Source organism: Bos indicus x Bos taurus, chromosome 27 (genome assembly GCF_003369695.1).
Source record: "Bos indicus x Bos taurus breed Angus x Brahman F1 hybrid chromosome 27, Bos_hybrid_MaternalHap_v2.0, whole genome shotgun sequence".
Lineage (NCBI taxonomy): Eukaryota > Metazoa > Chordata > Mammalia > Artiodactyla > Bovidae > Bos > Bos indicus x Bos taurus.
Genome location: NC_040102.1, coordinates 19,090,712 through 19,212,607, shown reverse-complemented (window position 1 = coordinate 19,212,607; position 121,896 = coordinate 19,090,712). Strand labels below are relative to the sequence as shown.

The 121,896-nt window shown below is 41.3% G+C and overlaps 2 protein-coding genes, 1 long non-coding RNA gene, 2 other non-coding genes and 1 pseudogene across 8 annotated transcripts; 1 reads left to right on the top strand and 5 right to left on the bottom strand.

Moving 5' to 3' along the window:
- Window positions 1-383: 383 nt before the first annotated feature.
- ASAH1 (N-acylsphingosine amidohydrolase 1) lies at window positions 384-32,026 on the bottom strand. Of its 4 annotated transcripts, none has more exons than XM_027530249.1 (15): window positions 31,854-31,999; window positions 31,462-31,720; window positions 16,358-16,404; window positions 13,403-13,493; window positions 12,584-12,670; window positions 11,692-11,770; window positions 9,865-9,939; window positions 8,978-9,023; window positions 8,097-8,241; window positions 7,373-7,427; window positions 7,163-7,244; window positions 3,206-3,337; window positions 2,980-3,103; window positions 2,516-2,572; window positions 384-939 (listed from the first exon to the last, which is right to left on the bottom strand). In XM_027530249.1, exons 4-15 carry the CDS (start codon window positions 13,421-13,423, stop codon window positions 850-852), a joined length of 993 nt encoding a protein of 330 aa, XP_027386050.1. In that variant the 5' UTR covers window positions 13,424-13,493; window positions 16,358-16,404; window positions 31,462-31,720; window positions 31,854-31,999; the 3' UTR covers window positions 384-849. The 4 variants fall into 4 exon arrangements, with proteins under 4 accessions (XP_027386050.1, XP_027386051.1, XP_027386049.1 ...); XM_027530250.1 differs by having other exon boundaries at window positions 31,145-31,720; window positions 31,854-31,947; XM_027530248.1 differs by lacking the exon at window positions 31,462-31,720 and having other exon boundaries at window positions 31,854-32,026.
- Window positions 32,027-32,116: 90 nt separating this feature from the next.
- On the top strand, window positions 32,117-82,413 carry LOC113885088. The gene is made up of 3 exons (XR_003509132.1): window positions 32,117-32,172; window positions 75,892-75,976; window positions 82,224-82,413. It is a non-coding gene; the product is annotated as an uncharacterized LOC113885088 (long non-coding RNA).
- LOC113885087 lies at window positions 35,291-36,416 on the bottom strand (annotated as a pseudogene).
- Window positions 51,345-65,305, bottom strand: FRG1 (FSHD region gene 1). Its single transcript, XM_027530252.1, has 9 exons — window positions 65,009-65,305; window positions 60,675-60,745; window positions 59,229-59,354; window positions 57,970-58,027; window positions 57,534-57,648; window positions 55,831-55,935; window positions 53,492-53,583; window positions 52,681-52,791; window positions 51,345-51,459 (listed from the first exon to the last, which is right to left on the bottom strand). Exons 1-9 carry the CDS (start codon window positions 65,068-65,070, stop codon window positions 51,423-51,425), a joined length of 777 nt encoding a protein of 258 aa, XP_027386053.1. The 5' UTR covers window positions 65,071-65,305; the 3' UTR covers window positions 51,345-51,422.
- LOC113885117 lies at window positions 56,947-57,019 on the bottom strand. The gene has a single exon (XR_003509156.1). It is a non-coding gene; the product is annotated as a small nucleolar RNA U2-30 (small nucleolar RNA).
- LOC113885118 lies at window positions 57,127-57,203 on the bottom strand. The gene has a single exon (XR_003509157.1). It is a non-coding gene; the product is annotated as a small nucleolar RNA U2-19 (small nucleolar RNA).
- Window positions 82,414-121,896: the final 39,483 nt, after the last annotated feature.

Sequence of the window (121,896 nt, the reverse complement as noted above, 5' to 3'; positions counted from 1 at the left end):
AATTCTGAGTATAAAAGCTGCCTTGCTTGCATACTGGTTACTTCAAGAACCCCAAAAGGTACTACTTGTGCATGCTAAGTCTCTTCGGTTGTGTCTGACTCTTTGTGACCCTATGGACCATAACCTGCCAGGCTCCTCTGTCCATGGGATTCTCCAGGCAGGAATACTGGAATGGGTTGTCATGCCCTCCTTCAGGGGACCTTCCCAACCCAGTGATTGAACCCGCATCTCAATGTCTCCTGCATTGGCAGGTGGGTTCTTTACGATTAGTGCCACCTTCTATTCAGAATCAATGTGATGTTCATGAAGAGAAACATACAGCTGAATGCCTGTCTCATCCCCATCCCATTAAAATTAGTGAAATACACAGCTGTCACAGCAGAGACAATAGTGTATTGACTTTAATAGTAGTTAGAGCCAGGAGGAAAAGACAAAAACATACCACAAATACAAAGATAAAAGTGAAAAACTGAGTAATGGCTGTTTAACTTACTCACATAGAGGTACAGGATTCAGTGCTCATAGAGAATCTTGGCTTTATTCCCTGGAGGGTCCCACCACATTTTTAGTTGCCTATCCCCGCCTCCAAATGTCAGACCAAAATGAATCACAGTAAACTCTGGATGACTGCTGTACTTCACTGAAAGAAGTTATTTGTTAACACGGCAATCACCTACATTATGGCAAAAACAGCCTGTGACCTATAAACATACTCAGCAGGACAAGCTCACGCCTCAAAGAGAAACTGCCCTGAGTCTCTGGAAGGAGATCGGACGCCACTCCACTCAGCCCCACGTGAGCTCCGGTCCCGACGTCATAGAGGGCGCGTCCTGTAGGCCAGGTGTGTGCTCACCACCCTATGCAGGGGTCTGGGCAGTCCCGCAGGTACGTCTCAAATTGACCTTTGGTAACATCTATCAAGACTGTGTACACCGTCAGCTGAAAGAAAAGTCAACTTTTACTTTAAGGATGTTTTCAGTTCTAAGATGACCCTACTTGTATCAGCATTTTTTATGGAACTGCTTATGAAGTTTCTTAACATTAAATTTGTTGTTGTCCAATCGCTGAGTTGTGTCTGAAATCTTTGCAGCCCCATGGACTGCAGCACGCCAGGCTTCCCATCGTGGAGTGTGTGTGTGTGTGTGTGTGTGTGGTGTGTGTGTGCGCGCGCGTGTGCGTGCGCGCGCCCCATGGACTGCAGCACGCCAGGCTTCCCATCGTGGAGTGTGTGTGTGTGTGTGTGTGTAAAGACACAAAAGATCCACATAATAAGTCAATAATAATGAAAACAACTGACTTCAATAGAACCATTACCACGTTATAAACAGGTATGGGAGAGAATGTTCAGTTCTTTACAAGGTCTTGATTCTGTGCCATACACTGCTTCACAATGCTTTAAGGCTCACTTAATGCTCCTCAGTGCATACTTTGCAAAGACCAGTGGTGTACTGTGGAGAATAGAGTGTAGCTTTGGCTTTCCTTATCCTGGAACCATTTCTCAAGCAGTGAGGAAAACTATGCAGACACACAGGTTAGAAGGTACACACCCAACTCACCAAGAATCTGTAAGTAACCCAACTGTGAACTCAAGCAAAGACGGCGTGGGCAAAATGAGACATTAGGGTTGGTGGGCAGAGGGAAAGCTTCCCTCAGAAGCCAGGTTCTCATGGAGGCACACTGATCTTGCTGCTGCTACTGCTGCTAATTCGCTTCAGTCATGTCCGACTCTGTGCGACCCCATAGATGGCAGCCCACCAGGCTCCCCCGTCCCTGGGATTCTCCAGGCAAGAATACTGGAGTGGGTTGCCATTTCCTTCTCCAATGCAGGAAAGTGAAAGTGAAGTCGCTCAGTCATGTCTGACTCTTAGCGACCTCATGGACTGCAGCCTACCAGGCTCCTCTGTCCATGGGATTTTCCAGGCAAGAGTACTGGAGTGGGGTGCCATTGCCTTCTCTGACACTGATCTTAGGGTTTAGCAAAAGGCGGCAAGGAACAAATGGGAAAAATCAGAGGAATCAGAAACATGCAAGAGAGGGGCTATTAGCAAACTGGATGATCAGAAGACTTTTGCATATTTTAGCTAAAGAGTAGGGAAAAGGCTGTACTAACGTTTAAGAAAAAAACCTAATCCACTAAGAAAGCTGTCTAAAAATAGACTTCAGACTTCCTTTTGTCTAGTACTAGGTGTTAGTTGCAGCATACAGCGTTGAATTCCTCATGGATGGAGAAGTCACTAATAACATGCTAAATTCAATCCAAATGCCATGTAAGTAAAGCTGGAAATAATATTCTGACCAAACTGTATATCAAGCTGCAGTGACTAACTTCTTTGTCACACCCCAAGAGTTATGGTTTTGGTCACACAAAAACATTTTAAAAAGCAGCCTTAAGCCAAACATGACTTGGAATTCTAGCTCTGATTGATCCAAGACAAAGGGGAAAGATAAAACATGGGATCAAATTCTTTTCCTAAAATCAAAAATACATATATGTACATATATTGAAAAAAAATACCTTGTTGAGGATAGGTTTTGTTGACAAGACATCATATATGGTTGCAAATGAGATATTCTAAAACACAAAAATAGTTATATTTAGTACATTAAATGCAGATGTTGGCAGCTTTATCCACACAAATGGGTCATTAGACCAAGATATTCTTCAATCAACCTCCCCTAACCCCCATGAAAGAATTTCCCTTGGGTCACTGTTCAGGTGATGATTCTAATATAGCATGCTTGCTTTCTTTCTCTTCCTTCCTTCTTGGATTCCTGAGATTCAACTCCACAGAGTGGTGTCCACCATTAACAAGGGAAAAGCACGGCGAAATTTTGCTCTTTATGTTAAAAACTCAGTGGAAACTGTCCAGAGACAATGACTGTTAGGAGGTTTATAAATTCTTAAAGGCCAATGAAAAATGTTAGAATGGAGATAATCTTTAGTAGTCACCATTTCTCTATATGACACTGGGAATGTACCTCTTGGGTTGTCTGGTTCAGACACATCTTCGCAGGTGTTCTGCGATCATCAAGGAAGAAGGGATTTTTCCATCGGTCATAATTTGTTTGTACCACATACCATCTACCGTGCTTGGGGTCGAGTCTAGATACAAAGAGAGATTTCTCCTAGGCTTCACACCTTAAATCCACACATGTCTGTCTATGCTTTAGTTTCTGCTTGTTTTGCTTGAGCAAATGTACTTACTCATATATATCCAGAGACTGTTTTCTGTCTCGTGTAATCACACAACCCTCCCCAGACTGGTTGCCTCCCAGGATAAAGTATGCTGGGGCCAATATCTTGGTTTTGGTCAATATATTCTTGGTTTCTTCATAACTACAAAGAAACATTTAGAACAAAGGAAAAACTTTTAGTTGACCTGAAATGGAAATTTTTAGCTGTGGAAACTAAGGGAAAACATCTGAGGAACATGTTTTTCTAAAAAGAATAGTGAACAATGGCTCAGGGAGAAAACAGTCCTTCGCTCCTCACAGTGAAACAGTGACATCAAACGTGAACGACAAACGAAATGATCATCATCTACCCTTACAGTCTATATACCTTTCACTCAACAACAGAACTAGGGAAAATAATATAAATTATTTTATTACTTGAAAATCAGAGCTATCAAAAATGGAAATGGATTTTCAAAGAAGACTACTAAATCGTATGCCCTGGAAATCAAGACTAATGCCCATTTATTTTAGGTCATTTGCATGGTAGTACTGGCTAAAGGCAGTTTTGCTACTACCAGATTTATGTAACAGCACAGAATATAACTTCTAGGTTAACAGGTATTACAATTTAAATGAAGATTTTGTTACACAAAATTCTTTTTTGTATGGGTGGGGGATTGTTTGCATACCAAGAAAACTTCATAGATGCCCTTCACAGATACACTGCTGCTGCTGCTAAGGTGCTGCAGTCGTGTCCAACTCTGTGCGACCCCATAGACGGCAGCCCACCAGGCTCCTCCATCCCTGGGATTCTCCAGGCAAGAATACTGGAGTGGGTTGCCATTCCCTTCTCCAATGCATGCATGCATGCTAAGTCGCTTCAGTCGTGTCCGACTCTGTACGACCCTATGGACAGCAGTCCACCAGGCTCCTCTGTCCACAGGATTCTCTAGGCAAGAATACTGGAGTGGGTTGCCATTTTTTCTTGCTATAAACACACACACACACACACAAACATGCAGAATTCCATGTTAGTGTCAAAGGTTCACCTAAGAAATTCTGAAATAGTTTCTCAATGGAAGATAAAGCTCAGAAGTATTTTAATATTAGTACTTTAAGAGAAACTACTTTAAAAGGTTCATGTACCATGATGCAAAGATGGTTTCAACATCCACAAACTAATCAACTTTATATACCCATTAAGCAATGAAGGATAGATGAATGGATGAAGAAGTTGTGGTACATACATACAATGGAATATTATTCAGCCATAAAAAAGAATGAATTTGAGTCAGTTATAGTGAAGTGGATGAACCCAGAGCCTGTTACACAGAGTGAAGTAGGTCAGAGAAAAACAAATACTGTATATTAACACACATGTGGCATCTAGAGAGATGGCACTGATGAACCCATCTGCAGGGAGGGAGGGAGACAGACACAGAGCATGAACCTGTGGACACAGTGAGGGGAGGACAAAGTGCGACATGCAGAAAGTAGCATCGACATATACACATTGCCACCTGCAAAGTGGAAGCTGGGGAGAAGCTGCCGTGTAACAGCGAGCCCGGTGTGGTGCTCTCTGACGACTTAGGTTGGGGGAGGAGAGGGAGGTTCAAGAGGGAGATGATATATGTATAATGAAGGCTGAACTGCATTGTCATATGGCAGAAAAAAACTATAAAGCAATTCCAATTAAAGAATAAAAAAATAAAAGATAAAAATATGATCTTAACAGATGCATTTGACAAAATTCAACATCTCAAAACAGTGTGTGCAGAGGGAACATACCTTAACATAATTAAGGGCCATATAAGAGAAGCTCACCATTAACATTATACTCAATAGTGAAAAGTTAAAAGTTTTTCCTCTAAGATTAGGAACAAGACAAACTTGTCCACTCTCACCATTTTTATTCAATATAGTATTGGTAGTATTAGCCAGAATAATCAGGCAAGAAAAAGAAATAAAAGGTATCCAAATCAGAAAGGAAGAAGTGAAATTGTCACTATTTGCAGATGATATAATACTATAATACTCTCCACGAAAAAAACTTTTAGGAATAATAAATTCAGTAAAGTTTCAGGACATGAAATCAGTATACAACAATCAGTTGTGGTTCCATACACTAGTAACATGATCAGAAAGAGAAATTAAGAAAATCGTCCCATTTGCAATCACATCCAAAAGAATAAAATACATGGGAATAAATTTAACCAATGCGTGAAAAACCTGTACACTGAAAACTATAAGACACTGATGAAAGAAGTAGAAGATGCAAAAAACCAAAGATATTCCATGGTCATGGATTGGAAGAATTAATGTTAAAATGTCCATACTACCCCAAAGAAATCTACACAGATTCACTGCAACCTCTCTTAAATTCTAAAGGCATTTTTCACAGAAATAGAACAAACAATCATAAAATCTGTATGGAATAACAAAGGCCATGAATAGCCAAAGCAATCTTGAAAAAGAACATCTATATTTCAAACTGTATTACAAAGCCACAGTAATCAAAACCATGCTGCTGGCATAAAAAAACGATCAGTGAAAGAGAATAAACAGCCCATAATTTATGAAAAAGGAACCAGGAATACACACTGGGGAAGAACAAGCTCTTCAAAAGATGGTATATGGGAAACTGGACAGCTACATGCAAAAGGATGAAACCAAACCACTGTCTCACACCATACACAAAAATAAAAATGCATTAAAGATTTAAACGTTAAGACCTGAAATCGTAAAACTCTTAAAAGAAAAACAGGTAATAACGCTCCTTGACACGACGGCAATAAGTTCTAGATTTGACACACAGACAAAGGTAACAAAGACAAAAATAAACAAGTAGGACAATGTCAAACTAAAAAACTTCTACACAACAGATAAAACCTTCAACAAAATGAAAAGGCAACCTACTGAACTGGATAAAATATCTGTAACTCATACATCCGATAAGGATTTAATATCCAAAGTATATATAGAACTGACACAACTCAATAGCAAAAAACAGACAATCTGATTAAAAAACGGACAGAGGGTCTGAACAGACATTTTTCCAAAGATGAGATACAGGTGGCTAACAGGTGCATGAGAAGGTGGGAAATGCAAACCAAAGCAAGGATAAGGATCATCTCACACCTGTCAGACTGGCTATTATCAAAAAGACAAGAGATAAGTGTTGGCCAAGACGTGGAGAAAAGGGAACCCTGTGACATTTGGTGGAATGTAAATTGGTGCAGTCACTACGGAACCACCAGTATGGAGTTTCCTCAAAAAACTATAATTACCACACAACCCGGCAATCCCACTTCTAAGTAATGATCTGAGGACATGAAAACACTAACTCTAAAAGATATTCGCATCCCCATATTAACTGCAGCATTATTTACCATAAGCCAAGTTATGGAAACAACCTAAGGAAGGATGAATGGATAAAGAAAATGCGGTATATATATAATAGAATATTATTTAACCATAAAAAAGAATGAAATCTTGCCATTTGTGACAACATGGATGGGCCTTGAGAGCATTTTGCTAAATTAAATAAAGACAAATACCATGTGATCACACTTAGAAGTAGAATCTACAACAAAACATTTTAAAATTCACAGGTATAGAGAACAACCTGGTGGCTGACAGAGGTGGGGCAGGGTGGTGAGAGGTGGGTGAAGGGGATCAAAAGGTACAAAATTCCAGGATAAAATCAGTCCCGAGGGTGCCATGTACATCACAGTGACTACAGTTAATAATACTGTACCGCATATTTGAAAGTTTCATAGAGAATAAACCTAAAAATTTCTCATCACAAGGAAAAAAATCGTAACTGTGTGGTGACAGATGTTAACTAGACTTATTGTGATCATTATGCCATATATACAAATATCTAAACATTTTGTAGCATGCTTCTTATACTAATATGTCAATTATACCTCAAGGAAAAATATAAAAATAAAAAATCTGATAATAAAGCAACTAAACAGATTACCTTGTGCTATTTTCTAGAACTGATCTAATGATAAACCCTACCCACTGGGCATCTTTCTTTCCCAAAATCCATTCCATGACACCTGGAAGAGATAAAACACACACAGTGTCACAGGACCTAGAAGAGATTAAACTATTCAGCAGAAACCACAGCCTAGCCTTCTTAAAACAGCTATGAAATTCCCATTTCATTTAAGAGCTCTCTACTTACCCATAAAACCACCATCTATACTGAAGCGTTCATTGAGCGTAACACTAAACAGTCCCTGAAAAGAAAACAAAGCCGTGAGGTCAGAAACCTCCACCATCCTGTTTAAGCCCTCTCACTGTGCTCTTTTGTTTTTTTTTAAATTTATTTTCTTTTTTTTCTTTTTTTTTTTATTTTAGACCCCATGGACTGTAGCCTACCAGGCTCCTCCGTCCATGGGATTTACCAGGCAAGAATACTGGAGTGGGTTGCCATTTCCTTCTCCAGAGACTGTGCTCTTTTGTATACTGTTATATCAGGGCCTAGACTGGGGACTTCAGGGTGTGGGGGGAGAGAAAAAAAAATCAAGGCATGATACTACTTTTTAGAAGTTCAAAGCATGTTTCACATCTAGTGTGTGAGATAAGTAGATAGATGTTATTGGCCACACTTTTCCAACAAGGAAATTGAAATGCAAGGACTTAATGACTAACTTGCCTGAGGGCCAGAGCCATGGCCAGATTCCAAGGTTTACACTCAGCCCTAGTGACCCAACCATGGGCTTTATGTCCAAAAAAGGCTCAGAAATCTTCGCTTCCTCTTACTCTTCTCTACCTCATGAGCTAAAGGTAACAAGTAGTACAATGGGACAACCTGGGGCTTCATATTCTCTTCAGGTTCTCACTTTCTTAGACTCCATCATTCACACAGAGCTACCTGTAAAATCTGGTAACAACAGATTCCTTACTGGTTTGAATCCTGTTAACATGCCCACGTAGCCAGCAAAGGTTGTTGCCTTGAAGAGAGTTTTATTGTTCCTCTGGAAGTCCAAATTCACTGTTAAAGGTTTTAGTTCCTCAGTTATGACCCAAGTATCATTATTTATATTCCACCTACAAAAGACAAATTTCAGTGACATTTAATAACAGTGACAATAAGGATGAGTATGAAGACTATGGTCAAGTATTATGCTGTGCTGTGTGCTGTGCTTAGTTGCGCAGTCATATCTGACTCTTTGTGACCCCATGGACTGTAGCCCGCCAGGCTCCTCTGTCCAGGGGAATTCTCCAGGCAAGAATACTGGAGTGGGTTGCTATGCCTTCTTCCAGCAGATCTTCCCAATCCAGGGATCAAACCCAGGTCTCCCACACTGCAGGTTGATTCTTTACTATCTGAGCCACCTGGGAAGCCTGGTCAGATATTACAGCAGGTGCTTTATCGACCCAATCCCCAATGATCAATATTCATAAGGATTTTCCAATATAGGTAAGTTTTATCTTCCATTTTCCATGATAATACTGAGGATCAGAGAAGTTAAGTAACTCCCCTAACATGACACAGCCTATAAATAGCAAATCCCAGATAATATTTAGGTCTCCAATTACAAAGCACTGTCATATTTTTTTTTCAGGAAGGTAAAGAAGACACATGAAATAGAATGCTATTCTTGTACTCTCAACTGAATAGGAGCATGCTTAATCTGGTCTCAAAACTAAAAAATCTAGGGTCTTCCTTTCTGGTCATATTCTGGGAATGACTTGGTACTTAACTTTGTCATCAATGTAATACTACCTGCTCTTCTTAGGGACTGAGACATACCACATTGTTTTGTTTTGTTTTTTTACTTACCCAAGAAATACTCCAAAATCCAAGTTTCGCCCATGTAGTAGATGACCTAAATTGAAAGCAAGCAGAAGAGACGTGTAACAGCAATTATGACAGGACGATTGGTTCTAAACGAAAGCTGGACACTTAATTTTGGTTAAGTAATATTCCTGACTATTCAATTCAACAGTAAGAACTAAGTAGCACCTAACATCACAAGCCTTAACAAGATGAAAAGGCTGTCCCTGTCACACTGGCCAGATTCCCCCTCGGTACCTGAGAGCACAGGGCTCCAGGTAAGACTAGAAGATGGGGAAAGATCAGCGGCCATGGTTTCACCGTGACACTATCCTCCTCAGACAAAGCTATCTTGGCCTCACCTAATGTGACTTACCAACACACTTCCCTTCAGGGATTGTCACCTACAGCTGTACCCAGAGTATAGGTCAAAAAATAACAGTGAATCAGGGTACATCACCCTGGGCCTTGTAATCTAAGGACTTGTCAGGAAAAATATGGAAAAGTGAAGTTGGTCTACACAGGATCCATTGGCCCGAAAATGATGGGAGAAACTCTGTTCTGCCCCTGTGAGTACTTAGATCAAATCACAAATAGGGGTATAAGTAGCCTATGAGGGAAAGAAAGAATGTTTTCAGTCCTGAAACAATTTGTGCAACAGGTCTGCATGCCTAAATTAAACTTTAATAGCTGTTACAGTGATTTTAAAATAAGAACAGTTTTCAATTCACTTTCCAAAAAAAAAAAAATCAAGATCTATAAAACCCTATGCAACATGCACATATATGCATAGCAAGTCTGTATTTTAAAAGTTCTGATTTCATTTATTTCAAGATTTTTCTTCTATTTTGTGCTTTGCACCACCTACCCTCCCCCAGCACACATTCATTTACCTTCTTTGTCTTCTGTTATTATTGAAGTACAAATGGTAAAAAATTCATAGAAAATATTGAATAAAATAATCTCTCCTATGAGAAAAAAAAGGAAATTTTCTGGTCAATATGCAGAATCGTGACATTGTCAGGAAAATTCTTTTTTAAGAAAATGTGTAACTATCGTCATCATGTGAGTTTTTGCTTGGGCAAACGTTAAGTGTCTGCAGATAATCTGAGTGAGCCTGTATGGCTGGTGGGGCAGGGGTCTCTCCCTCTGTCAAAGGCACTGTGGGAATTCACTGAGGAAAGGATAGCCTTTTTAGTCAACAGTAATGTCAATTGGAAAGAACTTGAACTTTGATCCCTAACCCATACCATATGCATGTTAATTCGAGATACACCATGGGCCTATCTGTAAAAAGTAAACAAAAGTCATAGAGAAGAAAACACGTAAGAATTATGTTTTGGGGGTAGGCAAATATCACTTATGTTAGTCGCTTAGTCATGTCTGACTCTTTGTGACCCAATGGATTAGATCCCGCCAGACTCCTCTGTCTGTGGAATTCTCCAGGCAAGAATACTGGAATGGGTAGCTTATCCCTTCTCCAGGGGATCTTCCCAACCCAGGGATCAAACCCAGGTCTTGCGCATTGCAGGCAGATTCTTTACCAGCTGAGTCACAAGGGAAGCCCAAGAATACTGGAGTGGATAGCCCATCTCTTCTCCAGCAGATCTTCCCAACCCAGGAATTGAACCAACCGGGGTCTCCTGCATTGCAGGCAGATTCTTTACCTACTGAAACTATGGCTCAGCTGGTAAAGAATCTACCTGCAATGTAGGAGACCTGAGTTCGATCCCTGGGTTGGGAAGATCCCCTGGAAAAGGGAAAAGCTACCCACTCCAGTATTCCAGCCTAGAGAATTTCATGGACTGTATAGTCCATGGGGTCAAAAAGAGTCGGAAACACTGAGCGACTTTCACTTTCACTTTCTTTACCAACTGAGCTATCAGGAAAGCCCCAATTAAACCATAAGAGTGAATATAACACACTCAACAAAATGCCCAAATAAAAGAGAGTGACACTATCACATGGAGAATCAGCAAGTGGAAAAAAGGCTTGTATCAATACTATGCTAACTGTCAATGGTTAAAATCACTTTGAAAAACTGGTTGGCAGAGACTCCAAGACTAAATACTCAGCTAACCTATAACCCAGGTCATATCCCAGAGAAATACGTGTACATGCCCATCAAAAAACATGAACAAGAATGTTCGTAACTCAAATGTGGAAATGACAAATATCCTAGTCGTACAATAGCCTACTGCCTATAATGGTATGTGCAAGAAACCAGACAACAGCTCATATTGTTTGGCTCTATTTGTACGACGTTTAAGGGGCAAAACTAACCTAAGGTGAAGTCCAAATAGTGGTTACCAAGAAGTTCAGAATCGTGCAGAATGGAGCAGGCTGGATTGCTGTAATTTGTTTCTGTATCTTGTTCTGAGTTGTGATTAAACGCACGTATGCAAGGGGAGTGCCGGGTGGTGCAGTGGTAAAGAGTCTACCTGCCAATGCAGGAGATGTGGGTTTGATCTCTGGGTTAGGAAGCTCCCCTGGAGTAGGAAATGGCAACCCATTCCAGTATTCTTACCTGGAAAATGCCAGGGACAGAGGAGCCTGGCAGGCTACAGTTGGACATGACTGAGACACACACACTCCTGGATTTTAAAAATTCTATTGATCTGTATTCCTAAGATCTATGTACTTCACTGTATGCATTAACATACCCCAATAAAAAATTGGGGGTACTTTAATAAACTTTGTAAAACTGCAGTGAACTTTACCTAAAGGGATTTCAGTTACAGCTGCAATCCCCTTCATTTCCTCCTCGAAAGGGCCAGGGAAGTTGCCAAGCAGACCAGGCTGAAAAACAAATACATTAACAATCATTCAACCTGAACTGTAGCTTTGAGATTTGGTTCTTTTACATATACTCTGTACTAGCCATTGTTGCCACAACAGGTGATCAAAGCTTATTTTTTTTGCCTAAGGGGTTAAAACCTGTGTTTTTAAAAATTGATTAATTAATTTTTGGCTTTGCTGGGTCTTCCTTGCTGCGCTCGGGCTTTTCTCTAGCTGTGGCAAGCAGGGCTACTCTCTAGGTGCCGTGCGAGGGTTTCTCCTTGCAGTGGCTTCTCTTGTTGTGCAGCATGGACTCTAGGTGCGAGGGCTAGAGTAGTAGTTGGAGTAGTAGATGGAGTAGCAGTTGGAGCGGCAGCTGGAGCAGCAGGTGGAGCAGCAGATGGAGCAGCAGACGGAACAGGAGGTGGAGTAGTAGTTGGAGTAGCAGATGGAGTAGCAGTTGGAGCAGCAGCTGGAGCAGCAGACGGAGCAGCAGATGGAGCAGGAGATGGAGTAGTAGTTGCAGTAGTTGTGGCCTGCAGGCTTAGCTGCCCCATGTTCATCCACAAACCATGTCTTTTATAAATACATTAAAAAGCAACTAATTGCTGAAATTTACCACGCTATTTTATGTCTTGTAATATTACCAAGGGCCAGAATTTTAAGTCCCTCTGAGGTTTTAACAGTAGTCTGAAATAAAAGCAAATCTGTCCAAGTTCCTTAGACAAGGCTGTCAAATTACGCCTTTAAATAAGTATAGAGCCTTTGCCGAAACGTGTGTATATTTGGCTGTGTGTGTCTTTAACATTTATTGTAGGAAGTAATATTTCTTACCAACTTTTGATCCACTAAGTGTATAATTTTTCCACTTGGCACAAATGCATTTACTATATTCTTCATGGAATTCACTATAACTTTCAGCTGAAAAATAAATTTAAAAATTGATTAGAGACATAAGGAAGCGTTGACATTTAACATTAATCTTCATATAGAAAAGTATTTGAAGACCATTTTAGAAAAGGCTTGTAATTAATGTACATCCATGTTTACTAAATGATTAGCCCTGTTTTGTAAATCACAGTAATCATAATTGTCATCATGTCACACTGATCTGTATACCTAAGATCTGTGCACTTTACTGTATGTATACCATACCCCAATAAAAATTTTCTGAAAGCCTATAATCTGTATTTTAATCAAGAATCACACAATGAATTACAGAAGGTTTTATTTCAACTGTGTGCAATGAATATATATATTAATAAAAAAACTGAATGCTTTTTAAGTGTTAAAAAAGATTAATTTTGGTGTAACAAAAAAAGATATAGATTTTTGACTTATCTATATGTAGCTAAATAAGAGAGTACTATTTAAAAACATATGTAAACAAGACATATCTTTAACATGATACACGATTAACTTTAGATGAAAATATATGATGTGAGATAAAGAAACAAAGGCAGAGGCTAGTAAAAATCGAGAAGCTACAGAAAAATGACATCCTCTTTTCTCTACTATCATTTATTATAAATGGCAGAGAACCATGGAAAGCAGATTCTTAAAATACGTGGTACAAAGTATCATGATGTGTTCTTTTAAATACAATTATATTCAGTCAAGTCAGAAATAAAAGATTTAAGAATCACACCCTACCGCTGGTGCTTTGACCACCATCAATTCATGCCATCTTTTGTACGGTGGTAAATCGAGATTTATGGTGTACCATGGAACTGGACCCCTGTAACTGCAATGAGAGGTGTATCATCTTCAAATGTTTAAAAGCAGTTTCCTCATGATGGTTAGATAGTTACATCATTATAGGTATGTTAGAGACATATTCTTAATAACAACAGAGAAGTTGGTACTCAAACCAAAATTTGCAAAAAAGCTCATTTTCCACTCAGCACTTCTGTCCTGGGTCATTTATTCAATGCCATTTTAGAAACCCTAAAATGGAATTACAGCATTATAGAAAGGTTAACGCATAATGGTGATAGGTAAAATAATCAATTTTGGCTCAATAGCTGTATGTAACCTGAGTATCACTGCTAGAAAATATATACCTTTTTTTTCCATCCTAAATCTCTACGAAGATTTAGTCTAGGCTCTGGGGACTTCTCCATTTGGTTTCCCAGTCTCAGAATTCCCTCTTAGATAGTCTCAACACTATTGTCAAATCATTGACTCTAGAGCTGGCTTCAGTAAGGTCACTTTTAAGCCCCCAGAATGGCAACATAATATATGAGCTTCCCACCACTGACTTCAAGAACCTTCACTACTGACTCAGCCATGCTACTCTTCCTACTATGCTGCTGCTGCTAAGTTCCTTCAGTCATGTCCGACTCTGTGCAGCCCCATAGACGGCAGCCCACCAGGCTCCACATGCCCGGGATTCTCCAGGCAAGAACACTGGAGTGGGTTGCCATTTCCTTCTCCAATGCACGAAAGTGAAAAGTGAAAGTCAGCCCACCAGGCTCCTCCGTCCATGGGATTTTCCAGGCATCCTACTATACGTCCTCTCTTCTCCGTTTTTTTTTTTTTTTGCTATGCTGGAGGAACTAAAAAGCCTCTTGATGAAAATCAAAGTGGAGAGTGAAAAAGTTGGCTTAAAGCTCAACGTTCAGAAAACGAAGATCATGGCATCCGGTCCCATCACTTCATGGGAAATAAATGGGGAAACAGTGGAAACAGTGTCAGACTTTATTTTTGGGGGCTCCAAAATCACTGCAGATGGTGACTGCAGCCATGAAATTAAAAGACGCTTACTCCTTGGAAGCAAAGTTATGACCAACCTAGATAGCATATTGAAAAGCAGAGACATTACTTTGCCAACAAAGGTTCGTCTAGTCAAGACTATTGTTTTTCCGGTGGTCATGTATGGATGTGAGAGTTGGACCGTGAAGAAGGCTGAGCGCCGAAGAATTGATGCTTTTCAACTGTGGTGTTGGAGAAGACTCTTGAGAGTCCCTTGGACTGCAAGGAGATCCAACCAGTCCATTCTGAAGGAGATCAGCCCTGGGATTTCTTTGGAAGGAATGATGCTAAAGCTGAAACTCCAGTACTTTGGCCACCTCATGCGAAGAGTTGACTCACTGGAAAAGACTGTGATGCTGGGAAGGATTAGGGGCAGGAGGAGAAGGGGATGACAGAGGATGAGACGGCTGGATGGCATCACTGACTCGATGGACGTTGAGTCTGAGTGAACTCCGGGAGTTGGTGATGGACAGGGAGGCCTGGCGTGCTGCGATTCATGGGGTCGCAAAGAGTCGGACACGACTGAGCGACTAAACTGAACTGAACTGATGGCATATGGGATCTTAATTCCCCAACAAGGGATCAAACCCAGACCCCTTGCATGAAAGCACAGAGTCTTACCACTGGACCACCAGGGAAGCCCCCACATTCTCTCTCCTCATTCTTCTTATTAAGTCCAAGCCAAGTCACTGTTCGATCATATTCATTCCCCGAAGTCCTACTCTTCAATTTACACATAGCCATTTCTACTGTGAGGATAGTAGCAACATCCACTACTGATCAGTGGAGCCAGGGCTAAAATCCTGATGGATGAACTCTGCTACTATTCTCTGTTGCCACGGAAACATTATCTTCTGGCACCTGTTACTGAACTGAAAGAGCCTCTTAAGGGTGTGCCATTCAGTGACTGATAAGCTTAAATCTGCCTAAAAATAGCCAGCATTTGCTCCTTTACTGCCCTGCTCCAGAGAAGCAAATGGTGCACTCTGGTGGGTGCTACAATGTTACCAGGCTCTTAAATATACAGACATAAATCCAGACTGATTTCTATAGTGGGTGTGGGTTAAGAGGGGATGTGTTAGTTCCTACAAGTCACAGTATTGGGGTCCTATTTATACTTCTGTAGTCATGAAGAAGAATAATTCTTGGTTAAAGCTGTATGCATTCTGTCTTCCTTTCTCTGCAGCAGGCTACTTTTAGGGCAAGGGAAGAGCAGAGAGAAACAGTGACCGTTCCTGACACCTCTTCCTTCTTTTTCACATTCTGTACCCCCTGGGGTGGTGAGCCATTCTTAGATCTTTCCCTATTTAGCCACGTAGGATTTGAAAAGGCCAAAACCCTCAACTAAAAACATTAATATTCAACACACTAAACATGATATTGGCCCTTCCTGTTTTCCAATCCTGTTTTGGCCTCAATAGTTTTGATTATCATGGGCAGGGTTTTATTTTTTTGACTGTTTCACGTGAGATCCCACACTCTCTTGTTTCAGCATGATAGGGTGGTTTATACTCAGGCATCACAGAAAATCACCGGTGACCTCTGCATTTGTTAGCATGAGAAAAATACTTAGGGGGAGATAGAAGAATTTAGTGGAGAATGCTAATCCTTTTTTTCTTCCCCTGATTTTGATGGGCTCGAAATGGGACATTTCATCATGGGGTATTTTCACATTTGTTCAAAGTCTTAGCCAAATGCATACCACACAAACCTGAGGGAAACAAAATCATCTCAGGATAGAAGACATGACTTAAGGTTTTATTCAGTGTCGTTACTTCTATGAGATCATACTTAACATGGAGAGAAATCTCCAGGAAGGTCAGTGTGAATCCTGCTCGTCTGATGTTTACTCACGTGGGCCCTGAAGGAGGATAGGTTGATTTTCTGCAGTCTTCAGTCCACTAAAAAAGCAAAGACAAAAGTTTCAGAAAAACAGAGTAGGCAATCTGCAAAGACAGCTGGTGAAGACAAAATCAAGTATGATTTGTCATTTTAGACCATTTCAATGCCTCTTAAAAGTCTTTTTCTCCCATGAAAACTTCAAAATCTCAAACTTAAGTGAATTTTCGGTCTCTTTAATTTACTAATTTGGCTTTTCAACTGCAAATACATTGAGTTAAGAGGAAATACAAGAATATAGATTGAGGCTTCCTTGGTGGTACAGTATTTAAGACTCTGTGCTTCCAATGCCGGGGGTGCGGGTTCAGTCCTTTGTAGGGGAACTAAGATCCCACATAAATGGATGTAGAGCTGAGTCACTCCGCTACATCTGAAACTAACACAGCATTGTAAATCAACCATATTTCAATGTTTAAAAAATTAAAAAAAAATGTAGATGGAGGGAGTTCCTTGGAGGCCCAGTGGTTAGGATTTGGGGCTTTCAGTGCTGTGGCCCAGGTTCAATCCCTGGTGGGGAAACGGAGATCCCAAACGCCCCATGGTGCAGCCAAAGGAAGAAGAAACTGTAGAAAAAGGTTTATGACAACTAGGTTGATTTATCACTTGCCAGGATCTGATATACTTATGAGCTAACTCTACTGCAAGAAATCTGCATCCTAAACCAGACTTTCAGGGCACAAGGCCAGGCCCCTTCATACTCTGGCCCTTCATCACCCCAGCCTCCGTGTACAGCCACATGCAACAACATGCTGTGCTCTCTCACTGTTCATGCCTGTGCAAGCACCCGCTCTGCCTTCTGCCTACAAGGCCCACCCTCCACCTTGTAAACTTTTGGCTCCAACTTCTAAGATCCAGCTCAGATGTCTTTTTGGTGATGTCTTCATCTAATTGCCCCGGGAGAATAGCCACCCTCTCCTCTTTACTCCCACAGCACACGTACACATCTCCCTTGCTACCCTTCTGATCACATACACATCTCCCTTGCTACCCTTCTGATGTGCCCTGTACTCCTTTGTGCGTCTCTTCACAACCAGACTGTGTTCTTGAGGAGTGTGCAGAGCCCCTGCGCGGAGGCTACCGCTGAGGTAATGAAGGAACAAGACTGTTTTTAGGGAACACGGTTTAGTCTTGGCAGCAAAACCGAAATGGTTCTCAGTACAAAATGATTTAAAAAAAATCCACACTGATTTATCATTCTTTTATTACTAGTCTCAAAATGCCAGGATGCATTCATCTTCTTTTTGCTGGAGACCCAATATTGCAAGAGAAAAAAAAATTGTTTTAAAGAAGCATAAATTCACAGTAAAAGGAAGGTGACGTAGGAAAGGAAACTACTAGCACTGTAGTTTGACCTCAGAAAATATATCCACAGCAAATTTGTCTGGGAATGCAGATCTCACATCCTGTTTTAACTTTTGATCACCCGGGAAGTGTATAAGGTAGTCTGACGTTACCCGATATTCAAACATTAATTGTCAAAATACCACAATACGTTTCTCACGTAAGTACCGTTTTGTTTATCACTTTTGGTTGAACTCATTAAAAAACAGTATTACCGTTTTGTTTATCACTTTTGGTTGAACTCATTAAAAAACAGTATTAAGTGTAAACTTAAATTTTCAAAGGCTATCATTAGAACTTAAGCTCCATTTCACATGATTGGAATATAAAATATTAGATATTAAATAGTATCGATTTGACAGTTCAGAATCAAATTAGCACAAGCTAATTTTCAAAGCCAATCAGTGTTCAATAAGACTGACTGAGGGTGGTGGTTCTTATTCAGAAAAATTTCAGTCTCAGTCCTGAGTTCAGAAGTTGTAGTAAAACTGCACTGCTGCCAGCAGAGGCAGGGACAGTCAGGATACACAGCGTCTATTTCTTATAAAATTCACACAAGTGAAAAATCTGTGAGAGCAAAAGAAGTTCACAGTTGAATAACAACAACATGATAGATTTAAGTATGTTCCACAAAGTACCTGCCAATCAACAATAAAATTACTAACCACAAGCTTTAAACATCTGGCATTTTCAGAAATTTTGTACATTTGTCCAACTAAGCTTTTTTTCTGCTCCACCACTATTAATTGTTACATATCACAGCAGATTCCACTTCAGGTTTTAGGGAACTACTAAATTCTCAAGTTCTCTGAAAACACCCTTGGCCTGCTGTTGCTTTACGCAGACTATTCACAAAGACTAAATCTTTAGTCTCAAACTTGGCATTGGATGCTCTAATAAATACTGAGAAGCGATCAGTGTCAAGAGTCAAGAAGATAACTGGGAATCATTTGCCTTGTTGTCTAGTTGATCTCGACGCTGCTCTTGAAGCCCCAGGCAGCAGCAGTCTTTGGCTGAAGGCTAAAACAGTGTGAAACAAATTTTCTCAGGACACATTTCTTGTACTTCTGCCATCAAATGTGATTTAATCAATTCACCTTTAATAAACAGCTTTCCCTGCTTTGCTTATAAATAAGCTACCTGCAGATTTACTTTGGTTGTAGCCTCATTTTACTTTTTAAAATATGTCAATAAATTCTGCGGTGATGAGATACTCTACCTGTTGTTTTGTGATCACTTTTTTCCCTAGGAATTGGGAACATTGTGATGTCTGCATGGTCCTGCGATGTCAACATACGCTGTATTCTTTGGATACAACTCTAGAGTCTCTGTGTAATAAACACAAGGTTCTGCCAGCTAATTATCAAGAAAATCCCTACTCTGCTTGGCCTCAAGAGCACATCTGAAGTCCATTTTCCTTGTTATGATGTGATAGGCTTAGCCTCGTAATTTTCTTAAAGATTAAAATAACGTGATGTGTCAATTCATGTGACACTTAAATGCAGCCGAGTTGTAAGCTGCGTAGGCTCCATTCGAAACACAGGGAACAGCACTGAAAGCCTGGAGCCCACCACACTCAGGCTCTTCAGGAACAAGCCAACTGCTCCTGTGCTGAAGCGGCCACAGCCAAAATGCAAACAAGAGCACCTATGGGCCAATATAGCTTGGTGTATGGACCCTGATGTACGAACTTCATGTAATTTTGACACGTCATGAAATATTAATCTTCTTTTGATTCCCTCCCAACTTTTTTTCCATTTGTACCCTCTTAAATTTTATTTTGTTTTTAACTTGTTTTATATTGGAGTATAGCCGATGAACAACATTGTGATAGTTTCAGGTGGACCACAAAGGGACTCATCCATACACATACATGTATCCATTCTCCCCTAGAGCTTCCATGGTGGCTCAGATGGTGAAAAAACCTGCTGGCAATGTAGGAGACCTGGGTTCAATCCCTGGGTCAGGAAGATCCCCTGGAGAAGGGCATGGCAACCCACTCCAGTATTCTTGCCTGGATAATCCCACGGACAGAGGAGCCTGACGGACTACAGTCCATGGGATTGCAAAGAGTCAGACACAACTGAGCGACTAACACTTTCACTTTCACCCTCCCCCCAGCTTCTGAAGGACATACAAACTATCCCCAGTTCACAGACCTTACAAAAACAGGTGCCAGACCAGCACTCAGGGTACTGACACCTAAACAAGCTGCTCTTGCTAGATGATTTATTCAGTTTCTGTCAAGACAAACCCTCCGAGGTGGCGTGAAAATGAAAGTGTTAGTCGCTCAGTTACATCTCACTCTTTGCAATCCCATGGACTGTAGCTCTACAGGCTCCTCTGTCCATGGAATTCTCCAGGCAAGAATACTGGAGTGGGCTGCCAGCCCTTCTCCAGGGGATCTTCCAGACCCAAGGATCAAACCTGGGTCTCCCCCATTGCAGGCTGATGCTTCACAGTCTGAGCCACCAGGGAAGGTGGCATGTATGTATGAAAGAGAGACAGAAGAGGGAGAGACACTGTATGGGTTTAGTGTTTTGCTCAGCTGCAGTGCCATATGCAAGTCTGGATGCAGAGGCTGGGGTGGGGGTTGTCCTCTGTCTACTGGCCCCTCAACTGAACTCTCCTTTCGTCTTCATTATTCTTATTCTCTAGAATAAATGCTACTCTGAGCCAGGAATCTCTCTGGGATCGCCTTTCCTCAGAACACCTTTGTCCACTTTTTTCATCAGTCAAAACTCCTGCAAGGGTTTTCCTTGGTATATATATAGAATGGAATACTTACTCAGCCATGAGAATAAACTAGTGGTTACCAGTGGGGAGGGAAGGCGGGAGGGCAATATAGGGGTAGGAGATTAAGAGTTACAAACTATTAGGCATAAAATAAGCCACGATGATGTACTACACAATATGAGGCAAATAATATTTTATAATAACTATAAATGGAGTATAACCTTTAAAAATTGTAGGTCACGATATTATACACCTATAACTTAAATAATATTGACATCAACTATACTTCAATAAAATCATAACTGCAGAAATAAAAAGGATAGGAAAATAAAGGTGATAAACTTTTTCCCAGAATAGAGAGAAAAAAAAGGAGGGAAAAAAAAGAGAGAGAGATTTAGAGCATCAATGCATGGACTTCCAGAAAGACAGCAGAGATAATAAAGAGGGGAAAGTAATGAAAGAGATAATGTAAGAACAATGTCTACAGCTGAAAGGAGATGAGGCCCCAAAATGAAAAGGCCTACTGATTATTTGAAATAATGACTGAATACAAGCACCTTCAGTGAGACACATCACTGAGATATTTCAAAAGGTAAAGGATATTGGGATTTCCCTGGTGGTTCAATGGTTAAGAATCCACCTTGCAATGCTGGGGACATGGGTTCCATCCCTCGTTGGGGAACTAAGACCCCACAGGCCACGACTACTGAGCCTGCAAGCTACAACTAGAGAGTCTGTGCACAGCACAGAAGTGTTTGCTTCTGAGATGGAAAGTCTAATTCGAAAAGATACACGTGCCTTAAGGTTGACAGCAGCACACTTACAACAGGCAAGACGTGGAAGCAACCTAAGTGTCCATTAACAGGAGAATGGATAAAGGTAAGACATGGAATATTACTCAGCTATAAAAAGGAATGAACTTACTTCCATCTGCAGCAACACTGATGGACCCAGAAATAATCATACTAAATGCAGTCAATCAGAAAGACAAAGACAAACATCATGGTATCACTTATATGTAGAATAGAAAAAATTATACAAATGAATCTACTTACAAAACAGCAACAGACTCACAGACATAGAAAACAAATTACTGTTACAAAAGGGAAAAGGGAGGGGTGTAGGGAAGGATAAGTTAGGAGTACAGGATTAACAGACACAAGCTACTATATATAAAATAGATAAGCAACAAGCATTTATTATATAATATAGAGAATTATATTCAATATCTTATAATAACCTATAATGGAAAATAATCTGAAAAAAATACATGTGGTCAGGAAGCAACAGTTAGAACTGGACATGGAACAACAGACTGGTTCCAAATAGGAAAAGGAGTTCATCAAGGCTGTATACTGTCACCCTGCTTATTTAACTTATCTGCAGAGTACATCATGAGAAACTCTGGACTGGAAGAAACACAAGCTGGAATCAAGATTGCCGGGAGAAATATCAATAACCTCAGATATGCAGATGACACTACCCTTATGGCAGAAAGTGAAGAGGAACTCAAAAGCCTCTTGATGAAAGTGAAAGTGGAGAGTGAAAAAGTTGGCTTAAAGCTCAACATTCAGAAAACGAAGATCATGGCATCCGGTCCCATCATTTCATGGGGAATAGATGGGGAAACAGTGGAAACAGTGTCAGACTTTATTTTTGGGGGCTCCAAAATCACTACAGATGGTGACCGCAGCCATGAAATTAAAAAAGACGCTTACTCCTTGGAAGCAAAGTTATGACCAACCTAGATAGCATATTCAAAAGCAGAGACCTTACTTTGCCAACAAAGGTTCATCTAGTCAAGGCTATGGTTTTTCCTGTGGTCATGTATGGATGTGAGAGTTGGACCGTGAAGAAGGCTGAGCGCCGAAGAATTGATGCTTTTCAACTGTGGTGTTGGAGAAGACTCTTGAGAGTCCCTTGGACTGCAAGGAGATCCAACCAGTCCATTCTGAAGGAGATCAGCCCTGGGATTTCTTTGGAAGGAATGATGCTAAAGCTGAAACTCCAGTACTTTGGCCACCTCATGCGAAGAGTTGACTCATTGGAAAAGACTCTGATGCTGGGAGGGATTGGGGGCAAGAGGAGAAGGGGACGACAGAGGATGAGACGGCTGGATGGCATCACTGACTCGATGGACGTTGAGTCTGAGTGAACTCCGGGAGTTGGTGATGGACAGGGAGGCCTGGCGTGCTGCGATTCATGGGGTCGCAAAGAGTCGGACACGACTGAGCAACTGATCTGATCTGATAACTCAATCACTTTGCTGTACACCTAAAAACATAATACTGTAAATCAATTACACTTCAAAAAAAACAGAAAACACAACACAACAAAAAGAGTTTGCTTCCAGAGAAGAGGGATGGGGCAGAAGGAAAGAGCTAGAGATGGCGGCTTTTCATCATAAAGCTCTCTGTATTATTCGATTTCCTTTAACTATGTATACTCTGATACACATTTTAAAATATCAAATCAAAAACCTGCAAGATTTCATCTATATCATGTGGAGGACTTTCAGAGACTGATTCCCTGACATGATTTTAAGTATTTTTAACTGTCATTATTTAAAATTATTTAAAAACAGTGGTGACTGCAGTGGAGGCCAGGGTACTCTAAATCTTTGTTTAGTGAAATGTTAAGTGTCCTTGAAACTGGACACCGAAAAGCAGCACTCTACTTAAGAACTCAAACTACAAGTTTTCCAAACACATCACTTAAAAAGAAGGGCAGGTATTAACTTTAGAAATGCAACTCTTACCTCATCCTAACTTACTTAAATATCAGACCTTCAGGTGAGCAAAAAATGCAGAAATCAAATTTATGGCCCTTTTACTACATTTCAAGTTTTCAGCAACTTTAGGGTCATGCACTGGATGTAAAGCCCAGCTTGGTCAGGGACTAACGGGAGTCCCACTGGCAGTCCCAGCCCAGGCTTCCCTGCTTACTCTCCTAGCTTCCCACAGAGATAAGAATAAAGCCTCAATTTATTTCCTAATAGGGAACAATCTGTAATTCCTTCAGGGATTTTTCAACTCAGTGAGTAAATGAAATGTAAGGAGGCTCATCTTTCCTAGTAATTATATCTGTATGACCTGGGTTCCAAAGCCAATAAATGAGAAGGCAATGGTTCTCTGTCAAATATTATGAAAGAGTTCAACCTACCCCAGAGATAAGAGAGTAAGTAACCCAGTCATCACACATTCAGGAGGCTGATAAGCCAGTGAACCATGATAACCCTGGTAGCAATAAATAAACATTGAAATATACAGACATGAAATCTGCATGGAATTTGGCTATTAAGAGTAAAGGGTAAATGTGATTGTAATTTTTAAAGATAACACCCACCAGATCAGGGTTATTTCAGGTAGACATCAAGTGCTGTCACCAAAGTCATTTTTAAATTTTTAATTCTTTTTATTGAAGTGGAGTTGATTTTACATTATTATATCAGTTTCAGGTATACAGCATAATGATTCAAATTTTTATCGATCATATTCCATTTAAAGTTATTATAAAACATTCACTTTATTCCTTGAACTGGACACAATGTCCTTGTAGGTTATTTACTTTACATCTAGTACTCTGTATCTCTTAATCTCCTACCTCCAATTGGCCCACCTCTTTCTTTCTCTCCACTGGCAACCACTAGTTTGCTCTCTGTATCTGTGAGCCTGTTTCTGTTTTGCTATATTCATTTATTTTTTAGATTCTTCATATAAGCAATAATCTATGGTATTTCTCTCTCTGACTTATTTCACTAAGCATAATACCCACTAACAACAGTCATTTTAAACAAAAAAAATTAGATTTGGGGTAGAATGAAGACAGTTACATTCTCACTGTCAAGGGAAACTTCTACAAAGAAAGACGGCTTCAAAATCTACGTGTAGACTTGAAACAAAATTACAGTGAGCGCATTTGTTATTTACAGATTCTTACTATCTCCAAATTTAACTATACAAGATTTTAGTAACAGACAACTTTATTAAGGTAGGCAAAAACTTGAACAGATGATAGGTACAGAGTGTAACTAGATGACAAGGAGTGATATTAGGTAGTCTGCGTGGTATACTGTGTTACTTTGTCAAAGGGTTAAAAAACACAACCAATTTAAAACCTCAATCTCTCTCATCTGTGTGCTCTCTCATTTCTGCTTCCTAAAGCCAAAGAAAGTGGTGAAAATGTCTGTAAAATGTTTTGTAAATACTTCCTGGGTCAGCAAATTCCCTAATTATTCTGGTTATTTGATAAGAACTTGAGACTCTTTGAAATTCCTCAGTCGTGATATCCTCCCCACTCACTAAAAAAAAAAAAAAAAAAAAAAACACCCAAAAAACTAACCATAGAGCTACTTACATAACTATATTTAGGAAAATCACATATAAACTGAAAATTCTTCCATCAGTAACCCGGCTGCCCCATGCCTAAAAGAAATGACACCTTGTCCAGCTCCCTAAAATATGAGCCCTTCCAGATGAGAACCTCAATGAAATGCGTGCTTCTAAGACTGTACTAAAGAATCCACAAAGCCCTCAAGTGCTTGTCTTATTCACATAATCAGAAAAAGGCAATGAAAGAAAGTATATAGTGCACACCAGAGTTCTTACCTTAGGAAAAGAAGCTGAACAATTACAGCAAGGCAATTTCAATTCTTTAATTCACCAACAACTAGTTTCTAAATAAGAACTGTCTCTTAAGATGTTCTCTATGTATGACAGTCGGAGAAGGCAATGGCACCCCACTCCAGTACTCTTGCCTGGAAAATCCCATGGACGGAGAAGCCTGGTAGGCTATATAGTCCATGGGGTTGCTAAGAGTCGGGCATGACCGAGCGACTTCACTTTCACTTTTCACTTTCATGCACTGGAGAAGGAAACGGCAACCCACTCCAATGTTCTTGCCTGGAGAATCCCAGGGATGGCGGAGCCTGGTGGGCTGCCGTCTATGGGGTCGCACAGAGTTGGACACGACTGAAGCGACTTCGCAGCATGTATGACAGTGCAGACACATTCAAGACATTCTTGAACAAGAAAAGGACTGTTTCTTCAAACTCAAATGAGCATGCAAAATTTTTCACTTGTTTTCTGACCTTTGATGAGATGGTACCTTATTAATCTGTGGATATTTAGACAGAATATGAACAAACTCTTCATAAGGGCAGAGACCTCCAGCGTCCGGAACACAATCTGGCACAGAGTAGGTGTGTAGTATCTGTTGACTAAGCAAACCTGTGTATTTCTCCCTTTAAAGTACTGGGGTAAAGGCAAATGCAGTACAATAAAGCTGGCTGGACCAGAGGGGGTTTATGTGATGTGGGGAGACTCTGCAAATCAATGCTAAGAGCTGATACAGTGGCTAACATTCACAATATTTGTTACTCACTTCAGAAGCTGATGCATAAAAGCAAGCTCGATTCAGCAATTCACTACGGAGCCAGTGTGGTTACTTTTCACACAGTTTTAGGAATCTGCTTAGATTTATTACTGAGAACCCATCTCCCAACGCAGGAGACATGAGACAAGGGGTTCAATCCCTGGGTCGGGAAGATCCCCTGGAGGAGGGCATGGCAACCCACACTCCAGTATCCCTGCCTGGGGAATCCCATGGAGAGGAACCTGATGGGCTACAGTCCATGGGGCCGCAGATTGGACCAACTGAGGCGACTTAGCATACAGGCACAGTCTGATTCCTTCCTTTCTGATTACTCCATAGGCTACCGCAATCTATTTTCGGCTCCCAACACTGCTCCGGCCAAGGTGACCAACGACCTCTCAGCGCCAAGCGCAACAGACGCTAGACATCCTCCTGGCCTTCAACACAGGTGGTCTGTCCTGCTCTCTCCCGGATCTCCCCTAACACTTGCTCTTCAGTTCTGGCCACTGCTCTCGCTTAGCCTGTTCTTCTCTACCTGACATATACCTGTCCCTGGGCCTCTTCTTTTCTTCTCTCCTATCTGCTCAATGTTCACCTGCTTCAGTGGGTTTCAAACAATATGCCTACGACTCCCAATACCCTCTCCTGAGCTCCCAAGTGCCTGCTGGAAAGTTCAGTGTCATCTAAAATTAGATGTAACCAGAGTGAAAATGATCTTCATTCTTCCCTTCCCCTGTTCCCAGCTAGCGATGCCATCGTTCACCCAGCTGAGCACTGGAAAGGTGCCTGTCTCTCACCCCATCCGACCCTTCCTTCTGCTCATTCTACCTCCGAATCTTCTCTGGAACCATCCACTTCTTTCTTTTTCCACTGGCACAACCTTCCTGCAAGTCACTTAGTTTTCTCCTGTAGTGTCCTCGTAGCTACCCTACTTACTCCCTTCCAATCAAAACTGATCTTTCAAAAGTGAGAAATTTATCACATCTTGTTTAAAACCAGTCAACAGCTTCCTGTGCTTTTTAGGATAAATTCCAAAATCCTTAGTAAGATCTACAAAGCACTGATGATGTCATCTCCATCTCCCCTTCTAGACTTTTCTTGCACCATTTCTGTCACCAGTATCTCTTTTAAAATGTTATAAAATTTTTCATTAAGATAATATTGGTCCATAAAATTATGTAAGTTACCAGTGTATAACATTATATATCTACTTCTGAATCTTGCTGTTGTTGAGTCATTAAGTCGTGTCTGACTCTTTGTGACCTTGGGGACTGGAGCCCACCAGGCTCCTCTGTCGATGGAATTTCCCAGGCAAGAATCCTGGAGTGGGTTGCCATTTCCTTTTCCAGGAGATCTTCCCGACCCAGGGATCAAACTCAAGTCTCTGGCACTGGCAGGCAGATTCTTTACCACTGAGCCACCAGGGAAGCCCCAACTTCTGTATATATCACAAAACTTTGTTTCCATCCATCACCATTGGGTTGATCCCCTTTATCCAATTCTCCTTCCCTCTGCCCTTTTTCCCCTCTGGTAACCACTACTCTGTTCTCTGCATCTACGTGCTTGTCTTTGTTTGGTTTGTTCATTTATTTTGTTTTTATATTCCATATGTGAATTAATCATATGGTATCTGTCCTCTGTGTGATTTATTTCATTCAGCATAATACTTTCAAGATTTATACACATTATCACGCATGGCAAGATTTCATCTTTTTATGGCTAAGTAGTATTCCACTGCATGTGTGTGTGCACAAATGTGTGTGTGTGTGTGAGATATTTTTATCCATTCATCCATTAATGGGCACTTAGGTTGTTCCTGTATCTTGGCTATTGTAAATAATACTTCAACGAACATGGGAATGCAGATATCTTTTTGAATTAGTGTTTTCATTTTCTTTGGATAAATACCCACAGATGGGATAGCTTGTCACCATCATCTTTTTTTTAAAACTTTCTGTGACTGTATTCCCTTTTTTTCTTTATTTTTAATTGAAGGATAATTGCAATATTCTGGTTTCTGCCATATAGCAACATGGATCAGCCATAGGCATACATATGTCCCCTCCTTCTTGAGCTTCCCTCCCATCTCCCACCCCGTCCCACCCCTCTAGGTTGTCACAGAGCTCAGGTTTGAGTTCCCTGAGTCATACAGCAAATTCTCACTGGCTATTTTATGTATGTTAGTGTGTATGTTTCAATGCTACTCTCTCCATTCGTCCCACCCTCTCCTTTTTATTTACACCTGCCATGTCTGTAAGTCTGTTCTCTATGTCAGCATCTCCACCACTGCCCTGCAAATAGGCTCATAATACCGTCTTTCCAGAATCCTTATACATGTGTTAACATATGATATTTGTTTTTCTCTGACTTCCTTCACTCTGTATAACAGGTTCTAGGTTAACCCACCTCATTAGCACTAACTCAAGTGTGCTTCTTTTTATGGCTGAGTAATATTTCACTGTATATATGCACTGCAGCTTCTTTATCCATTCATCTGTCAATGGACATCTAGGTTGCTTCCACGTCCTAGCTATTGTAAACAGTGTTGCAATGAACACTGGGGTACATGTGTCTTTTTCTATTATGGTTTTCTCAGGCTATAAGCCTGGTACTGGGATTGTTGCATCATATGGTAGTTTTATTTCTAGTTTTTAAAGGAATCTCCATACTGTCTTCCATGGTGGCTGTATCAATTTCCATTCCCACCAACAGTGTAAGACAGTTCCCTTTTCTCCATACCCTCTCCAGCATTAATCATTTGCAGAATTTTTTATGATGGCCATTCTGACTGTTGTGAAGTGATATTTCACTGTAGTTTTGATTTGTATTTCTCTAATAATGAGTGAATTTTGATTTGCATTTCTCTAATGGTTTTTCTAGTAGTCATGTATGGATGTGACAGTTGGACCATAATTAATTAGTGATGCTGAGCATCTTTTCATGTGTTTATTAGCCATCTGTATGTCTTCTTTGGAGACATGTCTGTTTAGGTCTTTTGCCCACCTTTGGATTGTGTTGTTTGTTTTTCTGTTATTGAGATGCATAAGCTGCTTGTATATTATGGAAGTTAATCCTTTGTCAGTTGTTTCATTTGCTACTATTTTCTCCATTCTGAGGGTTGTCTTTTCACCTTGTTTATAGTTTCCTTTGCTGTGCAAAAGCTTTTAAGTTTAATTAGGTCCCACTTGTTTATTTTTGTTTTTATTTCCATTATTCTAGGAGGTGGGTCATAGACGATCTCGCTGTGATTTATGTCATACAGCGTTCTGCTTATGTTTTCCTCTACCATTATCTCTTAATAGAATCAAAGAATAACTCAAGAAGAGCTTAAAATACACCATATTCTGAAAAGCCTCAGAAAACAGAACAAAATCCACAGATGTTCCAAATCAAATGATTTCTGTTTTGGCTTGTAGTTTCCACTATCATATTTATCAAAAGCAGCTCTGAGATATGCTTTGTAATTATGTGGCAACAGTTTATCATAGAATGATTCAAAATGAAAACCTGCTTATTCCTGTCAAAAGATGAGTCACTGAAGTTCCCCAAATCTTCTCAGCCAGTGGCTCCCAGATTTTCCAGATCAGTTAAGAAACTGAGAGGGGCCCAGCACAGGGGAGTCCCAATTTTTTCTCCAAAGTGAAAATATTAAAACAAACAAAAAAAATTCACACACATAAAAGAAAGAACATTTTAACAAAAATTGAACACCTGCAATCAGAATAAAAGCTAACATTCTAATTTAATAAGTTTATGGCCTATTTTTTCTCATTTCATTAAAGATTTGTGAAAGCAGCTTCCCAAACTGACACCAGAGGCTGGACTAGACTTTGATAACCACTGTTTGAGATAAAAACTACTAAGTTCATGGAGCATGTGTGCATGCTCAAACATGTCCAACTCTTTGTGACACCCCACCGACTGTAGCCTGCCAGGCTCCTCTGTCCATGGGATTTTCCAGGCAAGAATACCGGCTGCTGCTGCTTCTAAGTCACACAGTCGACTCTGTGTGACCCCAAAGACGGCAGCCACCAGGCTCCCCCGTCCCTGGGATTCTCCAGGCAAGAACACTGGAGTGGGTTGCCATTTCCTTCTCCAATGCATGAAAGTGAAAGGTGAAAGTGAAGTTGCTCAGTCACACAGGCAAGAACACTGGAGTGGGTTGCCATTTCCTTCTCCAGGGGATCTTCCCAACCCAGAGATCAAATCCACATGTCCTGCATTGGCAGGTGAATTCTTTACTAGTGAGCCACCTGGGAAGCCCAGATTCACGGAGGGGTTATTTATTTTCTTGCTCTAAAAATACCTTTTTTTTAAAAGTAATTTTGCTTAAGTACTGAGAAAGGAAATAAAAAGCATTCGCTGACATTTGAGAGTGTTCTGAGGTCCACACCTAGACCTCTCAGTATTAGCATTTGCTGATTTGACACTCAACAGCCAGGCCATTTCTGTTCTCCTGTTAGACATAATCGACCTCACAATACCTACCTCAGCGAAGGTTAATCTGAGGCACGATAAAATCATACAAAGCAAGCCCACTTCGTGACTCTAAGTTCAAACAAAAAAAACAAGGGTACCTTGCAACTCACAAAACACGAAAGACCCTCTTCTACTGCTAAACAAATGACGTTCTTCACTCAATCATAGAGTCGCCTCACTTTCTAAAAGCATCTGATCTACAGCAAAGCCCTGATTTCTTAGACCTGACCCTGAAACACACTAAATCCAAATTATAAACCAGGTTTCTCCTAACGCCTTTTTTCTGAGAGGCCCCAGAGTTGCCCATGACGAGCATTCTCATTCACCGCAGAACAATAAAAACAAGGTTTTTCAACTATAGGCGTGTTTCCTGGGGTCTTTGGCTGAAAGCATTGACAGTATCAAAGTATAAGATTCTTTTAAAATTCTCATAATCCCCGCCATTTTACAGCAAATTAATTCCCTACCCACATTAAAGCAGACTAATTTTATTTTTCCTTATATCCTTCCAACCCATGCCCACTGTGTATTTTTCTCTTACAGAAATCACTGTGCATACCATTTTGTTTTCTGCTTTTACTTGCTTTATCTCGTGTCACTTTTGAATGGCTGACTACTACGTCACCACGATTTTATTCTTAAAGCACTTCTCCGTAGAGAAATAAAAGAATAAAGGAGGAGAATGCACACCTTGCTTGCAATATCAATATCCTACTTAAGCCGTCAAGAGCAGCCTTATCTAGTCAGTCTTAAGTCACATGCACCCAAGTTCCTATTTATCTGATCAGTCGACAAAGAAAAATGCAGTCTTACGGTTTTTTGAGAAGAGAATTATGCAACAGCACTAGACTCGGTGTCCAGAGGCTTGAGTTGTCATAAACCCAGAAACAACAGTGTGACCTCTGGTTAGTCACTGACTCACTCGGCGACTACTTCCTCCCTTGCAAAGAATGAAACTGGTCCCACATTTGCTCTTTCAGTTATCAAGTCTGTGTTCCTGCTACTTCCCTGAGGGGGAAAGAGCCACAGGTCTGGTGGTCACTTGACTCGGGTTGGCCTGGACTACTCCCATCGCCCTAACCCGGGATGCCTCGTCCTTTCCCAGGGCCCTTCATATCCTCAGTTACTACCTCTCCTTCAGCACCTCGTCACAAGGCAGAGAAAGCCAGTCCTCAAGCAGCTCGTAACTTAATTAGGTGCACAGATCAACTGGAACTCTTCCTCCAGTAGTTTTATAGGCGCGTGGAAAAAGTGCATTCAGTCAAATGTGAGGGTGTGCAAACACAACCGCCAGTCTGCAGAGATGATTTCCCCTCAAAGTTTCTTTGCTCCAGCTTGTACCGAGTCGACCAGGGGTGAGGCTCGCCAGCCAGTTCTGCACCCACGCCTCTGCTTAGAGAAACACGGATGCCTGTAAAGATGCTGCCAGGGGTCGATCAAGCCCCGCCTGCCCCGCACCTGCGCGCCCCCCCCCCCCGCTCCGGCGCGCCCCTCTCAGCCTCCTCGGCTCCAGCTCACCCACCGGTGGCACCTGCTGCGCCACCAAGCAGGTGACGATCCCGCTCAGCAAGATGAAGGTTAGACGACTCCAGCCTAACATCCTTCCAGCCACCAACAAGCTGCAAAGGACTCCTGAGGAGGCCGCACGAGGCACCACCTGAGCGCCGAGCAGGCCACGCCCACGCTGCCACGTGACCTGACAGACGGACCGCGCCACTCGAGATGTGGGCGCGGGGAGATAGGCACCGGGGTGAGGGCGGCAAGGAGAGGAACTGGCTTTTCAGTGACGCAGCAGGACGATAGAGCCTTCCGAGAGGAAGAACAAACCCCCAGGATGGAAGGTGAGCGCTCGAGTTAGGACCGTGGTGTTCGTCCCACCTCCCGCACCGCGGGCAGTGGTTGCGCCCAGCCGGAGCTCCAGCCCTAAGCCCCGCCCCGGCGGGTGCGGCTGTGGAACTTTCCTCACCTCGATCCCTCACAGAGGGCCGCGCCCTCCTCAGAGCCTGGGGGTGGGGACCACCTCCCCTCTTCCGGCCGGTGCCGCCGCGCACCGTTCCCGTAAGGCCCAGGGCGAAGTCTGCACTCGGGCTGCTCGGTACCAAATGTCCATGAGACGGGCACAAGTCACGAGAGTCTCAAAACGCGGCGTAGCCCGCGACAGCGACCGTTCTTTGCCCTCTGAGGAGAGCAGGGCCCGAAGTGAGTGAGGTTATTGGTCCTGACCGTGGGGTCACCCGACGGCTGTCAGGGGCCAGGAGCAGGGCATAGTTCTTTCTCACGGATGCTCCAGGCTGTGAATTTACCCTTTAGACTTTCGCCTCTGAAGTGACAAACCACAGAATTTAGGCTTCGGTTTACTCGCACTGAGACAACAGGTGGAATGCCCAGGAAGGACCGAGAACCTTCCTTCCATGGAGTGAAGCGTCTGTGTACCTTCTTCACGTGCTGCAGTGAGAGGACGCAGGTTGGCACAGCCCAGGTGGACCTGGGAGGAGGGTAGGCGGGCAGTCTGTTATAGCCTGCACCTAGAAAACAACTTTACAGGTGTATTTGCTTGGCATGTGTGCGGTGTTTGGACACTGTTGTCCTAGTCAGATAAAGTGTAAGTGTTAGTCGCTCAGTCGTGTCCGACTCTTTGCGACCCGGTGGACTATAGTCTGCGAGGCTCCTCTGTCCGTGGGATTTTCCAGGCAAGAATACTGGAGTGGGTTGCCATGCCCTCCAGGGGATCTTCCCGACCCAGGAATGGAACCCAGGTCTCCCCAATTGCAGGCAGATTCTTTACCATCTTAGCCATATAAATTCAATAGGAAATCCTGAGCTCTCGGTTCCACTTTATGATTGAACCTTTTTGATTTCCAACTGGCTTTTTTTTTTTTAATGCTTTAGCAAAATCAGAATACTGTCACTAAAATCTTCATATATATTTTTTTTTCTTATGTAAGTTTGAAATTGCAGTTTTACCCATTTGTAATTACTTTGTTAGAAAAAATCAATGATTTTGTTGGAGATTGGGAAATGAGAATTTGATATGTGGGAACATTTATTCCAGTTTTTTCTTTTCTTTTTTTTTGGTAGATGACAGGATTCCTCTCTTTGATGAGGGAAGTTTGCTTTTTAAAACATATCACATGATTAAAGTAGTTCCTGATTCAACAGTGAGCAAGAAGATCATCAGTTCAGTTCAGTCGCTCAGTCATGTCCAACTCTTTGCGACCGCATGAATTGCAGCAGGCCAGGCCTCCCAGTCCATCACCGACTCCCACAGTTCACTCAGACTTGTGTCCATCGAGTCGGTGATGCCATCCAGCCATTTCATCCTCTGTCATCCCCTTCTGCCCCCAATCCCTCCCAGCATCAGAGTCTCCTCCAATGAGTCACCTCTTCACATGAGGTGGCCAAAGTACTGGAGTTTCAGCTTTAGCATCATTCCTTCCAAAGAACACCCAGGACAGATCTTCTTTAGAATGGACTTGTTGAATCTCCTTGCAGTCCAAGGGACTCTCAAGAGTCTCCTCCAACACCACAGTTGAAAAGCATCGATTCTTCAGGGCTCAGCTTTCTTCACAGTTCAACTCTCACATCCATACATGACCACTGGAAAAACCATAGCCTTGACTAGACAGACCTTTGTTGGCAAAATAATGTCTCTGCTTTTCAATATGCTATCTAGGTTGGTCATAACTTTCCTTTCAAGGAGTAAGCGTCTTTTTAATTTCATGGCTGCAGTCACCATCTGCAGTGATTTTGGAGCCCCAAAAAAGAAAGTCTGACACTGTTTCCACTCTTTCCCCATCTATTTGCCATGAAGTGATGGGACCAGATGCCATGATCTTAGTTTTCTGAATGTTGAACTTTAAGCTAACTTTTTCACTCTCCTCTTTCACTTTCATCAAGAGGCTTTTTAGTTCCTCTTCACTTTCTGCCATAAGGGTGGTATCATCTGCATATCTGAAGTTATTGATATTTCTCCCAGCAATCTTGATTCCAGCTTGTGCTTCATCCAGCCCAGCGTTTCTCATGATGTACTCTGCATTGAAGTTAAATAAGCAGGGGGACAATATACAGCCTTGACGTACTCCTTTTCCTATTTGGAACCAGTCTGTTGTTCCATGTCCAGTTCTAACAGTGATAGAAGCAAGGTCCGATGCTGTAAAGAGCAATATTGCATAGGAACCTGGAATGTTAGGCCCCATGAATCAAGGCAAATGTGTAAATAGGTTGATTTATCTTGGACCTTAGAGTAAGTCTACAAAAAAAGAGGAAAAAAAGTAGAGGATTCCCATCTTTTATATAAATGGCTATTTGATTTGAAATCATCTTTTTTTTTGCATTTTATGCAAACATTCAGGTTTTATTTTTACTTATTCTTGGTGGGAGCTGATGTCAGGAACCGAAAGGCAAGCAGTAGTAACTTTTGTTTTCTACCTCCTAGCTGAATAATAATACACATAATGTAGCATTTTCATTAAGCAAGACTTTTTACATTTCACATTAGAATACATTACTCTTTTCTTGAATAAAATGAGCAGTTACTAAAGAAACCATCTTTGGAGGAAGTGTTTAATAATCGTATTTTATTTAAATCAGGGGCTTACCTCATAGCTCAGTCAGTAAAGAATCTGCCTGTATTGCAGGAGACCTGGGTTCGATTCCTGGGTCAGGAAGATCCTCTGGAGAAGGAAATGGCAACCCACACGTGTACTCTCACCTGGAGAATCCCATGGACAGAGGAGCCTGGCAGCCTACAGTCCATGGGGTCGCAAGAGTCAGACACAACTTAGTGACTAAATCACTATTTAAATAAATCCTCCAGTAGGAAATGGAGAATTTATTGCCTTTACTTAGAAGAAGGCTGTGTAAGTAGTTACATGTCATGTTCATTTGTGCCGGTCACCTCATTTCCTTATTAGAAACATTTTATTTCCACATCACAGTTCGCAAAAAGACTTTCAGGTTTCAGAATTCTGTATCTCTTTTGGCTTACTTCCCTCTTGATTCCACTCAGGCTTTATTAATGGTTCGCTTCATATCATCTCCATCTTTGTAAATTTTCTTTAGAATGTTCATTAATTCCTCACTAGGATCTGTTTCGGAGAAGGCAATGGCAACCCACTCCAGTACTCCTGCCTGGAAAATCCCATGGACGGAGGAGCCTGGGCTGCAGTCCATGGGGTCGATACGAGTCGGACATGACTGAGCGACTTTACTTCCACTTTTCACTTTCGTGCATTGGAGAAGGAAATGGCAACCCACTCCAGTGTTCTTGCCTGGAGAATCCCAGGGACGGGGGAGCCTGGTGGGCTGCTGTCTATGGGGTCACACAGAGTCGGACACGACTGAAGTGACTTAGCAGCAGCAGCAACAGGATCTGTTTCAATGTCATAGGACGTCTAATCTTTCTAAACGTTTTTTTCAACCTGAGTCAGGTAGTTCCACTGTGTGTTTTCTGCTTTCTTTATGTAGATAAGAACTGTATCTTTCTTGACCTTTTTTGAACTGCCTTCCACAGAGATGGGTTTCAAGAGATTGTTCGTAATCATGGAGTAACTCTTCCCATTTAAATTCTTTACCAAAAGATCAAATGATCTCTCTGTGAAATGTACCTGCACATTCCCAGTGGGCACTTGATGAACTCCAGTGAAGTTAATGTAGATTTTCATACACTTGTCTGACTGATCCCATCCATAATTACTGAATTTCACTGTATATGCTATTTTAATAAGAGCAACCACAGCAGCTAGCTTTTCATTTTCTAAAAGTTTTGCTTTACCTCTGTGATTTCTGCTGCATTTTGTTTTTTATTTCTGTCTCAATCTTGGGTTTTTCAGCTGTGAGGGGACCAGATACTCTTTTTCTGGTGGCTTTTTCCAGCGGCACTTTCAACTCTTCTAGATCTTTCTGTAGCTCTTCTTAATTGAAGCCATGGTTGGGCTGCAGCAGACAAGACCCTGGCTGCAGTGGCACAGGGACAAGAACAGGAAATGCCACCCTGAACATGCTCACCCTGAGCACAGACTGCACTGGCATTGATCATTCATCTTTTTTAAAAAAAATTTTAACAAATAAAAGATTCTTTAAATTCTGTGGTGCTTTATAATTTTCAAAAATTACACATACATGATTTCATATAATTGCATTATTGCCCCTCCCCTGTCACTTCTCCCCAACTGGTAACCACTAGTTTGTTTTCAATATCTTTGAATCTACTTCTTTTTTGTTTATTAACTGGTTTGTTTTATTTTTCAGATTCCACAGTATGACTGATAGCATACAGTATTTCGTATTTCTCTATATTATTTCACTAAGCATTATGCTTTCCAAGTCCATCCATTTTACTACAAATGGCAAAATTTCCTTCTTCTATATGGCTTTAGTATTCCATTGTATATATTTATATGCCACTACTTCTTTATCTATTCATCCTGATAGACTCTTAGGTTTCTTTCATACCTTGGTCATTATAAATGATGATGCTATAAAGATAGGAGTGCATGTATCTTTTCCATTTCTGTTTTTTGGATATATACCCAGAAGTGGAATTTCTAGGTCATATCAGTTCAGTTCAGTCACTCAATTGTGTCTGAATCTTTGCAACCCCATGGACTGCAGCACCCCAGGCCTCCCTGTCCATCACCAACTCCTGGAGTTTACTCAGACTCATGTCCATTGAGTTGGTGATGCCACCCAAGCATCTCATCCTCTGTCATCCCCTTCTCCTCCTGCCTTCAATCTTTCCCAGCATCAGGGTCTTTTCAAATGAGTCAGTTCTTCCCATCAGGTGGCCAAAGTATTGCACTTTCAGTTTCAACATCAGTTCTTCCAATGAATATTCAGGACTAATTTCCTTTAGGAGGGACTGGTTGAATTTCCTTTAGGAGGGACTGGTTGGATCTCCTTGCAGTCCAAGGGACTCTGAAGAGTCTTCTCCAACACCACAGTTCAAAAGCATCAATTCTTAGCTGCTCAGCTTTCTTTATAGTCCAGCTCTCACATCCATACATGAGCACTGGAAAAACCATAGCTTTGATTAGACAGACCTTTGTTGGCAAAATAATGTCTCTGCTTTTTAATATGCTGTCTAGGTTGGTTGCAGCTTTTTTTCCAAGGAGCAAGCGTCTTTTAATTTCATGGCTACAGTCACCATCTGCGATTTTGGAGCCCGAGAAAACAAAGTCTGTCACTGTTTGCCCATCTATTTGCCATGAAGTGATGGGACCAGATGCCATGATCTTAGTTTTCTGAATGTTGACTTTTAAACCTACTTTTTCCCTCTCCTCTTTCACTTTCATCAAGAGGCTCTTTAAAACTAGGTCATATAGTAGTGACCTAAAAATAGAACTACTCTATTTTTAGTTTTTGGAGAAACTGCCATACTGTTTTCCACAGTGGCTTCAACAATTTACATCCCCACGAACAGTGTACGAGGGTTTCCTTTTCTCCACATCCTTCAAGATCATTTATCTTAAATACTACTGAGAGCACTTTAAACATGTTACCAGGGACTTCCCTGGTGGTCCAGTAGTTAAGAATCTGCCCTGTAATGTGGGGAACTAAGATCCCACGTGCCATGAAGCAACTAAGACTGTGTGACAACGAAAGATCTCACATGATGCGACTAAGACCCAGCACAGCCAAATAAATAAATACTTAAAAAAACACATCACCAAACACATTTCTTTTTTCCTTACAAGAGGATGTTAATTGCTTGTTAGATGGTCTGGCAAAATCAGAATCTTTACGCAGAAAATTTATGTCAATTGGCATAATATTCTTAGACATGATTTTCATATAACTTTGTGTTTAACTCTCAATACTCTATTATATACCTTTGATTCTGTTTTCAGACAAAATTTAAATCAAGTTCCCTAAAATTATGCCATTTATGTATTTTTTAAATTACACCTACATCTTTTTTCTTAACCTACTGGATTTTTTGGTACTAGATACAGAAGGAAGACCAAGGCAAATGTGCAGCCATATTAAACTTCACTGTGCTTTGTGGCACACTGACATATTCATAGAAATGGTATTTAAGTGTACAAATGATTATGTTGGAAAGGGTGGTTCAAATATTACCTACACAGCAAGCATCAAGAATAAGACTTGGATAACCTGTTTAGTATGAAGAGTCAGCATCAGTAATCGAATTGTTTATCAGAATAGCTGAAGGTCTTGGTAAGCTGTGGACTTTTTCTAATCTCCTATCTAACATTCCTGGGTTCCTGAGGTGGAGACTTGATTTAAAATCATTGCAACTTAACCACCCAATCCTGAATGAAATCTATCGCACATAACATATTATCCAGGAGAGATATGACTTGATTTAATAAAGCTGAATATTCAAAGGTTTGCACTAAAAAAGCAAGAAATATGGAAATAACGTTCCATTAAAAAAAGCAAAAACATTTTACCAAAAGTATTTACCAATGAGTTGCTTAATTAATTTAAAAAAAGACAGTATATCTAAAATGTAATCTGAGTTTCAAAGCTTTGATTTTTGTCCATATTTTCAGGAAGAAATCTAAAGAAAGAGAAAACATGGAAATCAGAAGTCTTGCAAAACTGTTACATGATTCCTTCCCTCCAGCAGTTTTCTTTATCACACTAAATAAGATTACTTGCTTTATATGTTTTGCTTTTATATAGAAAAACATGTCAAATTATTACCTTTGACTCAAAGGTATAATGATATTTTATTCTATTACAAAACTAGAAGTGTTCCCATTTAATCTAATTGTCCCCACATATAATGTCAAAGTCAAATAGTTATCTTAATTACCCCTCACTTTGCACTTACCTTTCTGTTTCTTTGTGAAACGTTTTTGATGTCTTGTTGAGCCTCTGACACCACAGGCATGTGAGAATCTGAAGAGTCACTTTACAAAAACGTCCTTCTGAAAAAAAAAAAAGTCCTTCTGTCTCTTTCTACTTTCTTTGATAAGACATATGGTTCTGACCTGAGAATTATTATTATCATTTTTAGTTATTTATTTGGCTGTGTCGCATCTTAGATGTGGCATGTGGGATCCTCTAGTTGGAACTTGCATGCTTCGGACCCCACTGGCTCAGTATTTGTGGCTCGTGGGTGTAGTTGCCCCGAGGCATGCAGGATCTTTGCTCCCAGACCAGGGATCCAACGTGCATCCCCTGCACTGGAAGGTGGATTCTTACACTGGGAAAGTCCTTTTGACCTGAAAATTGTCAATTCAGTTCAAATCAATAATCCCTAAATACATCTTTTGTTGTTGTTCTGACTTCATATTCCTGCATAGTTCCATTTTACATCAGTTCAGTTCAGTTCAGTCGCTCAGTTATGTCCTACTCTTTGCCACCCCATGGACTGCAGCACTCCAGGCCTCCCTGTCCATCACCAACTCCCAGAGTTTAGTCAAACTCATGTCTGTTGAGTCAGTGATGCCACCCAACCATCTCATCCTCTGTCGTCCCCTTCTCCTCTTGTCTTCAATCTTTCCCAGCATCAGGGTTTTTTCAAATGAGTCAGTTCTTTGCATCAGGTGGCCAAAGTAAACCATTCTAATTTCCTATTCAATGCTTCCAACCAGTTGTTTCTCAAGTTTGTGGTAAAATCATTTATTCTGTCAATAAACACTAAGCACTTACTCTACATGCTGGGTGACTAGCAAAAAAATGATTCTTTCCCTGTCTATGGGAGAGGAATTCTGTCTTATGGGAGAGGAAAAATGAAGATGGAAGGGAAAAGTTAAACCAAGTGACTGTCTTGTAAAACAGCAATAGATTTTGCTTATTCCATGCTCTACCCTCTGGTTGAATATTGTGGCTGTTTCACCAACCTCAGTTCCACTCCTTTGTTATGCAGCAGCTGTGTGGCTTGGATGAGCCATAGCCTCATCCTTAGTCCCATCTCGAGGTAGGCCCTTTTTGGCCTGATATTTTAAGGTTATCGTAGTCTTCTTGCCCCCGTGCTTGGTTTTGGCCTGAGTCACTCAGACTCCTGAATTCAATAGGCCATGGTTTGAATCTCAGGGCTTTTACTCTATGATTGAGGCAATTGTCTTTTTTCTTCTAACAGGAAAGAGTAAGCTGTTAGTCTCCACTGTTACTGGCATTCATGCTCTAAACTTGAAGTGAGCCGTTTATGGATGAATAGACACTGTGGACGGCAGAGGAGAGATGGAAAGAAACTGGGTCATTATGGCATTGTTAAGCGACTAGATCAACCAACCACAGAGCCTGTCCAACAACTGGACTCTTTGTTACTATGAGCCACTACTCTTGTTTATCATTTAAGCCAGTTCAGGTTGGTTTGCTTGCAAGTTGAATTGTTGTACCTGATAGCATCTTAACTGCTGTACACATAGAAATAGGTTTATCTACCTTCTCAAGAGCAGAGGAGAATTTATGAAGCTATATATTTACAAAGCTATAACACTTAGGTTTCAAGGTCTTCACTTGCTCAGGCATCTTCCAAACTTTCTACCTAATTTTACACTTGTAATTTTGGATATGTTTCCTTAAAGAGGACCATCCAAATTGTATAAGCTTTAGGCCTTACAAAACCATTAGGTGTTTTGGAAGAGAAAATTTTCACCTTTTTCCCCCGTCCCTTTAACATGTTTCCCTAGGGGAAGGGTAACTTACCTAACTGGTAGATAGCTGGATGGGTCACTGCATGTGTGAGGCCTGGCTTCTCTAGCTCTCTCATTCAGATCTGTCTGCCCATAGTGGTCAGCCCTGCTGACAAGAGCAGAAGGGAAAGTAGTTGCTGCCTTTGACTGTGTCTTCCAAAATTGGCACCTATCCAACAAATTTTTAAAAGTATAGTGTTGATACAATGGCTGTGAAGACTCTGAAGAAAGCATCATGAAAGGGTGGCTCTGGGAGACACTAAGAGAAAGTAATTTAAAAATGGAGGCTTTGGTACATACTTGCATCTTCCACCTCCCAACCTAGCCTACCCTGCCCTTGGTTTACTCCCTGTCATGTTAGAAATTGTGCCCCTGGGAAGCAGTTTGTATTTGTCAAATGACTGAGTGCATAAATTCATTCCAGAGGAGAAGGAGTTGGTGCCCCATCTTGGCCTCAGGTCCCAGCTGTTTTCTCTTTCCCAGCTTAATCAGTAGTAAAGCTGATGTTGATTCTCACCTGATGCCTGTGTGTATTTCTCAATCATTTCCCAACCAGGAAATGTGAGGAGAATGATTCTCACCCTGAAATGACAACATAAGTCAGCAGTAGCAATTATAGTAACATGTGTATAAGAAGTACTAAATGACCTACTAAAAGTACCAAGCAGATCAGTATGAGTTGTTGAAGATATACATGCATGCAGGGCAGAAATAGAGGCATAGATATAGAGAATGGACTTGTGCACAGAGGTTGGGGGAAGGAGAGGGTGGGATGAATTGAGAGAGTAACATCGAAATATATTCATTACCATGTGTAAAATAGATACCTAGAGGGAAGTTGCTGTATAACACAGGGAGCTCAGCCCAGTGCTCTGTGATGACCTAGAGGGATGGGATGGGGGTTGGGGGTGGGAGAGAGGCTCAAGAGGGAAGGGGATATATGTATATTTATGGCGGATCCACGTTGTATGGCAGAAACCAACACAACATTGTAAAGGAATTATCCTCCAATTAAAAGAAAAAGATACACATGCAGTAAAATAGGAATTCCTAATCAAAGGTAGTTCACAACTGAAAAAGAAAATACTACTAACATAAATAGCTACCATCTTATGAGGTCAACCACAATTCACATATATATTCTACCATGTATATTATATATATTCAGTTATATTGGCTTGAATCATGAAATTGCAGAATTGGCAATTTTATATGGGCTTCCCTGGTGGCTCAGTTGGTAAAGAATCTGCCTGCAGTGTTTGTAGGTTAATGAGTAGTTGACTGTCAACACTTTTATATGGTCAGCCTTGTATTACTGACACCCCAAATACTCACAATTATTTGACTTGACTTGGAAGCTGGGGCCATCACTCAAGATCATCTGTAGACCCTGATGGCTCCTGCTTTTCCTTCCCCTTTGAAGATTTTCCACATCTGGCTCACTATCACTCTTTTAAACATGATTCCTGTCAATATTCTTACTGATTGCAATGTCCACAAAAACAGTTTTTCCAATATTCTGGTTTTTCAAGGTTTTTTGACCTCTTCTCTTTTTTCACCTCAAATGCCCAATTCCATTGTCATGTCTTCAGCATTGGAGCACTTCATTTTATTTCTGGAATACCACTCTTTTTTGGTTCTTATATTCCTCACTGGACAAGTGTATTCAATATCCTCTGTTGGTTTCTATTTCTCGACTGACCTCTATCTGTGGGGTGCCCCAGAACCTGGTCTTCAGATTTCTTTTTTTCTTTACCTATGCTCTCGCTTCCCTGCTTAGTATCTTTTCAGTGATTTCCCATTTTTCCTACAGTCAAGTCCAAAATTCTCAACCATCGTTCAGAAGGCTCTGCTTAGAAACCAGATTGCTTCCGATTTTCTCTCTGGAAGGCATTATTGCTTATCACACCCCCTCAGTCATTCCTTTTAAAGCAGTTCCTCCACAATGCCACACTTTTTTTTGCCTCAGTATTCCTACTCACTGGCTTCCTATACATGGGATATTCTTTCTCATGCTTGTCCTTGCATATGTAACTCCTGAGAGTTCAGCTTATGTCTTCTTTAGTAAAGCCTTCTGTGACTTACAACTGTCTAAACCAAGTTTGGTCCCTGTTATTCAGTTCTCAGCTATCCTGTACTTCTCCTTGTCAGTTGTTTGTACATATAATTACTCAGTTATTTATTTGTTTGAAGTCTGCCTTCCTGAATCTATAAATCCTCTCAAGACGGGTCATGTCTATGTTGTAATTATTATATCTGCAATATCTGGTGCAATGCCTGACATAATGATGGTGTATAATAAATGTATGATGATTAAGTGACTGATTATTTACAGAGCTCAGGATCCCAACTTCTCTAAGTAATGAAACTTTGTGGGGAGCACACTTCAAATTCTAACTGGAGTTCTACAAGCCTGTCCTTTTCTCCTGTTCCCTCAACCACACTTCTTTCACTCTTTCTCTCTGTGGTATTCGTGGTCTCCAACCTTCTTGTAGAAAGTCTGCAGTTTGTGATGGGCATTGGAAGAAGTATGAATTCTTGAAGCAAGGCTGGATCAAGGACCTGGGGAGATACACCTTGGGTATTGGGCTTTTTTCTCAGAATATCTCTGAAATAAGCTTGCTTTCTATTCTCCAGACTCTAAAATAAAATTTTAGAGATTGTCTCATTGTCATTTTTCTATTAAAGATACAAGATGCACAACCAACCACAATTCTATACTTAATTTTATCAGGATCACATAGGAAAAGATGGGATCTATTCCTGGATGTTAATATTGCACCTGTATCTCAAATCTGAAGGAGTGGTATCTGTGAATTGTAGGATATGCATCTATTCAGTCAAAGTGATTAAAACCTATAAAGAGACGTGGATTCAATCCCTGGATAGGGAATGTTCCCTGGAGGAGGAAATGGCAACCCACTCAGTATTCTTGCCTGGAAAATTCCATAGACAGAAGAGCCTGGTGGGCTATACAAAGAGTTGGACATGACTGAGCACACATGCACACACACAAGAAATAAAACACTACTGAAATCTAATAATAACATAGAGGGCGTGGAACTGAGAAGGTATATTTCAAAATGTTTAAAAATGAGAAGTGTTCTTGTTAGAAGAATGAGTGGTAATGCTCCTGAAGGGTCATTCAGCGTTAGAGATAAGGATTTCCAATCTAGGAAGAAGGTAGTGGAAGCACAATGCTTAACCTCACTGGCCTGTAGTTAATTTAAGGTGGAGCAAAAGATCAGCTGAGCTTTAAGGCAGCTTTAACTTAGTTAAGCTAAGCTTTAACTGTTTTAATGGAGTTCATTGAATGGTCAGGATACTGTCAGTACTGAAGTTGATAAAACCGAGGATGGGAGGCTCCGTGAAGAGAAAGACTGAGAGCTAGGTTCCTGGAGGGTTGAGGATGCTGATGAAGAGCAGTGTGGTACTGCAGAGGTAATGGGTGTGGATGGTATGTGCTTCAAGGCCTGAACTGATGGGTGGGGATAATGAGAAGCTACAAACCTGGTACTTGGGCTGTGGTGCAGGATTCTCTGACTCTGGGTGCACAGGTATGCGAGCTGAATTCAGCTTGAGAAGAGTCAGGAGGGGCATTTTCATGGGAGAGTCAAGAGGAAATTTGTCTATTAGAAATTTTTGTTTACACCTCTGCTAAATGCTTAAGTCTTTGTCCATTTTTCTGTATTATAGAAAGAGCACACCAGTGAGGAATGAAAAAGGCAGTAAAAGGAACATGGAAAAAGAAAAATTGGTAATCATAGGTTGGCAGGTGGGAGAGGTTGAAGAGTCTGTGATGGACATATAGAAGGTCTCCCAGAGAGCAGTTTTGGACTAAAAATGAAAAACGGGGGCATACAAGAAGCTTTCTGTAGGAACTGGGGAATAAATTATTTTCCCAAACAATAGAAAGAAGTGATACACATGCATAATTCCTGCTGCTCTGCTTTAAAGGTGACCTATACTAGGAAATAAGGTCCATCTAGTCAAGGCTATGGTTTTTTCAGTCATCATGTATGGATATGAGAGTTGGACTGTGAAGAAAGCTGAGCGCCAAAGAATTGATGCTTTTGAACTGTGGTGTTGGAGAAGGCTCTCGAGAGTCCCTTGGACTACAAGGAGATCCAACCAGTCCATTCTGAAGGAGATAAGCCCTGGGATTTCTTTGGAGGGAATGATGCTGAAGCTGAAACTCCAATACTTTGGCCACCTCATGCGAAGAGTTGACTCATTGGAAAAGACTCTGATGCTGGGAGGGATTGGGGGCAGTAGGAGAAGGGAATGACAGAGAATGAGATGGCTGGATGGCATCACTGACTTGATGGACGTGAGTTTGAGTGAACTCCAGGAGTTGGTGATGGACAGGGAGGCCTGGCGTGCTGCGATTCATGGGGTTGTAAAGAGTCAGACACGACTGAGACACTGAACTGAACTGAACTGATACTAGGAAATGGCAGATTTCTCTAGTGTTCTTGCCTGGGAAATCCCACGGACAAAGGAGCCTGGTGGGCTACAGTCCATGGGGTCATAAAGAGTCAGACACAACTGAAGCGACTGAGCATGCACACATACAACTTAAATTTCCAGGTGGTACAGTTAGTTAGGGAACTAAGGTTAGAAACCATGACTTGATTCCTTACCTTGGAGTCTAGTTTTCTTTTAAGTTTCCACCTTTTTAAAGGAGTAAAGAGACATGCTTTATTTTCTGTATTCTCTCCCTTACAGTTCCACTTAGTATCTGAGGACCAGGATTAAGAAATAGCATGATGGAAAAATAAACACTAATTAGTAGTGCTACACTCTTTTTGTCTCTGCAGCACTCAGAACAGGATTGCAAAACCTCATCAGGTCTGCAGAACACTGTGAGGACGCCTACAGGTTTTAATTTACAAGTCCTCGCTGTACACTCTGAGAAGAAAATCTAGGTTTTTTTTTTTTTTTTTTTAATGCAATACAAAGGCAGGGTTGAAACACAAGATCAGATGGAAAGAATGCTTATTCTTTTTCCATCATGGAAAATAAGCCTCAGTAATGGTTTAAGAGAAGTAGCCCAGTGGCAAAATATTAAACAGAAATAAATCAAATAATGCCAGAGATTTTCCTAGGGGTGAAGTATTAATACATAGGAAATGTCATAAAATAAAACCTGCCTTAACACCATTTCCCTTAGTGAAATATGCATAAAAAACACTTGTATAAGATGTTAATATTAGGGGATCTGTAGTGAAGAGTATAAAGGAAATCTGTACAATTTTTGGAACTTTTCTGTAAATCTAAAATTATTCAAAGATTTTCTCCACCTCTCTCTCTGGTGTGAGGACCCAGCAAGATGACGACCAGCAAACCATGAAGAGACTCTCACCAGGAATTGAATCAGCCAGCACCTTGTTCTTGGACTAACCAGTCTCTGGAACTGTGATAAATAAATGTCTCTTGTTGAAGTAAAAAAATAAAATTAAAAAAACGAAAAACAAAAAACAACACCCACCCACACAAACTCACTGTAAACTAATAGGTAGATGAGGAAAAAGAGAAAGTAAAGGCATGAAATTATTCTTTTTCTCATTTTCTTACTAATCTTTTAATTAAATGAATGGATTTCAAGATGAGTGAGTCTGAAAAAATTACCACAGAAAAATTATTATCACATTATATCCCTTAGGCTAATATTGATAATAATAATAATACCATAGAAGAACAATAACTTGAAAAGTCATTTTGATGTTTTTCACCTGTTAGCTATCATGCCATAATTTAGTTAATAAAATATGATGTTAATCTAGCATATTTTAATAATTCTTCTGCATCATAAGAGTTTGGAGCAATTGAGTAAATATAATTCCTGCAAAGAAGAGTTGAAGTATGGACTGATTAGTGTCTACACTAGAGTTGACCCAGGAATTCCACAGCATTTGGGTGGGTATTGGGCCATCTGGTACGCTGAGTCCATTTTAGGACTTCAGTCCTATTTTAAGATATTTGAATATTTTAACTATTCTTTCTGTAAGATGTTGAGTTTTGTATCTGTATCTAGGAAATTCCAGGCAGGTCCTTAATTTGGGGAAGAGTGGGCAGAGAGTAAGAGTTTGAGTAAGTCATGGTGGAGCAGCTTGACTAGACTAACCTTCTCACATGACAGAAATTAAACTTTGGACAAAATAGTAAAAATTATCTAAAGGTAATAGAGGGTGACCAAAAGTATGTAGAAACTTGAGGAGAGTTAATTCTAGTAAGAAGGAAATAACATTCTTAACATTTTTTTCAACTTAGGGCAGGCCCCAGGAAGTGCCACTAAGAGTCATTAATACTCATACAGAAACCTTACTGTTACTAAAACTTAAATCTTACATGAGGAATCTGAGGACAGAGTTCAGAGCAACTAAATAGTCTAGACATGAGGCATGTGTGAGGACATGAAGACACATGTGAGGCATGTGTCTTCTCTAGACACAAGTCTAGAATTTGGAGCTTGAGATCAACCAAATTAAACAATATCAACAATCAACTACTAAGTAATATCAACAAAAATTCTTCAGAGGGACAAATCAGAATCCACAGTTTCTACAATATATTATTCACAACATCCAGGATACAGTCTAATTAAATCAGACATATGAAGAACATACTAAAAAGGAAAGGCAAGCAGTGGTGACTGACCCAGATGTTGGAATTAGTAGACAAGGATTTTTAAGGGAGCTATTATAACTCTGCCTAAAAACAAAAACACCAAAAAAGACTTTAATGAATGGATAGGAGATTCCGGCAGAGAAAAAGAAATTTTAACAACAAAGCAAAAACCACAGGAGGATCAAATGGATTCTAGAAGTGAAGAATAGTGTCTGAGATGAAAAAGTGATGGGTTTAACAGCAGTTTAGAGATGAAAAAAGAGTGAGTCTGTGAACATGAAGATAGAAAAACCTTCAAGATGATCTAATCTGAAAATGTGTGAGCAGTCAAAATCAGGTGTGGGGAGCTTTTTATTTGTACTTTTATTGTATATAGCCTACCTTTTCATAAGTTTACTAGACTAGTAAGTCAGGGGAATGTTTCATCAGAACGCATCTTTAAAAATGTTTATTTTTGTCTGCAATGGGTCTTCATTGTTGCGTGGACTTTCCTCTAGTTGCGGCAAGCAGGGGCTATTCTAGCTGCCGTGCACCGGCTTCTCATTGTGGCGGCTCCTCTTGTCGCAGAGCGCAGGCTCTAGGGCGCGTGGACCCAGTAGTTGCAGCTCCCAGGCTCTATAGCACAGGCTCAACAGTTGTAGCGCAGGGGCTTAGTTGCTCTGCCGCATGTGGGATCTTCCCAGGTCAGAGATTTAACCCGTGTCTCCTGCGTTGGCAGGTGGATTCTTTACCACTGAGCTACCAGGGAAGCCCAGGACGTATCTTGATTTTGACAGTGCTTTAAACAAAATTTCTCATGATATGCTTATGTACAAGATGGAAAAATGTGGACCACATGGCTCTCTGTACATTCATTCTTGATCTCTGCCACTCTTCTAGACTGACTTCAGTGCTACATAATGGGGGTTATATAAAATGCAATACCCGAAACAGGGAAGGAACACTGACCTGTTACCTGCGATTTTTTACTTACTTGTTATCCTCCTTCACTAGTATATAAACTCCATGAAGACAAGAAATGCCTATCTGTATCCTCCTAGATGCCAAGACCTGAAATTAGTCCTGCTGTCTTGAACAGGGGCAGACACTGGGTTAACATGAAGATGAGCATGGTGACAAGAAATCCAGGAATGTATTACATTCAGAAATTCAGGTTAACAGAATGTTTGTTTCAGGGAACTCAGTCAGCTGGCAGCGGGTCCCTGGTGCCAAGCTAGTGTTGGAAATAAGACTTAAGTCTCTTGCGTGCTTAGTTGCTCAGTCATGCCCAACTCTTTGCGACCCCACGGACTGAAGCCCGATAGGCTCCTTTGTCCATGGGGATTCCCCAGGCAAGAACACTGGAGTGGGTTGCCATGCCCTCCTCCAGGGCATTTTCCCAACCCAGGGATTGAACCTAGGTCTTCCGCCTTGCAGGTGGATTCTTTACCAGCTGAGCCACCAGGGAATCTGTCTCTTGAGGGTAGTGTTTCTCCAAGTGTGTTTCAGAGGCCTGCTTCAGAATTACCTGGAGTGCTTGTTAAAAACTGGGGGACTAATCTTAGATTTGTTAAGCCTGTGTCTCTAAGGATGGGTCTTGGAAATCTACAGGTATCCTAGACAATTCTTATGTATATACATTTATTTTTAGGGGTTGGGGAGCTGACAAAAGCAAGGAATGGACTAAGTCCTAGGGCAAGTTTCACAGTCTTGGCACCAGTGGCAATTTGATTGGATGATTCTTTGTTAAATTATTCGGGGTGGGGGGTGCTGTCCTGTGCATTGGAGAATATTTAGCAGTATCCCTAGTTTCTAATCCTCTAGATCTCATATTACCCCCTCCTCTCCCAGTTGTGACAACCAAAAATGTCTCCAGACATTCCAAAATGTCCCCTGTGGGCAAAATTGGCCCTGCTTGAGAACCACTGCTTTGGGGGATAAAAAGGAGGAGAAAGCAACACTGGAGAATGTCAAGCTGTTGGAACTAGGATGCCACGTTAGGGTGAGAGCTACAACAGGAGTTCCTCTACAAGGCTTGTTATGTTGGTGGCTTAGCAACATTTTTGTAGAGGGGCCATGGGAGTCTAGAGTTGGTGACAGATGGAATATAGAGGCTGAGAACTAGACAGGGTGTCACACCAGGTCTTGGTCATGGCTGTGCACTGGAATCAACATGGAATTGTAAAAACATAAAAATCCATCAGCCAGCCTTAGCTCTACTGAAGCAGAATTTCCAGTGAAGTCCAGGTACTTGGTACACAACCTGGATTCAGGAACACTCACAGGGTTAGATGACATCCTGAGCACTGTGTTCAGGAACTCAGAAGGAGACAGTTCAGTTCAGTTCAGTCGCTCAGTCGTGTCCAATCTTTGCAACCCCATCGACTGCAGCACGCCTGGCCTCCCTGTCCATCACGAACTCCTGGAGTTTACCCAAACTCATGTCCATTGAGTCAGTGATGCCATCCAACCATCTCATCCTCTGTTGTCCCCTTCTCCCACCTTCAATCTTTCCCAGCATCAGGGTCTTTTCCCAGTATCAGGGTCTTTTCAAATGAGTTGGTTCTTTGCCTCAGGTGGCCAAATTATTGGAGTTTCAGCTTCAACATCAGTCCTTCCAATGAATATTCAGGACTGATTTCCTTTAGGATGGACTGGTTGGATCTCCTTGCAGTCCAAGGGACTCTCAAAGAGTCTTCTCCAACACCACAGTTCAAAAGCATCAATTCTTCAATGCACAGCTTTCATTGTAGTCCAACTCTCACATCCATAAATGACTACTGGAAAAACCATAGCTTTGACCTTTGTTGGCAAAGTAATGTCTCTGCTTTTTAATATGCTGTCTAGGTTGGTCATAGCTTTTCTTCCAAGGAGTAATTCACGGCTGCAGTCACCATCTGCAGTGATTTTGGAGCCCAAAAAAAGTCTGTCACTGTTAACACTGTTTCCCCATCTATTTGCCATGAAGTGATGGGACCAGATACCATGATCTTAGTTTTCTGAATGTTGAGCTTTAAGCCACCTTTTTCACTCTCCTCTTTCATTTTCATCAAGAGGCTCTTTAGTTCTTCTTTGCTTTCTGCCATAAGGGTGGTGTCATCTGCATATCTGAGGTTATTGATATTTCTTCTGGCAATCTTGATTCCAGCTTGTGCTTCATCCAGCCCAGCGTTTCAGCCCAGGAGATAGACTGGGCATAAAACTGCCTGGGCAAAGCAGACCTCAGCAATGCTTAGTGTCTGAACCTCTTTCATAGCTCCCTTTCCATCCCACAAGTGAGGATGAAAGCATTACATACATATTTGTTATGGCTAGACAATCCTAAGTATGGAATTTCCTCAATTTTACTCTTAGCCTCTGTTCTGAACCTACTTGCTCTTTTGTGATGTTTCCTGTTTTCACCCCACTGCTTAATGCAATTTCTTTCTCTCTGTCCAGCCCCCTCATCCTGTTATTTGCTTGGCTTGTGTATGATCTGGGCAGTTTCAGAGGTAGAATCAAAGCCTTGCTGATGGACTGGGAGTTTCTAACTTCCTTTTAAAGGCACTGCTCAGACACCTATTGTGTTAAGAAATGGAAAGTAAGACTGTAAAGCAGTAAGACAGCTTCCACAAACTGCACAAGAAATATTAGTTTCATACAGTAGAACCTCATCCTTTTGACAGGAAATCCAGAAAAGAAAAAAAATTCTGTGCCACTTTCCAAGTACCTCCATGGGGAAGCTCAATTAAACTTGATTAATCTTCGTTGAATCTAGCTACTGGTTCAGCAAGAATTACAAAACAGCCCAATAATTCTGTAAAAACATTGGTTTTATTATCCAAAAAAAAAAAAAAACCCACAAAAGGAGAAGACAGAAACAAAAATCCTGGTCATTTGCAGTATCTATCAGCTTTCAATTTGGCTCTCCTGTTTAAACAAAAAACAAATAATAAAAAAATTAATCTATGTGAAAACATGTCATATAGTGGTCACCTGCTACTAAAATCATAAACTTGTGTTCGGCAATTGTGCCCTCAGTTTCAGCTATTATATTACCATGCTGCTTATGGTAAAATATTTTAATTAAAATGTTTACTTCTCAATTTTATGTTTCATAATACATGGGATTTTATTCTTACAAAAAACACTTTTCCTAATCTTTAACTCATGTTGCCTAAGGGCTTTTAAAATCCATAACAGCAATTTTAATTGCCTCTGAATTTAAGCATGGCCTAAACTTTTATTTAATACGGTGGGAATGTTGTATTTTCATAACTGATACAGGTTACAGGACACAGACCTTATTCTGTTTCTTTCAATTCCATATCCTGATTACTTTAATTGACTATTCTTGATTGCCTAGAAATAGGTACGTTAATACGCTCAGCTGGAAATAATCATCATTTGCTGTCTTCAGGTAGTCACTTGATTGACTGGTTAACAGGAAATACCTGATAAAGCACTGTTATTATCAAGTAATCTAAAGAAATATCTTAAAGCTAACTTTGCAACATAGGACTTGAACAGTGGCAGAATACCAAATTCTCTTCTGATCTGGTGCTTACTTGATGTGTACTTGTAAGCTCACAGCTAAGCCTCTCCAACCATTTTACTAATGTTGGAAATCCAGGACACTACTTTCTTAAATAGGAACTAATAAACAAATATTAATAATGTGCTATGTTGAATATCCTGCACATGTATGAATTCAACTTAACAAAGTGCTTCAATTTTATCAAGTTTATACTTAGAAATTTTTAAGCTGACATTTATCTCATTTTTGGAAACCTCTAGTACTTTTAACAGAGCCCACTGAATTTTAAAATTAGTCAAACTACTTCTCTCTAGCCCTGGTTTTAACAGTTACAAAAAAGTCAATGGTAAATGAATTTATGAAGTAGTTTTCGTCAAACCTGAATTGCTTGTAACAAAATATATAAGCACTTGGAATCTGGCTATTTCCAAAAATTTTTTTTGGTGATCTTTTCCCAGACTTACAATGTCCCTTTTAAGGTAATACCACCACATTCAAAACTTAGAAATAAAGACAATTTTTTAAAATTACAGTAATTAAGAAAAGAACATGTGTTTATACACCACTTCTATTGGACACTGAAAATAGTTGGAAATGAATAAAAATTTACTTACCTGTCCAGAAGTGTTTCATGCAAGAATCCATCTTTCCGGGCCTTTTTTAGAATTTTACTGTCTTCTTTACTTATTTTAAGCTTGTGGTCTTGGAAGCTCTGGAATTTTTTTCTGTTAAGAAAATGCCTTTCTTGAAAAATGTCTCAAACTTTGATTATACATGTTTACTAACAAGCTTACTAATATTTAAGTTTTTCATTTACTAAAAAAACCCCTGTTTTTCTCAAATAATTTACAACTTTTCAACAACAAAAATGACCTTTCTACCCCACCATCAAGAAGGCAGTTGTCTGGGTAGCTCTACAAACTTAATTAACACTTGGGAGTGTTGGCTGGAGTCTCCTGTGTCCTGGCAACGTTTGACAGGCTTTATGTACTGACAGTGACAGCCACTCTACAGAGCAGGACTGTTGTTTAGTTGCTAAGTTGCATCTGACTCTTTGCGACCCCATGGATGGTAGCCCACCAGGCTCCTCTGTCCATGGGATTCTCTAGGCAAGAATACTGGAGTGGGTTGTCATGCCCTCCTCCAGGGGATCTTCCCCACCCAGGGACTGAACCTGCATCTCCTGCATGGCAGGCGGATTCTTTACCACTGAGCCACTGGGGAAGCCTTGAGCAGGGAGAACAGACCAATCCAGGTGACAGGAATGTTGAAACCTGAACCCTTACAAGAGGCATTCAGCTCAATGCCCTGTCCTAGAGTCTGTATTATGTTGTCTTTTCTTGTCTTTCAGGTCTTTTATTTTAGGTGTCTTGAGAAGCATGTCATTGCCAAACCTATGGTTCTAAAAGAAAAAAAAATACCTACACGTAATTGATTTCACACTGTTTGACATTTCCTTTGTCTTCTTCTGGAATATCATCTTTTTTCTTAGTTTCTCTTTCGGCACAGGATCTGATCTATATATTGGAGATGAGAATACAGAGGTTACACATTTATCTTCCCCTGCTCCACCTTATTACAAAAGAACATTCTAGATGATTTCTTATACAAAAGAAGAAAACAGCTTGGCAGTTAGATTCAGAAAAAAACAAGTTCTAGATATGTTTATATATATATGTAACTTACATAAATAATTGCTATTATATGTTTCCTTAGAGCCCTTACATGAGAAAAACTAAAGAGAAAATTACTTGAAAAGCATTTTACAGATCAGATATCACTATGCCAATTAGGCAATAATTTAACTAGTTTAATTTTGACTCCAAAACTAAATACAGTAGAATCAAATTATCCTGCTATTTAGTGCACACTTTATAACACTGAAAGTTTAAGACAGTAGCTGTTTTACTATGCACAGGCTTTTACCAAATGCTTCAAAGCTTTTGACATAACACAACTTATTTCTACCTAATTGGAATTTATCCCTCTTAAATCCTTTTACCTTCATAAGTTTTGACAGATACTATCACCTGCAATAGATTAACTGACACAGATATAACAATTAAGATCAACTGAGTAGGGCAAAGGGCTTCCCTGGTGGCTTAGATGGAGAAGACTGCCTGCAATGCAGGAGCCTGGGGTTCGATCCCTGGGTGGGGAAGATCCCGTGGAGAAGGGAATGGCTACCCACTCCAGTATTCTTGACTGGAGAATGGAGTGGGGCAGGAAGGGGATAGAATTCAGGGCCAAGGAACTGGCATCTGCAACCCAAAGGACCAACATCTTGAAAGTGATCTCTGTGGCTTAGAGCATGTTCCAAGACTGCTTTGAAAGTTGTAGGCAATAATAAGGCATGTGCGATTAATATGTGTGCAACCACTCTGGCTGGAGGAGTCCTCAAAGAGCTGTGGAAATCCTGTACTGCGACACTATACTGCCCTTGGCAGGAAGGGATGTGTTCTGGTATGTAAGGCCAGTCTATGAAGGTGGACGCTGACGCAGACAAGCAGAGCCTGCAATGTGGAAGGGAGGGTGGACCGAGTCCTGATTATCGCTGCTCAGAGGTTCCAGGTACCTGCCCAACCAAACAGACCCAGGGAAACCTGACAGGTACTTCATATAAAAACAGCTGCAACTGTTGATAAATACAGCATAATTTTTTTTCCTTCTGTAGTTGTGCAAAGTACTGCTCATAGAGTTGCACTGTTTGTCTTCAATAATCATACTTTTATAATGTAATCCAAGTAAACAATTTAAACATGATACAAAAAATTAAATATAATTAAAAATGAAATAAATAGGTGAGTGGGATCTTAGTTCTCTGACCAGGGATAGAACCCGTGCCCCTGCAGTGGAAGCCTGGAGTCTTAACCACCAGACCACCAGAGAATGCCCCGCCAGCATTTTTCTAGTGACTTGCTTTCGGAGAAGCAATGTGCTGTGGAATGTAACTTCTAGGGTCAGTTGGGCCTGGATATGCATTCTGTCTCCAGTTTCGCTGTGTGACTTCGTGCAGTGACTGATCAAAACAGTGAGGATTTAAGGATGGTTATAGGCTGTTCCTCCCCTGGACAGTTAAAAGATAATAGTAACTATCTTATAGGAACACTAAAGACAATCATGCATGTGCCTAGAGCTATTTGCTTTAGTTTTATGTATTGAATAATTGAAAAATATTATGACTAACACTTTTAAAAATTACAACAAAAGAAGGTTTTAGATTTAAATTTTTTTTGGATATTTTTAGCAGCAAAAATGGCTTTTGAGAAAACTATGGAAGATATACTAAAACTTCTAATTTCTGAGTTATCTAGAATGGTATTTCTTTCTCCATCAATCAACTTCAAATGATGAAAGGAAGAGTTACTGGTATTAACATTCTTGTTTCAAAAGATTAGCGATATCTTTGAGGTTAAAAAGAATACTGTAAGACTGTAAAACTGAAGATTATGAGAACTGAGAATATTTAAAAAGTAGAATCAAATATATGACACAGAATTTAAAACAAAATGTATACACATACTTGATAGATGCATTTAAGTTATGCTGATAGAGAAAATGTAACGCGGATTTTTATGCTTTATTTATAAGAATTAGGCCACTTTAAAAAAGGCTTTTTTTCATTTCTTTCTGCCTTCCACCATGGCCCTCACTAATTAATGCATTACACACAGTGAGTGTGGATCAGACTGCAACATTTTAAACAGACGTAGTCACACCATATATGTGACGTGAATTAGTCTATAGAAAATTCTCATGATTACCTTTATCATTTCTTCTTCTCCTGCCGTTTTACTTTTTGCTTCTATATCACCTGCTTCATTGCATCTAATAAAACAGCTATTGGAGGCCAGTAAAGCCATTTTCCCCTAAATGAAACAAAATAAGAAGTAAGTTATAAGAATATCTGCAAAAAGATTCTTAAGTCTTGAGATTGAACTGATTCCTTCCCGAATCTAAAAGGAATCAGGAACAAGAATGTGAAGAAAACCTAGAAAAAAACACAAAGAAAAGCAAATCAGAATCATTTATAATCTTACTACTCAAAGATAATCACATTAAATACTTTTAATTTATTCTATTAGTAGGTTTAGTAGGACTAAATTCTAACTATATGGAATAGAATTATTTCCTTTGGTCTCTAAGATTTACTGGGATATAATTGATTTAGTCAGTTTTTTTTTTTTTTTAATTAGCTTTAAAGAAAAAAAAATATAATGTATTTTACTCAAATAGTAATACTTTAAGATTTTACTCCATAATTAGAAAATATAAAAAAAATAATAGTTGAAGTATAATCAATTATACTTCAATAACATTAAAAAAAAAAGAAATGCAGAAAAAGAATAGAAAAGCTAGCCGTCGATGCCTCTGAATTTATTGCTCAGAACTTTTAAGAATCAATGTGTGAGGGACTTTTGGGTGTAGGAAGAATTTAATTATCTATCATAACCAGTGACCAAAGTGCTAATAACATGAGTTTGATTTAATTTCTTATTTGAGGGAGTGAGGGCTGAGTTTCCTGTCATCTGCATGACTCTTGGTAAGCTGGGATGTGGCTGTGATTTAGTCCAAGGTGATTTAAATCTGTGCTGCTGATTTTTCTGCTGAGTCCCTTTTCTGCGTTAAAGTTTTACTTGTTACACCAGGGACTTTTAAGTCTTTCTTTAAAATTTTAAAACTTAGTGTCTTCCCCCAAAATAAAGTGAAATGAAAATCCCTAAAATTCTGTATGATGGTAGTGTCTGAGTCATCATATTGCCTTATGATATGCTGGCCTTTTCTGTTGATATAATGAGAAATAGCTATTCAGTTTCTTTGCCAATTAAAAATTTTTTTTTTTTTTTGGTTTTTGCTACTGAATGTTTTTTTTAAAATTCTGAGCTCAGATCAAGTGTAGAAACCTTCACAGTTATAAAGGTCCATAGTAATAAAACCTTTTCATCATTGCTCAGAACTGATCAGCCTTTAATACACACAACTCACCCATCAATAAAGTCCTCAGTTATCTGCTGTCACCTTTACACACACACACACACTTTATTTTAAATTCTTTAGCTTCTCAGAACTACAGAGATCATGTATCAGGTAGACTAAAAGGTCTGATGCTCAGATTTGGCTATTTTCATCACTGATCCACTTCTGTAAGAGCAGATCTCAGAGACTTGAATGAGTTTCTTATATATTTTGGACATTAACGCTTTAACAGATATCTAGCTTGTAAGTACTTTTCCCCAGTCCACAGCATGTCTTTTCACTCTGTTGATTGTTGTGTTTTTTTTTCCTGTGTTGCACTATATTTTGAGATCTTTTGAAGGTTATAAATTCATGTTAGTTTTTAAAAATTTAATGCATTATATTATTGCACTCTACTTTTTTTTTCCCCTCAAAATATGCTCTCGTTGACTGTTAGAGACTTTCTCTTACACTGAGAAGGAGCTTGTAAACAAAAAATAATAGTACTTACATCTTGAAAGACGGGTTCCCACTGCTCTCTAGGTCCAATTGCATCTGAACGCCCAACAACAAGTCCGTCTGAATTTATACCAAGGTATTTCCCATAGCCAGATTTCAGGGCAATTCTTCAGATTAATAAAATTGTTTAATGTTAAAAACTGAGAGAAATTTAAATGTGGAACATAAAAACATGTGTATAAAATTCAGATTAACCACAGTTCCAATGTTCAAAAGCCATGTGTGGCAAGTGGCTACCATACTGGACAATGTGGTTCTGTGCATACAGGTTAATATTCTACTTTTTAAGTACAACTACTATATAATACATTATGCAGCATTTTCCCAAATTCATTATTCTTCAAAAACACCACTTTTAATGGATATATTCTATTATAATGTATCATGTTGTATTACAGTGTATTAATTATAGTTCAACTCAAGCTTACCTGGAATCAGACAATTTGACAGCTGTAAACTGCTCTGGAGGACTAGGGCCCTCATCAACTACGAGAGAAAACATTTTGAAGTAAATATGACATTTCTTATAAATATACATGTAAAAATACTCTTTAGCTTAAAAATAGGTAGCTCTTTCTCTTTTAAAAACAAATGTAAGAATATTATATAATTATAATACAGTATTCTGGTGGTTCAGACAGTGAAGAACCCACCTGCCAACAAAGCAGATGTGGGTTCAATCCCTGGGTTGGGAAGATCCCTTGGAGTAGGAAAAGGCAACCCACTCTAGTATTCTTGCCTGCAGAATCCCATGGACAGAGGAGCCTGGCGGGCTACAGTCCACAGGGTCACAAAGAGTCAGACATGACTGAATAACTTAACACATGACATAGAATTCATAGTATCAAGAGTTACTTTATCTTCAAATGTAGCTCTGTTAACATCTTGATTCTAGATCATCAAGACTCACTTTGGACTTCTGACCTCTACAGTTGTGTGATAATAAATTTGTGTTATTTTAAGCCAAAAAAAAAAGAGAGAGAAAGAATACTTTATCTTCTATATGTAAAACTAAACTTTAGTTTTGTTAGAAAGTCTCTAACAGTCAATGAGAACATATGTTAAAAAAAAACAAAAAAACTAAAGTTTAGTTTTACATATCTAATGAGATAGGTCAGCATGATGCTTATTTATTTAGTTACTTCCAAGATACTATCTCTTTGTGTTTTAAAATGCAGTCAGCACAAATAAGCACTTAATGTTTAAAAAACTAAAATGCTTTAATTTATTCAAGGGATGACCATTTGGACAAAAAGCTCTTAGTAATTTCCTAATTACTTCATGTCTCATTAGTGCTTCTTCCCATGGGCTAAAAGAAAAGAGAAAACTTCAGATTAACAGTGCCCCGGGTTAGCTGTGGCAAAAGGTCTAAAGAGTAAAGGAATTCAAACTTTTGACTCATCTAGGTTTTCTTTTTCTTTCCTTTTATTATTTCAATTATTCACATTAGTTTGATTGCCATGGATACCCTTTTGGAACTTACAGAATGTTTTCAAATGCTTACACTGGAAAGAGGGAGTTGCCAATAATGTAACTAGTGAGGAAGGAAAAAAGTGGAAGAGTCAAGTCAATGGATTCACTCCTCTGGCATATATTTGCTATTAGAATTTAGCCTAAGTGAATGAACGCCATAAAATATTAACTTCAAGTGGCCTTTTCCATCCCATTGCCTCTACCAGACACAAACCTTCTTTATGTGGAGCTCCCAGGGTAAAGAGTCCATTGTCGAGTGCGTGTATGTAGGTTCCTTTATCCATTTCAATTGCTATGGTTCCTGAAATCTCACCAAAGTTCGTGACTGTCCACCAGATTCCTAAAAGATAAAATCAGTCATTTAAATTTACATTTTGTATTTCTGACAGGAGGTTCTTACTTGCTGCTGTTGTCATTATAACTTATTAACTTTTTTTTGTTTTTAATTTTGCAGTTCTAGAGTAGTTGAATTCAGAGAGATAAAAAACAGGATGGTGGTTGCTAGGGACTAGAGGAGAGTGAGGTATGGGCATTTATAGTTTAATGGGTGAAAAGTTTCAGTTTTGTAAGATAAAAAAAATTCATCTTGAAGATGGATGGTGGTGATGGCTGCACAGTAGTGGGTATGCACTTAATGACACTGAACTGTACACTTAAAAACGGCTAAAGCAATGGATTTTATGTTAGGTATATTATACTACAATTCAGATAATTTAGTGAGAGGTTTGCAAGATAATTTGAGTTTTTTCTGACTTATAATTGTTTCAGTACAAAAAAAATGTTTTACTCAGAATCATTATCAACATCCTATGATCATTCATTCTTTATTAAAAAGGTAGTAGTTAGTGATAGAAAATAATTTGTATTTTATATGTTCTGTGCTATACTGACCAAGTACACTTCATGTTGATTCTCCCCACATGACTTAGTTTCTAAATTCAATACAGTCAATTCAATACAGTCAATCCAACAGGATTTACTGTAGAAAGCAATACATTGATTATAAAATTTATATGGAAATACAAAGGATCTACAAGAGTTTAAAGAAGTACAGACGTATAAAGCTGGGAGATACACACCACCTGATTTCAAGACTTTATGAAATGACAGTAATCAAGACAAATATATAAACAGAACAACAGACAATAGACAAACCACTGGAACAGAGTCCAGAAGAAGACTAACACATATAAAGTCAACTGATCTTTGACAAAGACAGCAAAGCACTTTAATGGGAAAGAAAGTCTATTCATCAACAGTGCTAGGACAACTGCATATCAATATGACAAAAAGAGAGAAAATAATTTGTAAAATACATTTGGTTAAATGATATTTATAAGCATCAGGCCTTTAAAATGATATATCAGAATCTCTGGGCTATTAAGTAGTCTAACAATGGCACCTATTAAGTCGGAGCCCTAAGTTTCCTCTCTCCTGTGCTTTGTTCTGATGATGAAGAATAGGCATCAGACATCGACTGTGCTAGAACATAAAAGCAACCTATAACTCCAATATTTGAGCACTTTTAAGACAAACGTGAGTTGGCCATAAATTCCTTCCACTTTCTTTTTACTACTTATCCCTACTAGGAAAATATTTTTAAGGGGATCTCGACCAGTGCTAACTTTTCTCAGAATGAAGTAATAGAAAATTGACTCACCAACAATATCAAGCTGAGTTTCTTCATCTTCTTCTCTTTTTCTCTTCTTCTCTTTGCTCTTTTTCTTCTTACTACAGGAGATAATTTATATAGATGAGTTTAGATATATTGATTTGCATACTAAATGTAAGACGGAATCTTAGAAGACTCTTCTAAGATATACACTAATATATAAATTACTGATCTACAACAACGTAACTTGATATACCCTCTTACTTCTAACACAGAGAAGTTACTTCTGATCCTGTTCATATTGTGTTACAGTTAAAGAAAACAGACTCAGGAGCCAGACTGCCTTTTAGAATCATGATTCTGTCATTTCTTAGCTCTGTGATTTTTTTGGAGAATTTACTTAATCTGTCAATTTCCCCACCTATACAAATGAGGATAACAATTTAATCCAACTCTTACTGTAAGGATTAGGAGTTAAGGCATGATCTTCATACATTACTTGTGAAAATGTAAAATGATGCAACCAGAAGAGTTTGGAGTTCTTGAAAAGTTAAACACGGAATTAGGTTTATGGAAACCACAGGATCTAACGATTCTCCTCCTAGGTTTACACCCAAGAGAAATGAAAACATAGGTCTGCACAGAAACTTGCATAAGAATATTCATAGCAGCATTATTCATAAGAGTCCCAAAATGGAAACCCAAATGTCCATCAACTAATGAATGGATAAACAAAATGTGTTATGTCCATACAATGGAGCACTGGTGGTAGTTTAGCCACTCAGGCGTGTCTGACTATGTGCAACCCCATGGACTGTGGCCCACCAAGCTACTCTGTCCATGGCATTTCCCAGGCAAGAATACTGGAGTGGGCTGCCATTTCCTTCTCCAGGGGACCTTCCTCACCCAGGGATCAAATCTGCGTCTCCTGCATTGGCAGGCAGATTCTTTACCACTGAGTGACCTTCAGTTCAGTTCAGTTCAGTCACTAAGTCGTGTCCAACTCTTTGCGACCCCATGAACCCCAGCACGCCAGGCCTCCCTGTCCATCATCAACTCCTGGAGTTCACTCAAACTCACGTCCATTGACTCGGTGATGCCATCCAATCATCTCATCCTCTGCTGTCCCCTTCTCCTCCTGCCCCCAATCCCTCCCAGCATCAGGATTTTTTCCAATGAGTCAGCTCTTCGCATGAGGTGGCCAAAGTACTGGAGTTTCAGATTTAGCATCAGTCCTTCCAATGAACACCCAGGACTGATCTCCTTTAGAATGGACTGGTTGGATCTCCTTGCAGTCCAAGGGACTCTCAAGAGTCTCCTCCAACACCACAGTTCAAAAGCGTCAATTCTTTAGTGCTCAGCTTTCTTAATAGTCCAACTCTCACATCCATACATGACCACCGAAAAAACCATAGCCTTGACTGGACGGACCTTGGTTGACAAAATAATGTCTCTGCTTTTTAATATGCTATCTAGATTGGTCATAACTTTCCTTTCAAGGAGTAAGCATCTTTTAATTTCATGGCTGCAATCACCATCTGCAGTGATTTTGGAGCCCCCCAAAATAAAGTCAGCCACTGTCTCTACTGTTTGCCCATCTATTTGCCATGAAGTGATGGGACCAGATGCCATGATCTTAGTTTTCTGAATGTTGAGCTTTAAGCCAACTTTTTCACTCTCTTCTTTCACTTTCATCAAGAGACTTTTTAGTTCCTCTTCACTTTCTGCCATAAGGGTGGTGTCATCTGCATATCTGAGGTTATTGATGTTTCTCCCGGCAATCTTGATTCCAGCTTGTGCTTCATCCAGCCCAGCATTTCTCATGATGTAGTCTGCATATAAATTAAATAAGCAGGGTGACAATATACAGCCTTGACGTACTCCTTTTCCTATTTGGAACCAGTCTCTTGTTCCATGTCCATTTCTAACTGTTGTTTCCTGACCTGCATACAGATTTCTAAGGAGGCAGGTCAGGTGGTCTGGTATTCCCATCTCCTTCAGAATGTTCCACAGTTTATTGTGATCCACACAATCAAAGGCTTTGGCATAGTCAATAAAGCAGAAATAGATGTTTTTCTGGAACTCTCTTGCTTTTTTCATGATCCAGCGGATGTTGGCAATTTGATCTCTGGTTCCTCTGCCTTTTCTAAAACCAGCTTGAACATCTGGAAGTTCACAGTTCACATATTGCTGAAGCCTGGCTTGGAGAATTTTGAGCATTACTTTACTAGCATGTGAGATGAGTGCAATTGTGCGGTAGTTTGAGCATTCTTTGGCATTGCCTTTCTTTGGGATTGGAATGAAAACTGACCTTTTCCAATCCTGTGGCCACTGCTGAGTCTTCTAAATTTGCTAACATACTGAGTGCAGCGCTTTCACAGCATCATCTTTTAGGATCTGAAACAGCTCAACTGCAATTTTATCACTTCCACTAGCTTTGTTTGTAGTGATGCTTTCTAAGGTCCACTTGACTTCGCATTCCAGGATGTCTGGCTCTAGGTGAGTGATCACACCATGATTATCTGGGTCGTAAAGATCTTTTTTGCATAGTTCTTCTGTGTATTCTTGCCTTCTCTTCTTAATATCTTATGCTTCTGTTAGGTCCGTACCATTTCTGTCCTTTATTGAGCCCATCTTTGCATGAAATGTTCCCTTGGTATCTCTAATTTTCTTGAAGAGATTTCTAGTCTTTCCAGACCTGGGAAGCCCTTAATGGAATATTATTCAGCCATAAAAGGAATGAGTACTGATACAACATAGATGAATCTTGAGAATGTTATCCTAAGTAAAAGAAGCCAGATACAAAATGCTGCATATTTTATCATTCAGTTGTTCAGTTGTGTCCTAGCCTGCATATTGTATGATTCCATTTATATGGAATGTTTATGATGCAAACTGATACAGACAAAAGGTGGATTAGTGGTTGCCAGGGATTAGGGGATGAGCAGAACGTGGCTGCTGCTGCTGCTGCTAAGTCACTTCAGTTGTGTCCGACTCTGTGCGACCCCGCAGACGGCAGCCCACCAGGCTCCCCCGTCCCTGGGATTCTCCAGGCAAGAACACTGGAGTGGGTTGCCATTTCCTTCTCCAATGCACGAAAGTGAAAAGTGAAAGGGAAGTTGCTCAGTCGTGTCCAACTCTTTGCGACTCCATGGACTGCAGCCCACCAGGCTCCTCTGTCCATGGGATTTTCCAGGCAAGAGTACTGGAGTGGGGTGCCATTGCCTTCTCTGGAGCAGAACGTGGAGTGACTGCTAAATGATGGTGGGGCTTCCTTGTGAGAGGATGAAAATGTTCAGCAATTCAACAGTGCTGAGCCTTGTGAATATACTAAAAACCACTGAATTCTACTTTAAAAGGGCGAATTTTATAGTATATGTAGTATATCTCAACAATAAAAAGCCCAAGAATGACTTTTAAAAAAGTTAATAGGTATTGCTTAGAACAGTTCTTGGCACATATGAAATGCTACATGTGTGTTAATTATATTGACAGTTATAATGACTATAAGACACACTTGTTTGTATTTTCATCACAAAATAAGCTTTCACAAGCTAACTCTCTCCTCCCTATGAATCAGACAGTAACAGTTTCGTATGTATTCAGGATAAATTCTTAATCCCAGACTCCTAGGCAGAGTTCTTGAGAGTCGTGGCTTCAGTTTGCTTCTTGACACTTTCTTTCCATCCCATCTAAAAGTACCTAAAACTCTTATCACTGAGACCAGGATGAAATGCTCAGCATTTGTGTAAATGATCAACCCTGAGAAAATCTACTAGTTAAAAAAAAGGTGTAGGTATGAGTGGCCAGATATCTTTTCCTAAAAAATCTCATAAATCACCAGGGTAACTTCTTTCTTGCATTTGGCTCTACTTATTTACTGTACACGTCACCTCGTTTAACCCTCAAAACAACCCTTTTCGAGCATCACTAATCCCCCCAAGAGGAATCTCAAAGATACTAAGGAACCTGCCACAAGATTAGTAATTGGTGGAGTCCAGATTCGAACCCATAGCCTTTTCAAAATCCGTATCTGCATAGTGCATTAAAATTAATTTTTTTTAAAGGTGGCAGGGAGGCAATGATGAAAACAGTTATCCCTAATAAAAGAAGTTACTTTTATAACCCATACGATCATACTAACACAGCCCTACCAAGCATAGATCTGGAGGTGGGGGTTCATGAAGGGAAATCCAACCTTGTGGCTCCTGGTCCCCCAGGTGGGCGCTGACATCTGAGGATCACGGCAAGAGGCCAGGCCCAAGGACTGGGAGCCTGAATGACAGCTGCCAGCGGCCCCAGGACACTCGCCCCAGGGAGGGGAAGGCCGAGCGGCGTCAAGAAAGAGGGCGAGAATCTCCCACGCAAACCCGCGTCCTTACCTCTTGGCCTTGGTTCCCTTGAGCACGAGTTTGGTGGACTTCACATAGGAGTACTCGGCCATGGTCGTGGCAAAAGACGTGAAGCGGAGCAGGAGCGGGCGACGGAGGCACAAAAGTGAAGCCCAAGCTCCCCGAAAACGTACGCTCCAGCAGAGAGGGCGCGTCTCCCCCCGGCCCCTGGCCTTTTTTCACCCCAACGTCAAGTCCCAAATAGAGTTCCACTTCCTGTTTACAGACTGGGTACGGCATCCGCAGAGGGCCGAAATAGACCCGCGTTTCTTTTTTTTGTCTGCGCCCTGAGAACGGGCTTTTCCGAATGCGGAAGCCGGGGAGACGCGCCCTCTGGTGGACTCGGCGGGTCTCGCAGCCGAGCTGGGCTACTGGAGCCGCTCTGGAGAGAGTCCGCCTGCGAGGTCTTGGGAGGAGGCGGTAATTAGCTCAGGGATGCTTTGACTCAAATCAACCCTCCCAAAGCCGCTCCATGGACTGGTTCTGACTGCACGCCCGCAGCCAAGGGCTGGGCCCGCGTGTGCAGCGGAGGCGTTGACTAACACAGGGCGCATTGTTTGGCCTTGGGCGACTTCACAAGCCGTCTCAATTCCGTAAACATTTATTGTACTGTTCGTACTTACGGAGACTCGAGTAATGCAGAGGAAACAAACAGGGAATAAAATAAAAGACAATTAAGTGCCAACGTTTGGGCGGAAGATTTCACTAGCGCTGCAGGATTTTGGGTGGAGATGGGCAGGCGGGTGACAGGGAAAGCTAATGCATCAGAGAGGTTTTTCTCCGTATAGGGTGGATCTTAAGAGGCTTCCACAGCTTCAGTCCCTGCTCCCATCTCTTCAACAGTTTTATAATCTACTTCCCTGATTCCATCGTCTCTCCCTTCCAAACCATCTACTGTAGTGCCGAGTGATCTCTCTAAAGAAACAGCTGATCATTATCCCCCTTGTTTTCCTTGAGTCTCTAAGTCCTATCCCACTCTGTGACCCCATGTCCTGTGGAACCCCAGGCTCCTCTGTCCTCCACTATCTCCCGGAGTTTGCTCAAATTCATGTCCATTGAGTCACTGATGCTATCTAACCATCTCATCCTCTGTCGTCCCCTTTTCCTCTTGGCCTCAATCTTTTCCAGCTTCAGGGTCTTTTCTAGTGAGTCGGCTCTTTGCATCAGGTGGCCAATGTATTGAGGCTTCAGCTTCAGCAACAGTCCTTCCAATGAATATCCAGGGTTGATTTCCTTTAGGATTGACTGGTTTGATCTCCTTGCAGTCCAAGGGACTCTCAAGAGTCTTCTCCAACACCATGGTTTGAAAGCATCAGTTCTTCAGTGTTCAGCCTTCTTTATGGTCCAACTCTCACATCCGTGCATGACTATTGGAAAAACCACAGCTTTGACTATACAGACATTTGTCAGCAAAGTGATATCTCTGCCTTTTTAATACGCTGTCTAGGTTTGTCATAGCTTTTCTTCCAAGGAGCAAGGGTCTTGTAATTTCGTGGCTGCAGTCACCATCTGTAGTGATTTTGGAGCCTGAGAAAATAAAATTTGTCACTGCTTCCCTTTTTTTCCCCTTCTATTTTGCACTGGGGAAGGAAATGGCAGCCTACTCCGGTATTCTTTCCTGGAGAACCCCACGGACAGTATGAAAAGCCATTATCCCTAAAGTCTATTAAAGGGAGGCCTCCTGGTTTCGGGAGGGAGAATCCTAGTGCACGTAGTGAACTGGTGATCTTGGCCTCCTTCCCACCCCGGAACCCATGCTGCCTTAACCCCAGCCGCACAGCCTGACTGGAAATGCTTGAAAGCTCTGCCTTTACTTGTCCTGTCTAGAATGCTGCTCTAGCTGCTTACCCACCCTCTTTGTGTGGGCCTTGCCCCCTCCTTTTCAGCCTTTAAAACAAGTTCAGGCTTATTTCTTCCAAAAAGCCATCTTTGAGTAACTTCCTGTGTCTCCCCAAAGAGCCTTCATTTCTCATCCTAAAGCTTTACTGTGTGCTTTTTAAAGCACAGGAGCCGTGTGCTTATTTATACTTGTCTCATCTACACCCACACCCAATGTCTGCTTCACAATAGACCGTGCCTAAACATCAGTTAAAATATTAAGATTCCAAAGCCTGGGGTACGATAATGAAGGGAGTGGAACAGAGTGTGACTTGACTAGGTTGAGTTGCGATAGAAAAACAGAAGTAGACATGTTGGATGGGTAAGGAATAGCAGACCTTTGGATATTAGTTCCTTATTTATTTACCAGCTGTGTCTGCAACTTGGTGTCTCCTACACCGCCTAGTGGTAGGAAAATACAAAAGATGTTTTGACTCAGGGCCTAATCTTAAGGGCCTTTATCTAAGTAAATAATGTGTAGCGAGAGGCGGTTTAACATATAATTAAGAGTATAGGGCTTCCCTGGTGGCTCAGTGGTAAAGAATCCACCTGCCAGTGCAGGAGACACAGGTTCGATCTCTGGTCTGGGAAAATCCCACAACTGCCTGCAGAGCAGCTAAACCATGTGCCACAATTACGGAGCCTGTGCTCTAGAACCCATGTTTTGCAACAAGAGAAGCCACCGCCTGCAAAACTGCAACAAAGAGGAGCCGCCACTCGCTACAACTGGAGAAAGCCTGTGTGCAGCAAGGAAGACCAAGCACAGACCGCACCCCCCGCTCCCCACCCCGAAAAAAAATGAGTGTAGCTGCTTGAGACAGACTGCTGTGGTAGACAAACCTTGCTGTCTTTTTGAGTTTGATGACTTTGTAAAGTTGTGTGTGTGTGTGAAAGTCAGTCGGGTCTGACTCTATGTGACCCCATGGACTGTAGCCCTTCAGGCTCCTCTGTCCTTGGAATACTGTCCAGGCAAGAATACTGGAGTGGGTTGCCATGCCCTTCTCCAGGGGATCTTCCCTACCCAGGGATCAAACCCAGGTCTCCCTCATTTGTAAGTTATATAACTTCCATGTAACTGTGTTTCTCCAGCTGTAAAATGGGATATCTCCTAGGGTAATGATGAATATTGAGAGTTAATATAGGAAAAGACTTTTAAAATTTCTGATAAGTTGTGCATCATAAATGTTAGCTATTATTATTAGCTATCAAAGTGCCCTGAGAAAGATATAAATGAAATGTTGTAGCAAGCTATTATCTCTTGTCTTCCAGGTCTGAGGTGATATTTCATTGTGGTTTGATTTGCATTTCCCTAATAATTAGTGACATTGAGTGTCTTTTCATGTACCTGTTGACCTTTGGAAAGATATCTATTCAGTTCCTTTGACCATTTAAAATAGCTTTTTCTATTGAATTTCTTATATATTTTGGATATTAATCCCTTATCAGATGTATGATTTGCAAATGTTTTCTCCATTTCTGTAGACTGCCTTTTTATTTCTGGTTGTTTCTTTCGACTTCCCTGGTGGCTCAGATGGTAAAGTGTCTGTCTACAATGCAGGAGACCCGGGTTCAATCCTTGGGTCTGGAAGATCCCCTGGAGAAGGAAATGGCAACCCACTCCAGTATTCTTGTATGGAAAATCCCATGGATGGAGAAGCCTGGTTGGCTACTGTCCATGGGGTCACAAAGAGTTGGACACGACTGAGTGACTTCACTATCTATCTATCACTGTCTTTGCTGTGACCAACTTTTTAAAAGGTTTGTTGTAGTCTCAGCCATTAGCACCACCTTGTGGACAAATAAGAAATGGCTACATTTTGCTCAAGTAGCATCAGTTCAGTTCGGTTCATGGCACCCCACTCCATTACTCTTGCCTGGAAAATCCCATGGACAGAGGAGCCTGGTAGGCTGCAGTCCATGCTAAGGGTCGAACACGACTGAGCGACTTCACTTTCACTTTTCACTTTCATGCATTGGAGAAGGAAATGGCAACCCACTCCAGTGATCTTGCCTGGAGAATCCCAGGGATGGGGGAGCCTGGTGGGCTGTAGTTTATGGGGTCGCCCAGAGTCGGACACGACTGAAGTGACTTAGCAGCAGCAGCAGCAGTCACTCAATTGTGTCCGACTCTTTGCGACCCCATGGACTGCAGGACATCAGGCTTCCTTGTCCATCACCAACTCCTGGAGCTTACTCAAACTCATGTCCGTCAAATCGGTGATGCCATCCAACGATTTCATCCTTTGTCAGGCAGCATCAGATCAGATCAGATCAGATCAGTTGCTCAGTCGTGTCCGACTCCTTGCGACCTCATGAACTGCAGCACGCCAGGCCTCCCTGTCCATCACCAACTCCCGGAGTTCACTCAGACTCACGACCATCGAGTCAGTGATGCCATCCAGCCATCTCATCCTCTGTCGTCCCCTTCTCCTCTTGCCCCCAATCCCTCCCAGCATCAGAGTCTTTTCCAATGAGTCAACTCTTCACATGAGGTGGCCAAAGTACTGGAGTTTCAGCTTTAGCATCATTCCTTCCAAAGAAATCCCAGGGCTAATCTCCTTCAGAATGGACTGGTTGGATCTCCTTGCAGTCCAAGGGACTCTCAAGAGTGTTCTCCAACACCACAGTTGAAAAGCATCAATTCTTCGGCACTCAGCCTTCTTCACAGTCCAACTCTCACATCCATATATGACCACAGGAAAAACCATAGCCTTGACTAGATGAACCTTTGTTGTCAAAGTAATGTCTCTGCTTTTGAATATGCTATCTAGGTTGGTCATAACTTTCCTTCCAAGGAGTAAGCGTCTTTTAATTTCATGGCTGCAGTCACCATCTGTAGTGATTTTGGAGCCCAGAAAAATAAAGTCTGACACTGTTTCCACTGTTTCCCCATCTATTTCCCATGAAGTGATGGGACCGGATGCCATGATCTTCGTTTTCTGAATGTTGAGCTTTAAGCCAACTTTTTCACTCTCGACTTTCACCTTCATCCTCAGGCAGCATCAGGTTATGAAAAAATATCCAGTCTGAACTATCAGGAAAGCTTAGTCCCAACCGACAGCACCACCTTGTGGACAACTAAGAAAATGGCTGCATTTTGCTCAAGTAGCTTCTGGTTGTCTGAAAAGTACCCATACCCAAATGAACTTACTTGCAAAACAGAAAGATATTCACAGACTTAGAGAAGGAAGTTACGGTTGCTGGAGGAAAGGGATAGTTAGGGAGTTTGGGATGGACATGTACACACCGCTGTATTTAAAATGGATAACCAGCAAGGACCTACTGTATAGCACGTGGGACTCTGCTCAATGTTACGTGCAGGCCTGGATGGGAGAGGAGTTTGGGGGAGAACGGGTGTGTGTATGTGTATGGCTGAGTCCCTTCACTGTTCACCTGGAACTGTCACAACATTGTTTGTTGATTGACTATCACTTCAGTTCAGTTGCTCAGTCGTGTCCGACTCTTTGCGACCCCATGAATCACAGCACGCCAGGCCTCCCTGTCCATCACCAGCTCCTGGAGTTCACTCAAACTCATGTCCATTGAGTCGGTGATGCCATCCAGCCATCTCATCCTCTGTTGTCCCCTTCTCCTCCTGCCCCCAATCCCTCCTAGCATCAGGGTCTTTTCAAATGAGTCAACTCTTCGCATGAGGTGGCCAAAGTATTGGAGTTTCAGCTTTAGCATCAATCCTTCCAATGAACACTCAGGACTGATCTCCTATAGGATGGACTGGTTGGATCTCCTTGCAGTCCAAGGGACTCTTCAAGAGTCTTCTCCAACACCACAGTTCAAAAGCATTAATTCTTCGGCGCTCAGCTTTCTTCACAGTCCAACTCTCACATCCATACGTGACCACTGGAAAAACCATAGCCTTGACTAGATGGACCTTTGTTGGCAAAGTAATGTCTCTGCTTTTGAATATACTATCTAGGTTGGTCATAACTTTCCTTCCAAGGAGTAAGCGTCTTTTAATTTCATGGCTGCAATCACCATCTGCAGTGATTTTGGAGCCCCCAAAATAAAGTCTGACACTGTTTCCACTGTTTCCCCATCTATTTCCCATGAAGTGATGGGACCAGATGCCATGATCTTAGTTTTCTGAATGTTGAGCTTTAAGCCAACTTTTTCACTCTCTTCTTTCACTTTCATCAAGAGGCTTTTTAGTTCCTCTTCACTTTCTGCCATAAGGGTGGTGTCATCTGCATATCTGAGGTTATTGATATTTCTCCTGGTAATCTTGATTCCAGCTTGTGCTTCTTCCAGCCCAGTGTTTCTCATGATGTACTCTGCATAGAAGTTAAATAAGAAGGGTGACAATATACAGCCTTGACGTACTCCTTTTCCTATTTGGAACCAGTCTCTTGTTCCATGTCCAGTTCTAACTGTTGCTTCCTGACCTGCATACAGATTTCTAAGGAGGCAGGTCAGGTGGTCTGGTATTCCCATCTCCTTCAGAATGTTCCACAGTTTATCATGATCCACATAATCAAAGGTTTTGGCATAGTCAATAAAGCAGAAATAGATGTTTTTCTGGAACTCTCTTGCTTTTTCCATGATCCAGTGGATGTTGGCAATTTGATCTCTGGTTCCTCTGCCTTTTCTAAAACCAGCTTGAACATCTGGAAGTTCATGGTTCACGTATTGCTGAAGCCTGGCTTGGAGAATTTTGAGCATTACTTTGCTAGCGTGTGAGATGAGTGCAATTGTGCGGTAGTTTGAGCATTCTTTAGCATTGCCTTTCTTTGGGATTGGAATGAAAACTGACCTTTTCCAGTCCTGTGGCCTCTGCTGACTTTTCCAAATATGCTGGCATATTGAGTGCAGCACTTTCACAGCATCATCTTTCAGGGTTTGAAATAGCTCCACTGGAATTCCATCACCTCCACTAGCTTTGTTCATAGTCATGCTTTCTAAGGCCCACTTGACTTCACATTCCAGGATGTCTAGCTCTAGGTGAGTGATCACACCATCGTGATTATCTGGGTCGTGAAGCTCTTTTTTGTACGGTTCTTCTGTGTATTCTTGCCACTTCTTCTTAATATCTTCTGCTTCTGTTAAGTCCATACCATTTCTGTCCTTTATCGAGCCCATCTTTGCATGAAATGTTCCCTTGGTATCTCTAATTTTCTTGAAGAGATCTCCAGTCTTTCCCATTCTGTTGTTTTCCTCTATTTCTTTGCATTGATTGCTGAGGAAGGCTTTCTTATCTCTCCTTGCTATTCTTTGGAACTCTGCATTCAGATGCTTATATCTTTCCTTTTCTCCTTTACTTTTTGCTTCTCTTCTTTTCACAGCTATTTGTAAGGCCTCCTCAGACAGCCATTTTGCTTTTTTGCATTTCTTTTCCATGGAGATGGTCTTGATCCCTGTCTCCTGTACAATGTCATGAACCTCTGTCCATAGTTCATCAGGCACTCTATCATATCTAGTCCCTTAAATCTATTTCTCACTTACATTGTATACTCATAAGGCATTTGATTTAGGTCATATCTGAATGGTCTAGTGGTTTCCCCCACTTTCTTCAATTTAAGTCTGAATCTGGCAATAAGGAGTTCATGATCTGAGCCACAGTCAGCTCCCAGTTTTGTTTTTGCTGACTGTATAGAGCTTCTCCATCTTTGGCTGCAAAGAATATAATCAATCTGATGTCGGTGTTGACCATCTGGTGATGTCCATATGTAGAGTCTTCTCTTGTGTTGTTGGAAGAGGGTGTTTGCTATGACCAGTGTGTTCTCTTGGCAAAACTCTGTTAGCCTTTGTCCTGCTTCATTCTGTACCCCAAGGCCAAATTTGCCTGTTATTCCAGGTGTTTCTTGACTTCCTACTTTTGCATTCCAGTCCCCTATAATGAAAAGGACATTTTTTTGATCAACTATACCCCAGTGCAAAATAAAAAGTGTAAAGAAATGATAATAGATGTGAAAGCTCTTTGATATCTACTAAATTTGGAGAAGGAAATGGCAACCCACTCCAGTATTCTTGCCTGGAGAATCCCAGGGACAGAGAAGCCTGGTGGGCTGCTGTCGATGGGGTCACACAGAGTCGGACACGACTGAAGCGACCTAGCATGCGTGCATGCGTTGGAGAAGGAAATGGCAACCTACTTCAGTATTCTTGCCTGGAGAATCCCAGGGACGGAAGAGCCTGGTGGACTGCTCTCTATGGGGTCGCACAGGGTCGGACATGACTGAAGCGACTTAGCAGCAGCAAATTCAATAAAAGCCTAAAAAATTATTACTACTAAAGGCAGGCATGTGTTGGGCGAATGTGTAATAAAGTTAAGTGTTGCTTAAAAAAAGTACTCATAACCAAATTTGGAATTTAGAAAGCATCCTTGAAGCTGTATTTAGAGGATGTGTTTCCCCTAATACACTTTGAGATCACTTATAAATATCAGCAATACTATGCTGTCCTTTAAATACAAATATAACGCTCTTCATGTAGAAAGCGCTGCTGCTGCTAAGTCACTTCAGTTGTGTCCGACTCTGTGCGACCCCATAGAGGGCAGGGATTCTCCAGGCAAGAACACTGGAGTGGGTTGCCATTTCCTTCTCCAATGCATGAAAGTGAAAAGTGAAAGTGAAGTCGCTCAGTCGTGTCAGACCCTCAGCGACCCCATGGACTGCAGCCTTCCAGGCTCCTCCATCCATGGGATTTTCCAGGCAAGAGTACTGGAGTGGGGTGCCATTGCCTTTTCCGGTAGAAAGCGCTACAGAAACTGAAAAGAACTGGTATTTTTTCCTTAACATCATCTGATGCTCCTTGAGCGAAATGTAGCCATTTCTTATATGTCCACAAGGTGGTGCTGTTTCCCTACGAATAACACAAGGCAGCCGATCCCAGGAACACAAGGGACTCAAAATATCACCGTAGGTCCTTTTCCATAATTATTAGTTTTTCAGGGTGCAATTAGGTTTGTCCCATAGAAGTAACGTGTAGTTTTTCTTATAGAAGCATAATTTATGATTTAGTACAAAATTTGGCATTGTCAGATTGAAGATTTTTTTCATTCTTTTTTTCCCTTATAATTTCATTTATAATAATTATATTTTTAGTGATACTAACAGCTTCATAAAAACATCATTATATTATACACCCAATGACTGTGAAATCATTTGCCTTGAAGCACAGTGAAATCATCAATCAGCAAACTGGGTCTGAAACGGGCCATTTTAAGAAAGCTATTTACGCTCTAATTTGCAAATTGGGTTTTTTTTTTTCTTTGAAATTAAAACATTTTAAAAATGTACCAACTACGATTGCTTAAAAAAAGTAATGGTTCTTTTTATGGTAAGGAAATAAATTGGACCTCTGTGCTGGAAAGTGCAGAAAACAAATCAGCTTTCTTTATAAATAGATTTTACTGCTGGCTTAGAAATTACCTTCTGTGCTTTTCAGATGATGGAAAAATGAAATCAGCTTCTGTGTGCACTGTGCAGAGAGCATATTTGCTGTATTCCTTTCAAGAGGATTATGGAATGTTTGGAGGTCAGGATTCTCAAAACGAGAGTTCTAGGAAGTGGCAAAATGTGGAAAGGAAAATAAAGCAAGCCTGGTTGTTTTGTATATACACTTAGTATATATGCTGATGGGTTGGAGGGAAACCCTGGATGGGGAGCCAGCATGTCATCTTGTTCTCACTTGGACGGACTTGACGTGATCCGGTATTCACTGAAGGCCAAGGCTGACCAGGCGTCAGGTTGGCTGGCATTGGAACCTGGAGAGAAGCCACTGGCCAGAGGTTGTGGCCACGTGTTCAGAGTCTGGTGCTCAAAGCGAACTCAGTTCAGTCCCTCAGTTGTGTCCGACTCTTTGCGACCCTGTGGACTGCAGCACACCAGGCCTCCCTGTTCATCGCCAACTCCCAGAGTTTACTCAAACTCATGTCCATCGAGTCGGTGATGCCATCCAACCATCTCATCCTCTGTTGTCCGCTTCTCCTCCTGCCTTCAATCTTTCCCAGCATCAGGGTCTTTTCCAAAGAGTCAGTTCTTCTCATCAGGTGGTCAAAGTATTGGAGTTTCAGCTTCAGCATCAGCCCTTCCATTTTTCAGGACTGATTTCCTTTAGAATGGACTGGTTGGATCTCCTTGCAGTCCAAGGGACTCTCAAGAGTCTTCGAGTCTTCTCCAACACCACAGTTCAAAAGCATCAATTCTGTGCTTAGCTTTCTTTATGCTCCAACTCTCACATCCATACATGACTAATGGAAAAACCTCAAAAAAAAAAAAAAAAAAAAGCTCAAATCTAAGCAGGGCGTTAATGCCAAATCTGACACCAGCATCTAGGTGTCTCAGTTGCAGCTGAGACTCCAGTCTGATCGGAGGATTGAGTCACCTTGGAGATCCAACAGAACCCACAGAAGTGTGCTCCTCAGATGCTGGCTGGCGAGCAGCACGGGGTTGCTTCGTTCCACTTGGTAGATGCTCTTTGCTAGGCTAAGTTTGATAGAGACATCCTTCAGGAGCAGGGACATGCTCTTCAGATGAGGGTACAGGTGTGGCTCCTTGGAGCGGTAGCCCTAGAGCTCATAGTTCAAAGGAGGAGGGAGGAGACAGCATCTCCTGATGATAGGTGATTGCATTTATACCAGACTAAAAAAAAATTACCTATTTATTATTTATTTTTGGCTGCACTGGGTCTTCGTTGCTGCACGGGCTTTTTCCAGTTGCAGTGAGTGGGGCCGCTCTCTGCTTGTGGCGCGCAGGCTTCTCATTGCAGTGGCTTCTGTTGCGAAGCTCGGGCTCTAGGGCCCACGGACTTCCGTAGAGGGTGGTGTGTGGACTTAGTTGCTGCGTGCCGTGTGGAATCTTCCCGAATCAGGGATTGCGCCCGTGTACCCCACATTGGCAGGTGGGTTCCTAGCCACTATGCCACCAGGGAAGCCCTAAACTGGATTTTTTTTTTTTAAGAGAATTCTTATGTCTTAGTCTGATTGGGCTGCTATAACATATAATCATAAACATGAAACTGCTTATTTCTCTCGGTTGTAGGATCTGGGAAGTCCAAGATGAAGGAAAATTCCTCGTCTGGTCAGGACCTGCTTTCTGATCTGCAGATGGCTCCTGTCCTCACATGGTAAGAGAGCTCGCTTTCTGTTCTAACAACAACACGAATCCCCTTATGACTTCCTCACCGTCATGACTTCACCTAAACTAAATCACCTCCCCAAAGCAAATGCCATCCCATTGTAGGGAAGAGCTTTAACATATGAATTTTGAGAAATCACAAACATGTAGACCACAGCACATCATCTGATAAGATCTAGTCCCTAAAAATGATGTAAAATTAGGACTTGATTCTTGTCCAAACTGTCTGGATTTCTTAAAAACAAAGCATACTTGACTATTTCCTTGAAAGATTTCTTCGTCCATGCCCTGTTGTAGTTACAGAATTTTTACAGAATTACATCCAGGAGAATTCTAATAATTTAATCTATCATAGAGGTGAAGTGAAGTGAAGTGAAGTCGCTCAGTCATGTCCGACTCTTTGCGACCCCATGGACTGTAACCCACCAGGCTCCTCCATCCATGGGATTCTCCAGGCAAGAATACTGGAGTGGGTTGCCATTTCCTTCTCCAGGGGATCTTCCCGACCCAGGGATCAAACCTGGGTCTCCCACATTACAGGCAGACACTTTAACCTCTGAGCCACCAGGAGTAAAGCATGTGCTTTGGAATCATACAGTAGAATTTGTGAACAAATCCACACAAAACCCTCCTCTTGATTCCTTTTACTGGTCCAGTTTTGCTGAGGAACTAACTTTGGGAGACTTGCCCAAGATCACACAATTCGTAAGTGATAGAGCTGAAGTTGGTATACTCAGTCTCTCTGAGTCCACGACCTAACCATTGTCCAACACTGCTTTTTTAAGGCCTGGAGAATGCCACCATTCTTCCTTCTGAAATCTCACTTCCTTCTGGGTAGCAACTTAATCAATCTGTGAAGAGGGCACCATAATACAGACAAAAAAAGTTCTTTGAAATCTAATGTTTGTGGTGAGGAGCAGTCCTGTGGCATCGCCAGTGGGTAAGCATCTTTTGAAGGCTCTCTCTGCACCAGTTCAGTAAGAAGTAGAGACGTTACTGTTGGCCTGTGCAGGACAGAAGGCCCACAGCTTATACCCTTCCCTTCCCTTTTACTTTATCTCCAAAGGACTTTTTACAGTTAGTCAAGTTTAAGGATCTTTTATGAGCCCCCGGGGAGAGGTAGAACTTTCCTAGATCTCGGTAAAGGTTTTTTTTTTTTTTTTAATATTTATTTTATTTGGCTACACTGGGTCTTAGTTGTGGCATGTGGGATCTAGTTCCTTGACCAGGGATTGAACCCGTGCCCCCTGCACTGGGAGTGCAGATCCTTAGCCATTGGGCCACCAAGGAAGTCCCTCTAGAGACTAGGTAAAGATTTATGGGCAAGCAGAAGAATTAATGTAGCTTGCGACTACTCCTTTCGGGAAAAAGTCTAATCATTTCTTTCTTTGACTCCCCTTCGTTCCCTCAAATGCTGGATAAAATGCATCTGCTTTCTAATCCTTGTCAATAGAGGATATCCGCTCTCTTTCACTGAACACAGAACCAGAAGCAAATAAGAAAGAATACAGTGAAACCTAGGCAGGCTTCCCAGGCTTCCTCAAGTCTACTCTGTCTGGTGGCTGTCCTCGTCCTCCTTGTGACAGATGTTCCATCCCTTTCTCATAAGAGAGTATCCAGATCTAAGATTTGGGTCTGACCTTTGGGAGAAGTAGGCAGGAGTGGTCTCTGGCTTGTTTTGGCATCCGACCAAGGGCTTCCCTGGTGGCTCAGATGGTAAAGAATCCGCCTGCAATGCAGGAGACCTGGGTTTGATCCCTGGATTGGGAAGATCCCCTTCAGAAGGGAATGGCAACCCACCCAGTATTCTTGCCTGGAGAATCCCATAGACAGAGGAGTCTGGCGGGCTACAGTCCATGGGGTTGCAAAGAGTCAGACATGAATGAGCAGCTAACACACACACACACACACACACCAGAGTCCTTCCAGCATTCAACTCAGCTCAGTGACCTCTCTGTGTGTTTGGGGAAAATCTCCAGGTAGTAATCAACTGTTATTTTCCTGTGCTTTGTTTTCTGTGCATATATATCTTTCTTAGGGACATTGTCTGGAGATTGGTTCCTTGGCCAAATACCATCTTAATCACTGCCATTATGACGAATTGTTTGCCCTTGTGGAACTGAAACCTAAATGGAGATTGAGTGAACAAGTAGAGTGAGCCAATTATGTTACGATGTCAATCTTTTTGTGTCTTCTTAGGGATATTGATTGTTTCCCCCCTTGTTCACCAAGTTCTAGGCTTGGTGATAAAAGGGATATTTTGATCTGCTGCAAACTTCCTGATTGGTTAGCAATAAACTTGACTGTCTGGAATAGACTGCTGGGAACTATCTCTTGTCTCAATCAGAAATTCCACTGTTGGGAGATGTGTGTGAACTGGGAAGGTCGTAAATATTTATTGATTACCTGCTGTACGCTTAACCCTATGTTAAGCACTGGACCTATTAAATAATTTTGACTATCTTCATATTCAGCCCTCACGACAATACTCTGCTTTTCTTTTTCTCCCCCTAGTTGTGATAAGTGGGGGCTACTTTTCGTTGTGGTGCACAAGCTTCTCATTGAGCTGGGTTCTCTTGTTGTGGAGCACGGGCTCCAGGGCGTATGGGCTCAGTACTTGCAGCTCCAGGCTCTAGAGCACAGGCTCAGTAGTGGCACTTGGGCGTGGTTGCTCTTTGGCATGTGGGATCTCCTGGATCCAGGGTTGAACCCGTGTCTTCTGCATCGGCAGGTGGATTCATTATCACTGAACTTTATTTTTCTGGGCTCCAAAATCACTGCAGCTGGTGACTGCAGCCATGAAATTAAAAGACGCTTACTCCTTGGAAGGAAAGTTACGACCAACCTAGACAGCATATTAAAAGCAGAGACATTACTTTGCCAACAGAGGACTGTCTAGTCAAGGCTATGGTTTTTCCAGTGGTCATGTATGGATGTGAGAGTTGGACTGTGCAGAAAGCTGAGCGCCAAAGAATTGATGCTTTTGAACTGTGGTGTTGGAGAAGACTCTTGAGAGTCCCTTGGACTGCAAGGAGATCCAACCAGTCCATCCTAAAGGAAATCAGTCTTGGGTGTTCATTGGAAGGACTGATGTTCAAGCTGAAACTCCAATACTTTGGCCACCTGATACGAAGAGCTGACTCATTTGAAAAGACCCTGATGCTGGGAAAGATTGAGGGCAGGAGGAGAAGGGGACGATAGAGGATGAGATGGTTGGATGGCATCACCGGGTCAATGGACATGAGTTTGGGTAAACTCCAGGAGTTGGTGATGGACAGGGAGGCCGGTGTGCTGCAGTCCATGGGGTTGCAAAGAGTTGGACACGACTGAGTGACTGAACTGAACTGAATTGAACTGAGCCACCAGGGAAGCCCCAGATGCTTGGTTTTGGCAGACACAAGACAAATCTGGTGTCAGGGGGCCTGAGCAGGCCACAAGGAAGCGGGCTGGGTCCAGGGAAGGGTGGCGCTGGTTGTCTAGGGAACTGGCCACCTTTGGGCTGGCAGCACATCAGAAAACCCCACTCCGCTTCCCTCAGATGCTGCCCAGGTCTGCTGGAGCTAAGAGAGCTCTGAGAACGACCACTCCACGGCCTGAGTGTGGGTCCTGGGCTGCCTTCCCTCATCAATATCTTGGCCGATGGCTATGCATGTGGGGGCTATTTGCCTGGCTTTCTCAACCTGTGCCAGAAAACGTGCTTTTGAAGTGGTTTGGAAAGCTCCAAAGGAGACGTGCTTCAGGTATTGGCGTTACTGCCAAAGAGAAAAAGATTCTGCTTTTCATCAGCTGCTTGCTCCAGTGGTCTGTGTGTCTCCGACACCTACTGCTGATGGCCCTGTCGGGCGGATCCTGCAGTGGAGGGTGAACAGCAGCCCAGGGTCTTCCTCCCCATTCCAGGCTGGGCGGCGAGCAGCCTTACAATGCCGGGATGCTCCAGCTCAGGTAGGCTGGAGATCAGTGGCCACTCTTAGAGCACGAGGTTGGACACTCTTTATAGTTTCCCCACACGCGGAAATTGGCAGGGCTTGAGAAAGAATCACTGGCAGGAAGTTCATTTTCTTTTCCTGCTACCTTCCCCAGCCGTAAATCTAAAAGCTTTTTACCTAAATCACGTTTGGGATCTCCTGGGATTGGAGAGCAGTTCCCCTGGAGTTTTTCCCAATCAGAGTTCAGTCCTAGCGATCTGAGAGTTCGAATAGTCTATTTGAATTTGAAAAAAAGCTGTTCTTATTGATGCTTCTCATAGTCTCTCCCTCCCCCAGAAGGCTTCTGATTTTGTGTCTTTAGGTTTTGCCCACTCCCCCTACCAAATCTCAGATTCCTGAAAGTGAAAGCCTTTCATTTTGAATTTCATCATCTCTCACTTAATTAGAATTTCATTCACCTGTTGTGGCGGGTTTACTTTCATCCCTTCAAAATAAGCTTCCCCTGAGTTTTCTCCAACTATCTGACCCAGAGCTATTTAAATCTTAGGGCTTCCCTGGTGGCTCAATGGTACAGAGTCTTCCAGGAGACGCAGGCTCGATCCCTGGTTCAGAAAGATCCCCTGGAGGAGGAAATGGCAACCCACTCCAGTATTCTTTCCTGAGAAATCCCATGGACAGAGGAGACTGGTGGGATACAGTCCATGGGGTTGCAAAGAGTCAGACATGACTTAACAATGAAACAGTAACCTTTTAAAAGGCCTTATTTCCAAGTAGTCACATTGTGAGGTCTTGGTGATAGGACTTCAACACATACATTTCGGATGAACACAGTTGAGACATAACAGTCATCAATCGCCTTCTTATTTTTCAGTCCAGTGGGATCTGAGGAATTTTCAGTATTAAACCTCTTCCTCTTTTCTTGGGGGGGGGTGCTCCTTTGATTCTACACTTGGGTGATTTTTTTCCCCTTTCTTTGGCTCAGATCCCCCGCTCCCTGTGCACCCCGCCCCCCCATCTTTCCTTACCTCCAAACTCTAAGTGCTAGAATTCCTCGGGACTTCGTTCTGGGTCCTCTTCTCTTCTCACTTGATAAAAACTTTAAGATTTTAATAATGTCTATGCCTTAAATATCATTTTAACACAGATGTAAGTCTGTACTACAGACCTTTCTTGCTAAGTGCCAGAACACCATGTCCAACTGTTTTTTTTTTTTTTTTTTTAACATTTCCACTTGGATTTTCACAGTCATACCTAAAATCAGAACTCAGAAAACTTGAGATCTATCCCCAAAAGTTATGCCTCTTCCTAAATCTATTCCTCCCTGTTAGTTTTCTTCTTATCCAGCCTTCTTGTTCTTCATAGAAACAACATCACTCATTATCAGAGAAATGCAAATCAAAACCACTATGAGGTACCATTTCACGCCAGTCAGAATGGCTGCGATCCAAAAGTCTACAAGCAATAAATGCTGGAGAGGGTGTGGAGAAAAGGGAACCCTCTTACACCGTTGGTGGGAATGCAAACTAGTACAGCCACTATGGAGAACAGTGTGGAGATTCCTTAAAAAACTGGAAATAGAACTGCCTTATGACCCAGCAATCCCACTGCTGGGCATACACACTGAGGAAACCAGAAGGGAAAGAGACACGTGTACCCCAGTGTTCATCGCAGCACTGTTTATAATAGCCAGGACATGGAAGCAACCTAGATGTCCATCAGTGGATGAATGGATAAGAAAGCTGTGGTACATATACACGATGGAGTATTACTCAGCCATTAGAAAGAATACATTTGAATCAGTTCTAATGAGGTGGATGAAACTGGAGCCTATTATACAGAGTGAAGTAAGCCAGAAAGAAAAACACCAATACAGTATACTAACGCATATATATGGAATTTAGAAAGATGGTAACGATAACCCTGTATACGAGACAGCAAAAGAGACACTGATGTATAGAACAGTCTTTTGGACTCTGTGGGAGAGGGAGAGGATGGGATGATTTGGGAGAATGGCATTGAAACATGTATAATATCATATATGAAACGAGTCGCAGTCCAGGTTCGATTCACGATACTGGATGCTTGGGGCTGGTGCACTGGGATGACCCAGAGGGAGGGTATGGGGAGGGAGGAGGGAGGAGGGTTCAGGATGGGGAACACATGTATACCTGTGGCAGATTCATTTTGATATATGGCAAAACCAATACAATATTGTAAAGTTAAAAAAAAAAAAAAAAAGCTTAGTATAGCAAAAAAAAAAAGAAAAAAGAAAAAAGAAATAACCTTCATTTACCCACTTGCTTCTGCCAGAAATGAAGAGTAATCCTTGATGCTTCTTTCTCTTGTCACACCTCTATGGGACCACTTGCAATCAAGTCCTGTTACTCTCCTTCAAAAACATGTCCTGATAGCAATCTCCTTCCATCCGCATGAGTACCTCTCACCCGGTGAGTAAACAGAACTCCTCCTTCCAACTCTGTGCCCCTCCAGTTCATTCTCTACGGAGCATCCAGGGAGGTCCTTTAAGGATTTCAATTAGATCTTATTTATTCTCTGTTTAAAGATCATTAATGGTTTCCCACCCACAAGATAATTCTGCTAGATTGCAAGCTCTAAGGCTGCTGTATCCTTTTGGAGATAGATCTTGCCAAGATATTTTTCATTTGGTTTCATTTAGTATTTTTTTAAATGTGAAGTGCTGCTACCTTATCATTGCCAATGAAATTCTGCTTACAGTTGTTAACATGAGTTTCAATTGACATAATGGGCAGCTGTCTTTGGCATCTATACATGATGGTCCTTTTGTAAGGTTTAATGTGTGGCAGGTAAAGTTATAAGCATTACAAGCAATAGCATATTTAATCCTAATAACACAAAGACTCATGTATTACTATTCCATTTTTACAAACAAAAAACCAAATATGGATTAAATAATTTGCTTGAATTGCAAAAAAAAAAAAAAAGGCTTGTCCTGTTTATTTCTGTTTCCCCAGAGCTTAGCCTAGGCTTCCCTGTGGCTCAGTGGTAAAGAATCCACCTGCCAATACAGGAGATGCAGGAGAAGACATGGGTTTGATTCCTGAGTTGGGAAGATCCCCTGGAGGAGGAAATGGCAACCCACTTCAGTATTTTTGCCTGGAACATTCCGTGAACAGAGCAGCCTGGTGGGTTAAAGTTCATGGAGTCCCCAAAGTCAGAAATAACCGAGCGCAGGCACACAGACAGGCCTAGCCCAGTGCCTCATGCCAATACCTAATAGGGCCTGATGCAGCGACCCCGCTCTCGCCAGCCTTTTCAGCCTCGTCTTTCACACCAGTACTCATCTGTCCCGGTCACTGCTCTTTTCCAGATCTGTGGCTGGCCTGGTCCAGGCTGCCTGGGCTGTGGTACACCCACTCTCCCTTTGGCTGGATTCTCTGGTGGCCTGGCTACACTAAGTGGTGTCCACGATCAGAGGCCTGGACATCCTGGAAGCTTGTTAGGACTCAGGTCCCACCCTAGACCTAATGGAGCAGAATCCACACTTCACCAAAGTCCTCAGTGATTCACGTGCATAGGAAAGTGTGGCCTCAGCCTCAGTGTTAGTTCTTTAGAGAGACCTTCCCCAGATGACCAGCATAAGTTCGGCCAAGTAGTGGATTCTCTCATCGCATCTGTGACACCCAGAAGGGAAAGGAAGTGAGACGCCAGGGAGGAAGGCAGGGGAGGTGAAGCCTACCAGTCAGAAGCTGTTAAACTTTTAATTAAGTGTGACCTTTCAAAAGTTTCGGATTTACGCCTGTGTCTCCTTTGCTGTCCTGTACATAGGATTGTTGGTACCATCTTTCTAGATTCCATATATAGTGTGTTAATATATGGTATTTGTCTTTCTCTTTCTGACTTACTTCACTCTGTGTAATAGGCTCTAGGTTCCTCCACCTCTTTAGAACTGACTCAAATGTGTTCCTTTTAATAGCTGAGTAAAATTCTATTGTATATTACTACAACTTCCTTATCCATTCGTCTGCCGATGGACATCTAGGTTGCTTCCACGTCCTAGCTATTGTAAATAGTGCTGCAGTGAACCTCGGGGTACAAGTGTCTTGTTCAGTTTCTGGTTTCCTTGGAGTACATGTCCAGTAGTGGGATTGCTGGGTTGTGACTCAGTGGGAGAGAGAGGCTTGGTTTGAGAGAATAGCACTGAAACATACACATTACCATATATAAAATAGATAACCAGTGTGCATCTGATGCATGAAGTAGGGCCCCCAAAGCCAGTGCTCCATGACAACCTGGAAGGATAGGGTGAGGAGGGAGGTGGGGGGCGGCTTTCAGGATGGAGTGGACACATGTATATCTATGGCCAGTTCATGTTGATGTATAGCAAATACCATCACAGTATTGTAAAGTAATTATCCTCCAATTAAAATAAATGAGTTAATTAAAAAAATCCACAATGGAAATTGAAATAAAAATTCAACGCAGAAAAAAGTTTTGGATTGCACAGAGGAGCCTGTGAAGTCTGTGAAGAGTATGAATTGATTTGAGCAAACAGAAAGTTGCAACAAGCTTTGTTTGCGTTAACAGAGTTTTGAGTCCACCCTAGAAAACCTCTTGATGTAGTTGTTTTGTGTTGATTTGCCACACTATGACACCACGGGATAAATGCACAGCAGTGAGTCACAGTCACTCTGGGTTTTCCAATATTTCATTGATCCATGGTTGTGTATTGTAGACAATCTGGCTAGGGCACCTTTTCTTTAATGTAATTGGATTCCAGCTTTGGTGCAAGTCAATTGTTCAGTGTTTTGTTGCAAATACTTTAGACATTACATCGCTGACCAATTGATTTGTGGTTCCTGGGGCCTTCTGCAGATTCTGTAAGAAGCCCCAAAATAACATTATTGTAGATCTCCAGCACGTTAGAAAGGACATGCGATGAGTGTTCAACCAATGAATGAAGCCATAGTTTGTGACTGAGAGACCAATGAAAACACAGTAATTAAAAGTAAACACCGTTACTTACCTCTGAAAACATTTCTATAGTGTCATACTTGTATACTTTACTTGTAAAATATTTTATTGCTTCTATTGCCAAGTGTTTCAGGATTTTATGGTGCCAAAATGTTTATTAATTTAACTAGACAATTTGTTGGAGTTTTTCAACAAACTAAAAGTGTTGGCGGAGCTGTCACGTTAAAGTACAATCCCACGCAACCTTTCAGCATTACGGCTGCTCCTTGTTTGTTTAATAAGAGAGCTCACGAATGCCTGATTGCAGAGGAAAGTGGGTGCAGGTGTAGTGCCGTTTAGGGGTGATGGAGGCACATTTGGCGTCTTTTGCATGATCTGTAGGTAAAGCCAAGCAGAAGTTATAATCAGCCCTCTGTCAAATCTACATAGTTTAAAACGGCACAGAGCTTTTTTGGACATTGAGGGAGGAAGTTTAGTAGAAATCTAAGGGAGGAGAGAGGGACCAACATGTGTTGATTGCCCTTCCATGCTGCTGCTGCTGGCTGCTAAGCCGCTTCAGTCGTGTCCAACTCTTTGTGACCCCATGGACTATAGCCCTCCAGGTTTCTCTATCCATGGGATTCTCCAGGCAAGAACACTGGAGTGGATTGCCATTTCCTCCCCCAGGGGATCTTCCCCACCCAGGGATCAAACTCAATGTCTCCTGGGGCTTCTGGATTGCAGGTGGATTCTTCACTGCTGAGGGGAAGCCCTGCTTTCTATGGGGTACTCGCCTTCTATGGGGTACTCATTTACTCCTCACACCCACCCTTTAAGAGGGGGTTCATTTGTTCCATTTAACTCAAGTGAAAAATTGAGCTTCACACGCATGCTTTTTTTTTTTTTTTGACTCCTGGTTACACATTAAAATCAAAGGAGTGGCATTAAAAAACGACATTGTACACTTGTTGGGATGGCTATAATTAGAAAATGGAAAATAACAAGTGTTGGTGAGGATGTGGCGAAGTTGGAACCCTCATGCACGGCTGGTGGGAATGTAAAGTGGTGCAGCTGCTGTGGGAAATAGTGTGCTGGTTCCTCAAAAATTTAAATGAAGTAATCATATGAGCCAGTGATCACATTTACAGTAGTAGTAGTGTTAGTCGCTCAGTCGTGTCTGACTCTTTGCAACCCAAAGACTGTAGCCCACTAGGATCCCCTGTCCATGGAATTCTCCAGGCAAGAATACTGGAGTGGGTTGCCATTCCCTTCTCCAGGGGATCCTCCTGACCCAGGGACTGAACCCGGGTCTCCTGCATTGCAGGCAGATTCTTTACCATCGGAGCCACCAGGCAAGCCCAATCACATCCATAGATTGGTATATATCCAGAATAACCGAAAGCAGGACTCAGAGACTTGAGTATCCATGTTCATTATTTGCAATATCCAAAGGTGGAAATAACCCCAAAGTCCATTTATGGATAAATGAATAACGAAAGTGGTATATACATATAATGGAATCGTATTCAGACGTAAAAACAAATGAAATTCTGATACTTGCTACAACATGGATATGGAAACATGCTAAGTGAAGTAAGCCGGACACAAAAGACAAATATTGTATGATTCCACTTACATGAGGTGTCTAGAATAGGTAAATTCATAGAGACAGTAAGTATAATGAGGGTTACCAGGGGCTGGGGAAACGTGGGGATGGTAAGTTATTGTTTAATAGGATAGGGTTTCTATTTGGGACGATGGAAAAATTCTGAAGATGGATGGTGGTGATGGTTGCAAAGCATTTGAATGCACTTAATGCCACTGAATTGTTCACTTACAAGTGGTTAAAATGGTAATTTTTATGCTATTTATGGGCTTCCTCAGTGGCTCAGCAGTAAAGAATGTGCCTGCAAGGCAGGAGATGTGAATACGATCCTAGGGTGTGGAAGATCCTCTGGAGGAGGTTAGGGCAACTCACTGCAGTATTCTTGCCTGGAGAATCCCATGGACAGAGGAGCCTGGCAGGCTACAGTTCATAGGGTCGCAAAGAGTTGGACACAGCTGAGCAACTGAACAACAATAATCTCCAAGATTATTGGTTATTGACCCATATGACTCCCTAGAGATGAGCTGCTGCTGCTAAGTTGCTTCAGTCGTGTCCGACTCTGTGCACTCCCATAGACGGCAGCCCACCAGGCTCCCCTATCCCTGGGATTTTCCAGGCAAGAACACTGGAGTGGGTTGTCATTTCCTTCTCCAATGCATGAAAGTGAAAAGTGAAAGTGAAGTCGCTCAGTCGTGTCCGATTTCTAGAGACCCCATGGACTGCAGCCTACCAGGCTCCTTGGTCCATGGGATTTGCCAGGCAAGAGTAGTGGAATGGGGTGCCATTGCCTTCTCCGCCTAGAGATGAGAGGACCCCTAAAATCTCACCAATCATCAGGTATTTGTCAGTCAAAAATATCTCTGTGTTTGCTAAAGCTGGGAATGGGGAAAGAGTAAAGAACAGAGCCTGAAGCTACTCCAAAGGCCCCTAACTTCAGGGGCCAGAAGTGGTGAGGGAAATCAATTCTTCACATCCTTTCTTGGCCTCTACAACTTTGTTTCTCCCTGTTGCCCACTGCGGCTTCCCCTGGGGTCCAGGTCCTCAGCCATCCTCAGTCCTAATCATCTCCCTCCACCCCTTTGAGTGAAGGAGCATGGTTTAAATGAGGCTGCTGAGCTGCATTAAATTGCACCAATTCAGGAATCTTGAGGAGTTCCATACTGGCTTCTAATGCCAGAGAAAGAATGTGGATGCTCTTCTCTTTTACGGAAACGTCACTGTGTGCTATCTTGATCATGTTTTTCCTTGCACTAGACATGATGTCTATCCAAGCCGTCTTGAATTTGGGTCTTATTTCTGGATATACATTTCACTTTCCTCTAGTGAAAAGTACAGAGCTAGACTAAACAGTCGGCAGACTTCCTTTTTCTCCTGGTGCCTGCTGAGTCTAGTATTGTTCTTTGGCTTGGCCAAGCCTTCCTTCTTTTCTTTTCATCTGCTTTCCCCTTCTGATGGAGCCAATGTATGTTAAAACTTATTTATTTATTTATTTTACCCAATAGATCTTTTATGAGGAGAAGGGGGCGACAGAGGATGAGATGGTTGGATGGTGTCACTGACTCAATGGACATGAGTTTGAGCAAACTCCGAGAGATAGTGAAGGACAGGGAAGCCTGGTGTGCTGCAGTCCATGGGGGTCTCAAAGAGTCGGACATGACTGAGCAACTGAACAACAACAGCCCAATAGCTCTTTTTATGAAGCTGGTCTTTGATGATGTTTCTGTTAAGGATAATGAAAAATAGGCAAGACTGAATATAGTTCAATATATCTTCCATTTATTTAATAGAAACATTCTGATAAGAAAGAAAGAGTGCTTCTTTTTAACTCATCCTTTACTGCAGCCATGAAATTAAAAGACGCTTACTCCTTGGAAGGAAAGTTATGACCAACCTAGATAGCATATTGAAAAGCAGAAGACATTACTTTCCCAGCAAAGGTCCATCTAGTCAAGGCTATGGTTTTTCTGGTGGTCATGTATGGATGTGAGAGTTGGACTGTGAAGAAGGCTGAGCACTAAAGAATTGATGCTTTTGAACTGTGGTGTTGGAGAAGACTCTTGAGAGTCCCTTGGACTGCAAGGAGATCCAACCAGTCCATCCTGAAGGAGATCAGTCCTGGGATTTCTTTGGAAGGAATGATGCTAAAGCTGAAACTCCAGTACTTTGGCCACCTCATGCAAAGAGCTGACTCATTGGAAAAGACTGTGATGCTGGGAGGGATTGGGGGCAAGAGGAGAAGGGGATGGCAGAGGATGAGATGGCTGGATGGCATCACTGATTCAATGGACATGAGTCTGGGTGAACTCCGGGAGTTGGTGATGGATAGGGAGGCATGGCGTGCTGCGATTCATGGGGTTGCAAAGAGTTGGACATGACTGAGCGACTGAACTGAACTGAATACAAGGTAGAGCAGGTAAAGAGAAATTAGATTCCAGAATCCCAAATCTATTAAACTCGGGTATCTTCTGACTGATTTTTATTGAGGGCTTTCTTATATGTTTTGCCACCAGCTGACTGTTAACCCACTTGCTCCAAATGGAATATAGTGTGGAACTGGCAAATGGAGATCACAGTGCCTGCTGGGGCTGATAATGAAATATTCAGAAATTTTTGTGAGTTGGTTATTAGACTCCTGGGAGCGTGAAGTCAACCATGATGGGAGTATCTACACCATGCACGCATGCGTGTTTAGTCACTTTCAGTCGTGTCTGACTCTTTGTGACCCCATGGACTGTAGCCCACCAGGCACCTCTGTCCATGGAAATCAGCAAATGCTACAAACCCAGACTCTCCCCACCCCCACCCTACCATTATTTACCAGGACACCACTTTTATTCTCCTCGTAAACACTCAGAATTCCTATGAATATTCCTAGCTCTTCCTACACTCCCTGTCTCACTCAGAATAAGCCAAAGCGTCTACAGTGGCCAGCAAAGCCCTAAACGAGCGGATGCACCCCACTCTCTAACCTGCCTCATCCTGTTTGCCCCACTCCCGGGGCTGTTCTGCTTCTCCATCTGGAGAGGCCCTTTTCTCATCAGGGCAATCTTGCTGCAGTTTGCCTTTTTTCCTGGAACACCTTTTCCTCAGATACCTGCCTACCTGGTTCCTCACCTCCTGCAAACCTTTGCTCAATGTCACCTTCTCAGGGCTCTTGTTGTTCAGTCGCTCAGTCATGTTCAACTCTTGGTGGTACATGGACTGCAGGATGCCAGGCTTCTCTTTTCACCTTTTCAGTGAGATCATCTGTATTAGTTTTTTTATTACTGCTGTGGTCAATTGGTACAAATTCAGCGACTTAACACACATTCTCTCCCAATAAGAGTCTGTTTCCTTACTTTTCCCAGCTTTTAGAAGAGGCTCACGTTCTGTGTCTCATGACTCCCTCCCAGGCAGCAGTTTATTACTCCAGCCTCTGTCCTTACACCTTCTGCCTCTGTCTCTACCACCTGCCTCTTTCCCACATAAGGACCCTTGTGATCACATTGAGCCCACGTGGATAACACACGCTAATCTCCCCATCCGATGGTCCTTCGCTTAATCGCATCTGCATAGCCCTTTGGCCCTGTGAGGATGTGGATATGTTTGGGCATCATTATTCTGCTACTGTGTCTTCCTTGTCCATCGTACTTGACTTTGTACCTGCTCTCTCCCAGAATTCCTAATCTCTTTTTCTTGCTTAAGTTTTCCGTTGTGCACATTATCATCTGCTAGAACATTATATATCTTGCATACTTATTTTGCTGATGGTCCACCTTCACCCACTAGAATGTAATCTGAATGAGGGTAAATATTTTTGTTTTATGTCATTGTTACATTTTCACTGCTTATAACAGTGCCAAACTCATAGTGAATATTTTATATACACACATAGATATTGTTTGTTTAAATGAAACAGGTGTAAGACTTTGGGAAAAGAAACTGATGTGACCTGGCGGGGGGTGGTGGGGGACTTCCTCCAGTGATGAAAAAAGTCTATGTGGTTGACCTCCCAGAGGAAGTTGAGTAGCTCCAGAGATCTCCCAAGTCAGAACTGCTGTGTCTCCATTGAAATACTTGCCCAAGTTCTGGTTTCTCATCTTTTCTCTCATGTTTGTATTTGCTCTTTGTCTGGAATATTCTCAAATATTTCGTGTTAGTTTCAGACTCTAGATTATAAACACCTGAAGGAAAAAAAAAAACATTTTCCTCCTTGTTTGTCCTGTAATTTTTCTACTCTGTTTGCATAGTGTTAGATATTGGGTATGTGGATGCCTCATATTTCCTTTTCTGATTTTTTTACCTTTTGTTTCATATAAATCAGTTTAAAGGGAGAAGAAGACCAATGTCTTAATTATTTGTGGGGTTTTGGAGGGCAGATTTTGGGGGAGCTGTGAGGCATTTGCTCTTAGAAAACAACTTCTTTGTGTGGGAAGTATAGCTTCCTAGCTTGAGCACAATGATAAGAAAGTTGGAATTTGAAATCTAGCATATACCTTCAGAAATGGTTTTTCCATATGAGATTTCTGTGGTTGATGTGTGTGAGAAACAATAAGTATAGATGTCAATAACTAAATCCATCAAAGCCACAAACTTCAAGCAGTACTATAAACATTTCTGTTAACTCTGGATAAAGGGAGGGTGACGGTGTAAGAGCTAAGTTTTACTTCAAACATTTCAATTTGTCAGTGTGAAGGGTAGAAGGAGTTGCTTTTCAATGATCTATATTTTAAGATGTTGAGATATTTTTCTTGATAGTAGTCTTAATCTGTTTTGTTGTTGTTGTTTTTTAGTCGCTAAACTGTGTCCAACCCTTTTGCAACCCCGTGGACTGTCATCCCATAGGCTCCTCTGTCTATGGCATTTCCCAGGCAAGAATACTGGAATGGGTTGCCATTTCCTTCTCCAGGGGATCTTCCAGACCCAGGGATCGAACCTGCATCTTCTGCATTATAGGCAGATTTTTCACCACTGAGCCACCAGGGAAGCCTATAGTTGAGGCTATAGGCTACTAGAACAAAACTACCATAAATTGGGTGGCTTATAAACAACACATATTTATTTCTCACATTTCTGGGGGCTGGGAAGTCCGTAATAATGGTGCCGGCAGATTCAGTGTCTGGTGAAGTCCTGCTTCCTCATAGATGGACACTGTAACCTCACGGGGTGAAAGGGCTGAGAGTTCTGTCTGGGGCCTCTTTTATAAGGACACTCACTCTGTTCATGAGGGCTCCACCTTCATGACTTAGTCATCTGGGAAAGGCCCCACCTCAAAGTTCCATCACATTAGGAATTTTTTAAAAAAATTTATTTACTTGGCTGTGTTGGGTCTTAGTTACAGTATTTGGGATCTTTGTTGTGTCATGTGGGATTTTTCTGATGTGATGCATGGACTCTCTAGTTGTGGCACACAGGCTTAGATGCTCCAAGGCATGAGGGATCTTAGTTCCCTGACCCGGGATGGAACCTGAATTCCCTGCACTGTAAGACGGATTCTTTACCACTGAGCCACCAGGGAAATCTGAGGAATTATGTTTTGAACACATACATTTTGGTGGAGGGGACACAAACATTGAGACCATAAGAGTACTTATGGAGAAAATAAAATTCTTACTAGAATTTTCAGCTCCAAGTTGAGAATAGATGTTTTGATACTTGTCCTGCTGCGGTCTGAGACTTGGCACCATGGATCTTCCTATGGTCTACTAACAGTTTAGCCAACACACATAAGGATCAGCACAAAATCCTCACTGAGCATTTCTGGTAGTTACATTTTACTTATTCCAGAACAAGGGCTTCTCTGGTGGCTCAGATAGTAAAGAATCTGCCTGCAATGCAGGAGACCCGGGTTTCATCCCTGGATTGGGAAGATCCCTTGGAGGAGGGAATGGCAGCCCACTGCAGTATTCTTGTCTGGAGAATCCCGTGGACAGAGGAACCTGGGAGGCTACAGTCCATGGGGTCACAAAGAGTCAGACACGACGGAGCAAATAGCACTTTGACTTTCATTCCAGAGCAAAGTTAATATATGATGAAAAGCGGAGTATTTCCATTGCCTTCTCAGGTATTATGACAAGAACCTTCCTTCTAGAAAAGCATTGGTGAGTTGTGAGGATGCTGCGTGCTACGACATCCTTTGCCTTCAAGGTGTTGTGAACAACTTGAATCAATTGGTACCTTATTAAACACAAGCAAACAGTAAAATGAAAGCCATTTATCTGAAACAGCAGGTTGGAAACTTCATTTGTACCTTGACGTTGTGTCACTAACGCTGCCAGAACTTTGCTCCACCAGAGCAGGGCATGAATTTTTCATTGCCCAATAAGCAGAGTCTTTAGAATTGCACGGTAGTTTCTCTCTAATAGTGCTAATATGTTGAGCATTGTTGACATTCTGCTTATGGTTGCCAAGGATAACATAAAAAGACTTGCTTTGAATGATACTATAAAAATATTAAAAGAAATAACTTTGATATAGGAACTAAAGTTGAATTATGTGCTCACTATAAAGTCACTTAAGATGGGAGGGGGGAGGGGGACCTTTCAAATTGATTTTAGATAGTAGATACAGACATCTTTATTGGATTTATCTGGAGAAAAGGAAGAAAAACCCCCAAATTGTCTGTTGGGTTGACTTGTATGCGGCTCAGCCTTATTGGCCTGCACTCCCACCTACCTCAGCCCTTCCTCTTTAGATTCTTTTTCCTTGCTCTGACTTCACGTTTAGAGAAGAAACTCAAGTGAGTCACAGGTACTAACTGGGCACATTTATCAACTTATTCCCAGGATGCTACCGTTGCTCATAAAGCATTTTGAAGATTTTTCTGTTGGCTTGGTCTTCAGAGCTGGTGATAAGATGTGCAATGAAGTCAGTCTTACTGATTTAAGCTGCCTTTTAGGGTCACATACAGTGGAACTAACGTGGATTTTGAAGTCTCATAACTATTCAGAATCCAGGCTCTGTTCTCAGTAGACATGTGAAGTCTTAGGCAAATTACTTAAGCTCTTTGAACCTCATTTTCTGGTCGTAGCAACACATACCTTATAGGGTTGGTATGTGGATGAAATGTGGTCATGTGTGTAAATCCACTACAGTGCCTTCTTTCCCTGCTTCTATTTTCCTTGCCCCTGTTTTTCCATCCAGGCTTACTCTGAGTTTGACTTCTGAGAGGTTAGATACACAATCAAGCTTGGTGCTTGCTAGAGAGTGAGGAGCTAGACTTGGATGTTAGGACATTGGGGAATGGTATCTGTGATGCTGGAGGGCCCTGCAAGTCCTACAAGGAAAGTGAGGCAGGTCAGGAGAGTGGGAAGTGATGCTCTGAAGGCTCCCTGGGCAGTCCCTGGCATCTCTGGTCAAGGCATTATTAGTGCTGAGTTATTTGAAGCCTGAGGTTGTGGCATATATTAGAAAGCCCGAGGTCATGTCTGACTCTTTGCGACCTCATGGACTGTAGCCTGCCAGCCTCCTCTGTCCGTGGACTTCTCCAGACCAGAATACTGGAGTGAGTAGCGGTTCCCTTCTCCAGGGTATCTTCCCAATCCAGGGATTGAACCCAGGTTTCCTGCATTGCAGGAGGATTCTTTACCATCTGAGCCACCAGGGAAGCCCTTTCATTTGAAGCCTGAGGCCATGGCAGATGTTAGAGATGGATGGTAGTTATTGCCTTGTCAAGAGTCTAGAGGCTTTAAGTCCAGCTTTCTCTTCTGTCCTAGTCAAATTCATGGGCAATTAAATCTCCTCCTACATTTCTGATCAGGCCTCTGTTTCTCCATTATTTCTCACCTGCAAGGGCATCTTCTTAAGGTAAACAGAAAAGCCTTAGTGCACCTGGGGTGGGTAGGGACTCTCTGTTCTTTCTTCTTCATTGTCAAAGCCATAGGTTTCCAAGGTAAGGACAGAGCCTAGTGATAGCAGTATGGCAGTCATATCCCTCATTTTTGAATAAATAAACCCGTATACAATTTCATCTCTCATTTACTTCACTTATTCACTTGTTCGTTCATTCAACAGATTTATTTATGAAGCAGTTCCCCGGGAAAGAAAGGGCCTTTCCTTAGCATCAAGGGGGAAGGAAGAGAGGCTGTTCAGATATTTAAGACTGATTTTGTATGACTTTTGACAGTTTTTAAATTAAAATAAGATTTAACTTGGAAGGGCAAGAGCTGCTATCCCTGGAAGTATTAAAATATCTAAAAAATTGACACCGAAAGAACTTGCAAAATGTTTTTAAAAATGATTACCCATGTTGCAATGACCGTGTGGCATTCCAAGGTTTCACAGCATTCAACCAACATTAATTAGTATCCTCTGTGTGCTTGGTGCAGGACAACTGTATTGGGAGTCACAAAACGGACCGTGAAGTCCTTGACCATAGGCACTCAGTTACCGTCTAAAGGTAGAAAACCTCAGAGAACGTACTTCATGCTCTGGGTGAGAGGATGCAGTCAGCAAGTACATCTGGTGAGAGAAACAGAGACGCTTTCATGGAGATCGCACTATTTGAGTTAGTCCTGAATATCGAGTAGGATTGTATACAACAGATACGAGGGGTATTTTGTTAGTTACATGTCCTACTTCGGTCCCTGTTTGGAATTTCTATTTCACTGGCTCTTTAGAGATACAAAACTCACATTTTGTATCTTAAGAAGAGAGGATCGATTCTTTGTGTGCAGTACTTTTCACAGAATTTCTTTGTGTTGCCAAGCTTACCCATAGAGCTGAAGCCTGTCAGAGCTTTAGTTCAAATGTATGATTGAACTAAATTACAACCCTTCACCTCTGCCCCTGGAGCCTTCTGCTACCCAAGGCTCCCAGTGGGGATAGTCCGCCTTCTGTGATTTATTTACAGACCGAATGATAAACAATCGCAATTCCTAGGCTTAAACCAATAGCAGGGGTCAGAAATTACTTAAATTTTGTGATTTGCACTTATAAATGTCGTCTTCCAAAAACTGTTATTTTTCTAACATGCTTGAATATACTGAGCCATAGGAATTTTCTTAAATGCAGGGAGGTAATGAAAGTGCTTTATAAACTGTTAAGTTCTAATATTGTTATTATTAGAGATACTTGTTGTTAAAATATTGGCTGATTTTAGAAAGTAAAGAGATCTCTTAATTGTGAAATTATTCTAAAGCATGCAGAAGCATTTTGGAATAATCTTTCCCTTTAGAACACTGTGTCTGGTTTTCAAATTCCCTTGATTTATACTTTTAGCATTGTGTAGATTAGCAATGGAGTGTATTATTGTCCTTGAGATGTAGTAATATTTTTGTATAAATCTTTAATCTATCAAGGAGAAGGCTAGGTAAATAGGATCACAATTGTCCCATCATTTTGAAGAACGATTTAAGACCATAGGAAATACTGACTTACCTTTTCCAGAGAGGCAACTAATTTTTTTGTATTTTTACTTATAGCCAAATTTATCCTGCCTACCTTTGATTGATTGAAACAGTATGTTATCATAAACCTTAACAGAAAAATTATTCTTCTTCTGTTTTAACCAGAAGAGAAATGTGAAATGTTTTGCTTTCTTGGACCTGCTTTCTGTGTCTCAACATCATAAAACATTCTTGACACTTCTATAATCTTTAACTTCAATTTTTTTTTTCTTGGCTTAAACAATCAAAATGAATTACTTGAATTTTCTCCTCCTTCTCCTGTACAAAATGGAACCTAATTTATCCTTCTATTCCCAACCCCTGGGACCATTCCTTTTACTTCTGTAGTCTCTATTATTTCCACCTTGTTCAGGTTGGAAAGTTGTAAGTCTTCTTACACCCCACCCCCTCCTGTATTCTCCCTTCTAGTTTCTGTTTATTCTGCCTTCTAGAAATCTCTTACATCCACTTTATTTCCATTTCCACGGCTGCTCCGTGTTTAGACTCTTTTCGTTTATTGTAAGAGATTCCTCCTGTCCCTCCCCAATTTATATTCTTTCTAAAAATGTGATGTGAGGTGATGGTGTTGTCAGTTCCTCACAAAGAAACTTTGCACGGGTCCCCGACATGAACACCAGCTGTTTAATATGTTTAGATAGTCTTCCGAGCTCTGGCTCTCAGTTATTTTCTGAGCCTCTCATTCTGCAAAGTAATCAAGTAGATCCCCCACCCCTGCACCCGTCTTCTGTTGCAGACCTCCGCCCCTCTCCCTCTCCCTCTCGGCTACCTTCCTCTTGCTTAAACTTCGATGGGTTAGCTGGTGACTGACTGTTTCATTGAACTTTGCACACCCCACCTCTTGTGTGTTCTGGTATTTGTCCACTCCTGGGTTTTGTCTTTCTACCTGGCTTTGTTTGCCACTTGTACTGTCTCTGGCTTATCTGCCTGATTCTGTTCCTTGCAAGTTTCATATCTACTTGTTCTCTCAATTATTTTTTAGCTTCCTTAGACCAAGCTCCTTGTCTTGTATCTATAAACTGCTGTTGGCTTGAGAGTGGCAGTGTATTATTTTTTTTTGTGAAGAGGAGAAATAATTTTTTAATTGAAAAAATAGTTGATTTACAATGTATTGATTTCTGATGTACAGCAAAATGCCTCAGTGATATATATATATATATATATATATATATAATACATAAATATATGTGTATAAGTTATACATATATATTATATATGCATATATATATATGTTGTTTAGTTGCCAAGTCATGTCCAACCCTTTGTGACCCCATGGACTATAGCCTGCCAGGCTCCTCTGTCCATGGGGTTTCCCAGGCAGGAATCCTGGGTGGTTGCCATTTCCTTCTCCATGGAAGTGTATTTTTAATCAAATTATTTTGTTGCTATAGGTTCATGATAATGGTGCAGTAGATAAAATGGATCTTTGAGTGTATTATGACTTTACCTTGTGATGCATAAATATATATTTGTGTTATTACTGATATTTTCTAATGGGAGGGTCAAGGAGGGCAGGGTTTTATTTATTTTAATTTTATTTTTTTTAACACCAAAAACATTTTGTATTGTGGTGTAGCCAATTAACAACATTGTGATAGTTTTAGGTAAAACGTGAAGGGACTCAGCCATACATATACATGAAAGGAAGGCGGGGTTTTGGCCACTGATCTGAGTTTAGACTTTAACTTTTCTTTCCTGTTTGTGATCCCTGCTAGAATTCTGAATTTTCAGTGCCACTTGGTGACCTGATAAACAGGAATTTTGTGTTACTATGAACTGAGCAGCATTTCAGCATTTGACTGTTGTATCGTCGTTTCTGTAAGTTCAAAATGTAAAAGAAATCTTTACCTTTTAACCCAAGAGTATCTCAGGTTTCAGTCCTTAGCCTCTTTCTATCTAGACTCATCCCCAAAGAAGTCCAGTGGTATTAAATGTCACCTACACGCTGAAGACACACAAATGTGTATCTCTGGTTTCAACTGCATCCTGAGCTCCAGGCTCATATCTCTAATTGCATGCTAATTCTTGCCTCTTGGAAGAGTCATAGACAAGTCAAACATTACATATGCACAGGAGGATTCCTGCTCCCTCGCTGACATCCTTGGGCCCCTACACCTGCTCTGCCTTTGATCTTCCCCATCTTAGCAAGGGGCCACTCCATGCTACCCATTGCTGGGCAAAAAAGCTCACCTTGACTCCTCTTTACTTCGTACACCCCAACCAGCAAACACGAACTATATTCGAACCTCACTTTTCTCACCACATCTATTGAGTTCACTCTACTTCCCTCCGTACATCATTTTCCTGGGTTATTAAACAGCCTCTTAACTCATTTCTCATATATTCACTCTTGTCCCTTGCATTTTATTCTTCACTCATCTGCTAGAGTAAGCCTTTTGAAACATGAGACAGATAATATTTTCTTTTTTTTTAATTTTATTTTTAATACCCAAAGCATTTTTTTTTATTGAGGTTTAGCTGATTAACAATGCTGTGACACTTTCAGTCCCTTTCAAGTGAAGGGACTCAGCCACACACATATACACACATCCATTCTTCCCAAACCCCCCTCCCATCCAGGCTGGCACATAACATTGAGCAGAGTTCCACGCGCTATACAATAGGTCTTTGTTGATTATCCATTTAAAATATAGCAGTGTGTACATGACCTTCCCAAAGTCCTTAACTATTCCTTCCCCCCAGCAACCATGAGTTCTGTTTTGTAAGTCTGTGAGTCTCTTTGTGTTTCGAAAGTAAGTTCATTTGTATCATTTCTTTTTAGATTTCACAATAAGGGATGTCATGTGATAGTTCTCTTTCTCTGAGACAGATAATATTTTTTTTTTTTGACAGATAATATTTTCATATGCTTAAAAACTTGCAATCATTTTTCAGATCAAAGTAAAAGTCACTAACTTGCTACAGTGAACAAGGCTTTGGATCATCTTGTTCCCTGACTCTTCCCTGATCTCAAGTCCAATCAAGTCCCCCTCTTCCATGATAATCCTCCAAGATGCCAGGCAAACGTGCTTCTCCTGCCTCAGGGCCTTTGCCAGAAAACTCTTCCACCAAGTGTCACCCAGGGCTCTGGGACTTCCCTGGTGGGCCAGGGGCTAAGACTCTGTTCCCATTGCATGGGGCCTGGATTCAATCCCTGGTCATGGAACTAGATCCCATATGCTGCAACTTAGAGTTGTGGCTCCTGCATACTGCACTGAAGATTGAAGATCTGCATGCCAAATAAATTAAAAAATTCCTTTCCCATAAAAGAGCCAAATATCACCATAGCTCACTTTCTCTCCCTTTATCCAAGCCTCTGCTTAATATTGCCCTGTCATCAGAGGAGTCTTTTCTGACTCCTTCATTTAAAATGGTGTCCTCACCATTCTCTAGTCCCTTTGTTGTTCAGTTGCTGAGTCATGTCTGACCCTTTGTGACCCCACGGACTGTAGCACGCCAGGCTTCCCTTTCCTACACTGTCTCCGGAGTTGCTCAAATCATGTCCATTGAATTGGTGATGCCTTCCAACTATCTCATCCTCTGCTGCCCTCTTCTCCTTTTGCCTTCAGTCTTTCCCAGCTTCAGAGTCTTTTCTAATGAGTCGGCTGCAGTCCCTAATTTTACTTTATTCTTTTCCATAGCACCTCTTACAACCTGACATGTTTCATATACACTTTAAAAAATGTCTTTCCTGGTAGCTCCCCCCTTCTCTAATGTGATCCTCACGAGATCAGGGACTTAATTTTGTTTTTTGCTGTATCACCAGTTTTAAAAATAGTACTTGGTATATGGTAGGCATGCAGGTACATATCGCACACATGAATGAGTGTATTCAAGAGGTACAGTGGAACTATCTTAAAGATTGTCTCAAATTGGCTAGGTGCTGAATATTTATTTGTAGAAAAGACAAACAAGCAAACGATAAAGAGCTCAAATCTTTTCTGAATATTTTTTCTCAATCTTTGGGCTAGTTTAGTACTCCCAAGTCTCGCAGCTTCTTTACTTCTAATGACTCACTGTGCCTCTGTTCCATTTAGTTGATTGTTTTCTACCTTGTATTGGTGAATTAATTTTACATAGATATCCACTCTTTTTAAGAAGACTATAAATTGCTTGAGGGTGGACACTGGGTTATTTGCATTAGGTAAAAAATGAGATTTTAATACACAGATTGAACCTGTTTCGTTAGAATTCATTTTAGTTATATTGTCAAATACATACAAATGATTAAAGATTAAGGCATATTGTACATTGTATGACTTTGGGTCCAAAGGTTAGGGTAAAATGGAATTCAAAGAAAAAACTCTGGAAAATAGCACCTGTACCCCTACTCTGACTGTTCTTTGTTCTGTACAGTAAATTCTATATATGACAGAATAACCCCCTAGCTTCTTGGAAGGTGATTGTAATAATATCAATACCAGCATTGATATCAACACTTGAATAGGTCCCAACTGACAAATATTTGGGCAAGAGTGTTGAATATTCCACTGTAAAAGTGTGAATGGAGGTTTAAACATTTTCCTCACATTTTCAACACACATTAGGTAACACAGGTGTTTAGTACAAGAAGGATGGGGAAAACGTGCCCTCAATTATTTATGGAAAAACAAAGAATATGTAATTTTCTTTTGTTCCATAAAATATCCCCCAATCATGTAATGCAAGACTTTTGATTTGGCCCGTGGTGGCGTTTTCTTGATGTCTGTTGAAAGACCATCACCACATCCAAGTAAGACATTATAATTTTTTCCTCTCAATTTTGTTTTACTTCCTTAATTTCATGTTTTCTGTAGCTTTATATAGATAGTTGTATCTTCTGAAGTCATTATTTAGGTAAACCATACAGATCCGACCTTTCCAATCTTTTCACATAAATAATTCACTAAGGTGTTTAATTCTTATTTTCTTTAAATATTTTTTTTTTTTTTGATGTGGACCATTTTTAAAGTCTTTCTTGCCTTTGTTCCAATATTGTTTCAGTTTTATATTTTGGTTTTTTGGCCACAAGGTGTGTGGGATCTTAGGTCCCTATTAGGGATCGAACCCATATGCCTGTGTTGGAAGGTAAAGCCCCAACTACTGGACCACCAAGGAAATCCCTGATTCGTATTATTTTCTATCTCCTAAATTTTCTTTAATATTCTGTATTTTTCTTACCCAAAGTCCCAGGAGCCAAGCATAACATTGACACTGGTCCTCTGGGTCCTTTTCGAGACTCCCATATCACTTCTCAGATGCCTGTGTTGGTACCACCCACATCTCAGTCACTGGTTTTTTTTCAGCTGTCATCACTCATAGTAAATCCTGTTTTAGTTTCTTATAACAGTTCTATGTCTCTTCTATTATTATACTTTTACAAGGACCTTCCTTCCATTACAGAAAGGTGTTTTATAACATTCCCTACAGAGATATTACCTTACTAGGCTGGATCTTATTTTTATTGCCTGCCTCCATTTCTAATCTGACTGTATTACTTGGTTTCATTTCTCAGCTCTGAATGTTAACAACACTGCACAGATGGATGTTGTGATTTGCTTGCAGAGGTTATTAAGATGCTATTTGCTTCTCCTCCCCAAAGTCATTAATAAAGATGGGGAAAGTCAGGTCAAAAAAAAAAATCCCTGTGTTACAGCATTAGAAACTCTCCCCCACCCCCAAACGAATTTAATATGCCATTACTTAACCCTCCCTTTTGTTTTCTTTCAGTCAGTTGATTCCCTTTTGCTGTGCTCATGGCAAAAGAAATGTAGCCCAATTTTGTGAGCTGAATTAGATGAGTCCCTAAACTTTTGTCATTGTTAGAGTCGGGATTTAGGACATTTTCTTTTATGAATTAGTATTAACAGCATCAAAAGAGCTTAATGAGATTCACCTGGCATGATTTGTAAGGTGATTATTTTTCAGAATTTACTGAAAAAGAGAAGTCCTTTGATTTGTTATGCTTTCAAGGAGTAGAAAACAGCAGCTGGGAAAGGATATTGAAAAGGGTCAAAGTGTGTTAAGGCACGGCTGAGTTTCTTTCCAACAGATTGGTGGGAGTAATTTTGTGTTCAACTTATACTGGTGTCAGCAGTCTGAACCAGACAACACACAGAAAGGGCAAACAAAAAATGACTTATGGTCATTCATTTAACAACTGATTACCTACCCCAGCCGCTGGGATGGCAGTGATGAATGAGGGACATATCGGAGGACATGGCAACCCACTCCAGTATTCTTGCCTGGAGAATCCCCATGGATAGGGGATCCTGGTGGGCTGCAGTACCTATAGTCAAGGAGTCAGACATGACCGAAGCAACTTAGCGTGCAGCATGCATTCCTTACTTTGGGCTTCCCAGGTGGCTCAGTGGTAAAGAATCTGCCTGCAATGCAGGAGATGCAGGCTGGGTTCCTGGATTGGAAAGATCCCCTGGAGAAGGAAATGGCAACCCACTCCACTATTCTCGCCTGGGAAATCTCATGGACAGAGGAGCTTGTCGGGTTACAGTCCGTGGGGTTGCAGAGTCGGATGTGAGTGAGTGACTAAACAACAATTCATTACTTTGTAGACTTGTTATACTGGGGTTAGCGGACAGGTGGAAAGACCATTTTAGGACAGTGCTCTTATCCAGGAAGTTCAAGGTGCTATAGGAATTAACTGGGGGAGGACCTACCCTTTTTAAAAGAATTGAAAATGGAAACATCTCAATTTTGAAGCTGTTAGCAGTTCCAATGGACTGGAATGGCATAAAAAAGTTGGATGAATCAACATAGAATACTTATTTACAAAATTTTTTATTTATTTATTTTTGGCTGCACTGGGTCTTTGCTACTGAGAAAAGAGGACTTTACTCCAGCTGCCGTGTGCAGGCGTTCAAGTGCGGTGGTTTCTCTTGTCACGGAGCACAGGTCTAGGGAGTTCAGGCTTCGGTAGTTGTGACGCATGAGGTTGGTTGCCCTGCAGCATGTGGGATCTTCCTGGACCAGAGATCGAACCCGTGTCCTCTGCATTGGCAGGTGGATTCTTAACCACTGGACCACCAGGGGAGCCCTAGAATACTTATTTATTTGGGTGAGTTAGCATAGACTAATAATTTAATTGTATTAAATTAGCATAAAAATAATTTGTAAGGCCAACGGAGAAAGAGATATGGGAAATTTTTAGCAAAGGTGTTGAAAACACATATGCTATACTATACAGTTCTCCTAAAAATGTAATAAGAATATGCATCAGTGCCATGCAATATGAAGAATACTATTGAATGTTATTCACTGATTACTCTTCACAGCACAACTCTTAAGTACTCAGTAGATGTTCATTTAGTTGGTGAATAGAATTAAGGAGATGCAGAGGGGATAAAGAAAGTGAAAGTGAAAGTCACTCAGTCATGTCTGACTCTTTGTGACCCCATGGACTGTATAGGGGTCACAGAATTCAGTCATGGACTGAATTCTCCAGGCCAGAATACTGGAGTGGGTAGCCGTTCCCCTCTCCAGGGCATCTTCCCATTCCAGGGATTGAACCCAGGTCTCCCAGAGGGGGTAGAATTAGTGGAAACTTCAATTAGGAATGACTACATCAGAGGACAAACTTCACCTGGATGATTTTTAATGACTGAGAGGGAGGCTCTAAGAAGCGGATTGCATCCTATATGAGGTTCGAGTCAGGGAGTCTCTAGTGGGACCAGCCAGCCTGTTCCCTAAAGGGAAATAGGTATCTCTCTGAAGTGAACTTCAGAAAGTACCTTAAATTTTCGTGAATCCCAGGAATAGAGTCTATTATGAAATCCTGAAACACTCAAAGATGGCTTTGCTTCCAGGAAGGGCACCATCTGAGATAAACAAGGTCATGTGGTGTCCTGACATGGCTATCCTGGCCTTGAAAATGTAGAAATGCTCTTGGTGCAAAGGAAACAGTGCAGCCCATTCTCTGAACTCAGCTTTGCCTGTAGGAGTGGAGCCCTCTGCAGTGGTCAGCTTGAGAATCTTAGATGTAGTCTCCACATGAATGTCTTTATGTTCTTAAATTATATATTCCATTCCTGTTTGGTTCTGTTCTGTTTTTGCCATGTTCTTCATTTTAAGATTTGCTGCCCTGCCAGAATCTTCTGGCTACATGAAGATGGATCACTTGGAGGGCTATTTACAACCCTGCACTTTATCTTCCTGTCTTCTGCTCTTTTTGATTTTACCTGTATCTTCTCCTCTGGGCTTCCTTGGTGGCTCAGTGGTAAAGAATTCACCTTCCAATGCAGTAGACGTGGGTTCAGTCCCTGGGTTGGAAAAATCCCCTGGAGAAGGAAATGGCAACCCATTCCAGTATTCTTGGCTGGGAAATCCCATGGACAGAGGAGCCTGGTGGGCTAGACTCCTGCTGCTGCTGCTGCTAAGTCGCTTCAGTCTGTCCGACTCTGTATGACCCCATAGATGGCAGCCCACCAGGTTCTGCCATCCCTGGGATTCTCCAGGCAAGAACACTGGAGTGGGTTGCCATTTCCTTCTCCAATGCATGAAAGTGAAAAGTGAAAGTGAAGTTGCTCAGTCGTGTCCGACTCTTAGTGACCCCATGGACTGCAGTCTACCAGGCTTCTCCGCCCATGGGATTTTCCAGGCAAGAGTACTGGAGTGGGTTGCCATTGCCTTCTCCAGGGCTAGAGTCCATGGGGTCACAAAAGAGTTGGATACAACTGAGCAGCTAAACATCAACAACAATCTTCTAGTCTGTATCAACTGCTGGTTTTGACTTCAAATTCTTCTGATATTAGGAGTTCAAAATAGAAAAATTTCCTTTCACAACTTTCTTTACTTGTCAATATCTCTTTAAAAGAAAGTAAGGATGGGGATAAAATAACACAAGTTATGGAAATAGAGGGAGACAGCAGCAGGGCCAAGAGCAAAGGAGCATGTGGGCGGTGGTCATCCACTTTGCTGGGGACTCTAACGTTTATCGGTCTTGGGACTATGATGGCTTTTGCCATCTTAAAAGTGTTTCTGTTCTCTGTTTCCTGACAATGATGTGCAGCAAGTATGGTCTGCTGAAAATAAGACTTGATTATAAAAAATTGCAGCTGTAATCTGGATCCTGCTGAGATGGCAGATTATGAAAAACAAATTGTGAAAAATCACATTTGGGTGAAAACCAAATACGTGAAAACCAGGCAAGACTTTGGTGACTTTCATTCACCACAGTGCAGCTGTCTGCCAAGCAAAAAATAATAAATCAACAAGGGATTTTTGTGGCAAGGCAACTATCTAGTACCTTGACTGTGGTGGTAGATACAGAAACCCACTCTGGTGATAAAACTGTACAAAACCTGATACGGGGGCTTCCCAGGTGGCACTAGTGGGAAAGAACCTGCCTGTCCATGCAGGAGACAGAAGACATATGGGTTCGATCCCTGGGTCAGGAAGATCCCTTGGAGAAGCACATGGCAACCCCATCCGATATTTCGTGCCTGAAGAAACCCATGGACAGAGGAGCCTGTGGGCTACAGTCCATAGGGTTGCAAAGAGTCAGACATGACTGAAGCAACTTAGCACACACTCAAAACCTAATAAACACATACTCAGACTCAAATGAGGACAAATGTAAGGAAATCTGAATAAGATTACTAGATTGTACAAGGTCAATTTTCTGATTGTGGTATTGTATTGTAGTTTTGTGAAATGTTACCATTGGAACAAATTGGGAAGAGTATATAGGGAATCTCTCTCTATTATTTCTTATAACTGCATGTGACTTTATAATTATCTTGATAAACATTTTGATTTAAAAAAGGCTTGCAGTGAAAAATGTCTGGTTTCGGTATTATATCATGATGATTTTGCCTCTGAAAAATAAGTCAGAGCAGATTCCTTTAAACATTAGGGCGTAAGGATATAGTTCCAAAGGAAAACCATTTCTGAAAATTTTAGCTAACTCATTTGCTTAGAGGAAGGATGATATCTTAATCTAAAAATTTCTCCAAAGGAGGTAAAGTTTAAAACTTTCAGAGTCATATAAGCAATTTGGAAATAACGCATAAAGATTCACTTTCAGTGAATTTGTAAATAATGTGATATGCTATTTTCATATGTGTGAATTTAAATTCAGTTAAATATAATTACACAATTATTTAGAAATCAGAGTCTATATTCACTGTTTCCTAATCTGTAAAAGATGAGTTCTTTCCCAGCACATCCAGAATGTAATCTCTATGTATAAAATCAAGTAATAAGTAGTAAAAACACTAAGTTTACCATTCTAGGTCATTGCCATTTGAGAGTCTGTGTGCTTATGAGCTCAGGAGACCAAATATTTAGTCCAGCTGTTCTCTTAATCAAAACTTTCTCTGAACTTTCTGAAAATGCTTTTGGACTCTCTGACACATTAATTTGGATGTCATCAGGGGAAGGACTGTTTGCTTTTTGAGGAGAGTGAAATAGTCAACACCTACCAAGTTAAGTCTGGTAAATAAAGTGGTAGATGAGATTGAATCATATTCTCTTGGGTCAAAAACAAGGAGTTACTATAAAGCAATGCATTTACTTTTCTTGTGTGGTTTACGTATTGGTTCTGAAAAAAGTAAGAAATGTTTAGAGCTCAAAGGGGTAAGCCTTTAGGACACTCATTTGTGTATGTTTATTATAGAACCAGAGTTTTATGACTCTGGGCAAATCTGATGCATAAAATGATTTGATACTCTGGGTATAGACCAACCAACAAAGACATATTTGCTGAATACTTTTCTATATTCCAAATGATGAAGGAATTGAAAAAAACAGTACTAGATATATTTTCAACCCCATGAAATAATCCCGTTCCATATATTTCGCTTTCTTCCTATACTTAATGGGCTTCCCAGGTGGCGCTAGTGGTAAAGACCCTGCCTGCCAATGGAGGAGTCATAAGAGATGCGAGTTCGATCCCTGGTCAGGAAGATCCCCTGGAAGAGGGATTAGCCCCCCACTCCAGTTTTCCTGCGTAGAGAATCCCATGGACAGAGGAGCCTGGTGGGCTACAGTCTATAGGGTCACTCAGAGTCGGACACGACTGAAGTGATGTAGCACAGATAATTATTCATGGAGAGACCAGCTACTATTGACCAATTTTATTGAGAGGTTGGTGATTACTGCATTCTGTGTATGCAGCATGCAGTACTTAGCAGGTGTGTGTGAAACTGGATCCTTGTGGGCCAGAGCTGCTGAGTGGGAGGAATCCTTGTCACTGAGCAGAAGGAAGCCTGTGAACTCCTAGGATGAACTGATATAAAGAACTTGTGAGAACTCTTCCTGTCAACAGTCTGGGGAGATTTCCTTGTTCCCTGAGAGAGCTGAGAAGCTCTTCTTGAGTCCTTTCCCCTAGGAAGGTAATGCTCCCCTATTTCTCCTCTGAGGGTGCCCAAGCCAGTGCTGTGTTCCCTGTAGTTGAGTGCAGTTCTATTCCAAGGTCAAGAAATCAGGGACTTCTCCAGGTGTTAAGTGTTGGGCTTGAGAATGAAACCTGTAGACTGTGTAAACAGGAATGAAACCTTCATTACACTGGGGCCTGTGAGTTACTCAAAGGTTCCACTCTGGGCCCACAGATTGTGGACTGTGATAAAGTTATAGAATATCTGTGTTGCTCTCCCAGTCAGCCTTGTTTTTGAATGTTGATATCTTTGATCAAGGATGCAAAGTGATTTTAATCTGCTTGTTTACCTGTGGAAGAATGACTTATTTGCCATCTCAAGTAGGTCATCTAAAATTTTAATTTAATGACCTATTGAGTTCCACAGACTTTAAAAATAAGCATTATATCAATGTAAAACAATGCATATATAGAAAAATTCCTAACAGAAATATTTGGGTTACAGATATCACAATAGGAAGGTTCCCTTTTAGAGCATGAGAATACATAATCTAGACAGCGTGGTGTGTTAAAAAGGAGAGGGGAATCCAGAAAAAGGAGAATTGGAATAACTTGTATTTTTCATTTTTTTTGTTTCTTTATCTTAGGTTTTGTGGGATCCAATTCCATGATAAAATTTTCCCTATTATTATTCTTCTGTTGAGCCTTATGATTAGGAAGAAACTAAAAATGGATCTTGCCTTGCTACATTTTGGTTGAGTAACCTTATTTTTGGACTTAGCATGAATACTAATCAAATTAAGTTTATTAAATAAAATCCTGTTTCTTTCAAAATTTGCCTCTGTAGCCCCCATACCTCATTAAATGTCAAGATAATTCAGTCATAATGGTTACAAGGGTTATTCTTTACATAAGAAAGAAAGAATTGTTTTCCTATAAGTGAGTAGAAACTGCTGAAAGATGGGGCCCCAGCATCGTGCTTTTATCTCGAGTTCCTGGGGGAGTCAAGGTGCTAAGAGATATTATCCATTGTCCTCCAAGGTATTTTTAAAGATCCTTAGGCTTCCCATGTGCTAGAAGGTGAGAGAGGATTTAAAGTCTTTCTGAGAATGATTCCTCACATTACTGTGGTTTTTTTTTTATGACTAATACAATACTTTCCCAACATCTGTGATAGTTTTTTTTTTTTTGCCCCTCCAAGGTAGTGAACACAGCTAACTTCTCTTAAGAAACAGAATAGTTAAGTATAAGTACCAGATTGTTTACACTTAGCTTCAAGTGATTCAAACCATTCATCCTCTGAAATACTTCTTTTTTTTCCCTAAGAAAAGTACAGCTATATGTTTATGAATACTAGAGAAATTCAGCTTTGGAGAGGGAATGTAGCATTTCAGTTGCTGTAGCCTTTTTATTGGGATATTAGCTATTATTTATAATAAGAAGCTCCAATTTTCTCTCCTGGGTCTATCTGTTGTAAAGGGTGTAACTACCCCCCGCCCTGCCCCACCCCCGCCCCGGCACCTCTGGATTCTGCCTAAGCGAGAATGAATCCCCTTTGGCAGTAGAAGTGAAAGTGAAAGTGTTAGTCTCTCAGTCATGTCTGACTTACTGTTGGCGACTGCATGGACTCTAGCCTGCCAGGGTCCTCTGCCTGTGGAATTCTCCAGGCAAGAATACTGGAGTGGGTAGTCAACCCCTTCTCCAGGGGATCTTCCTGACCCAGGGATCAACTTCCAAAATATGGAATGTAATTTCCATGAGGAAGGAGATTTTTCTCTCTTTTCTTTGATGTTCCATCCTGATTGCTCAAATAATGCTTGGTATGTAGTGGACCCTCAGTAAATATTTGTGGAATGGATGAATGAATCCTTAAGAAAAACTGTGGGTTGTGGGTCTGTTGGAGTTTGATTTCCAGGGACCTTCATATGGGGAGAATGTTATCAACGAGTTGCCCCGATGTGTTGTTTCTCCTTTATCCTAAGAAAAGCTTGCCCCCTTCTTCCAAGTTTGGTACCCGAGGGAGAAGAACTCTGTGGCCAAACTCTGCAGCTCTTCAAGGGGCCGTAGTTGAGAATTTGAAAGCCCTCAGAGTGGCTGCATCAGTCTTGTAGAGAGATGCCCATCAGCAGAGGGACTGTTCCAGGGCCACATGGCAGGCTGGGCTGGGTGCTGGCTAGGTGTGGAAGCCTTTCTCAGACTCATCAAATGCATGCCGTAGACCTGGTTAATAAAGTATAAACCAACAACCAACGATTCTGTTTTAGAGTTCTTATTTCATCATAAAAAACCCAAAGTATGTGAAGATAGGTTGGAATGTGTAAAGAAAAGCTAAGAAAGCAGATTTCTGATAAGACCAGCATGTGACTTGTATAACAGCTGAATTACAGTCTGAAGGATGGAATGCTGACAGTTCCTTCTTGTGACCGCTAGGAATAGGCCACTTTTGAGCCAATCTTAAAATGAGAAAATACTTTGAAGAATTATGCTTGACATGGAGTATATCTCCCTTGTTATCAGTGGGGGTTCCACTGCTTACAGGGTGGGTGGAGATAATGCCCATGTCTTTGGACATAATGGCTTTTGACAGACAGACCAAAATAATTCCTTTTTAGCCATGCAATTGTCTGTAAATCTGCTTAGTTGGTCATTCAAAGTGACGACATTCGAGATATAGTTGATGCACTGTTTATCTTAAAGAAACATTTTAAAATTAATTCGTCAGACCTGTGCAATATTTTATCTTTTCAGTTTAATAATATCCAAATGTGCTTTGGGTTGCTTTTGGGAGGCAAAAAAACACATGTGTTTCTGCTCATAAATCAGTCAGTTAGCTTTGAAAATATAGTACATTTCAGATATGTAGCAAAGACCCTCAGAACAGTTATTAAAGCAGCAAGAGGAGTTGAGTTTGCTTCAGTTTTGGACTTTTAATAGACTTCACTGTTACGTAGTGAAGACAGAATTGTGCCATAGAAGTCTCTGGTTAAGAGCCAAGATGTTTTCTTTTCTATTATTTTCGAGCCTTTTGTTTCTTTTTGCAGAAGGAAACATATGCATTTATACTGTTGGGTAAAATTTGGCTCAGACAGTAAAGAATCCGCCTGCAATGTGGGAGACCTGGGTTCAATCCCTGGATTGGGAAGATCCCCTGGAGGAGGGCATGGCAACCCACTCCAGTATTCTTGCCTGGAGAATCCCCAAGGACAGAGGAGCCTGGTAAGCTACGGTCCACAGGGTCGCAAAGAGTTGGATACGACTGAGCGACTGTGCACATTAGAAAAGATAATTCCCATAAACCTACTCTCTTGACTCTTTAGATAAATATGTTGGCCCATGAATTTGAAATTTCAAGTTATGACTTTGTAAGAAATTTCCATGTACTTCCAATGAAGGTATTATTGCACTCGTGTTCTTTGCTTGATTTATCATAAAATTATGTGAGACCTTTATGTTTGTCAAAATATATATCAATGTAACTTGAAAGTTATTTTAAAATACACATCAAATTCATCACTTTATTCTGTTAGTTGTCTCTAAATAATTCTATTTCCTCCTTTGTTTTAATTGCACCTCTTGTCACACCAGTACAGAACATCATCTCTTTTCATTAAATGATCTACTTGCATAGAATCCTCTCCTAATGTACTGTGATGGTTCATGACACAGGAAACACTTTATGGTTTCTATGTAGAAAAGCAAAGTCTCAATTGAATATTCAAATAAATTGTTGTGGAAACACACCAAAGTGTTAACACATTGATAGAATTAAGACTGTAACTTATTTTTCTCTCATGCTTTTAAATATTTTCTAAAAGTTCTACAATAAGCATGAATTGCTTCTAAAATATTTTAAGATTCATTCTCATTTTAAAAATTTCAAGCAATACAGAAAGGTTATGATGAGAATATATGGGGCTTCCCCAATGGCTCAGTGGGTAAAGAATCCGCCTGCAATACAGGAGACACAGGAGATGTGAGTTTGATCCCTGTGTCAGAAAGATCCCCTGGAGGAGGGCATGGCAACCCACTCCAGTATTATTGCCTGGAGAATCCCATGGACAGAGGAGCCTGGCGGGCTACAATCCATGGAGTTGCAAGAGTTGGATGGACTGAGCAACTGAACAGCAGCAGTAAGATGAGAATATATTATCACCTAAAATCTTACGACTTCAAAATAATAGTCAGCAAATTAGATGAACACCATGCCAACACTGCTGTCTCTCCTTCACATATATACTCATAGACACACCTACACACACGACATACACATACACACTCAGAGGGCAAAGGACAACTAGCCAACTAGTTGGAGACAGACAAAAAATAAAGTTTTATAAATCCAGGATCAAACTATACATGCTTATTTTAAATAAAGGCTTACATTTTGTATTTCCCTAGTAATTAAAAAAAGCTTTTAATTTTATATTGTAGTATAGCCAATTAACAATGTGATAGTTTCAGGTGGACAGCAAGAGGACGCAGCCATACATATACATGATATACGTGTATATTACCTTAATAATTTATATCCCCCCAAATTAAGCCTTGTTGAAAATACAGGGTCAAATACTATCAAATACTGGAACAGAAACATACAACTATAGTGTTTTCCGTTATGGATTTAGATACAGGCTGCATCAAGCTTATTGTTGTTATTTTTCAGTCAGTAAGTCGGTGTGACTATTTGCAACCCCATGGACTGCAGCATGCCAGGCTCCCCTGTCTTTCACTGTCTCCCAGCGTTTGCTCAAATTCATGTCCATTGATGCTGGGAGCCAGCATATTGCATATTGAGTGCATATTGCATATTGAGTGCAGCACTTTCCACAGCATCATCTTGCAGGATCTGGAATAGCTCAACTGGAATTCTATCACTGCCGGGAGCCAGTGTGAGGAACTCCGCCCATGGCAAAGGTCATGAGGAAGGAGGCGCGGCATACACAAAGGCAGGATCGAGCCTCAGGAGTCCCCCTGGAAATTCTCGAGCATCTACCCCCAAAACCAGAGTCTGCCTGCTTTCTGCTTTGTGCTTTCACCTACACCTCTGACTTTACAGGGGGCTGTCCCCCACTACCTCTCTCTGAAAAAAGAGTTAGCTTACAGCTCCAGTTAATAATTCCTGGGTGTGACAGTGTTTCAACCTACAAACTCCTTTGGAAATCCTCTAGCCTGCCTGAATAGGTTTTTCCGGCCACATGTGATTGTTCAGAGCCTCCCAACTGTGAGAGGCAGGAGATGTTCTAAACTGTCTAAACACAGATTCCTTTGAGTAGTTAAAAGATTGATTAGAAATTGTATTGGTGAAGGGTTTTTCACTTGTTGGGCCAATGTTTGCTGCTGAGTCTCCATATCCCTTACCTACTGTGTCCTTGGCAGTGTATTGATAGATATAATGGGTGTATAGAAATGTAAGTAGTAGCCTCAATGTTTGTAACCTTGGACCCTTGAGTTAATTCTTTTCTTGATTGAGCCCACCACACCTTTGCCCTATAGGAATGCAACTTTATCTAATGCTTTTGGAGGGTGGCTCCTGACTAATCACCTTTAGAGAAAAATAAGTTTCTTAAAATGTTAACAGGCTTCCTGGCCAGAAGATGATGTAAATCACCTAAACTTTTGCATATGATGAGTTTAAAAGCCTGGCTTCGATTAGGATCAGGAACTGCTGTCCTTGCATGACTCTACCCCTTCCCCCATTATCCTCTATGCACAACTTAAGGTATAAAAACTACTTTGGAAAATAAAGTGCGGGCCTTGTTCACCGAAACTTGGTCTCCCCATGTCGTTCTTTCTCTCACCTTCTGGCTGAATTATTCAGCCTCTTTTCTCCACTGAATTTCCTCACTGAGCTATTCTTATTTCAGCCTCTTTTCTCCACTGAATTTCCTCACTGAGCTATCTTCATTCTATTACTCTTTATATCTTTGATGAATATTTAAATAAATAGGTCGCCGATGCCGTCTCTCCTTCGAATACCCTGGATCAGCCGGGGCTGGACCCTGGCACATTGAATTGGTGATGCTATAGCCCCCTTCTCCTTCTGCCCTCAATCTTTCTCAGCATCAGACTCTTCACATCAGGTAGCCAAAGAATTGGAGCTTCAGCTTCAGCATCAATCCTTCCAATGAATATACAGGACTGATTTCCCTTACAATTGCCTGGTTTGATCTTGCTGTCCAAGGGACTCTCAAGAGTCTTCTCTAACACCACTGTTCGAAAGCATCAGTTCTTTGGCACTCAGCCTTCTTGATGGTCCAACTCTCATATCTTTACATGACTACTGGACAAACCATAGCTCTGACTATACAGACCTTTGTTGGCAAAGTGATGTCTCTGCTTTTTAATATGCTGTCTAGGTTGGTCATAGCTTTTCTTCCAAGGAGCAAGCATCTTTTAATTTCATGGCTGCAGTCACCATCTGCAGTGATTTGGGAGCCCCCCCCCCAAAAAAAAATCTGGCACTATTTCCACTGTTTCCCCATCTGTTTGCCATGAAGTGATGGGACCAGATGCGATAATCTTAGTTTTTTGAATGTTGAGTTTTAAGCCAACTTTTTCACTCTCCTCTTTCACCTTCATCAAGGGGCTCTTTAGCTCCTCTTCAGTTTCTGCCATAAGGGTGGCATCATCTGCGTATCTGAGGTTGTTGATGTTTCTCCTGGCGGTCTTGATTATAGCTTGTGATTCATGTAGCCCAGCATTTCGCATAATGTACTCTGCATATAAGTTAAATGCTTTGCCTACTTTCTCATTGAAGGCATATAAAGCTCATGCTTCCAACCCCAGAAGTTGTTGCAAATACCTGGTTACACCTCCTACTGCAGTGACAGCTTACCACTCTGGATTGAAGTTCTCATTTCATTTTTTGGCATTGGAAAATTTCTACCTCCTTTAAAGTTAATTATATTATTATTTCTAGCTCAACAATATATTTAAAAGAATCTGAAAATATTCTTTAGTATTTCTATGTGTCTATATGATGAGAATTTTTTAGAACATTTATTCTACAATATTATTAAAAATGGAGCATACAATATCCTTTTAATTGGTTTTCCCTTTCTGCTTTAGCCTCTTTCCAATCCATTTTCTACATTATAGGCAATGTGATATTAAAATACAAATATGATCATGTCACTTCCATGGTAAAATAGCTTCAGTAGCTTCCTTGTTGTGGGCTGAACCTTCCTGGTATCTGTGACTGTGACCTTATCTGGAAATAGAATCTTTGCAGATGTAATCCAGGTAAAATGAGATCATACTGGATTATGTTGTTGTTATTTAGTCGCTAAGTGGTGGCCATCTTTTGCAATCCCATGGACCATAGCCTGGCAGGCTTCTCTGTCCATGGGATTCTCCAGGCGAGAACACTGGAGTGGATTGCCATTTCCTTCTTCAGGGGATCTTCCCAACCCAGGGATTGAACCCTTGTCTCCTGTATTGGCAGGCAGATTCTTAACTGCTGAGCCATATACTGGATTAGACCAGGCCCTAATTCTTGGATTGTTGTCTTTAGTAAAAGGGAACTTTGAAGACAGATGAACACCCAGGGAGAGGCCTCGTGGTGCTTGCTGGGGATTTTGTTGCCACAAGCCAAGGAATGCCAAGGATTGCAGGCAGCTCCCAGAAGCTGGGAAAGGGACTCACAATAGTTTCCCCCTTGGAGCCTCTTTGTAGGAGCCAACCATGTGATCAGCTTGAGTTCAGACTTCTGGCCTCCAGACCTGTGAGAGAAACAAATTTCTGTTGTTTTAAGTTACCCACTCTATGGTAGTTATAGTCACCCTAGGAAATGAACACACTGGTAAACAGATGGACCAGTGAAAACAAATAGAGCAGACCAGAGAAAACTGGAAACAAATTTTTTCAGAAGTGAAGCCTGAAAACAAGCTGACCAGCATTGCAGAATGAACACTCTTCCTGCCATAATTAGTGTAAAATAAAAGAGCCTCAGTATGCTCTGTTATGCCTTTTTGATTTTTCCTGCTTTAGTTTTCTAACTTCACCTTGCTTCTGCTGCTTTCACTGGCCTGTTGCCGTTCCTGGAATAAGTCAAGCTCTTGTCTGACTCAGGGATTTTTGTATATGCCTATCTCTCTGCCTAGAAAACTCTTTTCCTATGTTCTGCTTGGATGGCTGTTACTCATCATTTATGTCTGGTAAAATGTCACTCCTCAAAGACCTCTCCCATAATATTTCCCCCCCATCTGAATTACGTTCCTTAGTTACATCTTGTCATGCACTCCCCACCCCTGCTTCCTAGCATTTATCATGGATTGTGACTAGAATACATATGTTATTAGTATGATTGTTTTTTTAATGTCTGTCTTTCCCGCTAGACTGTATTCTCCATTAGGCCACAACTGTATCTGTTTTACTCTTCTGTGTTTCCCTAGCTACCAGCATCATGACTGGTATGCAGTAAGTATTTTTGAGTGAATGAAAGCACATTTTGAAGCTTATAATTAGATGGAAGGACACAAAGAGAAAAATATCCATTTTTCAAATTTTCTTCATTATGGCCAGAGTATAGTTGAGCCATTTCAGTCATTTTTACTTATGAAGCTATTCTGACAGGTTAATCATAAATGCCATCATAGTAAAAGAGCAACTACTCTTCATTCACCAGAGTCGTATTTTGAAATATATTTGAAATGCCATGCTGCTGCTGCTGCTAAATCGCTTCAGTCGTGTCCAACTCTGTGCGACCCCATAGATGGCAGCCCACCAGGCTCCCCCATCCCTGGGATTCTCCAGGCAAGAACACTGGAGTGGGTTGCCATTTCCTTCTCCAATGCACGAGAGTGAAAAGTGAAAATGAAGTCGCTCGGTTGTGTCTGACTCTTAGCCATCCCATGGACTGCAGCCTACCAGGGTCCTCCATCCATGGGATTTTCCAGGAAAGAGTACTGGAGTGGGGTGCGTATAATTAATATTTTCACTGGTTGCTTATAGTAGATACCATTTAGATATTTAAACTAAGTTGGTTCAGTATTCAAACTCAGTACTCTATGCCAAGATAGCAGAAACACTCAGTGAAGATAGTGTAAAATGTGTGCTCTCTCTAAAACTTGTATACTTACATATAAACGTGTCATTTTGTGCTTAATTACAGGCAATATCTAAGATTACCCAAGATTTTCTATATAACAGTTCTCAAAATTCTTTCTAGAATGTGGCTCGTGAGGCCCTCATGACGGAATTCTCCACCTGCCTTGGTTTGGCAGAAAGCCAGCTCATTGACCCTTACAGCAGGCTGTGAACTCACCTTTAAAATGATGTATGTTTCCTGAGTGTTTTCTCTGTACTTGTGCCCTGAGACAGTTAAATTATGGAGGGCACCATTCTGTAAGTCGAAATATATCAAAAATAAGTGTGGCCCAAGGAATTCTGAGAAAATACAACTGAAGGGACAGCTACCATGGCCAGGCCCAGCTACTCCATTAAAGAACAGCCTGCTCTAGCTGGCCTCAGTTAGTAAGTACATTTTTTTTTTTTTTGGAGTTTTTTTTGACATGTACACACTGTCTTGTTATTTCTTTATTTTTGGCTGTGCTGGGTCTTCTCTGCTGCCCGAGCTTTTCTCTAGTTGTGGAGAACTGAGGCTGCTCTCTCGTGGTGGTGCATGGACTTGTCGTTGTGGTGGCTTCTCTTGTTGCAGAGCACAGGCTCTAGGCACGTGGGCTTCGGTAGTTGCGACACATGGGCTCATTAGTTGTGGCTCACGGACCCTAGAGCATGCAGGCTTCAGTACTTGTGGCTCATGGGCTTAGTTGCTCTGAGACATGTGGAATCTTCCCGGACCAGGGATTGAACCCGTGTCCCCTGCACTGGCAGGTGGATTCTTATCCACTGAGCCGCCAGGGAGGTTGCAGCAAGTAAATTTTAAGGTTATTGAAGAAAGTAAGCAAACACTAGGAGCATAAAGACAGTTGTTTCTAATCAACTTAATGGAAATATAACATATACAATAAAAGTATACATTTTAGAAGTAGTTTTGATATAGTTGGATAAGTGCATGTGACATCACCAGCATGTGGAACACTTATGTCTACTTAGAAATTCCCTCTTGTCCCTTGTCAACCTCCCTTCCCCAGTCGTCTCCCAGCCCCAGGCAACCACTGATCTACTTCCTGTCGCTATAGGTTAACTTTGCTTCTTCTCAAACTTTGTATACACAGAATCATACAATATTCATACATTTGTGTCAGGCTTCTTTTGTTCAGCATGAAAAAAATTGCATATTTTATCAAATATTTTTAAGAAGGATGATTTTATCTACTGTATCATACAAAATGCCAGTTGACCATTTTATCTTGAATATACCTCAAACAAGGCTCTCGGCTTGGTCTCCTCTCTAATCATCTTCTGATAGTCTGCTGCAGCTCTATGGGTTTTTGATTGGAGTAGGAAGTCCAGAGGTCCAGGCTCAATTCTCAACTGAACAAAGATTTTCCACCAGAAAATGTACTGGCACTCCCCATATATGATGGTCCAATATCCCCATGACTGCGACTCTGAACTTTCCATGCTCCACATTTCATGGCTGTTTGTAATGCTGGAAGCAACCAGGTCTCTTTTTCCCAACTTGGCTACCTTGGGTCTGCTTAGGGAGATCTCTGGTGAAAACTGCAAAGCAGGAGAAATCAGGCTTCGGTGCTTTCCCAATGACCCTGCATGTTTCCTCTTTTTCCCATGTCATCTGCATCACTCTCGAGCCCCAGCAATCTCCCGCTGCCATTCCCACACAAGCTTGTCTTCCACTTGTTTCCCTACCAACAGAACCCCGGTCTTCAGGGTCTCATTTCACCCAACGCTGCTCTCAGCTGGCTCCCATTTCAACTAGCTCCCATCAGTTGATGGGCTAATCTAACTGCTTCTTAATTGTGGGATGCAGTCATGTGCCTAGCACTAGTAGAAACTGTGGTGAGTTAAGATGTGGTCTTGTTCTCAACGAGTCCAGAGAGTGGTGGGGGACCTTCCTTCAGACAACAATTCTAATCCGCAGTCTTTTCTCTTCTTCTTCAAGGTCCCTGTTGTGTATTTGGGAAAGCGAGGGGACTTGTGGGTCCCCACTGCTCAGTTATTCACGTGGCCAGTACTTCTCCATGTCATGTGTTTCTCTCTGCACGGTTGTGGGACACTGTTCGCTTTGTTTTCAGTTGTGACTTGGATTCCGAGAGGGTGAACCCTCTCACAGTCATTGTGATACCACTGCATGAAAAGGAAGTGAGGGAGTTATGTGTAAATAAGAAGTTAGTCCCACTTCTAATGGACCCTAGAAACCTGTTCTGTCACCACCATTCAAAGTTATGTGGACAAATCAAGGAAATGACGGTACACTAGGGAAGATTTAAAAACCGTCTCCTAATTATTACTTCTTTATTCATCCAAAAGAATAGTGCCCAAGAAGTTAAATGTGTGTGTGTTCTTCCTGTTATTAATCAAAATAGTCTGTTAAGAAAAATAGCTTGCTAAGAGGATTTTCCAAGACCATAGGACATTAAATTTCTAAACTCATTGTATGAAGAGTTCATTTCAAAATTAAAGTTTTAAATAATTTTCTCCCAGAAGTAGGTTTTTAAAAGCATAGTTTTGGAAATGGTAGAAAAGTATGTTAAAACAATTTAAGTATGCCACTTTCATTTCTGTGGCCCCCAAATTAATATAACACCATCATTGTCAACTGAAATAGGAGGCATTTAAGGGGCAGAGCAGAGGGCCATAGTTTAAGTGATTTGAAGTTACCTTAATATGATTTTAAGCTCCCGGAATAGGGAGAGATTTGGAACTTAAGGATATATAGGGATATATTAACCTTTTCTCAGAGGTTATATAGCAGATAAGAAGAGCTCTAAAAAAATTTCTGGGTCTAATGCAGTGCGTTTAGACAAATGCTACCTCCAAAAAAGGCATATGGATGAATAGATTGGCCAGGAAATTAAGGTTGAAAATGAACACTTTTGGAAATGATGAGTTTGGAAAACAAATGTATTTTCAGAGATGTGGAGTGGAAGAAAAAGGGAAAGAGGATACGATTTATGAAGATTTTGTGACCTGGTTCTAAACAAGGTGGACTAGTCATGGTGATTTGGCCTTCAGATAGATACTATCATACCATGATTTATAGCCGGTGGTGTGGTTTACTCGCTAAGTTGAGACCCCATGGACAGTAGCCCACCAGGCTCCTCTGTCCAAGGAATTCTCCAGGCAAGAATACTGGAGTGGATTGCCAGTTCCTTCTCCAGGGGATCTTCCCGACCCAGGGATCAAACCTGGGTCTCCTGCACTGCGGGCAGATTCTTTACCAACTGAGCTACCAGGGAATTCCCCTGGGAGTGGGTAAAGGATGCTATTTGCATTGACCGTACTACAGTCTTATTTCATCAGAATTTAGATCTTTAAAATAAATGGAAGACATTTGATGACATTTGTATAGTAAATTGCAAAGAATTGATTACAAGTGATAAAATAAAAAAAAGATGTTGAGAATGAACTGGTGAAAAAGATTAAAAAAGTATATTTGCATGTGGAAGTAAAACTGGCCTATTCAGCTCTGGGTCCAGACTCTTATTTTCTTATGGTGTGACAGGCAATTTAAACTACAAAATTAAACAGTAAGGGATATGGCTTTAAAAACAAATGAATTTAAATCTCGGAAGAAATCCAAACTTCTTAAAATGTACTTTGTTATTCCAATGTTCCTTTTATTTAATAAAAGCTTTTGTTTGCAAGAGCTTATAGTGGGTGGTCAACATGGATTTATTGTAAGATTTTGTCACTGAAGAACAGCTTTAATGAAATATCAGAAGATGTGATTTTTGCCCCAGATCCACCACCATTAAGTTGTTTAAGTGGTTACACTTATAAAACCTTTGAGTTTTTTCTCTCTCTCTTTTTTGGTATTAGTATATTTTATTTGTATTTTTGATGTGCTGGCTATTTTTTTCTTGCCTGCATCCCCTCTCCCAGAAGCAAAGAAAGGATGGGTTTCCAGGGATTTTTCACAATTATCACCCAAAGCAGTTCCTAAATCAAGGATCAGGAAGGCGGTTTTGCCGTGGACCTAGACCTAAGTCGGGTCTGACCCAGTGGGCATCTGCCCTGTACCCTTGCTTAGGACCCTGTGCCCAGAAGCATCCTGCACTTGATTTAAAGGTCTGCTGTCAAGGTCCTGAAACTCTTAATAATTTTTGAACAAGGATTCTGCATTTTCATTTTGCACCAGGTCCCACAAATCACAGCGCCATTCTTGCTGACAGTAACATGAGAGCTGACATTTATTGCATTCGCACCGTGTACCAGGCACTGTTTTAACTTTCTCATATATATCAGCGCATTTAATATTTATCACAACCCTCGGAGTTCGGTGTTATGGTTCCCACATCACCGAGGAGAAACTGAGCCCAGAGAGGATAAATAAGGAAAACGAGGCCACAGTGGAGCAGAGATGCTGGCCCGCATGGCCTGCCCCTAGCACAGCGTCTCTGGCCGCTAACCCACCGCCTCCATCCCACACGGTTTCTCTCCCAGCTCTCTCTTACAAAATTCTCACTGCCTGCGGTCTGCTGAAACGGGCAACCCTGATGGAACCCCATGTAAGGTGTGCTTTCTGGAAATGCGTGGGACAGGTAAAACCTTGTGACCTGAAGAAGCCAAGCATGATTCTTTAATCTCCTCTAAAGGAAGTAGCTGTTACTGTGGCCAGGTTTCTGAGGGAACAGACCGACAGAAAGGAACTGAGTGAGGGAAAGAACTTAAAAAAAGGCGAGAGCATGGGCTGCAGACACGCAGGGAAGGGCCTGGGCAGCCAGCCAGCTTGGGAGGAACGAGGGGCAGCGGGACCCAGGCGGGCTGCTGGAGAAAGGAAAACGTAAAGAAGAGCAGTCTGTGTTGCCTACTTCGCAATTTGATTGCAGCAGATGCTGGAGACCAACACAGACAGCTTTTAGATTGTTTTAGGGGGGCTAAGTGAGAACACTGTTTTTCTGATTTACAGGTGGCTGGATCTGTGAGGCTGGTGGGCATGTGACTGGATGTGGCTAATGGAGACCAACCGCTGGGAGAGGCAGGGAGAGGCCTTCTTGCCGCTGGGGCTGGGTAGAGGGTTTGCAGGCTAACCCATTTCAGGCTACCCAGGGAGGTCTTCTAGCTGTCCCTCAGATCCTGTTATCTAGGACATGGCACCCAGTAGGCACTCAGTAGTATGTGAGCAGTGAACGGATGAATCTAGCCACTACCCACTGTGCTAGTGTTTAGTGACAGTGAAAGTTGCTCAGTCGTATCTGACTCTTTCCAACCCCATGGACTATACAGTCCATGGAGTTCTCCAGGCCAGAGTACTGGAGTGGGTAGCCTTTCCCTTCTTCAGGGGGTCTTCCCAACCCAGGGATCGAACCCAGGTCTCCCACATTGCAGGCAGATTCTTTACCAGCTGAGGCACAAGGGAAGCCCAAGAATACTGGAGTGGGTAGCCTATCCCTTCTCCAGCAGACCTTCCTGACCCAGGAATTGAACCAGGGTCTCCTGCATTGCAGGTGGATTCTTTACCAGCTGAGCTATCAGGGAAGCCAGCTAGTATTTAAGGCAGGCTCAATACTGCAGTCCATTGGGTCTCAAAGAGTCAGACACGACTGAGTGACTGAACAGCATCAATACTGAACAAGTATTTTTCTGACTTATTGGGTGTACCAAGTTATAATTTGTCATACTTCTCCATTCTGGCCCTCCTGTAATTCTTGGTGTGCCAAGTAG

Bases quoted from the DNA above. Each gene is read 5' to 3' on its own strand.
- FRG1 (XM_027530252.1), bottom strand. From the start codon at position 65,070: ATGGCCGAGTACTCCTATGTGAAGTCCACCAAACTCGTGCTCAAGGGA. The intron at 59,355-60,674 runs GTGAGTCAATTT...TTTATCTTTTAG, and splicing joins AACTCAGCTTGATATTGTTG to GAATCTGGTGGACAGTCACG. The intron at 52,792-53,491 runs GTAGGTATTTTT...TTTTCTTAACAG, and splicing joins CAGTGTGAAATCAATTACGT to AAAAAAATTCCAGAGCTTCC.
- ASAH1 (XM_027530248.1), bottom strand. From the start codon at position 31,931: ATGTTAGGCTGGAGTCGTCTAACCTTCATCTTGCTGAGCGGGATCGTC. The intron at 16,405-31,853 runs GTGGGTGAGCTG...TTGCTTTTTTAG, and splicing joins TGGCGCAGCAGGTGCCACCG to TGGACTGAAGACTGCAGAAA. The intron at 9,024-9,864 runs GTAAATGAATGT...CTTTCAATTTAG, and splicing joins AATAACAGAAGACAAAGAAG to GTCATCTACTACATGGGCGA.